This window comes from Atractosteus spatula, chromosome 4 (assembly GCF_055471065.1).
Source record: "Atractosteus spatula isolate fAtrSpa1 chromosome 4, fAtrSpa1.hap1, whole genome shotgun sequence".
Classification (NCBI taxonomy): domain Eukaryota; kingdom Metazoa; phylum Chordata; class Actinopteri; order Semionotiformes; family Lepisosteidae; genus Atractosteus; species Atractosteus spatula.
This window is the reverse complement of record NC_142709.1, coordinates 59,270,845-59,415,023: the sequence shown is the minus strand read 5'-3', so window position 1 is coordinate 59,415,023 and position 144,179 is coordinate 59,270,845. Positions and strand designations below refer to the sequence as shown.

The 144,179-nt window shown below is 38.7% G+C and overlaps 5 protein-coding genes across 9 annotated transcripts in view; 3 read left to right on the top strand and 2 right to left on the bottom strand.

Annotated features, from left to right (window-relative positions):
- Nucleotides 1-30,491: 30,491 nt before the first annotated feature.
- On the top strand, nucleotides 30,492-35,593 carry LOC148836706 (solute carrier family 35 member G2-like). Its single transcript, XM_088914558.1, has 2 exons — nucleotides 30,492-30,812; nucleotides 34,152-35,593. The coding sequence occupies exon 2, from the start codon at nucleotides 34,175-34,177 to the stop codon at nucleotides 35,426-35,428; it is 1,254 nt and encodes a 417-aa protein (XP_088770684.1). The 5' UTR covers nucleotides 30,492-30,812; nucleotides 34,152-34,174; the 3' UTR covers nucleotides 35,429-35,593.
- An 8,789-nt stretch (nucleotides 35,594-44,382) lies between these two features.
- Nucleotides 44,383-105,785, top strand: LOC148836705 (SH2/SH3 adapter protein NCK1-like). Of its 4 annotated transcripts, none has more exons than XM_088914034.1 (5): nucleotides 44,383-44,549; nucleotides 71,590-71,640; nucleotides 80,707-80,950; nucleotides 99,669-100,387; nucleotides 101,809-105,785. In XM_088914034.1, exons 3-5 carry the CDS (start codon nucleotides 80,725-80,727, stop codon nucleotides 102,001-102,003), a joined length of 1,140 nt encoding a protein of 379 aa, XP_088770160.1. In that variant the 5' UTR covers nucleotides 44,383-44,549; nucleotides 71,590-71,640; nucleotides 80,707-80,724; the 3' UTR covers nucleotides 102,004-105,785. The 4 variants fall into 4 exon arrangements, with proteins under 4 accessions (XP_088770160.1, XP_088770162.1, XP_088770161.1 ...); XM_088914035.1 differs by lacking the exon at nucleotides 44,383-44,549 and adding an exon at nucleotides 69,268-69,484; XM_088914036.1 differs by lacking the exon at nucleotides 71,590-71,640 and having other exon boundaries at nucleotides 44,417-44,549.
- Nucleotides 105,786-109,359: 3,574 nt separating this feature from the next.
- On the bottom strand, nucleotides 109,360-115,737 carry bdh1 (3-hydroxybutyrate dehydrogenase 1). Of its 2 annotated transcripts, XM_088914795.1 has the most exons (6): nucleotides 115,654-115,737; nucleotides 114,963-115,105; nucleotides 112,669-112,779; nucleotides 112,003-112,144; nucleotides 111,011-111,163; nucleotides 109,360-110,745 (listed from the first exon to the last, which is right to left on the bottom strand). In XM_088914795.1, the coding sequence occupies exons 1-6, from the start codon at nucleotides 115,661-115,663 to the stop codon at nucleotides 110,279-110,281; spliced, it is 1,026 nt and encodes a 341-aa protein (XP_088770921.1). In that variant the 5' UTR covers nucleotides 115,664-115,737; the 3' UTR covers nucleotides 109,360-110,278. The 2 variants fall into 2 exon arrangements, with proteins under 2 accessions (XP_088770921.1, XP_088770922.1); XM_088914796.1 differs by lacking the exon at nucleotides 115,654-115,737 and having other exon boundaries at nucleotides 114,963-115,205.
- Nucleotides 115,738-120,007: 4,270 nt separating this feature from the next.
- hltf (helicase-like transcription factor) lies at nucleotides 120,008-137,118 on the top strand. The gene is made up of 24 exons (XM_088913406.1): nucleotides 120,008-120,166; nucleotides 121,017-121,239; nucleotides 121,655-121,821; nucleotides 123,311-123,444; nucleotides 123,939-124,039; nucleotides 124,655-124,726; nucleotides 125,493-125,684; nucleotides 125,975-126,055; nucleotides 126,208-126,274; nucleotides 126,848-126,944; nucleotides 127,889-127,965; nucleotides 128,879-128,971; nucleotides 129,179-129,276; nucleotides 129,684-129,827; nucleotides 130,779-130,917; nucleotides 131,421-131,556; nucleotides 132,050-132,229; nucleotides 132,662-132,786; nucleotides 133,189-133,367; nucleotides 134,144-134,263; nucleotides 134,905-135,017; nucleotides 135,711-135,891; nucleotides 136,265-136,345; nucleotides 136,806-137,118. The coding sequence occupies exons 2-24, from the start codon at nucleotides 121,027-121,029 to the stop codon at nucleotides 136,950-136,952; spliced, it is 2,937 nt and encodes a 978-aa protein (XP_088769532.1). The 5' UTR covers nucleotides 120,008-120,166; nucleotides 121,017-121,026; the 3' UTR covers nucleotides 136,953-137,118.
- Nucleotides 137,119-138,548: 1,430 nt separating this feature from the next.
- The window catches only part of gyg1a (glycogenin 1a), a 17,059-nt gene continuing 11,428 nt past the window's right edge, over nucleotides 138,549-144,179 (bottom strand). Inside the window, exons 6-7 of the mRNA XM_088913407.1 lie at nucleotides 142,236-142,455; nucleotides 138,549-139,890 (exon numbers count right to left, since the gene is read on the bottom strand). Coding sequence (XP_088769533.1) covers nucleotides 139,729-139,890; nucleotides 142,236-142,455 — 382 coding nt within the window. The 3' untranslated portion in view covers nucleotides 138,549-139,728. The remainder of the gene's footprint in view (nucleotides 139,891-142,235; nucleotides 142,456-144,179) is intronic.

Sequence of the window (144,179 nt, the reverse complement as noted above, 5' to 3'; positions counted from 1 at the left end):
GCCTAAAACAAGGTTCTCATTTTTTATGAATGATAATTAATTTACAGTATTCCAGTTCCATCATGGAGAAGCATTTAAAGGACTGTGTGTTCTTTACAGTGCAGATAAACTGAGTACAGGAGACTGCTGCTTATAATTACCACTTTCACTTTTACAAAATCAGAACTGGATTAAATACATTCCTCTCTTTTTGCCACGGTTAAAAATGTTTTGTCATTCAGTTTTGCCATCACTTTGAACTAAATTCTGTTTTCCTAAAGCAAAAATGTTTGACCTAAATCTCTCAAACTACTAAACAAACTAATGCATTATGCATTTTCTAGGAGAATAGTACTGGATTTAGTAAAACATATAAAGTAAAGCCCATTTTTAATTCCATTTAAATCACAAGTTTTAAAAAATATCTTGAAAATAAGATAGGACATCATTATTTTTCTTAAAGAGTAAGGAAAAAGTATAAAGTCAGAGAACAAAAGCAAGAAAATGAATGCAATTTAAAAGCAGAAAAAGCCCAGGAGGGGTTTTAAAAGCATTTTAAATTAATCTGCTAATTAAAACCGTAATCTCTAAGTGACTTTAATTTTAGTCTCCAGTATTTTGAGCGGATGACTCACGGATCATATAAAATATGCTCACTGCGTCACAGGCTGTGGAAACACAAGGATGGCTGGAGGCAAGGAGACTATTATACCAGGTCTGACGCATTGAAGATCTTCATGGAATGAAACACTCTGTCAACATAATGTTGTAAAGAGTGGCTTCAGATTCACTTAAACAGTTTGCACACATGCCAAAAACAAACTGAAAAAAGCATTCAGTCAGGCTTTGAAGAGCTTGTGGTTTCAGCAGTACAGTACCCAGTACAACAGGCTGGTGAAAAAGATATCATCTACGTGGAGGCCTCGGGGAACCTGCTTTTTCTTGACATTTTAATTCTAGCTAAACCGTTCAATATTGTACACAGCCTGAGAGATTCGGTCTTCATTAACATAATAATCAAATCAAAGAAGGAAAAAAAAACTTTTCTTAAAGGCTTTCCTTGTGTCTGCACCTGATATTTAAAAACAGTAGACTGCGATTCAAAACCACTTCAGTGACTATATCAACTGTTTTCTGAGTATGTTAGTAGCACGTAAGATGCCTAGGGCCTCAGAAAGACTTCTTAGATGACTATAATACCATCACTGTGGAGAACAATATATTGAGAATAAAGTTATTAAATATACATTTCTCTTAAGAGCATGTTTAATCTCCCAGCAATTCCCTTGTTCTGTCCTACTTTATTTTGCTTTCTGGAAAGCTGTTTATTTTCTGATGTTATAGACCCAACCACATCCTTTGCTATTAAGAAACATTCCACTTGTGGGAAGGGACATTAACTGCCAGTAATCAATGTTTCCTGCGAATTGTAATACATTCATGTATCTGTTTATACTGGTATATATTTGTAATTTAAACAACAATCTTGTGCTGTAGCTTCATTTCTGATAGGCAAGAGTTGTGCATTTAGGCAAAATAAGGAAAGAATAATAGAATGATCAACATATAATCTGAATCAAATTCTTTTAACATCCTGCAATGTGGGCTTCAGTTCGGAAAGTTAATTTGTTTTGTTAAGGACAATGAACAGAAACATAGATATAATAAGTTTTCCATAGGCCAAATCTTGCTCTGTTCCTTGAGGGGTGTGATGGTTGTTAAATCTGATTGCTGTTCAGTCGTTTCCATGGCAACCGGACATTCTGCACTGAAGGATATAATTGCAGCCACAAATTCTCCATTTTAAAAGTGCCCTTGGATTTTTTTTGTTTTTTTTTACACTTTTGGTTAGATCGCTGTAGGCACTCAACCTCTTTTTTAAAAGTACGTATTTATTGACAAAAATTCAACAAATCAGTTTAAATGGAAAAACAAAATTGCCTAGCATTAATGCAATTATTGGTAAAAAGCACACATAATGCATATGTCTCCAAGGATGGGAACGAATTGCCAAAAAAAAAACCTGGTACAGTTTACCCTGTGTGACAAAAGGTAGTCTATGTTTACTTGTTTTAGTGCACTAAAAATCCCATTTCAAACATTTTTATGATTTCAGTGGTTTAGACAGGATGAACACAAATTTGTGTTGCTATAGTGCACACTGTACCATCCTAAATCACATTTAGTCAACCCCCACTGGGAAATGTCTCTAAAACAGGGCAGAGTCCATAAAAGCACAATCTGGAAGTACAATGTGATGCTGTAACTGTGCAGTCACTCTAGTGATTTTAGATCATGGTCTCCTGGACAAAACCTTGCACATCATTTGCTGAACATTACATATAGGGATTTTTAAAAGAAAATGACTACATAATGTATTTCATTCTCATAGAATTGTGACAAATGATGGTTTCCAGTTTTAAACTCCTTAGTTTCTGAGATATTATCAGTACTAATACATATGCTTATTCTGAATTTAATGTACTGAAGACAGCACCACAAAATCCAGTTTTATAGCCTGTGTCTCTGGATCATAATTTTGTCATTGTCATTTGTAATGAACTAGGGTTGGCAGTCTAACTCATTTTTACAGCCATGGCCTCTCTTGTTTCTTTTACCAGAGAGACTTCAATAGAATTTCAGAATTCTAAAGAACAATTGGTAAATACTAAATACGATTAAGGCATTTTCCATTATCCCAGGTTGCTCAAGGGCAGCAAGTGACTCAACAATGTTGGTGAAAATGATTGTTCCTGACCACTGAAGGTAATGTGAGGTAAAAAACTGAGGTGATCTGCCACACTGAGCACAAACGATCCTGCCACAGTCACTGAGATTCTTGGATCTGTCCTTGGAGGGGAATGAAAAGTCATCATCTTCCCTTACTTTCCAGTTCTTTGGCTTCCAAGCCCTACACCTGCTGTGTCAGCACACAGCTGGTGAATAAATAAGAGCACTAAAAATAATGGCTTGCTCCTCCAAACCATGTTAAAACATATCTTTTAAGTTCAAATGATCTTAACTCCCTTGTAAAAAAAAAACCCAACACTTCTACAAAAGAAAGCTGATACCTTGTTAAAAGATCAAAATCAATTTGATAATCCAGTTCCTTTAATATGCTACTGTAGGTATTTCAACTTTTTTTTACCATTCTAATATTTTAATAAGCCAAAAAATAAAAGCATGGAAAATGTAGCTTTGCACTGATAATAACACAGTTCACAAAGTCTTCTTTTATTGGTTACCTCTGTAACAAGCTTTGAATAAAGTGGAACATAAACCAGCAAATAGCAGCAAAAAGAATGCCAGTTAGCACCCCCACTAATGAAGACACCAAAAAAGCACAAAAGAGGGCAAATGCCACAGGATTATTGATATATTTTCAGGATATGAAAAAAAAAAGAAAAAGAACTAATCTGTGGTATACTTTCATAACAAATGAAAGTACAATGTGTGTGTTTTGATGCTGTCTGCCTAATAGTCCTCTTCTCTGACATCTAATGGTTGACTTAATGAACCTGAACAGGAGCTGTTCCAGCTGGCTCTTGCAGACTCCCAGCGGACTCCATCTGTGACTTCACCTGCCCACACTAAAATACTGAGCATGGGCAAAGGCACTGCCTCTCTTTCTTTATTTCTTCTTAAAGCTTTGTTCCTCATCTGTGATCCATGAGTTCCAAAATATAGTGACTTTACATCAGGGGCGTAGCCACGAGTTAAGCACGAAAAGGTTCTAAAATTTATCCTGTAAACAAATTACAAGTTTTGGTACGCATGAATAACATTAAGATAAGATCATATTGACCGATAGACGCGAGTGTGCATTTTACAGATAACTATTCAGATCGCCTCTAAATGCCCTGCAGTATATTAAGTTAACGACGTTCACAGAGCTAAAATACCTCCAAAGTATGTATTTGACGCATTTATTAGCAGAGCATTCTTGCAATTAAAGGTACGATGAATTGGTTAGCACTGTAATGCGACAATAACAATTCAGTGTTAAGTCTTGTGGGAAGTCACGTTTTTTTTTTAATTAGGTGTCTTTTGGCATCGAAAATAGAATACTAATTTTGTGGGTTTCATACAAGTTTAAAAGCATCATGAAGGATCAAACAAGATCTTCAGAACTTAATATGTTAATATCTTCGCAGTTTTATTCTCATGGCGCCTCACTAGATATTACCCTTGGGGCGATGTATTTACTCCAACTTCTGAAACCCATACGTGCGTGCACGTTCTTCTGGTATGTTATGCTCAAGTCCTCTGAATACTTAAAGGCAAGGTAAAAGTTCCGTGAAGTTGGCCCCCTACAGACAGCACAAACGATAAAACCACCTTTCATTAATGCTACGTTTGTGCCGGTTTGTGCCGTTGAAAGTAGCGTTTGTGCTGCTTTCGTTTCTGAGATGTAGCGCCATGTTTTTTCGTGACCATGTAGTGACCCCGTCTGCCGAGTTCAAGCGCTGTTACAGTGTACCCTTAACATTTTAAAGACAATCAATATCCATAAACACATGAACCTCCTTAGATGTGAATAATACTAAGACATAATGCATGCCATCTATGTTAACCATCTATGACATAAACCTGTGGCTGTAATGTATGTAAAATCACCGTGATTGCAAGATCTATGGTTTTTATTTTCTAAGGCATGTTTTCCTTTTCTTTCCCTACCATTACACGCTGTTGCCAAACGCGTAACTGTGGGATACCATCGAGAGAAGACCTCTGCAGGATGTCATGGTAGGGATCCCATCGCATATATCGCGACCGTATATATCACGACTGGCGCCTTGCTTCCATGCCACCCTGGCACCGCTGTCGCAACAAAGGTCTTATATCAGGACATGATATACCCAGATAGGACCTGTCGAGTGCGATATATGGACTTTGTGTCGCGGCATGGGGTCAGCATATCCTGTCAGGGTATGTCCTTTCGCAACATATGGGCTTCAAGTCGCGACATGAGCGTGACGGGTTTTGTCATATCGCGATATACAGTATGACATGAGGGCGGGGCATTTTGTCGGGGTATGTCATATCACGATATAGGGGCGTGACGGGTTTTTGTGAGTCGCGATATATGGGCTTCATGTCTCGACATGGGCATGACGGAGTGTATCATATCGCAATATATGGACGCCATGTCGCGACATGGGCGTGGTGGATTTAGTCATATCGCGATATATGGCCTTTCATGCTGCGACATGGGACGGGGCATTTTTTGCCGGGGTATGTTATATCGCGATATGCGGGCTTCATGTCGCGACATGGGCGCGTGGGGACATTTGTCATATCGCGATATGTGGACTCCGTGTCGCGACATGGGGCGGGCGTTTTTTTGGGGTAATGTCATATCGCGATATGTGGACGTAATGTCGCGACAGTGGCGCCACGCCAGTTGCAGTGGGTATCGTGTTGTGATCGTGATGCGCGCACTCCTATCGTGACATGCTATCGGAGTCGTGAACGCGCTGTGGATACCACGCCATTCTTTGTCTGCTATTTAGTATTGACCTTAGTGAGACTTCTCTTAGATTGATTAGTAATTGGAAACCATGGATGTGTTACTGTATATCCAGCGTGCTCATACAGCACACATGGCTAACCGGGGCGACAGTATTTGGACCAAGAAGAACATCCATCACCTCTGTATCTACATGTTCTCGGAACTTCCGCTGTGGCGCTTTACCCAATCAGAGTGTCGATTCTCACTCCTCACCCAATCGGGTGGATCGGCTTGTTTACTGTCAATGAGAATCTGTTTTTTAAATGCTTTACTTATTTGCAAAATAACTACATCGGGTTATTTTTATTGATTCACAATGTCCCGTACTCTTCGAAATAAATACATTTTTATTTGCAATATAACTGTCTCCGCTGCTTTCTGTAATGCATACATGGTATTTGAACAATTATAATCGTATATTTAAGGTACGGGAAACACCTTCTGTTTTGTACTTACGAAACGAATAGAAATTTTAAGTCTATGATCTTTATATTATTATGCTCGTGTTTTCAATTTTGTTTTTTTATTGTTAAATTATATCGATCTTGAAACTAATACCTAAAAATGTGAATATGGGCTCTCGTGTTGTACTAGCGGTAATTTGGAAACTGGTGTCTCTTCACCAATGAAAGGTGAAGCAATACACAAGCAATACATTTTCGAGAACGTAGTTCAGGCATATGGAATACTAAGAACTGTTACAAGCAACAAGTGAAAATGAGCTCTTTTCTTTAGCTAAAGACAAAGTCCTCATATGAGAGACCTTTGCTAACTAGCTGTCATTTGAACGGGAATTTGCCGACTCTCTAGACAGTGACGAGATTATCGCCATATTCAGTTCCAAGCCCCGACGCCTGCGTCTGGTCTAGAAGGCCAAAAGCTCACAACAGAGGTAGGCACTGGTTGTTTATTTTGTGTGTCCGCCGTGGCACAGTAGCGTTCGGCAGCCTAGGTAATTGTTCCTTAACCCGTGTGTGTGTGTGTGAGACAGTATGTATATATAAGGTTCCGCTAAGTCTGCTGTTTGATTATACCGCACAAGGATTGCATTGTAAATTGAAGGGGTGCCCCTGTGCTGGCAGGATGGTCAGTTAGAGCCCGGACCACCCACTTTTGCACAGGCCAACCCAGAAATTCACCCCTGCTTTACATGCTTCCTAAAATCATCAGACTTTTTGCTAAAGACATGAAAACAGTATCTCTTAACAACACAGCTCCAGCTTGGCATTCAACTGTGAAATATTATGCTGTTGTAAAGGTATAACAGCTTTGAATGCCTTCCTGCTGTATAGTGGAGATCAACATATTGACTCACCTTATTTTAGTGGTCAATCTTAAGCCAGTTTTTATAGATTGTTGCTAGACAGCCAGACCCTTTCAATTTCTTCAGAAAAAGATCCGAGAGCATCATTCATTATAGCATTATAGTTCCATTGACAAAAGTGTACAGTAAAAAATCCAATTGGACATTTGTGTTTCTAATTCAAGCAATTAATCATGGAATGTCCTATCTGAAGTGCTAGAACTAGTTATTCCACATTTATTCTTCCTCTTTCATCACAATAAACTATAAAAAATAACATTCCATGCTGAAGAGAGAAGAAAGAAAACACAATGTTTTGGCTGTGGAGCCTTCATTAGGTGTGAGCATGCATGCTGACACAGCTACCCACCTGAACAATAAAAATAACATTATGTATATACCCAATGAGCTATTGATGTAAACCTGTTGTGTTTTTATTGTGAATTGGAGTCTATGTATATTTATGTCTTGATGAAAGGAAACAAAGGCTGTAATTTGTCTCTAACACAGCAATGGAACAGTGTAAATGTTTTTTTAGTTCAGTACTCACTTACCCTTGAAGCCTACAAGAAAGGGACAAAGACATGTTGTTCTGTGCAGTGAACAAAGTGAATTCGTTTTTCACTAAAAGAAAAGTTTTATAAGATGAGAATGTTGTTCATATGAACAAGGTGCAATAATTTATGTCACTGTAGTTCTTCCATAACATTAAAAGAACCTAATGAGAAAGCTGCAGTGGTGAATTTCTAATGTGTTAGTAGTGGCCCAGGGATGAGTAAGTGTAGATCCTAAGGGCTTTCAGCTCTACTGTGGAGGGCTGTGGGTTCAGTTCCCAGGTGGGATGTTGCTGTTATATCCCTGAGCCAGGCACTTTACTCAAAATGCCCCCAATAAATCCCCAAATTGAGAAATCTGTTCTCAATTGTCTTATCTACTGTAGTTAAGAAGAGTAAGTCTACTGGAGCATGTGTTGAAAGCAGCCATGCATTATTAAAAAAAACAGTGCCACCAGTTATATTACATCTGAAACTGCTTACTTTAAATAATACTGCATCCTTTCTTTTATTTATTTCTATAAAAATGTACACTGTATTAGATTTTTACATGCATGCATTGCACATTATTCTTGATCTAAAATAAACATTAAATCTTAATTCTATGATGAAAGAGAGGTCTGATTTTGAAGGCAACTGTTCTCTGTTTCTTAAGCCAAATGAAAAACAAATTAAAATTCAGTACTATGGACAGAGTCTAGTAGAGTAATATTATTTTCAAGCAGTCTTGAAATTATACAAGAGAAATCTAGTTTTATCCCTTGTATGAGCTTGATCTGATGTAGCTGCCAGACTGCAGCATTAAAAAATTGTTTCCGTGTGAGCATTGTACATTTTGTAGAAGACAAACAACTTTATGCTCAGTTTGGACACAGACAATCTCGGGGGAAATGGAACAGTGTAAATGTTTCTTAGTGATAGAAACACAGTAACACAGTAACAGTTATATGACTTAAGAGTATATCTGGAGCATTTTGAAGCCTGTCTTAGCTTCCTGAACACAGCTCTTTGTCAGAGTTCAAAGAGCCTTTTACCTTTCCAAGTTGGCATAATAGCTCTTCAAATCTTCCTTCACACCAACATGTCCACAATAAATGAAATTTTGATATGTTGTACGTCAACCTTAATGATTACATCTGTCAAAGTAAAATAAATATTTACATAATATGTAGATAGAACTGACAGAAGTTTCCTTATCTGGCCAACTGCAAAGGGAGCTTGTGGAATTAAGTTTTCCTTTTCCGACATTAAATAAAATATTATCGCAAACATACAGTACACTGCTACACACAATACAATCATTTCTTAATGCCAGTCTCATTCAATTCACCTAAAAAGATATAATTCTACAAAAAACAGACATGACCCAAGTACGCCATATTTGCAGTTAGTAACTGTGATATGCCCTGTCGGGTCTACTAGAATAAGAGAGACATTGCTTCTGAGTATAAGATAAACAGAACAATCACTTAAAGACATCTAAAATGCAAGGCTTCATTTCTTCTGTCTTCTGTCTTGCAAAACCCACAAATCACACTGAATCTCATGCCATAAATTAATTTTAGATATGATATCAACCCTAACAATAACTTTTATATATGGACACAGAGACTGGAATATGTAATACTAAATCATTGTTTACAGACAGTCAGACTTGCTAAAATTCCGAGCCATGTCCATGTTATCCATACACTCTCGAGTCTTTTATGAATGGAAGATCCTGACATTTGAGAAGCGGAATATGTAGTAAAAGCAATCTTGATTGATTTCTATTTCACACTGCTAAACATATAAAAATAAAAACATATCCTTATATAAAGGTTTTGTACATCACAGACATGCCCTGTTTTGTGATTTTAAGTTATTGAGCTTGCCCAGGGCAGCAGTCCACAAGACTGAGCAGGCACTAGAGCATGTGCAATGCTATGAACTTTAGTTTGGAGTAAAAAAGCCAGACAGGAGAAATCTTTGGAGATCTGCTTAATAGTTTGGCTCATTCTCACTGTCAGCTGAATATGTTCTTTCTGAATGAAGAGTGATTATTATTCATGAGGGGAATGAGTCACCTGCTGTGAACATCTCTTTTAAAAATAGGCTCTGAGTGAGAAGAGAATCCTGAAGCATGTGACATACAGGGGCCGGGTATCGTCTCTCGCACAGAAAGACAATCTTTTCAAGACATTGGGCGACTCACGTTATTTCTCTCTTCTCCTTTTTCATTTTGCACAGTTCATTGGATGTTTTCAGCAGATACTGCCCATTGCAGCTGACAGCCCTGTTGAGAGAATTAGGTCAGCACACTCCTGACAAGCGTCAGTGCTTTCTGCAGCCAGCAGCACAAGAAAGGCTCGTTTCACTGTCTGCCTCTCCAGCAAATGACAGCACAGCTACAGCAACTGGAGTGCTGCAGACCCTAATAATGTATGTCATTAATCGGGTGGGTTTTAAAGAAGCAATATTCTTGTCTCACAGACAACACTATCAAGAGAACAACACGTCACTAAAACAGCCCATAGTGTACAGGGAGATATGAGTGGTCACGTCAAGTGGAAATAGCCCAAATATCCGACTATTCAAAGGAAAGGGAATTCTATTTTATTTAAATTCAGGAGATTCAGAAAACAAGTGATTTTTTTAGAGTATTGAAAGTCATATAGTACACTTGGTTTAACCTGGCTTGAGGCCCTGCATGGCCAAGGGGACAAGGGAGTCTGTACTGCACTTAAGAAATGAGCCAAATGGTTGCTCAATGAGTGCAATGATTAAGTAGCTGGTAAAGGTTCTCCTGAGCAAGGAAGGACAGTCTAATGTCCTAGTTAGAGCAGATGACCGGATGTTACTCTGCAGCAATCTGTACATAAACAGGCAACATTATTTTGCACATGTATAGAAAGAAAGGACTGTTTTTTTCTGCTCTTTATACAACATATCACTGGGGATGGGCTACATGCAGATGCCATTCAGTGTAATTACATACAGTTCCAAGTGTACAGTATAAGCCTAGCGCATGTATTTTACTGATACTGTAATAAGAGGACGCTGACAGAGAAGCTACCAATTTCTTCTTGTGGAGGTGACATCACTGGCAGATCTACTGGCTTCCAACCAGTTTGATTAAAGGACAGCCGTTAGAACATGTGAACGCACAGCAGGGAATCCCTTGAGAGAACATTGAGAGCTACAGCAGAAGGAGAGGAGAGGAAACATTTAAAAAAATGCAATAAGCCATTCAGTATGTGTACTAGACAAAACGTACAGTCCACACCTCCTTTTTGTTCTTAAAAATAAAATAGAGGGCTTGACAGGTTTACCATGCATTACTATGAAACTTTTAAAACCATGCCACTTTATCATGCATCCAACGCACTTTACAGTTTTTCAGTCTATCAAACCTAACAAACCTTATGTATGGAGACCTTTTGGGGGTTACTGACTATAGTCGGGGTAGAATACCTAAGGTTTTCAAAGTACACTCACCAGTCAGAAATAAGCAACCCCCAGTAACATAAATAGACTCTCTCTGTGGTGATCAATGCACAGCTGTCTGAGGAGTTTGAACGTCATGAACTTTTCCTCATGTCTCAGTCCTGTCGAAAGCTGGTGGAACGAGTAAGATATCCCACTTCAATCCAACACACCATTATCCACATTGCTGAAACTGAAGGTCAACTGAAGGCCAAGCCGCGATGAGAATCGGATGCAATTGTGCTGGGAGTATTTCAGAATACGTTCCACATCTACTTCAGGCTCTTCCTGCAACTCACAGAAGCCCAACATTGTTTGGTGGGAGATTTTGATGTTTATATACAGTACTATCTAATAGCACTGTTTGGACATTGCAATAAAATGTGTGGTGTTTTAGTTTCAAAATATGGAATAATGTCTAGATAATGAGTCACACATTCAGAACAATGCAGGGGTTCGCTCTTATTAATTAGAGTATGCTTTACTGAAAAGGTTATATTTGCCTGCTGAGTTAGTGTAACAATAGAACATGACACCTCCTAACCACCCTGAGCATTGTAATGACAGGGACTTTTTACCATGTGTACAAGAAATGACTTCTGCAATAAAATGGAAAGCAAAACACTTTTTTGTATGAGTTGTGGAAAAAAAGGGAATAAATAACAAGTGTGACAGATTACAAGGACAAAAAGGTGGCAAACTATTTCCTCATAATATTTTATTGTAATGTTTTTTTTTTACTTATGAAAATGATTGACCTATTTTTGGATCCAAGGCATTAGAATTTGAATTCAATACAACCTATTTCATTAAGAATCACCACAAGTGTGTTTTGGAATATTTCATTATTAAGAACTCGGTTGTTACTGTCTGAAATCTGAAGTAAATATCAATCCAGCCTTCCATTTTCTAAACGTTTTTTTTCCATTTCAGGGTCACAGCTGAGCCAGAGCCTATCCTGGCAAGTAAATATTTTTGAACTGTTTTCCCCCCAACTGTTCAACAAATACTTTTCCTTACCTGCAGCACAGTGCCTTCAAGGCAAATTATTGAATAGTTAGTTTCATAATTGTGTCAAGGTTATAGTCATGCAAGTGCAAGACCTTCAGTACCCTGTGGTTAAATCTTATTACCAATTAGCTATGGTTTGCCTGCCCTTTGTAGTCCAGAAGCAATGCCCTGAGCTAATTGGCTCACACAGAGTTCTGAGAATCCCACAGGGAAACTCAGAGATTCTCTGTCCTTTGGAGCAGGTCTGCTGCAATGGCACAGTTTGGAAAGTTCCACACAGACTGTATATGGCTGTTTGAAAAGTGTGGGGGGTGAAAATGACTGTGTATGCTCATCAAGTGTCACCAACATCGATAGTCTATTTGCAATGTTTTATGAGTTGGCAGCTTTTCTCCTGCTCATGGGGTAGGTATTATGGGATGGGTTTATTGTTTGCAAGTGAAGAAAATCTTTCATTTTTCATTTTAATTTTTCTATATGATATAAATAAAAAATGCAGATTTCCTCCTGTATCTATCTTACCTTGTCTTCCATGAAGTCTCGGGATTTGGAAAGTATTTTCTTCAAGTTTTCTCCAGTTTTGCTATGTTTTTTTTGTGTGTGTACCTTTTGTGAAAAATAAAAACATAAAAATGTAAATGTATAATTTCATACAACTAGAGGAAAGTTCCTTTTGTCAGTTGATATTTTTTGTGACTGTTATATACCTACATACGACAAATTCTTTAAAACCAATGACCCAATAAATATATCTGCTAGAAAAACATTTTTCAGTTTTGAACTAGAGCTAGGCAACGGGGCACTTACAGCTGTGAACGATGAGATGAAGCGAATCAAAAATCTTTTCCACAGCAGCTCTTGAGAAAAGGAGAAAGTGCTTTAATGGGTGTTCATGTTTTTAATACAACAACGACATTACCATGGAGGCTGTTTTTGTTAATTATTTTATCTTGGCAGATTCTCAAAACAGAGGAAGTATATATTTCCCTTTGATAGCATGTTACTGTACTTTTAACACTTTGTCACTGCACAAGCATCAGTGCCACTCTCTGTATCATAAAAATGCAGTCATGGTAACTGAGAAGAGAAGCCAGGTTATGTTACTGCTCTTATGCTTCCTGCTCTCACATTTCTTTCTCATGGCCTCTTTAGCACAAGGGGGGGAAATGGAAAACTAATTAAGACTGTGAAAGCTTGTTTATATTAACCACAAAAACTCCTTAATGATTTTTTTTTATGTCAGTTGTGCAGTAAGCGGTCCTGTGGATGGTGATGTACTTTTGATGCATTGTCTTCCTGCAGTTTGATGTTGTCTCTCTTGTCTTCTTGGAGCAGCATCAGCACAGAGATTGTGATGATGATTTATTTGTAAGACATTTTTCCTTAGGTGTTGCTTAGCCTTCTGTGAGCCATGCTAGACAGTTCTACACCACACACACTCTGGAATCTTTGTGTTCCAGAGCCAATTGCACTTCTGGCTCTGTATTGTTCTATAGACTCTCTGGATGGAACTGGCCGATTCCTCCTTAATAAGCCTATTTATATTCAGTGTGTTCTGTTGCTCAAGTGGTGAAATGGCCCTGCTGTGTCAGCCACACTCGCTGCATGACAATGACTCTGTGTCCCGCATTCTCCCTGTGACCCCATTCGGTCACGGATGCTAGACGTATTAATCCCCAAGGCAAGAAAAATCAGTCTCTCCATTACCTATTTGCCTGAATGCATTCTTCATACAGATTGAGTTGCTTGACACTATAATGCAAACGCCAATATTGTCTTTTTTCTTCATTATTGGTTTGATGAGGGAGACAGATTTGGTCTGGTGGTGTACATTTTCATCCTCGCCATGTGGATGTGCTTGGCTGCTTGTGTCTACCTTGTTTACCTATTGATAACCCTCCATTGCAGATTGGGCCCCTCCTGGTCCTAAAGAGCCCCAGTTCAGCAGGTTGGTATGGATTATCCCCCAATCACCAGAACAACAGTTTCATTTTGAACAATTAAGCAGGTGAGGTGTGCAATTGCTTATCATTTGAGATTTAAATAGCAACACCCTGTAGCTCTCAAGGAAGCGAAAAGGAATGCATCCCTATTGGAGAAGGAGATTAATTCTCTGACAAGAGATATTATTGAAACACTTTTTGCCTTTCGAGACTTTATTTAAGGATTAACTATTACTGAAAAAAGATTTCATGACTGCACTTGGATTAAATACATACAGTATGCATCATTTAATTATGGTATTTGGTACACACATTTTGGATTCAATATCAAGCTATGGTTAGTATTTCCACCTTCATCTTGTTTTGTACACGGGTTGCCAATAGATTTTATTTTAAAGGTTTTCATCCATCTTCTAGCTGCTTTATCCCTTACAGGGTCACAGGGCCACAGTCTATCCCAGAAACCAATGAGCACAAGGCGGGATACACATCTGGACAGGCTGTCAGACACAGACACAAACTCGCACACACTCACCCCAGGGCCAGTTTTCCCAGTAACCACTGATCTACCAGTATCGGTTTGGACTGTGGGAGGCCACCAGAGCACCTGGAGGTAATCCACACAAAGATGGAGAGAACATACTGTACCAATTCCACGCAGATAGCACCCCAGGAGTTGGGTCCGGGGCCCCAGCACTGTAAGGCAGCAGTGCTAACCACTGCGCCATCATGCTGCCCTTAAAGCTTTTCATTGAAATGAACATTTCTGCAAAAGGCAGCCATTCAATATTGCATGAACTGACTGTATCTGGATTCTAAAGATTTGCCAGTCAGAGGAGGTGCACAAAGGCTTCAAGGAAAGGAAAGTATTGGAATATTTATTCTTGGAACTGAAATGGAGGTCACGCTCCAGTCTTAATAATACAATTTTAACTGAATAACCTGCAGTGAATAAAAAATGTATATTGAAACACTTTCATAATTTACAGGAGTGTATACAGAAAGTTCATAGTTACATCTCAAATAGCACACAGTCCCTCGGCATTCAATGTCAATCCATTCCTTTCCCTGAGTGTGACACACCAGAGAGCTCTCTGCTCTCCATGGTGTCATTTCTGTTGCATCTACGACACTTTAACTCTGTGAAAGATTTCACTGGCTGGCTTCAGAGCTGGAGATCTTTTATTTTTCTCCGCATACAGTGCACATAAATTTCTATCGTACTTAAAAAAATGTCTTCATAATGTAAACCTTTTACAGTATAGCTGAATATTGCCTCAGTTTAAAAATATAGTACATTGTAGACTATACAGGACATAATCCCAGTTATCATTCATAGGTGCTTTAAAGAAAAGAGACATTACGTTTCGGCTATGAAGCCTTCTTCAGATGAGGAACCTGAAGAAAGCTCCACAGCCAAAACATTGTGTCTCTTCTTTTCAGTGTGGAATAAACCTTTACTTATTCCTTTACAGCCCCTGCATGCAGAAGCTGCCACCTACTTGAAAATCATGAATACATACTGTATATACTGTATACATAAACATCTGGATCTTAGAAATTATGTGTGAAATGTTCCAGACAAAACAGAATAATTAAAGGGTAATTTGTACACATTTATCTTTGCTTTTAACTACACTGACGGGTCTGTATAAACCTCCCTCTCAGATGTCCCACTCCACTGATCGATGTGTTGTGCTAAAGCACTGGTTTTTACTCTCATGGCTTCGCTTGTCATATCTGCCATGCAGTTTAGATTAATTCTATTCATTATTTCTGAATTGCCTCTTTTGCTTAGAATGCTGGTGACATACAGTGTTCATGTTCTTTTTACGCAGTATAAGGAAAGATGGAACTAACAGAGTGGCACACAGTTTCCTAATATTTTTCTTTCACATGGGACTGTTGTATGGCATTAGAACTGGAAGGCCTAAGGGTCACTGAACTCTATGACAACAATCTCATTCACCCCCTAGATATCAGAAACAGGGCTATGCCATTTGAAAAGCCAATTGCTGATCAAGCAGGTGAAGATACAGATAATCCAAGCAGAGCATGTCATCAGTTAGGTGAGTAATGTGTAGAATTGAATTATCTGTTGCTTGACTCATTCCCTCATGTCTCACAGATGCTCTCTTATTTTAGAGGACTGGAAAATAAATCAATTTATTTTGTAAATGAAAGAATGCTGGTTGCCTTCCAGTCACTGGGAAATGTAACAGTAAAAGTTGTTCTAAGAAGGAGCTGTGTTAAAAATTATGTGGATGAATATCAGAAACATAATGCTTCATTTTCATGCATCTAATCCTGTACTGTACTGTTTGACAGAGATCAAAAAGAAAAGTCTAGCATTTAATTAGACAAAGATTTTTTCATTCATTACCTTATGAGGTACAAACAGATTTAGCTTATAAGTATAATATCATATAATTTTATATATTATCATTTTTGTACTTTATGAATTGAATCCCCTGAATTAATCAGTTTTGTATTTATGTTGCAAAGGTAGAAGTTGTGTGTAAGTAGTAGATTTAAAAAAACAAACAATTTATGTTTGTTCTACAATTTACATTAGGGAAAGCACCTATCAGCTTCTTCTGCAAGGGATTTCCTGATTACAATGTGATTAATTAATGCCATGTCTTGAATGATGCCTTATAACATACAGGCTAGGTATAGGTAAAGAAGCTTCATATATAGCTTCAATTTCGTAGAGAAGTATTTGTATTTCTTAGTAATCCAAGGAACCTTCATCTTGAAGTGTATGCACAATTCCCTTCATCTGAAGGTTTGTTAGTTTCCTTCTTCGGCAGAATCATAAACCTCTGTCTTTTGTCAGGCAGATGAAGAAGTCCAGCAGCCTATTTTCTTTTCTTTACCAACACTGCACACCAATCCTCGTCTGTTTGCTAAATAAAACAAACATTTTCTAACTGCTTTATCCAATACCGGATTGCGGGGCAGCCGGAGCCTGTCCCATCAAGAAACGGGCTCAAAGCAGGATACTCCCTTGATGGGATGCCCAGTCCATCACCGGGCACAAACAGACACAAACATACTCACACGAGGGCCAATTTTCCCTGAAGCCATTTAGCCTACCAGTATGTCTTTTGACATGGGAGGAAACCAGAGCACTTGGAGGAAAGACCATACAGGAAGAATAAACAAACTCTACCCCAGGTCAGAAATTGAACGCACCCCCTGCAAGGTGGCGATGCTAACCACTGTGCCACCTTAAATAAAACATTTTCTGTCAAATATATTTTGCAACTTTGCCACTGCATTCCCAGACAAAAACAAATATTTCTGTTTCCTAAATATTGATGAAATGTGCAGGACATAAATGTTTCTAATAAAAAACAAATACTACATTGTGCATAAAAATAAGCTTGCGGTTGTTTTGCGAGAGGATGTTTGCTCCCTGTAATGACAGCAACACTTTGTCAATAATAACTAATGAATTTGCCTTCTCATGCTCCAGTGCGACATTTGTAGTGTGTAGTTCCCAATCCCCAATGGAATTCAATTTATATTTAGTACTGTGAAGTTGCACATTGATTTTTGAAGATGAAGAACTAATATTGGGATAGCAAACCACAATTGAGCAGATATAAAACCTCCAGTAAAATAAGAATAGGTCATTGATCATCTTAGACAAAAAATTGATACCTTTTTTTTAGATGTTTGTCTTGCATTTTTCTGCAGATATTAACATCCCTGTCACCTCAAGATTAAGACCTGTGTAGTGCAAAAGACATTTTTTGAGTTTGATTATTATGATAGCTACTGTAAATGTATGGGAACTCAGACAAGCATACATTTGCTTTTTTTCCCTAAATTATTTCTTTATTCTAATGCCTGTCAGCTTAAAACTGGATTTATTTTAAGAATAAAACTCACAGTAACATCTTTAAACAAGAGAGGAGACACTCAACAAAGCAATATTTGAATGCATTATTGATTCAACCCCTCCTATAGCAGTAATAATCTTTTTTAGTGAAGGCGCAAAGATGGTTTCTGTAAAGAATTTGTCCCAGCCACTCATTTGTGTTTTCATTAGTCATATTTCATTACTCATATTCACAAAAGTATTTCTACGAGCAGGTAAAGGATTGGAAATGGTGTATCAAAGGATACTTTCAGTTGCAGAGACACTGACTCTGGTTATTCAGCCTTGGGTTTCACAGTTGCAGCTGTCCTGCATGATCGGCATCTGGTAAAAAAAGAATCCAAAATATTCAAATAATTTTTAAACGATCCCATTGTTTCTTAGGTTTGACTTTTTCGTGAAATATTCTTTTAGCCTGCCATGTTATTTCAAGATAGTGATTATGCAATTTGGCACTAAAGAGCCTGTTTAAAATAAATTTCCCTTGTTTTTGCAAATGCTCTGAAGCGAGTTTTCATGGGTTTTGCGCAGAACTGAGCCCACTCGGTAATCATTTTCTATATACTGTTTAATTACGTGCCAAGTGATTTATTGGACAGCTGAAGACAGTTGGGCTAATCTTCTTTCTGGCTTACCCATCTATCTACATCAGCAGGCTGCTCTGGAAGGTGGGAGCTCGCTATCAACAAAGAGAAAGCAAGTGCAAAACATGATTAATTAGCACTGCTGGTAATGATGAAACTAGTGCTTCTTCTCTCTGCCATCAACAGAAAAACATGGCAGGTAAAAGAACGCAGAGTAAAAAGTAGATTAGCAGAGTCAGTTGCCACCTTCACTGAGCAAGCAGGGTGATATAAACAAGACATGTTTTTGCTTGATATTCATTATCCTGTTGGAATGAGACAACTGCTGTGGCTCAAACTAAATTGAATTTACACATGTTTAGTCTGCGCAGGGAGATAGATAATATCTCAAGGCACACATTGCCTTTAAAAATTCAACTGACGATCATCTTGCTTTTTAGGAGACAGGTGTTATGGGAGAAGTAAGTTAAAATCTCTCAAGCATCCATGAAAGGTTTTTGAACAGACAAACCTTTTCCAATTTCACTTTTCCCGATTTCTAATCAATAATGAATCATTCTTTTTGCCCGTTGGGCCGACTGCCAAAAACATTTCAATTTACTGACAAACAGATATTCATGCAGTTTAATGTTACCACTTATAAACAATTCACAGTGGATCTACAAGCCGTACTCCACCACAGTCAAGGGGTCAGTGCTGATTAGTAAGTTAATATGCTTGTTTCATCTTATTTGAAATACTCAATAATAATTATTTTAATATACAATTTAGAAAGTTAATTATTTAATCATGTTATCTGTCTATGACGCATTAATTATACACTGGCAACAGTTACTTTTTATCTCCTAGACCTGGGGTCTCCAGTCCTGATGCTAGAAAGTCCTAATCTAATTAGTCTTATATGTCACCTGCTGCTAAAGACTGGAAACCTGTACTGTACATTATTCATAAATTTGAATCTGTTCACCGAGCAGAACTTCAATTATTGTGAGTTGACTGGTACTCAAAGTTTTGTCCTAGATTAACACTAAATTACTTAATTTAACAAATCAACTGTCCAGTTGTTCAGTATGAAGTTGTTTCAGACTGAAACTGGAGACGTAGTGATGACCTATAAAACATGCTAGACACATGTCCTAGACTCTTACACACTATACACGGTACAAGTGAAATATAGTAAAACATATGGGCAAATTACAATTTCGAAGACATTAAGCCACAGCAAACACCTACAGAATCATATTCTTCATGACTCACTGCTTTAACTGCTGGGAGAAGACAACGTTGGCTCTGCTACTTTTTAATTACCTAGCCAGATGCCTTTCTAGGGGAAAAAAAAAGTAGATTTGCGTTTTGCTGAGAAGAGAGAGCACTTTGAGCTAGTGTACAACAATTTGCTACAATCATCGAAGCTGAAGCTTTTATTGCTTGTTAGGAAATGTGGTGTGTATTTAAACCTGATGAGCACCAGTGGATTGCAACACAAGTGTTTGCTAATTTTCGACAGATGACTACCGCATAGGGTCCTACACTACTTCTCATCTCAGCCTGCGCAACCTTACCAATCCAACCTTTGAGGCTGTCATTCCTTGTGTGCAGTGCTTGATCTTGTCAGGTGTGTCTCACCTTGTCAGGGTACATCAGCGTACAGAGGCAGGGGCTGTGCAGTGGGGAGGAACACATTCCACAGGCAATCCTCTTTTAGGTTTCCTGGGAGCATCAGGGCCAGTGTGGTTCTTCTGCAGTGCCAAATGATTGTGTCAGAACGAACTAGTCTCCACCCCCCGCCTCAGTCATTAATCAAAAACAGTGCACCTCTTCAGCTGTGACTCATCAGGCATGGAAAGGTTGCTTGGAAACTCTTATCATGAAAAAAAAAAAAGATTATGAAATTCATCAGTCCAGTGGTTGCAAAGACCAAGGGCACAGAGGCTCAGGCTGTTTATTCGCAAACAAATCCCTGAGAAAAAAACCTTCAAGAGAAGACACCGAAATGAAAAGCAAGGATATCCTGCCAATCTTCTTTTCTTTTTTCAGGTCGTATTCTGGAGCAATAAGAAGCCCATGTATTATGCATGAAGAGCTGATTCATAACTGGAACCAGTGTGTGATAAAAGACAGTGCCAATACAAATATGTACAAGTAAAGCAGATAGTTGACTGAAAGGAACAAAAATTGCTTTATTACATTGTTGTCAACGCAGAGATATTGGTGCAATTTTTTTCTGACCTTTTCAACAGGGTTTTTGAAGGTTTGACTGTTAAGAATAGTGTTAAAATGTGGTTTTAAGAAGCAAAATGGTTTTCTTGTATTTACTTTGGAAGAGACTACCAATTCCTCAGTGACCTTTTTAAGAGCAATATAAAAGTACAATATGTTGCCCATTGTTCCCGAGTTCTCTATGTCTTTTTATTCAGGGCAGCAAGCACCTTGAACAACAGGCCAGGGATTACAGGGTGGAAGCAAACTGCTTCAAATTTAAAGCACGCTTACTCACCACAACACATTCCTCTGTTGATTGTGAAAGTGCGAACTTCTGAAAGTGTGACAAACTTCTATTTTTCATTATTCCTTATATTTCCTAAACACATTAGCCGAAATGTATCCTTGGTGATACAGAGTGATGATACAGAGTGTCAGTGTCCATTGATTTTCTGAGTCATCTGAGTGAACCTAAATGAAGTGTCATTGAGCCAGTGGTCTGGATGAGAACTCCGTCCATGAAATGAGAAAAAAGACATTCAACACACATTAGCAGAATGTAAAGGTTTCTTCTTATTCACAGGAAACCCTGTCTTTATTAATGCCGAGGAACAAGATAGTTTTACATGAAGTGAATGTTGCTTTTGTTCTTTAGTGTGCAATTTCATCTCAGTCTCATGTCTGGGCTTATAGTTTAAAGCAGCAACAAATATATTTATCCTTGGTGGCATTGATCTGCTTTCTTTCCTAATGCCCAGACCTTAGGCTGCAGTACTTTCCATTTCAATAGCAGTAAGCACAGCTCAGTGAATATTAATCCACACTGTGGAACACTCTTTAAGGTAAATACATGCTATTGTTTATGGAGAACTTAAAGGCATAAGCTATGCTGTTTATCTAAAGTATGCTTACTTGTTTAATCAAAATATTAAATCAGGTTGCAAACATTTAATTATTTTCACTTTCTGAAATCTGTAAACAGTCCCTTCAGAAAGCAATCTTGTTACTAATGTCCTGTAATCAATTTCTTTGTGTATATTACTATGACGGGGTTTTATTTAATAAATGACTTAAAGGGTCAATGTGTTATTGAAATGTCATTCTTAAACAATATAGAAATATATACAATACAGTGCAGTACTGTATGTGACAACAGGAGGGTATTGTTTTTAACATATTTATCCTGTTTGGTTATTTCTTCTCTATTATAACTTAATTCTGTCAGCTGCGAAGCAGCACGTGTCCATCTACGGAGCAGAACTCTCCCCCCATGACCTGCGGCTTCTCTTATTTGAAATTTAATTGTAACGGCTTGCTGGTAATTGAACTGCAGCTGTGACGTAGTGAGCAGCTCTCCTGCCCCAGATGAAAATTCAATCAGCCTGGCTAGTGATATTAGCACAGGAGAAATTATGAAAGGTAGAATAGAACAAGAATTACTGTAGTGTTTTGCATTTCATATACCTCTTTAGATGGAACAGCTGGCTCATTTCTTAATAAGAAAGACTTCAGAGAAAGTTCCAAAACAAAGTATTTTTTCAAGGAAGCTGTTGAACTGATCAAACTAATAACTGTTTATACTGTATAGGCCAACTAATCCTAAAATGTCAAAAATACACATGAAACACAGTTTAGGTTAAACATTAAATTAATTTTAAGGAATGAACTTTACTGGTATAATAAAAGAGGTTATTGTTTTGTTGTACAGTCACAATTTCAAAAGACATACTGTACTTGTCAAGCAAAACCTAAGCATTGTGCTGAATGGTGTTTTTTTATGGAATCTAAAGTACTATTTTCAAGCTTAACCCCCTACTCTTTTCCCACTACATGAAACTCAGGCTACTGACGTGGTCATAAAATCTGAACCCAATCTGAAGGTCTGTGCCTCCTGAGGCCGAAAGTCAGTGGGTTTGCACACCAGTCCTAATACATAATAATACAAACTGCACATCAGCCGAACATGAGGAAAACCACTGCTATTTACCTACAAGTGTGTGGGTGTTCACTGAAGTTCTTTTCAAAAACTCAAAATAAGGAAAAGTCGATTTGTGTTTGCAATGTGCACTATATTGTTAAAGAGTAGGTAAAGGTTGTGTGTTCAGATCACAAGTGTGGCAGTACTGTTCAAGCCTGGAGTAAGGTGCTTCACCTGAATTGCTCCAGTATAGTACCCACCTACATATATAAATGGGTGCCAAGGGAAAAATCTTTGGGTAAAAGCATCTGTCAAATCAATTAGTAATAAAAAAATGTAATGACGTGATAAAAGCTAAGGCCTTTGTCTAAGTAAACTCCATTAAATCAGATGCCATCTGCTATTAAACAGAAATCTACAGCAAAGTAACTATGGAGAACTGCACTCAAGGAAAATACATATTGTGCTGGAAGAGACAGTCTCTGAACAAATACAAGTGGTATTGATTTCACAGTGAAGGACAGTATTATGTCTTTTATGGATGCAGCAGGCTTTTCATTACTTTGTTTTATTTGCACTGGAGTTAAAAAGTAGGCCATCATTGGTTTCTAATAAGAATATGGTCAGGGATGCACTGGGACTGGTTATCGGACCAGTACTGAGCTTCAACAGCGGATAAGAAGAGTTTACCATCACATCAATGCATGTGTTATGACAAAATAAATAAGACTAGGAGAAAAAAGGGTAGTCTGAGACAAAAGCAGCAAATAAGGTACCATGCTGAACTTTTGTGCTAATAATTGCTGCAATGCGATTCAATAAATTGCTATTGCCACAGTTTAAGCATTAACAGCACTTTCATTACCCATTTTAATTCATTCTCCACATGCTCCACTTTCATATGTGTGTGTAATAGAGATTATTTTAACAGGTATTCCAGATAAAATTGCCTGGCTTTCTTTGTGCATGAAAAAATCTTCATTTCTAAAAAGTGTCTGTGTCGTATTCTCACTTGAGAGCAGGACATCTGGTTTCCTAAAAAGGTACTGAACTGTGATAATACTAAGTGAGAATATTTGCTGTGCAGAAAACAGTACATCCCTAAATAAACCAGATGTGGAATGAATAGTGTGTCAACACTATCTTGCAGGTCACACACAAGTCTGGCGCTGCCAGTGTGTCACGTAAGTTTTTTCACATTTTAAGTGATCTGTCCTTGTCTTCAGACCTCATCCGGAATCCCAGATCCAAGATTTTGGTCAGCTCTCAAGGAAGACTGCACAGTCATTTTCCTTCTCGGTTACTTTTTTTAACTGTCCCACTAACACACAACCAACACTAGTACTTTCATAGTCTCTCACTCACAGCCCATTATTTAAACTTTTCAGTCTCTTAATCAGTTGCACTAGAGAATTCAACTAACTCTGCGTCACATATTTGCAATATTCCCAGCTGAACATCTTAATACTGCTCTGAAATGTGGAGTGTGCCATCTGTGGTGTAGCTGTTTCTTAATAAATATGTGAAATATGAGCAGTTACACAAAAGCTGTGTTTTTGTCTGGAAAGAGAAAGACATTAAGTATTATTATTAATACCATGAATGGTGAAGGGGTAAGTATTCTGACCCTTGAGGATCTAGAGCAAGTATGTGAGTTCCATAAAAATGTCTGAGAGGAAGTCAACGTGGAAATGGAACTGCAGGCTTAAAGCTTTTGTGGATGCAGTTACAGTATATCAAATCAAGAAAAATGTATAAGAAAATAAACTTTTGAAAGCAACAAACACAAGACAGCAAGCCTTCATCTTTTGTCAGGGGTTACCATGGAAACTGCATGCCCTGACATCTGGAGAACCCCCACCCTCCATCTCAGACAAGCACACCTTAACATACAGTATTAACACAACTAATGGATTGTTGCTATGAGAACATGGTAATGACATAATGATACATTTTTTCACAATATATGTGCACTGGATACAGTGGAAGTAAATGTTAAAATGTTTAGGTTCAGATCGTTTACAGCAGTGCATATAATAATAATAGAGTACTGGAAATATTATTTTTTCTAATCTGGGCATCATATGGAATAAAGCTAGATGTTTTTGGCGTGGTATAAATCATTGGCTTTTTGGTTATTTGGTTAAAAAAATGTGACGTGGAAATATGTGAGAATTTTATTAATATATTGAGAGCCTCATTAGATGCTGGTCATTTCAGTTATGTTAACTAAAGATACTTTCCACAATCAGTTGCTTTTTCTCTCTCTGCAAACTGAAAGTACAGCTGTCATTTTCCAGTTGTATATTTCCATGACCTTTTCTGGTCATGGAAATACACAACAATACATGGTTGATTCCACTCACTTTGGCATGTTACTTCCAGGAACTGAATTAGTGTCTGTATTGATCTGGGAAGAGCAGCTCTCTGTCCCTGATGGCACGACTGTGCTATATTAGGTGAAGCCTTTATGAGGTGCTGGTGTCAATGGATGATGTTTCCCATTCAGTTCAGTTGGAGTTACAGTACATGTGAAACCTCTGGTGGTGACATAATTGCACCAGAATGAGAATCTAACCAAGCAAACCAAGGCTACTTGAAACAGAAGCAACTCATTTCATTTGCAGCTTTGGTCCGTCGAAAACGTTTTGTAATGTGAAAAAACAATGTGACTAGGGAACAAACCACACCAAACACAAACACCAAAGTGGGATAGCAAGATAACCAGTAAAGCACAGTAAAATTTTCCTTCATATAAAAAACTCCTTTTGCATTCCAGTTGTTGATGTACAGTATCTCTACCAAGTGATAACTTTCCTACATACTGTATACTGTTGATGCAACAATACATCTGGCATGTTCAATCTCTTCTGTAGTTTTGTGAAAGAAGGACAGATGAGCACAGCACATAAATTATTCTTCATGATGGAAAGTGTTTTCTGAGAAAACCTATGCTCAAGGAAACAGCAGCATGGCAGAGTGTATTTGGGAAAGTGCAGTGTGAAACAAAAATGATGAAGCTGTACGTGGACTAATCGAAGTGGAATTCACTTTAGAAGAAACTCATAGTCCTTTAGCCAGGTCTATATGTTCTGGGGTCTGCTACACCCCTAGTTGACTAATCATTTTCTTCTTCAACATATTCAGAGTTTTTTTGCCTGTGTGCCATGTTAGATTTGTGGGTATTTTTGCTTGGCAGCAGCATATTTCTCATTTATAAAGTTACTTTATTTTTTTTTCTTTACCGTAATGGATACTGCTTATTCAATCTGCCATAGCTCTACACCTACAGATTGTATTTTATTACAAATACTAACACACCTCACAAAATTATTATCTTGTATTTTAGATGAGTTTTTCGTATTTAAATTAACAGCAATGGTATAAACAATATGCTGGAAACAAACCGTGTTTGCTAACGCTGCTTATACTGCTACTAATACCACTACTACTAATAATGATAAGAGTAAATACATGTCACAATACACTTTTACATAGTATACAATTTAAACTTAACTTAGAAAACACAGGTGCTGCGGTATTTTTGTTGTGTATCTGTCTATATCTGTGTCAGTGATGGAGAAGAAGGTTATAAAGTTTCAGAGATTGTCATCTGGGGATTATTGTGTCCTATAACTGATAATGAAGATTCAGCATTCATTTTATATGAAACTGTCCCAGTTTATGAGCAATTGTTACAGTTTATTTCCAGCTTTTGAGAAGAATTCTTTCGCTGGTTGTTTGCTTTGATTATTTCTGGAAGGTCAGCAGGAGAGGAAACAGCTTGGCAGCTGTCTGCTTGGTAAAATGCAGAAACACATTTTAATCTACAAAGAACGACTATATGTTAGTCACACGGTGGGGAGTGAACTTAAAAACTAAGGCTTTGACCATAGAGATTTGGCTGATGGAACCATCAATTTCCATTGAATTTCTTAGCGTGAATTGAACAGACATCAAACAGAGAAAGAATAATAATTGGCAAGTGAACATTCAAACAATTTGGAAATTAAGAAAATGGGAAAGTATCTGCACAAATCCACTTTACTTCAGGTAACACAGGAACAAAACCAGTTTGATTACCTAGGCGTCTCTACTTTGTAGAGCAGAAAATATGGCAAAACTGGAAAAAAAAATGAATACCAGCTGGCACACCTGTTAGCACTGCTGCCTTGTAGCGCTGGAGCCCTGGGTTTAAATCTTGAGAAGCTCTCTGGATGGAGTTTGTTTGTTGTCTCTGTGTTTGCATGGGTTTTCTTCATGGGCTCCGATCTCCTCTCACAGACCAAAAACATACATGTAGGTTAATTGGCTTCTGGGAAAATTGACCCTGGTGTGTGTATTTGTGTCTGTATGTCTTGTCCAGGGTGTACCTGTCTTATACCCATTGCTTGCCAGAATAGACTCTGGCTCCCCCACAACCCTGAACTGGAAGAAGTGGATAGACAATGGATGAATGGTTGAGTACCAGCTAGAAATACAGGTATCACTCTGACAAACAGTGCAGGTCATGGAAGAATTAAGGGAAATTAAGCCAGAAAGAAGTGTTTATGGTGTTATAGACTGATGTATAGGTAAAGGCTTTTTAAGAGTAGTGTTGAAAACGGAGCGGATTATAAATTTAATAATACTAATAATAATTGCTTACAGTTATATAGCGCTTTTCTGGACACTCCACTCAAAGGTTTTACAGGTAATTGGGACTCCCCTCCACCACCACCAATGTGCAGCCCCACCTGGATGATGTGACGGCAGCCATAGTGCGCAAGAACGCTCACCACACATCAGCTATCAGTGGGGAGGAGACCAGAGTAATGAAGCCAATTCATAGATGGGGATTATTAGGAGGGGATTATTTAAATAAACAAGTGTTTGAATGGAGTTTATGAACAGACGTTCAGAAAGGAAGTTTACATTTTAATCTCGCACACTTCTGCTTTTCTATGTATATAAGTCTCCTACCCAGGACTTCCCTTTGCGTATCTCTCTCACATCTCCCCATCTACACCCTTGCAGCAGCTCCCCAGCTCAGTCCTTACAGCTAGGCTGCAATTTCCTCAGAGAGGCGAGTCACGCCATGTAAGATCTACATACAGTATTTCATGCCTCTATTGCATTCATTAGGATTTAACCTAACTACTGAAATGAGAATTAACACATGGAGACCAAGATGTAGATTAAATCAAAACATTCAAAACCAGGAACTTGAAGGCAGATTTAATTGGAATGATGCAAGAAGTCCCAGGCAAAAATGGCATCAACGTTAAAAATGATATGTACTGTATATCAAAGATGTGATTTAATCTGATCTCAGGGATAACTCTCTTAAGACTCCTGTCTTCAGTGTCATAAGTCACTATAAGATCCACCTTAAACAACAATCTTCCCAATGTGACAGCCTTACGCTTCATGGGATCATATTATGTGAGTGGCCCACCTGAGTACTTTGTCAGCTGGTTCTGGAAATGAAGTCCCTGTTTGGTATAACTAGATCGAAAGACCAGACCCAACAGAGTTTATTGCTGCATTACTGTAAAAGTACCTTTTACGGGTCCTATCAAAATCAGACTTTTTTGTGGGGCAGATGAAAATTAAAAAATGAAAACAGAACTGAAAAACATAAGACATGTCTGGTTATGTGGTTAATAATACAATCAATAAAGGAATGAAACAAGGTGCCTTCAGGCTCATCTCAGCGAAGAAAGGGGAAGTTAAATTTATTGACAAAATCATTAAATAATAATGCAGACGCACACTGGAAAGACAGGTTTCTGCCCTGCAACTGTGCTTGGAGGAAAACTAATGAGCAAAACTGTGAGCTAATGAGCACCTTACTTTCCTTGTCACAACTGGTTACTACAACTTAAAAAAACACACAGACATGATCAATGTATTTGTTTTTAATTGGAAGACCCTCTTACTATTGGAACCAAAAGAGTACTGGTGTATTGTCAGCCTGTATTACTAATACCTAGAAATTTCCAATCATGTTTAAATGTACTATTTTAAATGAAAATTATTTTATATTTTTATGTTATGGGGGAGGTGGGTCATTAAGCATTTTTAATGGCAGGTCAAGGGGCTTTTAAAATACCCTTTAATAGTGAGAGAAAACAGCGAGAAACTTTACAAGTTGGTTTTATTTTATTATGCCTTGGGGTATGAGCATTCAGAATTGCCCTTTGACATTGGTAGGGAACAGGGATGGAACCATCATATGAGACCCGTTATCTTATTAGACACGCTTAGTTCAGCTCTTGGTAATAAGGCATGAATATAAGCACACTATGACATTACATATTAATCAGTGAAGAAGCTGTGACTCTGAAAGTTATATTATTCATTTACTGCTCTTTTCATGTACATTTATTAAAATATCATTGTTGAATACATTGGTTCTGTGTGGAAAATGTCCTTGAATATGACCTTTCTTTTATACTGTAAACACATTTTGAGATTAAGCTGTATAAACTTTTGGTTAATTTAAAAAAAATGTTTGAAATGTTTTCCATGGTTGTTTGCTTGTACGTATTTTTTTTTTCATAAGAAAATGCTGCAGCTCATTTTCAATGTGAATTCTGAATTCACTGGAATTCCCAGTCACTACTGCCTGCAAAAGCAAAATGTTGCATACAGTATATTTTTTTCCTTTTTATTAACACTTATGTTGTAAGTCAGTAGCAGCAAATTATCCTGTGTCCTCTCCTAACATTTTAAAATGTAAAGACACTTATAAAATGATCTCCACTTCAAATGGATAGTGTATATCCTTTTATGGTTAATGACATATTCTAAGTAGAAAAAAAATTAAGAGATACTGGACACAAATTAAGAGATACTGGAGCCCTCACACCTGAAGAAGGCTCCACAGCCGAAACATTGTGTTTTCTTGTTTTTTTCAGCATGGAATAAACCTATTACTTGTTCCTTTGCAGCCTATGCATGCTGACACAACTACCCACCTGAACTACTACAGATAATTGTGTGCTCTTTTCAACAAAGTTGCCACCAAACAGCCTTTGAATATGTTAAAATATGGAAAGTGGAACAGAGGGAATTAATTAAAACTCATGTGATCTTCTACAATTAGATTGGAAAGAAAGGATGAAAAGAACACAAGATTTGAATTGATCAGCCTGCTAAAAACGTTGGCCGATACTTTAAAGACAGGATCGCATTGTTAATAATTTGTGCCAAACTTCAAATCTCCTTAAAGATGAAAACAGGTGGCATAGCATGTTGAATTTGAAGGTTCAGACAGAAGAGTGTCAGGAAGTTCATATCATTGCTGTTCCTACGATAAAACCTCCTTTTCATATACAACATCCTTCACAGGTCTGGACAAGTTTAAAGACCATTATTGTTATCTGGGTACCAAACCTGTTCCCTCACTCCAGACGTAGATAGTATACAAACAAATAGGAGGATCAGTATATATTGGTAACTGAACTAATAATTACAAAAATACATCTAATTATTCACAAAATGTTAACGTCCGTCCCCCACACTGTACTTCAATACTACATTGCATCGGTTGGGGTATTAAAGAAATGATACATCACTTGTCCAGGGCGGCATCTCTGGAGGTGATTCTTAATACAAGGAAGACGACAGCATCGAGCCACATGCAATCACCCTCCTTTCCGTCAGTTAGTCGCTAAATTATCAGCTTGCAGGAACAGATGGATTCTCCTGGGAGCTCTTTATTTAGAAACATTTGGTCTAGCTCGAACTATACATAAATCTTTTAAGACGTTGCATAATACGAACACTGCAAGTAACTAGGATGTGGTTACTGCCAGTAGCGATCAGAACATAATCATTGCTTGTAAGCTTTTTATGCACTGTATTCTGTGTAACAGAATTCTGTAAATGTAAATTTACTGTGACTTAATAGGCAACTGGGGAGGGAGCGTTATTTGGGTTACCTGATGTCGCCAACGTTAAGAGCCTGTTATTATTTATACCTTCTGCTATTCTAAAACAACTAGAAGGCGGTGGAAACAAATGTAAACGTCCTCATATTTTACAGCCTGCAAGGTGAAAGATGCTAGTATGCGCTAAAGAAACTCTCGCCTCCCGGGCGCATGCTCAGAAAGAGGGGCATCTCTTCTGCCCCCCTCTGCTCCTTCATGTGGCACATTTGAATCCGAGGTTGGGAGGAAATGGGAGCGAGACTTGAAACGCGAGAATCCGCAGCTCCATCCCTATAACCTGCAGAGCTCTCAAGGAGCCACGGAGCCTGGCCGGTTGAGGTTGGAAGGTGCGGAGACTTCAGTCAATGCAAGTTGCTTGTCTTTGGGGAGCGCTGTCTACAATCATTTGAGAAAAAAATGGAGAAATGGAAAAAGCAAATACCCATTTCTGGACAGCAAGATATTGCCCTCTTTAATCTATGATATTAGAACAGTTTTTGACGCCGGATCAATCTTTATTGTTTCAAGGAAGAAAGGTGAGAATGGCTCTTTATTTAGTTTTGAATATTTCTGAGTCACCACTGAGGTTGTTCCCCAGATTATAGAAAGATCGTTCACCTTTACAGGATCCGTTATAACTTGCTCTATACACCTGAGCAAATCCTTGCGTTCGTGCGTTATGAAATGTTGGTTTACACGTTTTATCATTTCACACCTATCAAGAAATCTTTTTTTTACCTCTTCAATAAAAAAGAGCCGTACGCCAGTAAGAAAATCTCGTATGATTATTTACGTGCGATTAGAAATAATGTGTTCTTTCAGTACAATTGTAATGGAACCGTATAAATATTAATTTTATTCCTCGTTACGGTGGATGGGTTAGAGTAGTCAAAGATGCTGAAAAATATACTAAAGCAAATTATTGTCTAACTGCATCATATGAACGATGCTGGAATTATTTCATTAAATGTCTTATATGGTCTTTAATATAAACTTAATCACGTCCTTTTGACATAATTGTTGTCTTGATATGTTTGGCTTAAAATAATACATAAGCTTGCTTTATATATGTTTTGAGCTCTATAGTGAAATGTTTTCGCATTATACCATTAATCGAAGGAAAGATAACAGCTCTGCTCTTGTACACGACGGTGTCTGTGACTGTTTTTCATATGAGTGTGAACGGATGTGTATAAAATGTGGATTGATGGCCGCCCGAAGACTTAAAGACGGTATACTGCATGTATCCTTTTTCTTAGGTTATCATATGCTGTGCATCATGAAGGCAACAATAAGTGTCCATATTTTAATAAGTAAAATATATCACGCGTTAATGAAGCCATCAAGCATATTCACTCAATTAGCACTGAACATGGATGTGTCATTGTAGCTGCAATGCACTGGGACATGCATAAGCTCAGTCAAGATGTAAAAAAAGAAAACTCTATTATTACTGCCCCCTTGTGGCCAACTATAAATAACCCTTTTGATATTTTTGTTGTGCCAATTTATTCCTTAATAAACTGTAAACATGTATATGCAAATATAGTTTGTCTAATGTTTTACTAAAGATGTCTTTGCCTTTGCACAAAACTAAACTGTTTTGTCTTTTGTATAGATTATGAAATGATGAACATTTTTTTCTAAATAACTTTGGGAAAAAAAATGGTGAAATGTAATGTACTAAAAATCTCAAGGTTACACTACCAGTGCACATACAAACACTGAAGAGAATCAGGTGTCATACGATCTCCACAAATTAAAGAATAAAGTAATCTTTGCCTTCTTATCTTTCTCAAATATGCTTAACATGCTGACTTTATACAGTATGTCTGTATCATCTGAACATTTGCTATTCAAACGGCCCTTGAAATGTATCTAATGAAATTCAGAAGCTGAGATGTAGTAGACAGGCAAACAGACAGAGTTCACATCGGTTTGTAGTACAGCTATTATATAAATGATGGAACAACAACGAAGCATGTGACCTGTAGAGACCTGTTTTAGAATATGGGCTGTTTTTTTGGATGCCCTGCAACCAGGCTGCATGACTGCATTGTGTGATTTCCTCTTTTACATTTTAGGTCCTGTGTAGAAAAACTGCACCCCACAGTACCGTTCTCTGGGGAATCTGTATTTCTTGTTGCAGAAATGAATCAAGTGCTTACATGTGGGTATATTAACTTGTGAAGCTGTAAAATAACACTGGAAGGGCTGTTGCTATCCACAGCACTGGGCTATTAGCTTTGCTATCTGCAGTGTTCTCAATACTGTCCTTACCTCTGATGACTACATTTTAGAATGATTCATTCGTCACCATTTTCAGCCTCGGGGGGGTTGTTCTTGGCCACAGTTCAGGGCAGTTGGTTCTGTTGTTGATGATAGGTCAGGGCAGTTGGCTGTGTTCCTGACCGCAGCTCTGGGCAGTTAGTTCTGTTGTTGACCACAGCACAGGATGATTTGATCTGTTCTTGATCACAGCTCAGGACAGTTCTGTTGTTGACCACAGCTCAGGGCAGTTAGTTCTGTTGTTGTCCACAGCACAGGGTGATTTGATCTGTTCTTGATCACAGCACAGCTCAGGGCAGTTCTGTTGTTGACCACAGCTCAGGGCAGTTGGTTCTGTTGTTGATGATAGGTCAGGGCAGTTGGCTGTGTTCCTGACCGCAGCTCAGGGCAGTTAGTTCTGTTGTGAACCACAGCACAGGGTGATTTGATCTGTTCTTGACCACAGCTCAGGGCAGTTGACATAGGTCTGTGTTGTTAACTACAGCTGAGGGCAGTTAGTTCTGTTCTTGACAGTTCAAGGCAATTGACACTGTTCTTGACTACAGCCTGGGGCAATTCTGTTGATGATAGGGCAGTTTATTTCTATCATCGTTTCTGTTTACCCCCAGCTTCTTCCAGGAGCACAGTCTCCTTCAGAGAGTTCAGTTTTTATTGATAGAAGATTTACCATTAAAAACATAGTTCATAGAAGATATATAAACAAGTAATAGGTTTATTCCATGCTGAAAAAAAAGAAGAAAGAGAACACAACGTTTCGGCCGTGGAGCCTTCTACAGGTGTGTGAAAATCAAAATCCCCACACCTGTAGAAGGCTCCACGGCCGAAACGTTGTGTTCTCTTTCTTCTTTTTTTTCAGCATGGAATAAACCTATTACTTGTTCCTTTGCAGCCTACGCATGCTGACGCAGCTACCCACCTGAACAACTATAGAAGATATACAGTATACCTACATAAAATATTAAAAAGCATTGGTGCTATGTGATTTAACATTACAAATGGAATTTACATCTTGATATGAATAAAGCTGAGATCAGTGTGAACTGAAAACTTATATAATATAATCTTTATATAAAGGTCATAGAAAATACAGAATTTAAACTTAGTAAAGTATTTAACTAATTAGGAGACATTTCTGTTAATTCTTTCATTGAGACAAGCACTGTTGGCTCCGTTATTCAATATATCCCCAAAAATCTTTTACACAGTTAGAGATCACTTTTCAACTACTGTATTTTGTATCATAATATATTTAAAGAGTGATAATTGAACATTTTCACACCTTTTATTGAGCATTGTTAACTATGAAAATGAATCTAGAGTTGAATGAACAGTAATATAACAACAGTTATATTATACCTCTTTAGTTTCACAGTGTGAAAAGTTGTGTCATCCCTCAGTAAAGAGCAATGAATTGATTTTATGCATGTAAAGTATAAATACCTTTGATTTTTAAAAGAACACGTAGTTTTATTCTTCATGTACTATAATAATTGGTTTGATAGAATGTTCATTTATTTACCTGTCATTAGAGAGTCATGATTTTTGAGTCCTTGTAATAGTCTAACTGTGATCTACACTCCTTCTAGATCTTTCCCCTAGCTGAAGAAAAATGGACACATCACCCTCCAAGCAACAGTATGGCCCAAAGAAAAGAGTTAAGATTCATCCCAACACGGTTACAGTGAAGTATACCACCCATTACCCGCAGCCTGGCGATGAAGGGTACGATGACGCACCTTCTTTTGAAGACTTTGGGAATTTTGTTGATGATAACCCGAACAAGAAACTGCTGAGTGACAGCAAGAAGCAGGGAAGAACTTTCTTTGGCACGATGGATGCGCGCCCCAAGCTTTCCACCGAGCCGAGGGACAATGGGGTGAGCGAGCAGCTGCAGAGCTTTGCTGATTCCTCGGTGTTCACCTCCAGGGTGACGTGGGCAGCCCTGTTTGGTGCGGCTTTGGCTCATGGGTGTGTGGCACTGATCACCCGATTGGCAGCCGACCGATCCAAAGTGCCCTCCCTGGAACTGCTCTTCATCCGCTCTGTGATCCAAGTGCTGTCTGTGGTTGTAGTCTGCTACTACCAGGAAGCTCCGTTCGGGCCTAAAGGATACAGGTTGCGCCTCTTCTTCTATGGAGTGTGCAACGTCATCTCCATCACCTGTGCTTACACCTCCTTTGCGATTGTGCCCCCGAGCAATGGGACCATCATGTGGAGAGCCACCACCACGGTCTTCAGCGCTGTTTTGGCATTTCTCCTCATTGACGAGAGAATGGCATACACCGATATCGTGACAGTGGTGAGCAGCGTGTTCGGGCTGTGCTTGGTCATGATCCCCAACATTGTTGATGAAGACAAGTCCCTTCTCGGGTTCTGGAAGGAAGCCTTTGGCTACACCATGACCGTGATGGCAGGCTTAACCGCAGCCCTCTCAATGATTGTTTACAGAGCCATCAAGGAAAAAGTCAGCATGTGGACTGCCCTCTTCACTTTTGGCTGGACAGGTACGGTTTGGGGAGCCTCCACTATGTTCATCCTGCAAGAGCCCATCATTCCATTGGATGGTGAAACCTGGGGCTATCTGATCGGCATCTGCATTTGCTCCACAGTCGCTTTCTTAGGGGTTTATTATGCTTTAAATAAGTTCCATCCCGCACTGGTCAGCACAGTCCAGCACCTAGAAATCGTGGTAGCCATGATCCTCCAGCTTCTAGTATTACGTATGATCCCATCTGTTTATGATGTAATTGGTGGCTTGATCATTATTGTCAGTGTTTTTGTTCTCACGGGAGTTAAGCTTTATTGGGTGGGAAGGGGAAGAAGACAGGATTATCAAGAGATACTTGACTCGCCAATTAAATGAGTGTTAATATTTAGTGTAATATGTAGTAAGTCCCCAATGTGCAATTGAACAGTCTTATGAATGTTTGAATCAAGATATATTTATTTTGTATTGTGCCGTTGAAAGAGTGCCAATTGTGTAATGTCTTTGTTAAGCTATAATATGTGAAATAAAAGTGGACAGCAATGGTTTCTCTTTTATCTAGTTTTTACTACTAATTCTGAACATTTCTCGCTCTAATACAAGCCATATTCTTAGTTACTGAGTTACTTTCACAACTATGGATAAATTCCTTTATGAGACTCTTTAGAAATTTAAAATCCTAAGAAGAGAAAAACTGGACGTAAATTATATAGCATCCTCAAGAAGAAAAGAGATTGTGATGCCTAAAGGATTTGTCCTTCAAAGATTTTTATTTGCTTGTTCACATCTGGATTCTGTACACAATGGCAATACTTAGACTTAAGGGAGAGTTAGGTTAGATGTATAATTAGCTAAAAAGAATGAATAAACTCATGACCTTGAGTCTAAATTATGAAGTAAACCTTTCATGACTTTTGTAGCCTGTATTTTCTGTGGTGGCCCAGAGTCACTTAATGAAATCTTGTGTAAGTCAGGGCCTTTGTGAACCAGGGACACCCTAGAGGTGCTACTCTGTTCTGTTATTCCATTTGAACTGGTATGACAGTTGCCTGATATGAGCTGAGACCTGAAGACCTTTGTTAAAGGAGCCGAATGCTGTTAAATCCAATTTTGAATTAAAAGAAAAAAAATGAGAACTGTAACTGTTGTACATTGGGCTCTTGATGCAACTTCCAATTGAAGGTATCTTCATAATTCCAGCAAAACTGGGAAAACATATGACCTCCTGCAATGTTGGTGAAGATTTTGATGTAGACACCCTGCATGGAAATAGAGCTGTAGGGACAATTCAGCCTCAACATAACACTATCTGACCAGGTAAGTCAGTGCAAGTGTATCAGAGTGATAATCATGAAGAGGGGGAAAAAATGGAAGTGCAGACAATATAGTACATGTAGCTTAAGGAACACCTTATTGGAGCCTGCTGAACAAAAAATAAGCCTCATGCCAAAGTCCCAGCTGCGTTAGTGTAGTAAAAGACAAATATTGAAGTTAATTTAATTTAGTTAATTTTTAATTATGAACGTCAAAAAAGACTTATAACCTGTTCTACTAGGATAAACCACATTTGTGATAACTCAAATGATCACTATCTGCAACCTTTAATGTACCATAAATACATTTCTATCAGTATTTACTTTTGTTTCCAATACACGGAATACTAATAAAGGATTCATCTAATGCCTTCAGTGCCATTAATAGCTTAATGCACATTGATGTGGGTAGCAGAAACATAGGGACGGTAATAGCATATTCAGATTCATACTGCTGACATTTTTTTCCATTAGTCTCTGCCCAGGGTGTCTGGCTAGAGAATGCATTGATATTTCTGGATGTAGCATTTAAGCCACTCAGTACATACAAAGCTCTGAACTATTTATAGTCGTCTCATTTATTCTTTCAAAGTTCAGATATATGCCTGTCAGTTCAATTAATGTGATTAATCCTTTATATTACTAAGCTTATCATATTTACTTTTGTTATTGGTTTGGTAAATATAAAATTCTACCAATAATGAACAGTTACTGAAATAACTTGCTCACAGTTCTGTGACACCAGCGACTGAAATGTTTTCAACACAAAAGGGCGAGATCAGAAACAGGAATCAGACAAAGGTGTATTTCTGAAGAGCCTAGTTAGTAACCCCAAGTAAATCCTGAGGTGTAATGCTCCCCACCTCTCCTAAGCAAAACATTTGAACTGACTTTCTCCCTCTACCACTCATTAATTAATATGTGAGACACAAAGTCATCCATAAAAAAGCAAATCAAATAATTGTCCTTATGACTGGCCTGTTCAGCAAGAAGAATTAACAAAAACTCTCCTCTTTTGAGTCATTATGTTTTCCCTAATTTAAAGCACATACTGTATTAACTTGTTTTTCTTTTGCGATGTTCGAGTGCTAGTGTCTGGGTCATAAGTATTGGTGAGAACATGCACATTCAGAAAATCTATATCAGAATTTCAGATGTGGACAAACATCTATTCAGAACTTTGCAAGACTGCAATACATTCAGGCTTTTTTGTTAATGTAGCAGGCAAGAGTTACTGTTGTGATGCCCAAAATATTACACTAATTTCCCTCTATGTGGCAACTTGTTTGATGTTAAACTATGTCCCAGTTTAAACAGTACTGTATATTTCTCTTAAGAAATAAGAAGCTATGTTAGAAAGGCATGAAACAATAATCTAAAAATTACTGCTGTTGTACATTACTACCTCTATTGCACTGTTTATCTATTTAATTTTTTTGCTAACCATTGGCAAATAAAAACAGGGTCTGAGACAAAGGTTTAGCTTCTTTTAGGATTTAAAAAGGACCAAATTTTCATGTCGATGATCATTTCAAGCTTCCATCTTTCTGTATTACAGAAGCAAAGTAAAGAAACTCCCTTACCTTCAGCAATATATATGAAGATTCTCTTTCATTATTGAATAGAATATCGTATAGGGCCAACTATACCAAATAAAAGCAAACAAATGTGATCATAACTTTCTTTAAATAAAATGTTTTGAATTAGATCTCTTCCTCAATGGAAAATCTGAGCAATCTACACTAGATGGCAGAGTTTAACCACACACCTATTTGGACATTCTCTGTGTTCTAAATAAAAATCTGGTGTTTATTTAAGAAGATCAGAATATCAATAATGGGCTGCAACATGGTGGCACGATAATAAGCATTGCTGCCTTGCAGAGGATTTGTATTTTCTCCTTGTGTTTGTGTGGTTTTTGTCCATGTGTCCTGGTTTCTTTCCACAGTCCAAAGACAATAAATAGTGTATTGTACATGGATGCATCTGGTCTGATATAATGTCCTTGTACATTGCAAATCTATACTTAAGCATAACAAACTACAGTAGAACTTTACTGTCACCCTTGAAGTATTGTCAACAATGTGTATTGGAAAGGGTCTGATATACTGGTAGGTTCATTGCCTTCTGGGAAAACTGGCCCTGGTGTGATTGTGTGCTTGTTTTGTCTGTGTGAGCCCTGAAATGGATTGGTGCCTCATCCAGTGTGTATCCCGCCTTGCACTCAAACCTTCCCAGGACAGGCTCCACACTGCTATGACCCTGCACTGCATAAGGCAGTTAGAAAATGGATGGGTGGGTGGCAGAGTGGTGTTGCATAATGAATGACAGGTATGATTCAGAGGCAGTTGTCTCTGTGGTGAAGCAAGAGCAAAATGTCTGCCTTCATTGTGGTTGTGGTTCCACAGATGCACGTTAAGAGTAAGAGTGCATTGGTGTCTCACAGGCTGCGCGTCTCATTTCATGGGAGGAGAAACAGCTATTTGGATGAGTTTGCGCATCTGTTTGTGCAGGAAACAGACAGCATCCTGCAGCTCATAATCGTCATTCCAGAGACTGTGCTCCCTGCAGCCCAACAGCACTGTCTCCCCAGTCGATTCCCGGGAAACATTTCCACCTTGTTCCCAGGAGGAGACTGAGACGACAGAAAAGCTCATAGATTGCACGCCCACTCCCCCTGCTGGACACCTGGCGCTCTGACATCCAATCGTGTTGTATTCACAGACACATATACAGTACACACATACTGGTACGTGACCACATACTTTTAGAGTTTCTTTTTCATGTAAAATGTAGGAAGAACTTCATTTTATGACATTAGGTTGGCAGGCATTAATAAGGTTTGTATCACCTTTTCACTAATACATACCTTTCTAACACTAGTAATTTTTATTATTATTTGTTAATGATTTAAAACTAGAATATAAAATGATTCACAGATAAAGTATTCCCCTTAATGAAACATTAAGCTACAAATTTCAATGCAATCATACGGTGAGCTCCAACGCATTCTGATTATTTTTTTTATTGTATTATTTAGTTTGGCTTTACTTACATGGCATTTATTTCCCAGTGGAATGGCAAATACCACAGCTACAGAAAGATTGATACATTTTGATCCCAGACAGATTTTGGTAACTTTACATAGAATTGAACATAGAGGTGTAGTGACATTAAACATGCTTTCATTTACAAGAATCACAACATGAAGGCTATTCTATTTCATGTGTTAAATTAAACTAAATTAAACTTCAGCATATTCAGCATCACTATACCTCAGCCATGGAAAGCATATATATTTTGAACCATGTATATACCAGTTCCTAACCGCTCCTTCTAATTCATTGACACAAGGGAGCTGGAGCCTACTGTATGTTTATATTTAATCTTGTTTTGGTTTACAGTGTTATTTCAGTTTACTAGAAATAGTCCCTACTAGCATTTACAAACAGGGAGTGTCAAATAAGTCAAAATAACGCTGTAAATTAAAACGAGCAGTTGTATTATCTTCTGATATAAAATACTGGATATCTTTTTTAGAAATAGTTCTGCTTTCCAACATTGTGAAATTAATATTTACATTTCCAAACTTTCCTAACAATTTAGTATAAATTCCAATGAGAGACAGTATCCCAAAATGGGCATACACCATAACTTAAAGCTAACCTCAATCTGAATATCTTCCTCTTCTAATTTAATAGTCGAACAGCTGTAACACTAGTTTCAGTCAGAGCTTTACTGTTTTCATAACCCTAATTCAACTCAAACCTCAAAATTCACCTCAATGTCTACTTCTCTCTCTTTAATTTGAAACCAAAATTCACATCCAAGACAGAAAATGCCATATAACCAAGAATTTAGTTTGTGTTTTGCTGAAATTGACTTTTAGTTTTCGGGAGAATATCACTGGAGTAAGTTAGAACAATACTGAAATCCAATGTGGGTAAGGCTTCAAATATTATTTGTTATAGGGCAACTTCTACATTTTTATAGTTAGACTACTATAAATTGTTAGACTGTAATTAAAGTAGTATTTGTACTTTAACTTTCATTATTTACTATATATACTGTACGGAATAAGCAGCATTTTGATTCTGCCTATAATCTTTGAATTTTAAGGAAAGATTTAGTATTGCATCCAATGAGTGCCAGTAACTCAAAATGGGCATATACCAAACTTTAAAGCTAACCTCTATCTGTATATCATACTTTCCTAATTTCAGCACTGGAGACAGTTTTACTGACAGCCTTATGGTTCTCCAAACCCTAGCCCTTACTCTAATTCAGCCCATATTCCAAAACTCACCTCATTGCCTTCACAACTTTGAGATTCGTTTCAGATCACAATTCACATAACAGATGGAACGTACTACTATAAACAGACTTGGTTTTGAGTTCTTTTTAGCTGGCTTTTGCATTATTGGAGAATATCAGTGGAGTCCAGTGAAAGTAAGTGAAATCCAAAGTAATTAAGGCGTCACATATTATTTCAAACTTGGGTAGTTCTACTTTTTTACAAAAAGACCAAAGACCTTAGATTTTGTATATTGTATATGGGATATTTGTGCAGCATTAAGAAGTACTCAGACATAACATTCACAATATTGTATTCCTAGTTTGACGTTTTGGGATTTATTTTGTATTACACCCAATATCAGCCAGTAAGTGAAATGGGGTAAATAAAAACAATTGAAGACAAGCTGAAAGTGGACATAACACTCTCTTCCTTTTAGTATTTAAGACTACCAACAAAGTAGTATGTGTGCTTTAACTACGATTTGTTGTTAGTTGAGGTTTTTGCTTTATTTTGGTCCTATGTAGACGTTTTGGGTGACTTTCTTGCTTTTAAAAAACATAATGAGCCTGAAATTTGCATTTTCATATTAAAGAGATAAAGAGATACACAAACTTAAATAAAATGTTTCATTGTATAAGTTTCATTGCGGCGGAGCGGTGGCTCTGTGGCTAAGGCTGTGTGCCTGTGGCTAGGAGGTTGCCAGTTCAAATCCTACAGCCGGCAGAAGAATCCTACTCCGTTGGGCTCCTGAGCAAGGCCCTTAACCCCAACTACTCCAGGGGCGCCGTACAATGGCTGACCCTGAACTCTGACCCCAGGTTCTCTCCTTATCTGTGTGTCTCATGGAGAGCAAGCTGGGGTATGTGAAAAGATAATTCCTAATGCAAGAAATTGTAAAAGGTTAATAAAGTGATGTTGTTGTTATTATTATTATAAATGGTTGACAGTAGTCTCCACACCATGTTTTATAGGAAAATATATTTCAGGAATCAAGCACTTAATAAAGAAAAACCTGAACAACAGTTCATCTCTTTTTTTGAAGCAGTGACTTACAACAGACAAAAAACAGTTTCTGTGTTTTGAACATTGTTTTTGATACGAGCAGCAGGTTTTTATAAACAAGTTGTATTTACCAAACCTGACACTAACAGTATCAAAACAAACAGCTGGTTATTCCTACATTGATACGGATTCAGTTTTTGCATTCCATATTTTGTCATGTTAAATTTTGATATACTGCTCACAGAAAATCAAATTAGATATGACTGGAAATGAGACATTTCTTGTATCCCACTTGATTTAAAAGCATCCATTTTAGTGGGCTGGTGGTGAAAAACATTGTGTCACATTAGGGACCATTAAATGTCACCACGCTTCTTGAAAATGGCAATTATAAAGCAATCTAAGTTTTTTTCTACTCATTAGTGGTACTAGATTAGACACCAAAGACGTTTTACAATCAGAAATACATTATTATCATTAGACAACATTCTAAGGAACAGGACACACTCCATAGATGTTATCGTATGGTATGGTCATTTCCTTTCCCAGTTAAATGCAGCATCAGAATAAATAAACTAAGCCTTGTTTTTAAAATAAACCGTATTTGTTTTTTTTTATGTAGAAATTAAATGTTTATCTCTGTAAAAGTGCTTTTCCATTTTGATTCTGTTACCAAAATAAACAAAAAAACGTTCTCAACACCAACCCAAACAGCAAGACCTTATGATTAAAGTTTCAGTAAAACAGTAACAACCTTCTACTGAGCACTCTAAAGTATGTGAATCGGCTTCTAATAAAACTGACTCAGTAAAGGCATCTGAAAGGTTTCTATAATATGTTTTTACAAGATTCTACCGTCATCTATCTCCTGCGGTTAAATTCATGTTGGTTTGGTGTAGCACAGAACAGACCTGAAACATGATATCTGTGGGACTAACGGATTCTGATTTTATATTGTAATGATCGTAGGATGAAAAATTTTTTTAGAAATTCGCTTTCATGTTCATTGTCTGTTTTCTCCTATTATGGCAACCACAAAATCCTGAAACATCTCCTGAACAAGCTTTGATAAGTTATCATTGTGCAGAATCCATCAGGTTTTCGGCTTTATTACTTAGGATTGCTTCACACAGGCTGTACAATGTACTGGGAGTCATTAACAGTACTGTGGGTAAGGGTGGGAGCTTCACAGAATTGACTTCAAGCCCACCCTGTACATTTGAAGAAAAATAAGAACAAGCAAACGAAATCTAACTGGCAGTTAATACTGTCTTAAGCAATGGGAAACCACCCACTATAATAAATTGCAATATGATCCAACAGTAGATAGTTTGAGATTTCAGTCTGCTAAGTGTACAAACTAGCCAGTAATCAAGGCCATTATGACTGAATATTTGACTGTTTTTGAATCAAATACATCCCATGGTATCTGTTAGCAAATGTCCTTACGATAATTGTGTCGCTTTCGTGTAAGTTTTTAAAATTTTCTCTGCATTATTAAATGTCATTGTTGGCAGACTCTATGACCTGCTTGCTAAGCCTAAAACAGAATTAGGTCATCATACACAGAATTCAATGAAAACAGAGGACTAAGCAATATGGCATCAATCAAGTGAATAGTCACTATTGATACAGTGAGCACCGGATCTTAAAATGCAGTGTTTTATGTCGTTCATCTTCAGTGCATGTAGAATAAAACGCACAGCAGACTCGTCCCTTACTTATCGAAAGACGCCAGTGAGAGCGACCCCCGTTGCTATCGTTATATTATTTACATAACACATTAGGAGAACTACAGGTACAGTATGCCATGAAGAGCGAAATCATATCTATTTGACTTTCACCAGTAAAACGACAAACCTGCGAATCTGTACGAGTAATCGAATTATTAACATTGCACAGATCTCAATACTAATACAGTACATACTGTATACACCCATATATGTTAAAAAAAGCTTAGTGAAATACAGGATGACGGAGGACCATGTGTTTATAAAACATAGATAAGACTTTATTGATCCCGAAGGGAAATTGATGTCAAAACATATGTAATTTGCTAATAACTGTCCTACCCAAACTGTCTGATTTTCCTATATTGCTCTGCCAAATGATTATACAGTATGTACTTTCCCATAAAACACAGTACTACTCCAAATATAGCATGTCGATACTTGAAGAATACACTCTAAACCTTTGTGTCTCTCAAGGTTATGTTTTGCGAAGTAACTCTTGTCATCACTAAAAGTGCTCTTTTGAAATAAATAATTTTTGAATTTCTCCGCCCGGGCATCGGTGGTGGCATCCCTACTAAAAGCAAAGGGGTTAACACATGAAAAAAAAGCGCAGTCAGACAATGACGTGATAAGTTTCGGGGGAAAAAAAAGTTACAGCCCCGTATTCACTAAATCACGATCAATGTGTCGGACTCAAAATCGGATTTTTTTTCCAGTGCAGAGCTGTACCGCAACACTATTCGCCGTTAAAACGCCCACCCTCTCCAGCAATGATCCCGCAGTAACACGGGATCTATAGCGGCTTCTCCATGTCTAGGCTGTTGCTTGCAGACAGTAGAACTTGCTACAGCACCTACCTTATTCTGCGGCCTCCCTGCACAAGCTGGGCGCACATGACAGACGGGGCGCTTGTCCAATGAAAAGAGGAAGTCAGCCAAAACAGCCAATCGAAGGCAGCACGGGAAGGCCTCTGGAAACAAGTTAGATCGCAGAGAACAGTGACTGTTGTGTGGAGTAAGAGTGCCGAGACGTACGGGTGCGAGAGGAGTATTGATATTGGTCGGACGTGTTTGTCTACGCTTACGCGTTTTATTGAGAATTTGTGTCTTTTGGTATTCGAAATTCGGGAACTGGCTCTGATCCCCCGGGCTCAGGTAGGAAGTTGAAATTAGTGATTTTTTTTTAAATCTTTGTTTTGATTTAGATGTCAACGTCTTCTACGTTGTAGAACGCCATCTGCTACAGATGGAAACTTGTGTAACTTTATATTGTATTAAAACCAGAAAATACAGGAGATACATAATTGCTTTTTGCTATGTCTTGTCGGTCTTAAGAGAGATGCGATTTCCCGTGTAAAATGTCTATTTCATGTGCAGATATTAAGGAATTAACAAGTTGGTGAAGTTATAATGCGCTGATTTATTTGAAAATGGAACAATCGACAATACATTTCTCAAAATTGAACTAATGGTTTTATTGGATTACAACTCCCTTTTGCTTCTTTTTGGACTTAAACGAATTTTCGTATCACAAGACGATGGGTGCTTTGACTGTATTATCCACGACGACGAGAGGTGACGTTTTAGTCCTGTTTGCTTTCGGGGAAAATAACAGTCCTGCAAACCTCGTTACTGCTCTCCACGTCTCCAGCGAATTACGGACGCGGATCTGTAGAATGGGGATATATAGATATCATTGTGGTACCTTTTATGCACAAGGCTTAATTGAAAAAAAAAACTGCTGTTCAAAAGTAATAAAGCCGAAAATGTTGGTTTTGAAAAGAAAAGCAGTTTCAAACAAAGCAAAGCACATTCTGCCGGGCAGATTACCAATTGAGTTTCCCCCCACCCCCCTCGATCCTGGTTCGTGGCTTTGTCCTAAGTTAGTTCGGAAAGTCGGAGGTTGAAGGAAAGGAAAAAAAAACAGGATTTTGGCTACTTTGCATTCTACGTTTTGCTACTGATTCAGTAGAAATAGAAAAGGTCTTAACGAATTGTGCACATTTTGTCTAAGAGAGAATATCGGTGACCTACTGTATACCGTATAATCTTAATGAGAATGCTTTTATCTGTTTGGTTTGTTTGAAATCGTTTGTCGAGCTGCCTTACACAGATTCAAAGTGCTTAAAAAGTCTCTTTATACTAAAGGCTGTTTCGCTGTAATTGCATGAGAATGGCAGGGATATCTGCTGTGTTTCTATGGCTTTTGCCCTTCCTACTATTAACCTCAACTGTTTATAAAACAAACCAAAAACCTAGCAAGGCCATCAAACATCCCCCAGTCGGACATCTGCTGTAAACACCAAAATGTGGGAATCTGAGGAAGGAATAACATCTCCCATGTATAGTGTTATAGTTCTTTCAGGTCTAAAACGCTGTGTCATTTAACATTTGGACCTGCTGTGCTGGACCTGCCTAAAATATGTGAGTGAACTGTGAACTCCAGATTGTTATCTTTAGAAACCTAATGTTGGTTGACATTCAGTCTAAAGTACCGAAATCCATCTGAGGCCAGTCCCATGATGTTGAGCCTTTGAAAATCACTGCGAGCAAAACCTTTGTTTTGTTCAAAACAAGATGTACTGTATGCTAGGGAAACAGCAAATGGTAAGGAAACAGTCCAGTATTACAGTAATGACAGAATGATCTGATAATACAGCAACTTGCTTATATATTTCTTTCTTGATAATGTATAAACCCAATCTGTGTCATGTTCAGTGCTTTATCATTGGTCTGGATTTCCGGTTATAGATGTTGCCAAAGATTATGGTATGGGTTTTTTCATTTGAATGGGTGTCAGAATGGGAGTGATTTCCTCCACAGAATGCACACGTCATGAGATTGTCGTTTGACTATCGGATGCCAGAAGATGAAGGAGTTTATTTTTGTTTTAATAATGAGAATATATGCTGGCTAACGTTAACACGCTAGTGATTAACCTTAATTAATAATGTTAAATGCTTAAAGGCTGAGGAGAATCTGTAATAAAAAAATGTGGTCACTGTTTCTGCTTCTAATCGCTACAGTGGAAAAAATATTGCAGTTTATGCCATATGTCTTCTTCTGCAGAGTAAAGCAACAGTAGAAGCCAGAAGTATTTGGCTTTAGTATTCAGCTTCAGATAGTGTGAAACACACTGGAAAACAGGAACAGTAGGAATGTCTTTATGTGGTAACAAATAAACAGTTTAAAAAACTGTTCAGGAATTAAGCTATAACATTTTAAAATACTCGAAAAAGCATAACGCTCCCAATGTAAAAGAAACTATATGATTGATTCTTTCACATTTTGTGTTTCATTGCCTGCAGCAGAGATTACTTTTCTATCCGCACATCATAGTGTTAGGTGAGCCGAGCAACATGTTTATTTTAAGTTCATGTCTCTTGAATTCCTATGAAGTTTCCATCGAAACATTCTGACTGACAGCATTGCACGGCTCCGAATGGCCAAGCTTGGCTCTTAATAAGCAGGCTCGTCTGCATGAGGTCTAAATGATTTGCAAATCGCTATCACCTTTGCTTAATAAGGCTTACAGTGGTGATGTATCACCAATACTTTAAAAGTATTTTATAAATCATTTTGAGAAAATTTATGATTTTCAGCAGCTAGCATTTGATCATTTTATTTAATCAGCAAACTGATTACACTGATTTTTGGTGTCTCTTGTTGGTAAACATCACCTTCCAGTAAACTGGGATATATTCTAAGTAAATGTATCAAACCATAGTTGTATACAGTTACTATCATCTTTTAGTGCGATTTGATTTTAAATAAATGACTACAGAAACTAGGCTTTGTGTTTGTCTTTGTGTATTTAATTTTCTGTTCTTTTACTTATGTTTCATAGCATTCTTCAATGAATAAGAGTTTAGTAAGTTAGGCTTAATCCTTCATCATGCTGAGTCATGCATATAGCTGAAGCTTCTAGTTTCTGTAGTGTTATTGAAATAGAGAGTACAAGACTATCTGGATGGGATGTTAGTTCTTTGCAGCATTGTTGGTTCAGTACATGTCTCTGTATCTTGACTGACTAAAGCCATCAGGACAAAATCTCAGTGCATACCTGCAGTAGTAGTGTGGTTGATAGGTACTCATATTCAGAAACCTTTCACAATAAAATAAGACCTTGATACGCAAAAACAGACTCTCGTCCGGTACTGAAATAATTTCAGTGTAGTGTTTGCCATGATTTATCCATAATCTCTTAATAAATAATTGAAACGGTGTATGTCTGTTTGTTATGAAAAACGATGTCAAAATGTTTCACAGTAAAGCCCTGAGTTTACTGGCAGCCGCCCACTGATATACAGGAACTCGGTGGCCATGTTGTGCGCAGCCACTGTGCAGCAGCCTAAATTGTAACTGCAGTTTTAATGGGAAGTGGATTAGGTAACGCTTTAAATTTGAATAATGGGAAGCTTGAATTTATGTAGGATAGATTTTTATTGTTATTTTCTTATTTCACAAAGGCTAACACCCATATAAAAGATTTGGAGGCCAGAGCGTGGACAAGGTCTCATTGTCGTGTTTCATCTGAAAGATGGAAGGAGTTACACGGAGCAGTCATATCTGCATACTATCCAGTTAATTCAGAATTGTTGATGGCTGAGGCGATGTGTCAGAGTAGCGTTCTTTTACAGGCAAAACTTGTGAGGGGAAAAAAGGTAAGAACACGTTAAAAAAAACGCTCTTAATAACGCTCTATCTAGACTTCTTTGAAGTCCTACTCTTTAAATATCTGAGCAGATAAGCTGCTTACTGGCTTCAACCCCTCCCCCCCCCCCCCCCCGCCAAAAAAAAAAACTCCTTGCGAAATTTAAAGAAATTGCAAAATGCAAAATGGTCCAAATATACTTCTTTGCTCCCTTCTCCCTTTTGGTGCAGAGCATAACTGAGGGTCTGCTGACTTCATGGCTAGCAGAGGTTGTCGGGTCACTGTAAGCCTCTGCTCCTAAGTTTTTAAACGTAGTTTTTAAAGTCACTCCACTAATTGTCTTCTTTTGACAGGGTGATGGAGGATGGCAGGTTATTCTCTTTGCCGTCTGTAGAATGTAATTCGGACGGGAATTTATCACTTGTCTGAACTTACCACTCTCTTACAGGGCATGCGAGTGTTTACTTTTTTTTGTATTTGTGATGCCCATGTTGTGCGTATAGTCTGAAGGCTGACAAGTTGTGTGCTGTACAAGTCCTGCCGGTAGCAATGCAGTGACCCTTAAGATTGTGTTTCCTTACTCGCTTCTCCAAGGAGTTGTCATTTCCTGAGGGAATTGGCCGTCTAGCAAATCCCTCAGCTGACATTTACCCTTTTATTTGATGGAAGGCTCAGGATGTGGGTGAAGCATCTGCATGCTGACAACGTTTTTGCTCACGGGATGGGTTTCGTTTTGAATTTCTTCTCGAAAAGCCGCTGGGATTAGAAAGTTCCAAGGAATCGGCACTGAAGGCAGTTCAAGATTTCTCCTTAAGATTTACATTCATGTTAAATCATGTTTTAACTGGAATGTGGGAGTAGATGCGGAAACTATCGAGTATTAATATATTTAATCGTTCGACTTTTAACTATCCCTGCTGTTAAAAGATTGTTTACATTCTTGTTTTATTCTTGGAAATTTAAATTGCTACAGTAACACAAATGACAGGTAAATAGTGTACATCCAAGAATAGAGGAGATTTCAGAATTAACAGGGAAGATCTTTGCATGAACAAAGAACCTAAATCTTTTCTCAAAGTGTGTCCTGCATTCATTTGTGTGAGCTGAGTAGAGATTTGCATTTTTGAGACGTATGGATAAGATATATACATAAACATAACATTTTTAAAGCTTTAATTCTGGCCTATGTGATGATGTGGTGGCTTCTCACGATGACCCCTGCTGATAGTCGTGTCTTCATATTTGCAGTATTATCGGTGGCAGCATTGTCTGTTCTCCCATAGACATGCAAGCCTGATTTCCAGTTTTGTAGTGCGCAAAGGATGAGATGCCTTGCCAGTACTGGTTTCATGAAGCTGTTAGTTGGCATCTTCAGTTTTCTCAGAGAGAATACTTTTAGGTGTTAAGAAAGACAAAAATGAACACTTTAATAGTTTCTTTATTGTTCTGCATATATGCATTTGGGTGAAACAGTGATGGGCAACTGCAGTAATTGAGGGGCACATTCCTGTGTTTTGCAAGTACTGTCAATCATCAACTGATTAATACCTAAAAGTATCAGAGATGCAACCTCTTCTCCATATTATTGGTTCAGAGTATGTAGTTAAAATCAGAGATGCAATAAAATGCAGAGAACATGCCGGATTTCTTCAGGGTTTTTTGGGTTATGCGCCGTGTGAATAAGATTGTACATTCATGCTTCCATTTTCAAGGTAACAGATTAACTAAATGTTAAATCGGTACATTTCCAGACATTATTAGTTGATCCTTTTACTCCAGATGCTTTGCCTGCAGGACTTTTTCTCCTTTCTGTAGCTCAGCCTAAAGCATTGGTAGCTCTGTGTGAAACTGATGTGTCCAGAACCCTTTCAAAGATTCATCGACAATTATGGTATGAGATTAATACATTCCTAAATGTACTGTAGGTTAAAGTTTCATAAAAATACAGACTTCAGGAAAATCTTTTTTTTACTTGTTTAGTTCAAAGCAGGAGTGAATAAGGTATAATTGTAGTGGGATGGGCAGTCTGCATTTATTTTTAGGCAGAATGTGGCATTTATGTTGGATCCTGAAGATGACTGTACACAATAATTTTCTCTGTCATCAGGGGCTCGCTGTGCACCCTCTGAATCACAAAATTACACCCACCTCAGCCTCTGTTGTGGTGGAAAGGCTTTCCTGCCTGTTGCCATTTCGTTCTGCTTCTTGTGCAAGCATGTTGAGGATTAGCTCTGCAATGCAGGCTCCTCTCCCACCAGACTGGGAATAATGACTTGGAATTCTACATTTTTAAAATTACAGGGATTAATCCACATACCTGCAGTAATTTGAGGTCTTGTTCTTTACTTTTACAAAGTGACTAGACGGCAACATCAGAGGAAACTATGGCCGATGGTGCTGGTGTTTCTGGAGTGGAAACGGGGGCACCTGGGGGGGGGGCACACATATTCGTATAATGTAGGCTTTTGATGTAGTGTGATCATATAAGCACCCATACCTACCCTAGGACATGCACAACTGCAGTGCTGTATGGCATCAGTTTCATCTGTCCTATATAATGGCATAGTGGAAGTGCACTTATTACATGTAATTACAGTGTTATTACACTTGGTATTATTAAACCACACAGCTACTGACTTACTATGTTAATGTTTCATCCAAGTATATGAATTAAATGATAAATGTGCATCCAAATCTGCCAGCCACACTGGAGGCGAGACAGAGTGGGGAAAAAGCCAGCCCCATAAGAAAGAATACATTGTAATACTGGGGAGAAAAATACCTGGGAGGGTAAACTGGGAGCTCAAAACTGCAAGGTGGTGTTTCCCATCACACAGGCCCATAAGAAACATCGAATGCAGTGATATTAAAGGTGATCAATGGTTTGCCTTATTAAAGTTCACATTTTTGAAATACGTTTTGAATCACCATGTGTTATACCCACCAGATCTGCAATAGCCAGTTGTGTGCTTTTCACATCTGGACTCACAGCTAAGAACCATGCGACTGCTCCAGCTTGCCCAAAATTCACATTTCTGTGCAATAGAATGTGAGTTACACATACATTATCTGTGGGGAATAATGACTTCCTTTCAGTTCATTCCCAAAGTCTTTTAATTATTTGTGTTGATGGCGGACACTGAAGCTGTTTTCCAATTTCATAGCTCCCTGGTTGTTATTGAAGGAATCTGCACAAATAAGTTCAGTTGCGTTTCATTGTGTTATCTGAAACATTCTGATCAAGAGTTTATTTTCCCGATTAACTTTTTGCATTGCATCCAAAATGAACTGGCCTTACAGAAGCCGTTTGGCCCCTCTTGTTCATTTGCTAGGAGCTTATTGATCTGAGGATCTCGCTGAGCAGTTTCTTGAAGGAATCTGAGCTATCTGACTTATTCCAGACCCCCAATAACCTGTGGCGTGAAGACATCTGTCCTGTTTTCAGTCCTAAAGGAATAAATGCTCCTTTGACATGTCTGCCTGTGGAAGTATCTAACAAGGTATTTGCTTTTTCTTAAAAGCCTTACAAGATTTGCTCAAATACATTTTTAAGTAATATAGGTTTAAACGTAATTGCTGAATGGTTGTCCTGCAGTACTGCATTAATGTTCCAGGTGTTGCAGAAACATTTCTTGAAATTGTCAGTTTATTATATACCAACCCACTCGGCTGTAATCTGTCTTGGCTTACAGCATGAACCTCAGTACCCACAGGTGTGTGACCTGCTCCTCTGCCCTGCCCACCTACCCACCCATCGAGCCATTTTATCTTTAAACTCTCCAAGCTCTGAAGCAGTGCAGGAGTTATAGTGCCAGTTGGATGGGAGGTGTGTCCTTCACAAATGTCACTGCAGATCAGTGGGCAAATTACTTAATTAGCTTATTTATTTTTAAATCACAAGAATTGTTAACTAGACCTCTGATAGTGGCTCTGCTACCACAATCAATTGCCAAAACCGAGAAAACATTGGGTGATAAAAATGGGGCCATTTAATTGATATTTAAAAAAGTAACTAAAGAGTGGATGCTAAATATGGTTGCTGCTGTGTTACAATAAACTGGACTGTGACCTGAAGATTAGCCTATATGAAATGTCACTTCAGCTATGTAGAATGATCAGATGTCTATCACATCAAGCAAAAACCTGCAAATTCAATGAGGGTGTGTAGACTTTTCATATCCACTGTAGGTGCCAGTCTTAACCTTTAGAAATGGAAAAGCAGGTGGAGGTTGATGGGGAGGAGTGCAGGATGGGAGTTTCTAAGTATTGACACAGTGAAAGGATTGTCAGGAATCCTTGTAGAAAATTGAAATGGTAGAGACATTTTGCCACCTGGTACTGTTTAATGGTGAAAATGGAGGAAGGGCGTGTTGCTGTTTGTAAACAACCAATACCTCTGAGGGTAAATGTCGTGCTGGATTAAACATGAGTTATTGGCTTTCAAGGCTGTCCTTTCTCAGACTCCTTCATTATAACTCCCAGGATTCCACTCCCATGGCTTTTTTGCCTTCGAAGTTGGGAGTGTCTGCAACTGCAGAAGTGCTGGCCGTGCGCAGTGAACTTTAATAACCTGTATTCCCTGTCGGAATCTGATTGACAATGTGCTATTTGGAGTAATGACTAGAAAGGGAATTCTGGGTTGTGTCAGTTTCTAAATTCTGACTAAATACCGGTTTGCAAGCACTTGCTAAATACCGTGTCCTGCACTAAAACCAGTCACAAGGCCGTCAGGTGGAAGCCTTGCAGGAGGCTGCGTTTGCTGCTTTGTTGAATCCATTCTACACTAGTTAACTGGAGCTTGTGCTTTTCCTTTATTAGGACGATTGGCATAAAGATATTTGATGGAATTTCTAACTTGTTGTTTATCCCACCCTATATTTTACAACAGATCCAAAAACTGCTTCTGAAGCTCTAAAGAGAGCAAGGCAACTTAAGTGAAAATGTTTTTGTAAGTTTTTTTTTTATTGCTCATCATAAAGAAGTGCTCAAGGAAATCTACTGCATATCTGCTTGAGGTAGGTTGCTTGAAAGCAACTTTAAAACAAAACACCCTTTACATAATTCCTACACAGCACTATAGAAGATTAAATTATGTCCAGGGTTCAAAGTCCCTTTGAGGTCCTAAAGCGGAGCGGTAGCTCTGTGGCTAAGGATCTGCGCCTGTGCCTGGAAGGTTGCCGGTTCAAATCCCGCAGCCGGCAGAGGGATCCTACTCCGTTGGGCCCCTGAGCAAGGCCCTTAACCCCAACTGCTCCAGGGGCGCCGTACAATGGCTGACCCTGCGCTCTGACCCCAAGCTTCTCTCCCTGTCTGTGTGTTTGTGTCTCATTGAGAAAAGCTGGGGTATGTGAAAAGACGAATTCCTAATGCGAGAAATTGTATAGGGCTAATAAGGAAACATTATCATTATTATTATTATCATTATTATCATTGTTATGATGTTTTGTGCTCAAGGTGATTGTGAATAAAGGTCAGAATGGCATCAAGGGATGTTTCAATAGTATGTTTATCTTGAATTGAGTAACTACTAACCTCAAGCAACAAATATTTACTCCGTCAGAATGATGGTAGAAAGAAGCTTGATTGAGACGTACTGTATAAATCTGAATCTCACAGCTTTTGAAGTGGCTGTCAGTGGTAAGGGGGGAAATTACAATTGTAAAAATGCCAGTAAATGCTGATATACAGTGTACAGAGCTTTAAGAAACCGTCTTAAAGCAAAGCTGACAATTGCTACCAGTGCTGTATGGCACCTCCTCCTCCCAAAACTTCCTTTATGTGACACGATGCTATCGATCTTCTCAAGATCATAAATCTCGTCAAAGGACATTATGCAACGACAAAACCAGCTTTTGCACTTCCTCTTTTTTTAGCTGTAATGCACTCATTCTGATCACTTAAGGCTCAAGATTTCAGGTTAGTGTGAAAAGCAAGTTAGTATTAAAAACACCAGAATATGGCAAAAGAAAAGGGCAGTCCAATAACTCAAGATTGTTTGGGTACAAATAACATATTGATCCAAGGATCTGATCCGGGGTACCTGATACAGGTATTCTAAATCCCCAGAGGCATTGACAAAGTTCAACCCAGAGGACTTCTTCATCACCGACAGTGAACCGTGAACGACTCGAGTGGAGGTGACTGTAAGTGGAAACAGCTGGATGTGCACCTTGGATCGATTAACTAAATTACTAAACAAGCTCGGTGGGCTGAATGGCCCCCTCTTGTTTGTAATCTTTCTTATGTTCTTATGATCTCATCCAGTCATCCCTTGAAGGATCCCAGTGACCTGCCTTCAACAACATGCTTGGCCAGCTTTTCCCAGACACCCACTCTGCTTTATGGTCAGAAGCGTCTCCTGTATTCAGTCCTAAATACACTTCCCCAGCACTCCTCCGTATTTCGGGTTAGCACTGCAATACTTTTCAGTCCTCTGTTTTATGAAGCATGATTGATTAATGTTTTAAATTTCCCGCAGAATCATGAGTTATGTTAAGTGGCATATCAAATATTATATATTAATATAAACATTGCTGCCTCGTTCCTGGGGTCTGTTATGGACCTGGAGTGCTGACTGTGTGGAGTTTGCATGTTCTCTCCGCATTTGTGTGCGTTTCCTTGAGGGTGCTCTGGTTTCCTCCCACAGTACAAAGACATACTGAGACTTGAACTGGCTTCTTGGAAAATTGGCCCAGGTGTGTGTGCCCTTGTGTCTGCCCTGCAAGGAACTGGCAATCCGTTTTAGTGTATCCTTGCCTCCCGCCCGTTGCTTGCTGGGATTGGTTCTAGATTCCCCACGACCCTGAATTGGATGGCTGGATGGAAGACTGAAATGAGCATCACTGAGTAATCATCCAAGCTTCTTTTCCAGTCTTGCTAGTTTTCGTAATTGCTGCATTGCTACAATGGCTTTCAAGGCTTTTTTTAGCAGACCCTTTTTCCTGTTTATTCTGGGAATTAGAAAGAGCACAAGTGCTCAGTGAACGGAAGTTTTTAAATCCTTTTTAAAACCTGTCATTCTTCAAGACGCCGGCTTTTTATCTTGTCGCATGTAGCCCTTTGGGTCTTTTCCTGCTCTGACCCCTGGAGAGAAAGGTTCACTGCCTTGGTTTATTGGGGTTTACCTGTCGTGGATTACACAGGCACTGGTGACCTGAATGTAAAACCCTACACACCACAGTCTGAAGCATCCGACATAATTGTTGAGGAGACGGTAGATCTTAAGCAATTTAGACAGCAGATCCCAAGTGCATTCAACCTTTCCTGTAATTGTTATATATAACTTCCCAGAAAAAAATCATACCACTTTTTTTTTAACCTGTCCTTCGAGAGAGCCTGTGATAACTGTTCTCAGAAGGAAAACAAAACAATCGCAGAATGAACATCCAGTAATGGTATATGATGGAAATTACTTCATTGTAATATTTAGGATCTATAGCTGCCTGTCTAGTGGGAAGCATCAAGTTTTACTTACGGCAGAACTGCTTATCTGTTTTGTAACAGTTTGAGGGCCAGTATTGCTTACCTAATCTTTTCTGTGTTATCCAGTTTCAGTGAAAGTAAGCACATTGTCACCTTGTATGCCTTTAACACCTGCCGCAGTTGAGTAACTCAGAAAAAAAAACTGTACATTGGATTGATGGACTTTCCTAAAAGTTTTCTCCTTTTAATTTTTCATTTCATTGGTAATAATGAAACTATTTTTTTCACTTCCCCTTTGTGGTATATATATTTGAAATGTTTTGTACTTCAAGGTTGTGGTGTTACTGCAGTCACTGAAATAAAAAAAAATGTAATGGCGTCCAAAATGACATCATTTTAAATTTTTTTAAATTAAAGTTTCTATGTTTCTTTACTTTGAAGATCAGCTACGATTTCTGTTGAAGCAGGGTTAGGGTCGATCCAGCATTGTTTAATTTGTGTCATCTACCAAGGCTCAACTTCAGCTGGGAATATGACTAGGTACTTGAGGCTTGTGCTACAGGGAAGGTTGAATCTGAGGTTTGAGTTAAGAGTGGGATTAAGTGGGGGTTTGGAAGGCTGAGTTTAGTTTAAGTGCAGATCTTGCACTCTGAGGCTGTGGTTTGGTGTCTGTGTATAGTGCACGTACAGTATGAGAGGGGCTACAAGTTTAAATGTTTTTTTAAAAGTCAGAACTATCTTACTCCCATTTAGTCCAGCAGATATTTATACATATTTCTCTTATTTTCTGTGAGGTTTATTTCGGGTCAGTGTACTGTGGCAATAGTACAGTTGTTGTTTTTGAGACTTAATGGTAGTTGAGCAGTGTATGACTGTAATTTAAGAAAATGGATCTTCTAAAATTTTAATGCAAATTATAATGGATTTCAACGGGCATCTGATGGATTGGTAGCATTAAAATAAAACGTTTTGAGTTTCAGTTGTCAAATAATAGTCTGGTCTCTGAATAATGAGGTTTTTCACTGGTGTAATTTGGAAAAGAAAATTAGAATTCTGTACATACGCCCTGAGCTGGTGGGTGGTTAGTTGCTTTTTTTCGTTTACAGTACTATATTCAAAGCTTTCAGCTTGAAGGGTATGTTAACAACACTTTTCTTTGCCTGGAGTGTCCTTGCAACATAACAGGTGCAGATGTTTTAAAAGACTCATTTCCTTTCAATGAAACTGCTTTGAAACTTTTTTTTTTGCATTTATGCTACATGATATCACTGTTGGAATGCCTTACCCAGGTTGCCTGTCTCGTACAAGTTTCAGCACATCGTGTGTAGTTAAATGGGAAAGGGAACTGCATTTTGTGCTCCAGCTCTAGTAGCAAGGATCCATATTCTAATCCCTTTTTTGATACACAGTGTCTGCCTGCGATGAGGATCTGTCTGGGAGAAAGATTATCTGGTGTTTTGACTGCCACAAGTGAACCAGGCCACAATTTTGCACAGAGAGAGGAGGGGTTTGGGGCTGTGAAACCAGGTTAGACCTGCAGTATTGTGGAAGGCAAAACATTTGATTTGTCTGTCCCTTCAGCTTGTGAGTCACCAGTGTATGAGAGTTATGTCTGGTGCATTAGGTCCAGATGCTTCCAAGATATGTTGTAGTTTTTTTCTTTTGTAGTGGTAGGCTCAGATTCTTGCAGTTGTAATTATACAGATACAGTATATTAATTATTTTGTTGTTGTTTCATATTGAAGGGGGTGTTTTGCTTGTGACCAGTGGAACAATAACAAACGGGATAATGCACTCTCCTCTCTCTGCCGGGGTAGTTGATAATCGCTGCTCTCTCACTAAAGAATTCAATCACTATTAGAGTTATATGAGTTATAAATTCCTTAATTCTTCAGTCGATTTCCTTCCATCTGTTACAGTATTGTGAGCACGTTTTCATGCAGGGAAAGAAGAAATCCTGAATAGAATCATTTAATTATGAATTGGCCTATGTTCCTTAATGACCGTTTAGCAGTAATCATGCCTTATTTTTGAACATATTTGAGGTTGCACTTCAAATGCAGCCTTACACTTTTATCACCTGAAGCCTTTAATTTAGTCCTCATCAGCAAAATCAAAGAGTTTTGTTATTCTAGTACTTCTTAAGGCCCATAAAAAGAGATCAGTGAAGTTTCCTCAAAAGGTTCACAGCTTGCAACCCCGATTGGTTGTTAATGAAGCAATAATTGAGATGGGATTTCAAAGCTGATATTTAGTCCTGGCTTCAGGGCTGTATGTCAAAATTATAACAATATTAAAAATCTGATGTCATGAAATATTTTCTTTGTAGATGCCATAAAGCATTTATACCTCTGTAAAAAAAAAACACAGACTAACGCTGATATCTGCCCAAATCAAAGTAGCTTGCTGATGAAAGGTTTAGAAAAAAGGAAACCTGGAATGCGAATTCACCGTGATTCTATACTCTTTTCTTTCATTTAAAAACAGTGTCAAGGACTGGATTAGCAGTACCTTCATAATCCACAGAGAATGTTAGTGTTTATCAGAAAATCCCAGCTTGGCTGCATCTGAAAGACCGTTGTCAAAAGTACATGAAGAGGTTTGGCAGGAGAACCCTGGAAGCTGAGACCTCCCCAGCACATACAGTAACACTGAAATGACCTGTGATCTACAGCCATCAAGTGCTAACTCCTTAACCTTTGCAGTGTTAATAGCTGATGGAAACCTAGCCACTGTAGCCTAGCCAATCTGATTCTTCCTCTGAATGTCCCACTATGTTTTTTTCCGAACTCATACATCAGAAAGACCACCGAAACTAAAATTATTCTGCAGCTAGGATCACACATTCTCCCTTCTCTTAACGACAGACGACTGTTCTTTTACATTTTCTCCATTCAGTTGAAGTTTCATTTCACACCTCTCTGCACCCATTCTGACTTCACACCTCTTGATTGGCCTCTCTTTCTGTCCCCTGCTCCCGCCTCTCACTCCTCCTCCCTCCCAACCTTTGTTCTCCCGCTACTTTACCTTTGCCTACTGCCCTGTCTCTCTCACACCTGAAGAAGGCTCCACGGCCGAAACGTTGTGTTCTCTTTCTTCTTTTTTTCAGCATGGAATAAACCTATTACTTGTATGTTTTTTTTATACTTTTTAATATGTTTTAACTAAGACCCACACAAATATTTACAACAAACCAAAGCTACCTTTGCAGAAGCTTGCTTTTTTAAAAACAAAACTGAATATAATTGAAAGACATTTGGCTTCAGTAGTAATTGAGTGGGGTGGTCCCAGGAAATTCCTTATTTTTTGAAGACCAAGTATTGTGTGGACCTTTTCAGTGGCTTTCAGGATCCCAGATACCTCGGGCTGACCTTTTTAATTTCATCCAGTGCTGTCCCTGTCCCAGTATGTCAAGGTTTTATTTTGTGAAGATGTTGATTCAAAAGTGCTTTGCTGCAGTGAGGTGGAATTCACCTCTTTTGAGTTTATGCTTATCTGTGAAATTACTGAATGAGCCAATCATGACAGTAAAGTTTTAGGCAATTATTTAAAGCATGTTCGTTATCAGGGTACTGATGCATGTACTCTGCAACTGCTGACGCATATGGTATTGAAATGGATCTGTTCAGAGATTAATGCGTATGCACTAAAGAATATGTATTCTAAGGAAATGTGATCTGTACCAGGTTCATGTCGGTTTGAATTACATGGAAATTTGTGCTCGTTTAGGTTTTCGTTTTTTAGGTGAATTCCCTCTTTCCTGGCAGGTTTCCCCAGGTGGAGGTGCCTGGTACTCAGTGAGATGATGAATCACTGCTGACTCAGGAGATGTGGAGAAACATGGCAGTGATAATAAGGGCTGGTTGCCATTGTTCATTTCCAGTGGAGGTTGAGCCCAGACCCCATTCTCTGTGAGATGGTTTAATGAAACGAGGGTATGATGAGTTGTCAGCTACGTTTGAATTGATCAGATAGGCCATAGCTAGTCTTGGCTTTGATACTGTAGCTTTCTCGACAGGAAGAATTTTCCTGACTGTAATTCCTTAATAAAAATGAGCCCTGTCTAATTTAGCATTGGGATTTTATATGGCAGTATCTTCAACAATTTGGCATTGATTGGAGGAGTGAAGCAGGTTTCACTGACTCCATTGCAAGTGGATGTGTGGCTAGCAAGTCAGACGTGTTGCAGTTCTGTGGTAATAAACCCTTCATCTAAGACCTCTCGTCTCAGGCTGTGCTTTGCTAGTTGTCAGCTGTTGGATATGACATCACAGTCACGGTTGGGCAGTGGCATAGCCTGGACCTGAACTGGTGATATCTGGACTTAGACTGCTTAGACTGCACTGAGAATGACACATTTTATTAGTTAGACTACTTGGGAGCCTGAAAGACTGTTTAAAAGGTATATAAATGAAGAATGTTACTCTTGATAACGTCATAAAATCTGCACATCTTGGTGGAAATCTTGCTTGACATAAAAAATCTGGTTGTCATTTATTATTATTTTTTAGTGACCATCAGACATGTAGTCTTATTATACACAGAGAAATGACTAGGATGTAAATCTGGATTTTAGAGCAAATGCAGAGTCATGAGAAATAATTTACCTGTTTCACCCACTCACATTAATAGAGATTTTTGGAGTATATGGTCTAAAATGATTTAGCACCAACCCTGAGCTTTTTGCAAGTTTCTCCTTGAATAATGTATGAATAATACTTGAATACTTGCACATTGAAATATGGTACATGTCTATGGATTGATCATATTAATAAATTCATGTTATATTTGCCCGTTCACTTTATAATGTTCTATTTTCTCAGAGCATAAGAGGCTTTCTAACCTTATCTTATCCGATGCAAAGTACTGGCATAAAGTATCATGGAATTTAGTTTTTGGCTTTGTTAGCAATTTCAAGAAGGGTTTTATCTTTCTATTGAAACTAGTGCAACTAAGCAATGAAAAAATCTGATATTATTTTTCCTCAACACATACAGTATGTTCTTTAAGACATCACATACAAAACTTTTTTTTTTAATTTCCTCTGCTGCCTTGTTTTTTTTTTTTACCAGCTAACAGTTAATTCAGCTTGGTCTCTAGTCTCCAAGCTCTCCTGCGTTTATCCCATGACCTTACTGTGCTCTGGCATGTGTGCTTGTGCGGTTTGTGTCCTCATGTGAAAAAGGGACAAAGAAACAACACAGTCAGAATGAGATGTCGGAGCTGAGGAAATTCCAGAGGAGGAAAAGGATGTCTTAGTTCACACAAATTGAAGCAGGGCGCATATGGGCCAGTAATTAGAATATGGGGGGGGGGCTGTCACTGTCATGAGATTTGTCAGTGCATGACCTTTATATTAAAAGCATGTTCTTGAATTCCCATCTTGATTTCCCATTACACAATTCTTTGGAGCATTTCCTCCCCCTTTGTCAGTGTAAATCTTTTTCTCAGGCTGTAGTATCATGACCGTCTTTTCATTTTCGAATATTTTAAATGTATTTTTCTGTCGTGGATTGTAGACCAAATTATGCAGTAAAACAATTAATACTGCACTTATTGTTGTTTGAAATAACCTCTCCGTGGTTATTCCTGAGAGTCTGTTTGACAACTTGAGACTACTGTTAACAAAGTTTGTTCAACATTTTGAGTGTCTCTGGCCCTCATTGTCGAGAAGGACTCAACATTTTTGGTTCTGTGTCCTAAATGTGAGCTTAAAACATTTGTAGCCTTAACATTGTGTGCCTTAAACGTTTAGGAATGTCATTCAGCTTTTCTTGGGTTGCAGTCTCCTTCAGAATAGGCTAGTGTTCGTGTCCTGTTAACTGGGGGTTTATCCAAAGTGAGTTTGAATTTATCTAGAAACAGATCAATAGATGTTTTTGGCCTTCTCTGAATAAACGGAGAATCGATCTACAAAAACAGGAACGAGAGGGGTGGTCCCAGGAAGCACCAAGCACTACCATTTTATCGGAAGAGCAGTGCTGTGATTTCTGTCAGTTCAGTTCATACAGTGTAGTTTTGGTGTTTCCAGTTGTCCAGTAAAGATGGGCAGTTTTGTTATTGAGTGCCTTTTCTTTGGCACCGAGGAGGAAATTTGAGTGACAATGAGAATCAGTTTTCACACAAACAGCTTTCTTATTTGGTACATTCCCCCATACATCTCTTGCTCCTGCGTATTCTGAGCGCACATTGCAGATGGTGCGTAAGATTTAGCTATGGGGTCTTGTTTAATTTGCAGGAGGCTTTTTGCTTAAGGCTCTGCTGTGCTGGTGCTTGTCTGAGGATGTGGTGAACAGTTTTCTTGTTCGCTCATTGCTTTAAGAAAATGTATAAGTGCAAAAAGGAAATTACACTCGGCTTTTCGCTGCGATTAGGTTAGGTTTACATTGTTCTGGTGAAGCTGAGAAGTTGTGAAGGAAACCACCGCAGTCTTGCCAGCACCCTGTGTGTTTTGTGTCTTCTTAGGTTTATTCTTGTGAAGGATTCCAAGAGACCGTTCAGTACCTTGATTGCAGTTCTTTTTGAATAATGTAATATTCCTTTTTGTTTATGGGTTTCTGGATAAAAATGACAAAGAAGAACCTCTCTTTATTTTTGTGTCTTAACTCGGCCTGACAGTGCTCTTGATAATGTCACAAGCTGATGCTTTGACCCAAGGCTGCAGCTCAGTAGCAGAGTGTGTGGACTTGAGATAAGGTAGGCTGCTTTTATTGTAAAGGTTCTCTATGTCTTGTGGCAATTATCAACACAGTTGGTGGCTTCTATGCTTTTACGGGATAGTGGCTTCATTTGTTACAAATTTCCAGAACATGGAATTAAATACTGTTTTTCTCACAATTCTAGCAGATTTATTTAAGTATTCGGTTATACATTGCAGTGCTTTATTGTACACTCATAAAAGGTATTATGATATAGATCGCTATATAGAAAGGGCACTCTCTTAAACATTTTAGCATAGTTCTCGTCGCACAAAAGAATGGGCCATTCACCACTGTAAATTCACATCTTAGCCAAAGACCTTATCTGTTAATAAGAGGTCTTGGGTACAAGCTAATTTCAACTGCTTTAGTTGTTAGAAAAGCAAACATTGCTTGTTCTAAGACCACAAATACTGAAAAACAGCACGCCACCTTTTTTCAAGGTCTTTGTGAATTTGTTTCAAGTCAAATGAAGTAGTAATTTGTGAACACAGGGAACCATTGAGATGTGGCTGGAAATTGGGCACAGCCCTTGAACTTGCTTAGAACACATGTACATGATGTAGTGATCTCAATGACTTGTGCATCATTTCCTTCATGACAATTGTGATATCTGTGATTGGAGAGAGCACTTTGTGGTTAATTGTTACATGCTGCCTTGCCTGTGACTCAGTTGAGCAAAATTGTGTTTTACAAATGAGTGTGATGTTCTCAGTTTCTGTGTAGACAAGCCAGGTGTGATTTGGCTGTTATTCACTACCAGTGAAGTACAGTTTTTTTTACTATCATAACTGTGCATTAACTTTATTTTCATCATTCTGTGGAATTACTCCTTGTTTCTTATTGTTTTTACTTGAGCATCCGTAAATAATACAGTCACTGTTGCTTTTGAAAAATGCATATATATATATATGAGTGTGTTTCTGAATTTGAATGGATAGTTTCAAAGAAACTGCTGTGTCTTGTGTCATTGAATCTGTGGTTTTACATGCTTCACTAGGGAAACGAATGTTCTGTGGTTACAGAAAGGGAGCCTTATTATCTAGACAGTACATGTTCTTTTATTGTTTTATTATTTAGGCTTTAATAAACATAACCCTTTATAAATAAGCAATCGATTCATATCTTTATTCAAACCAAAAAAGTCTTTGTTCTGCAGTACTCGTTTCAGGATGACTATTAATGTAGGTATGTTAATGACTAGATTTTTAGATATTTGATAGTAGGATTAATAGATTCCCCTTATATGTGGCTAACATCTGAGTATGTAAAACTGGACATCTTTACAGCTCTAATAAAATGTGAATCTTAAAACTTGTATCAGGCAGTCAGAGTAGAAAAGGTGGCTACACAAGTAGCTGTGATGGGTCAACTTCTAAGGTAAAATCCTATAATGTCTTTGACAAGCAGTGGAGGACACTGGACCTTACAATTTGACAGTAACTGGTCTCCTTCTGTCAGCTAAGATTCTTTCTCTCCGCCTTCTGCTCTAAAGCACAGTGAACATAGAAAATCCTCCAGTGTCCAAGGTTATTAGACTCATTTTGGAACAAATCGGCTTTTGTACTTATTATAAACATTTCATAATATGATAGAGATTCACCACAGATATATGTATCTTTCAAATGGTACAGAAATCAAATGGCAAAACAAGATCTTTTCTGTCCAAGTGATAAAGATTAGTGCTTTTACCTTCTTAAAAGATGCCTGATTGAGCAGTTCATGTGTAAATCAATTAAGAAAATCCACAAATGAGCAAAATATACCGTTTTTTCTGTCTTTGTCCTGACACGAGTTAAATCTTCTTCCGTTTTCAGTCGATTTACATGAAATTGTTTATGTGGTTTTGCAGCATACACCTTTTGACGTGCTGCATTTGTTTCAATCTGGCATGCTTAAATGTCATCCTAAAATGTTTCTGGGGCAGCAGCTTCAAATTTACCCTTCTTGTCATTCCTCCTGGAGCAGCTGAGGCAGAGTTTAAAGCTTTGTGACACTGTTTGACAGGTGTCCAACTTCTTAGTGCAGATGGAGAAAGTGCGGTTTGTAGCACAGAATGATGCTGGTTTCAGTGATGGTTATCTCTTTGCAGAGTTACTTTGCCAAGTCTGAGCAGAACAGCACATGTGAACTAGTTTACTGCCTGAAACAATTAAAGTTGTGCTGTGGTGTGCCTCCTGTTTGAAGTACAGAGACATTGGGCTGTCATCATCCAAACAGTTTTGCTTTGTGTTCACTGCATGGGAATCACTCCAGAATTAGCAAAGCCTGGACATATCACTTTCCCTTGAGAAAATCAAGTCCTGAAAACCTGAGAAAACCCCCCTTACAGACAATCGGTGTAAAAAATAAGCTAAAAATATGAGAAATAAAATTTGAGAATTACAATAAATTAGGCTATTTTGCTTATTTAGCACTTTTGGATGCTTGCTTTGTGTAATAAATTAATCTTATTCAAAAATGATTACAGCATGAAATCAGTCTCTGCATCCACAGTGCTAAGGTTTAGAGATGTTATGTATTTTGTTTGCATGTAACATAGTGGCTGTTCGATTTTTGTCTCTTTCCAAATTTGATAAGTAAGATGATTTAAACTTTTTTGTCTCGTCTCGTCTCCAGATGGGGCTTTAATGTGAACGCCATAAAAGTATCGCGGCTTTTACTGTCATTTTTTTAAAGATTTAGTGTGTCACTCTGTGTCATATTGGAGGTGGTGGAAGGCTGTGTGAACTCTTAACGACTCTTTCCTGTCATCTCCTATGTTAAAGTTTTCTTTTTGTGGGGGAGTATTTGAATCCATTTTAGCACTGGATGGCTGAGAACACTTATTAAACACTTATTAAACCTTATTAAAGATGAGACAAAATACTTTAAGCCCAGCAATTGAGGTTCACTAGGCATTGGGATTTGGAATCAATGTGTTATGTATGCCTTAATTTTGTTAAACATGTACTTAAAGCAAAAGAAAAGTTTGTTGTAGCTGGAGACAATCTATAGTTATGCTTACAGTTGCCTGTGCCTCTTCTGAGTTCTTTGAAAAGCAGTGAAAAATTAGGTTAACTAAAAAACCAAAACCACATATACAGTATACCAATGTCGAGGAAGTTCTGCTTTTACCTGTTTCCACTGCATTTATAGAGGAAGTGTTTTATTACATTTTATGAAAGCAGATGCATTGATTGGTTAATGTGGTAGAGATATAAAAAAATCCTATTTTATTCTTTTCCTCAGAGGAGATAAAGCAGGAATTTTAAATAATTTTCTTCTTTTATGCAGTTTATTGCAGGTAACAAGTACTGTAGCTGTACATGTTTTTTTTAAACTTTTTTTTAAATGTAAAATAAGTTCGGATTTACTGAATGGTACAAAACAAAAAATGGAGCCCTTAAAGTTGAATCACAACATATGTATTCATGTCACCAAATGATCCTTTCTGATGAAATTGCTATTTCACTACAAACAAACTGATAGAATGCAGTTGAATTTCATTTTCTAGTTGTAAAACTGAACTATAACTCGAAAAAGGAACATTTTCAGTATTTTTTTTCATTTTGGCGTGGGATGGACAGTCACAATGAATCTGCAGTCTCTACGCAGCACTGAAACTTTTGAGTTTTTTTTTCCCTTCCGTAGGTTGGTGACAGCTGTAAGATCTGCATTGCTTAGCTTTTTGTGGACTAATGTTTAGAGTCACGCTGAAGTGAAAAACAGGAAGACCCACACAAACTGAGGCTGGCCCCACAGCTTTTCTGTTTGAGAGCAGCATTGCCTTACCTGCTCATGGCCCGTAATACTACTGTTTTATACTTTTATCGTTGTTTTATGAATGCGTCACCTAATTTTATTCACTTCGTGAAAGGAACCCTTTACTCTTATGTTTTTTTTTGTTCTGCTGCAGATTTAAATGATGATTCACCTCAACAAGAAATGTAGTGTAGCGTTAAAGGAAGACTTACATATCCACCACTGCTCATTTATGTGCAGGCTAGCAGTGAAAATGCCCTGTGTTTGCATTGCAGATCTGCCTCCACTGTACAAGGTTACAAGTGTGTGTCACCTGGTTTTATAGTGTATAGCTTTCTTGCCTTGTAGCTAACATGGTTGATACAGTCAGCGTTCGATAGCAAAGTAGTGCCTAAATCCCTGTAGTAAAGGAGAGCTTGTCTTCAGTTTAATACCTCTACGGTTTGATTAAATATGGGATTATTTCAGATGAATTATACTGTTCACAGCGGGAATACATATCTGCTAATGGGAAGTGCAACTTAAATACATTGCACTGCATTAAAACGCTGAACTATAGGTTATTACTGCAGGCTGTCTCTACTGAAATTGCCTGGCCTATTTTTATATGGCCAAGGTGTGAAGGGATGATATGCTGGGGCCATGTTGCTACCTTCAGTGCTGATTATTACATGGTGTTGTGACTGCCTGCATCCATGCTGCCAGCGACGTGAGTAACGGATGAATCCTTAACATAAAAATGAACACCGCTTTGCACCTGCAGAGAACTGATTTTAAGTACTCCTGCAGATGGTCAGCGTTTTGTCGACTTCAACACGACATGGGTAAAATCCATCTGTGAGGTTTTTATCTGGTTTTACATCATGCGATTTGAACACACTTAACTAAAAGTTAAGTTTCTTCTCATTGAAATGCCATTCAATTTCTCTCCAACTCTTTTGGAAGCATTTGCACGCTACCTTGTTTGTGGCTTTGGCACTTTAGGTTTTCCGCGTAGCAACAACCGATCATCCAGTGAACAATCAAAACGATTCAAATATTTCAACAATTGAAAGAAAACTTGCAGGTAGCATTAAAAATCAGTGAGGCATAATCTGAGAAAACCACTGACTCGAAGCAGATATGTTTATTTTATCTCCTGTCTTGATATTCTCATCCTTAAACCAGGGTTTTTAACCAGGATTTCAAGGACAGCCTGTTGGTGGTGTGGACTGTTTTGGTTGAAAAAAAAAAGCATTCCAAAAATAATAAGAAGAAACAGTTTGGTGCTCTAGCAGAGAACGTGGAGAAGCTGGGGGAGGCTGTGCTTGATCAGTCTAGTTCTGGGGAAAGGAGAATTACACTGAGGGAAATGCACATCACAGCCTGCAAGAGAGCAAAATAAACACTTAGAAGATCTTCCGGGCTTTCTAGCAGCTGTGCTATGTTGCAGTAAGTACTGTGCATGTTCCCTCTGTTTTGGAAAGGGAGGGCATGTTCGCGTATTATAAACTGTTTCTTTGTTTTTCTGTGGGATTCCTCCCAGTGTTTAATTTGATTAGAGGATTCTGACTGGATGCCAGCAGAAAAGTCAGTTGTAGGAAAACCATGATCTCAGACCCTACACACTGTAGTTCTCCAAAACAAGCAAGGGAAGCAAAACAACAAAAAAACAGCCTTTACAGAACACCACACACGAGAAAACACAAGATGAAAAACAAAGTTTACTGTCCGGGATTAAATGGGAAGCTGCATTTCACACTGAGCAATCCGAGCCAAGTCACAGACATTAAATCTTAAAGGTCAGCAGCTGTCCCGGTTGCCCATGCATTTGTGCGTTCAGTTGTATTGTAACACTGACACCAGATTTAGGAGGCTCACAACTTTGCATGCTTGGCAGAAAAGTAACAGGTACAGAGAAACAGCTCTTCAGCAGTAATGCACTGCGGTAGCTGTATCAGTTTTCTAAGTGAGCTTACTTTTAATGTTTATCTAAGGTGATTATTTGTAGAGATTCCCTGGAAAGCTATTGAATATTTGTTTGGATGTTAAATAAGTAGTGTTGGATTTCAGGAAGGGCCTAAATTCAGTTAACTAAGTCTAATATGTTGGAAAAACAATTGATGGATCTGTCAACATTTGTAAGAACACTACTTTATGGGTATTAACCTTGCTTTGACAGGAGTGGGCAAAACCTGTAATTAACTTCAGTAAATGTTGCACTGTATCTCCATCCATGCGTCCACTCATTAACAAATAAAAACAGTGCGTTGCAGAGCATGGATTATTTTAGAGATGCCAGTTCTGCATGCAACATGCAAACTCCACCAGAAAGGATCCCAGCCTGGGATTGAGCCTATGACTACAGGGTGTACTGCAGCACTGTTGTTAATAATTTGAAGCTATTGACTGCCGGTGCTTAATATCCTCAGCGTCAGATATATGCCAATGTAAGCGAGTTTCTTCACTGTATCTACAGTGAGATGTGGAGGACGTATCACAAACAGAAACAGGTAAGCACAATTAAAAAAACAGTTCCAATGAATAAAAGTAAATGACCTTGATATGCAGTAGACACAGGCTGGTGTTTCTATCTTTACTATTTTATTTTGGTTCCATGCTGTATTCACTTTGCTTAAACTCTTTGGCTTTATGATCCAAGGTCTTCTCTTGTGCCAAAGCCCCATTATGTAGCTTTGATGGCAGAACAACAGGCACAACCGTTTCCAGATGTCTTTGTAGCCTGTTACTGTAATGAGCCCAACATTCAGTTGCATTAGTTCTAAATGCAACTGAACAAGGGTCTCCCTTGACCGCCCTCAACAACCATCCACACCAGGCACTTTCCCTTGCAACAGAGCTCGCTGTATCCCCTGCAAGTACACAGCCACCACCACACTCATTCAAGGCCCCTCAGGACAATTCCGGATCACCCAGACAGCATCTTGTACCTCCAGCAACCTTATTTACTGTATCTCTTGCAGTAAATGCCCAGCCATCTACATTGGAGAAACAGGAAGGAGACTCGGAGACCGCTTCAGAGAACACGTCAGGGCTGTGAAGATTAAAGATCTCTCCAAGCCCATTGTTTCTCATTTCACCTCTGACGGCCACGACCACTCTAATCTCTCCGTCTGTGTTCTCAAAGACGGTTTTCCGAACTCATACATCAGAAAGACCACCGAAACTAAAATTATTCTGCAGCTAGGATCACACATTCTCCCTTCCCTTAACGACAGACTACTGTTCTTTTAAATTTTCTCCATTCATTGGAAGTTTCATTTCACACCTCTCTGCACCCATTCTGACTTCACACCTCTTGATTGGCCTCTCTTTCTGTCCCCTGCTCCCGCCTCTCACTCCTCCTCCCTCCCAACCTTTGTTCTCCCGCTACTTTACCTTTGCCTACTGCCCTGTCTCTCTCACACCTGAAGAAGGCTCCACGGCCGAAACGTTGTGTTCTCTTTCTTCTTTTTTTCAGCATGGAATAAACCTATTACTTGTTCCTTTGCAGCCTACGCATGCTGACGCAGCTACCCACCTGAACTACTTAGTTCTAAAATGCCCACTTTGTTACGAGAATTTAAAAAAAGGTGATTTAGGTTAATGCTTATTTTATCAATTATTCCAAACTGACTGATTTTTAACACTGCCATGATTGTACATCTGCTATAAGGGCTTAATAGGAAAAGGTCTTGATGGATAATAAATCTTGATAAGGAATCTTTACAGAGACTAATCTGTATGCTATAGTTGTCTTTGGCAGACTGGGCACAGTCAATCTATAACAGAGTTTGGAGGCAGTTACATGAGAAAATGGTTTACAAATGAAAAAAAATCTTCCCGCATTTGAATTGGTACTTAATCAAACTGAAATTTGTAATTGCATTTGGATTCCATTTGTGAAGTTATATTTCCATTAACTAATGTACTAATTTTTTTTCTTTAATTTTTTATGTGCATATTGAATTATGCTACTGTTTACAGGCAGACTTTGCACAACTTTCCCTCTGTTTTTTAAAACATTTTCCACTATACAGGTATATCCTTAGTCAGAACCATAGCGGTGTTAATAGTAAATGTGTTCATTGGAAAAAGAATTCTTCTTGCTTTGTTAATAAATGTCTTTAAGTTAAAGGAAGTATTCTTGAAGTATATTGACACTGTGAGAATTTAAAAAGAGCTCCACAGTTTTATTGTTGTGTTCACACTATAAATGCGAATCTTGTTTCTAAGAATGTAGTTGAACGAAAACCAGCATGTTAAGTCTGCCTAGAGAAGACTTTCAGCTGCAACCGTTGTTTATTAAGTCTTCTCAGAGAGGACCTTATCCTACTTCTTGGCTAGATAATAAGAGAATTCCCAGTTTCTTATCTCTGTCTGTTTTTAATATGTCTTTTCCACTGATATCTTTGCCATTTGGAAAGTGACAAAAAAAGTAAGTCCTCTCTTTGAAAACAAAAAATGCCTGTTACTCCAGTCTGTTGCTTTATCTTTTCACTATCTGATTTATTTTTTGTGTAACAATAGGAATTTCAGGACACCTTGCTCTAGAAGAAACCTGGCTTCATATTGAGTTTAGAATAGTGGTGCAGTAATTAAACACAGTATAAAGATCATTGGGGTTACTTGTTACATACTGTACAATGGATATTTGTTTGTAGTTATTCTTTATATAAGAATGTTACAGAATTTAAAATTACATTGGTCACGAGTTTCATGTCCCTAGCCATTTTGTGAGTCAAAGAGTTTATTAATGTGAACCATGCCCTTTGGCATTGTTAAAGGTGGTAGGATCTTGATTTATGTTGTAATTGACTGCTTAGGTTTTATGGATTCATGAAAATAATAAGGGCAAGAGTCATTTTGTTTCATGTCGGTTACATTTAGTTTTTTTCAGAGATGAAGATTTTTAATTTAAACTCTGAAATATCTTCTCAGTCACTTTTCACTCTTAGCATGAGGGTTTTTAAGATTTTTTCTTGGCTGTTAGTGACTTATTTACTGTATCTTTATTTATTCTCTTCATCAGATTTCTGATTCACTTTTCCTTCCTTTGGCAAAACCATTCAGACTTTGTGATTAATAAAAGAAGTAGATCTGTGCTTTAATTTCAACATTTGAACAGGGTAAATACGGTATATGGCATAGGAAGAAAATATTTTTGGAACAGATGTCCTACAGTACATTTCTTTTCCTTTTAATATTAAGCAGTACATTATAGGAATTAATTTAACAAAATGCACAATTATCTATAGGCATAAAGTGAAAAGGTGGTTTTAGTCTGCTTTGTCAGGGGTAACAATTTTTAATAAGATGTTGATTCAACCTTTACTATTGATGAACTTCAGTAATAGTGTATGAGACATTGTGCCATATTGCAAATAAAGTTTATATTCTGATCAAAGTTCCTGATGATCAGTCAGGTAGTGTCAGTTCTAATTTAGGAATGAATGGTTACTGCAAATCTCATTTACAGAATAGATTTAAAGCAGTTGTCTTAACCAACAGTGGTGTGTTGTTTGAGGCCTAGGCTTTGATTGAGCTCAGGAAAGTTGACCTTTGTGCTCTTGGTGTTGGGGTATAAAATCTGAGATTCCCCAGCACTCTTGATGGCGAAGGGCTTTTGTCTCATCTGTGAAGATGTACTCAAGTGTCTCTTCTGTTTTGATTATATACATCTGTCTTTGGTTTGCAGGTCAACATTGCGCAGAAGAACTTTGAAGCTCACAGCTTTGATGTGGCACAGGTAAACTTTCAAAATCGCCCTTTTGCTGTGTGGTTTAAAGGATCTTTTAAAGAGCAGATGTCTCGGTGGACCAAATGGCCTTTTCTTGTTTTGCTGCAAGTTTAATTTTAAGGGAGTATATGACAAATTGAATCTGATATGCATCAGCAGTTTGCTATTTCTTGTTAGCATGATGTAAACAATAAACATTTTTTGGACCATTTGAGTTACAAATGTGCAGTTCCTCTGTTAAAAATAAAAAGTGGAAGAGCAAAGTAACAGTGTTCCAGGTTTGAACAGAGCAGGCACAGGACATATGTTGCTGTATTCTTTTGTGTTTTTTTCAGTCCACTCCTTTTGAATATAAATTGAGCCTCTCAAGCACTTTTGTAACAATTAGAAGAAACTTCTATTTCAGGTGACACTTTCCTTTCTGCAACCTGCAAAGTTCAGGTTCAGGCTCTTCATCAGCAAAATAAAATAGAGCATTTGTTTGTTTAGAAAATAAGGTTTTCTTACAGGTAGTGGACATAATAATGGAAACGCCAGTATAAAGTCACTGATGGGCATTGGACTACTACAAATGGCCGTTGCTATCACTGTGCATTGTGGCACAGAGTTTGGAATTCTGCAGGAAGGATTTGGCACTGTTATTACACAAGAATCACCTCACCCCTGGAGGTGCAAAAGGCTTTCTCAAGCGTCGATTATTTATGGGATGTTCTGGAATGATTGGGCTCAGATCTGGTGACCAAGAAGGCTGTGGCATTGTCATCCTGCGAGACGCTCCTCTTGTCAATAAAGGCAGACTGCAGCATGGAGGGAAGATGATCACTCAGTATCTTTATGTAGCGATTTAGCATTGACCTTGCCTACAAAGGAAAAGAGTGCCACCAAACCATGCCAGGAAAATGCTCCCCACAACATCACAGAAACAGCAGAACCCTTCACTATTTGGAACCAAGCACTCAGCACTGTAGAGTTCTTAAGGGTGACGCTACATGTGCATTTGCCAGCCGCCATATCACTCTGCAACTCACAACTGACAACCCACTGAAGCTCAGCAGGTGTGAGCGTGGTCAGTACCTGGATTGGAGACCTCCTGGGAAAGCTAAGGTTGTTGCTGGAAGAGGTGTTAGTGGGGCCAGCAGGGAGGCGCTCCCCCTGGGGTCCATGTGGGTCCTAATGCTCCAGTATAGTGACGGGGACACTATACTGTAAACGGGCGCCGTCCTTCGGATGAGACGTAAAACCGAGGTCCTGACTCTCTGTGGTCATTAAAAATCCCAGGGCGTTAATAATCCCCATCTATGAATTGGCTTCATTACTCTGCTCTCCTCCCCACTGATAGCTGATGTGTGGTGAGCGTTCTGGCACACTATGGCTGCCATCGCATCATCCAGGTGGATGCTGCACATTGGTGGTGGTGGAGGAGAGTCCCCATTACCTGTAAAGCGCTTTGAGTGTAGTGTCCAGAAAAGCGCTATATAAGTGTAAGCAATTATTATTATTAATTATTATTTGTTTGTTGAGAACATGCTGAGGGTTGATTCATCCTACCATTTCCCATTTCTCCACTGCTCAGTAGTCCATTGGGTGTGCTCTTTGCACCGCTGGCAAATGTTCATTGACGGGTTGATGAGCGGTTTGATCACTGCAACCCAGCTGTGGTACCCCACTCTCTGGAGTTCTCAGCAGTCCAGTTTTTGATTAAACTGGCTACCCATGCCCCAGGTTGAAATTTGCAGTCAAGTGATCTGCAATTAGTTGCCTGTTTTGCCTTGCACTTTGAATTAATGTATGGACGTCACGATCCTGGATGTTTCTGCCCACTGTTCCCTATAGCTGCTGATGTCTTCCCTCTGTGTGCCATGCTGTTATCACCTTACACATTGCTGCTGGTGAATCCTCTCCAAGATGAGCTGCCTTGCTCAGTGTCAATGTTGTGCCAGACAACTCCCAACAGTCACACCTCTTTCAAAGTCACTAAGGTCTCTCCCCTTGGAGCGATGCTAGCCATAAGTGTGGGCACCCATTAGGACTGTTAAGCATTTCTGTATGTAACCCTAAGCATTCTGGGATGAGCTCCCCCTCGTGTGGAAGTCCATGGCCTTCAAGTAGCCAGTGTGTCCATGGTTTTTTGTCCACTACCTGTATTTCATTCAGTCCTCAGTTTAGCTAAAATTTGCAAGTAATACATTTTGGATCCATTGCATGGATACATGGATACATTGCATGGATTTTTGTGTAATTTTTCCTTTAATTGGCCTTGTTCACATTTTTTTTTATCGTGACAGTGTTAGCCATGATCTACCTCTTGTGTAAACCCAGTCTTTCTGAATGTGATAAGTCTAAGATTGTCACGTCATCTTAACTATAAAACATGTAGGTGATCCGAGAGCTTGCTTGTTGTTTTTTGGCCAGCCCTTGCCAATAATGCTTCTTACTAAAAGCTAGTGGTTAATGTGTTAGGTACTGTGTGCGCAATACCATTTCCTTTTACACGTTTCTGCAGCAGGAATAAGCGTTAGCCAGTGGTACAAAATCTGCTCTTGATTTGAGCACTACCAGAAGTTTTACACAATGTAAAAGTAGCATATAATACAACCATTTTTTATTGTTTCCTTCCCATGCATGTTAGCTGAAATCACTTTTAATACAGTTTGTAAGTATACTGTATTGGAAGGAATAATTTCTGGTTATTTGCAATTATGGATCTCAAGTCATTATTGTATGATACAAAGAAGTCTTTTCCCTGTTCTCCCTAGATGGGAAAGTTTTAAGGGATACATGGTTACAAAACATTAAATATTTGCATTAACTTCTCCATTCTCGTATATGTATTAATGTACTCTGTGTGTATTATACAGTTGACATTTACCTGGAGTGGACGCACTGAAATTGTAAATGGAAGCTTCACTTATCTGTTTTCTCAAGTGAAGTCACTGGTAGGACTCTGCAATATAACTGCACCCCTTTCTAAAGGTGTTCATAGCATATAAAAACTGCTTCTTTTACTTCTTGACTAAATCTAAATGAAGAGGTTAGTATTAATATATAAAGCTCTATAATATATTTTTCAGTAGCTCTGTATCCAAAGGCTTAAGAAATCACCAACAGCTTATTAAAGAATACTGTTTCAATATCAGACCACCTTAAAAAATTCCTAGGTATGTAGGTGTTTTGTGAAGGCTGTAGAAAGTTATTCAAGCATTTTCTTTCACTGTAAGACATTGTCACCAGCAAAATTTGTTCTGTTATAATAACAGCTCTGTCTTGCATTTAATTTTCCTGATATTTCCGTGTTGCTAAAAATAAAGTCACAAACCTTCCTTGCAGCCATCCCACTGAGACAGATAGATTTCCTCCATCACTTTGGAAGCAGGGTGAAACGCAATGAAAACAAACCTGCTCCTTCCTTTGGGAGTTCATCCTGCACATATAGTTCAGTGGCATTAAAAAAGGCCTATAAAACAATGCAGAGGGCAAAAAAAAACCATTTCAAATAGCCGAGTGCTGATCATATTTTTGCGAACGCAATCTTCCAAAACATTTAGCCTCGTTTTTGTGAACACTTTGCAAAACTCCTACATGGTTTTCTTGGGGATTTCCTTATAAGCAACTTCACCAGCCCATTGTCGGTCTTTCTTGCGGTCACATTTAGAAGAGACATGTTTCTGCCGTCTCTTTGGAAATAAGGTGAAACATGCAGAAAACAGACTTGCAACATCCTACAGGAGCTGGTCTTAAGAAAGCTTTCAAAAGAGGTGAAGCTGTTGGGCCCAGCTAGCTCATTAGCTTTGAAATAGAGTAAACCAATGTTGTGGACATTGAAAACTAGCTTGTTCATGAGTCCAACCAACCCTTTGCACAAAGAACTCCCTCCTGTTATCAGTTTTAAATGCAGTTGCTCTTAGTTTCCATTTGTGTGCTCTGATATGTGTTTCACTGTTGATGCTGAAAAAGTTCATTAGGTTGGCTTGATTAAAGTCTCATCTATCAGGTCTTCTGGTAGGCTTCTGTGCTCAACGCTTCAGGTCCTTTAGCCTGTGAGACTAGATTATGTACGTACAGTGTGTAACTTATGAATAGAACTTTATTTATAAGATGAAACCAGTCTGTATGTTTTCCCATCTGAGGGCCATGGGTTTCATGTTGAATGTGCTTTTCTCGTCACCTGTATGAAAGAGGGTGAGTTAGGCCCTGTTAAGATAGACTCTGTGGTCACCAGAATAGTGAAATCTGTGCTGTAACACTAAAATAAGCAGTAACACGTGGCATTAAGTCAGTCATAGCTTTATCTTGTAAATGTTGTCAAGATTGGAAAAAACAATGCATTTTCTTGTGGCTTTTAAAAGGCTTGGAATTGTTTTGCTGGTTTTGTCTGTGATTAAAAATATGTGTTTAGTTATGACACATTGCCAGTGTGATTCAGTTATTAATATTATTGGTCTATTAAGAGATTTGTGATTTCTCTGAAAATGACTCCCTTGGCTGTTTGGCTGAAACCATCTTGTTGAGCACAGGACTCTCGACTTGTCCTCTTGCCAAAGCGTGGCAGGAAGATTAGGGGGAGAGCCAGTGAGTGAGTCCGAAAGTTTAGACATGAGTCATATGGCTGGGGTGATTGGTCTGTGAGAATTTTTAACCATGTCATTTCTGGTAAATTCCACCTTTGTGCAGAGTTTAAAAGTGTACTTTTACAATGATAATGTTGTTTAGTATTGTTATTCAAATGTGTATTACAAATCCTGAGGAACTGATTAAAGAAACATTAGACATTTCAGAAGACCCACTTTTGTTAGGAGTAAAATTCTTATATAAGACGGAGATTGAAGAAATGTTTCCTACTCAGCAGTAATGTTTTGACACTGATTCAGTATCCTCTTTCCCAGCACAACATAGACCTGTCACAATTAAGCCAAGGATTAGGTGATTTACTAAAAGCAAGTAGACTTGGGAACCTTAAATCTTGTGTCAAGTAGTGAAAAGGGAATGTACAGCAGTCTCTCAGGCTAGGTCTGGGCTGACACTCTTGTAAGGGCACTGGGGATGAGCAGTACCAGTCACGCACTGGTACCGACCACCCTGGCGATGTAACAGTATTGACACCAATTGATAGTGACAGCTGGTTCAGATGAAGAGAGTAGTGGCCTCTAGCAGACAATGGGAAAATATCACTGGCAATCTATCCATGAATCACTAGCCTGCAACACTGCTGGGGGCAGTCAAAGAGAGTGTGACCTCTCTCTTTTGCTCATGAGAGAACAGGCACATAGAGTGAGGACAGATTGAATGAACTGAATGACCTTTTTTCTCTCCCTGTGTTGCTTCACCTCTTCTTCAAATACACGACTCAGTAGATGTGAAGCTTGAATAGGCCTTTTGTCTCTGGAAAGCTATTTAAAATAAGAAAATGGGATTTGAGAAAGGAGAGGAGGCTGTTGTGCCCATGTGGCCATGCTCACAACCTGAGTGAAGAGTCTTGTTTACCAAACTATTGGCTTCAGCCTCAAGGCTGGATAGCTTGTTCGTTACTCCCACAACTCATAGGAGTGCAGTAATCTCTGGGAGGAGTAGTGTGTAGTATTTTGCATTGTCCCCGTGTACCTTTGTAATAATGTGACTCACTCTTGAAAGTAAACCAAAAAAAAAGCAGTTTAAATGCTGGCACTCACGTTAGGGTTTAGGATGCATCCAATTTGCACTGTTCTCTAAGGACCGAATTTCACTTGAGGTGAAGTGCTGCACTATATCATATGATTAATAGCCATGTAGGACTAGACTGAAAAATCAGGTAACAGCAGTAATAATTTTTTCCTTTCCTTGAACCGGTCATAAAAAAACAACTCGTCTGAATAAATCTGATCATAACGGCTTCTTTACTTCTGTTATTGTCATTGCTGTTATGGCCTGTTTACGTGCTCGTGTTTCATGTCAGAATGTGGTTTTCTTATGCAGTTGATGGAAGAATAAGCATTACTGCAGACGCAAGCATGAGAACCCTATAGATTAAATGATTTAATTCATTACACCAAGCATAGGCAACCATTACACGACTTTTAATTGTGCTGTTTTATAATAGCATCATTATTCAATTGAACGTGAATTCCTTTTTAACACAAGTGCTGGAGACATCTTCTATAATTAGGGCTACCTGGAGCACAGACTTGGAATGCAGGAGCCAAGGATAACTAACCCCTGTGTTAGGCAATCTTTAATGAATATCACTATTCTAATGAATTGTTAGATTATCACTAAGAATATTTATTACATTTGATGAAGTTTGGTGTGATATAGGATACAGATACTTAGATCTGCAGCTACAAAACAGAATTATTGTTATGCTTGATCCTTTATGAAAAGGTGGCATGGACATAGCAAATCTGTTTAAGAATACCACATCCCATCAGCGATGGTTGTTGTGAAAAGATGCTCACAAAGCATAAGTCATATGAAATTGTGGGTTGTTTTTTTTGTGGTAAAGAAAACTATTTTTAGAAGTGTGCAAAGCCATTAAACCCTTCAACAAAACCCCTTGGGAATATCCAGGTCATTCTGATTGCTAATTAAGTGCTTAATATATATATATATATGGAAGTGTATAATCATGGAAATGATCTGTAGGCTAGTAAACTGTATAAACTGGAAATTTAACATCCTGTCAAAACCTGCAAACCAAAAGTTGATGTGAGTTGTCTAAGCTCCAGGACAAAGCTGTTTTTGCTTTCATCCTGTTTAATGTTTCTGTCACAACAAGTGCCAATTTGTTTTAAATGCTGAGGTGCCTCCGTTGTTGTTTTCAAAGAACGTATGTAGTGCGTTAAAGACCTGTTTTGTTTTCGGCAAGGTTCAGAAATGAGTGGTGGTGATGGTGCAGTCCCCACCGTTTTCTACTTGGCGCTCCACAGTGGGTTTCCTCATAAACCTCTGTCCGGAAGCAGCAATTTCACATGTAAAATGTAAACAGTTTTTAAAATAAAAAAAGTGCCAGTTTTATTTTTATCCTCCTGAAGCTTTGCCCTCAGAAGGGGATCCAGCCCCTGCTCTAACAGCAATACTTGACCTCCTTGTGATTCAGGTGTGACCATTTCTGACTTTATTTGAAAGGCCCAGCTGCAATTATGAGCACATCAAAGAGTCCTAGCTGTACGTCAGCCCAAGAGGCACTCAAGTTTCTACTCGCAGTTTATGCAGATTTGGCTGTATTGAGCCTTGTGAGAAAAAGAGTTAATTTGTAATCCCCAATTTTCAATCTGTTTGGTTACTGCTGTAACCTTTCACCAGGGTGGGATGTTTCAGTTTCCATTTTAAATTTGAATTAAAAGCTCCATAGTGCCCATAGCAGAGGACTGATATAGCTCTCACTGCCAGCACATCAAACCTGGAGGACTATAGTGTTTACGGTTACAAACAGGCCAGAAATACCATGGACCCAAACCAACCAGACGTGCTGGTGCTCTGTATACTGCTGCTTCTGGAATCCTGGACTCTCAGTGTGGTAATGACTTAGACTGGCACTGTCTGGACTTCAGCTTTCAATTTCAGCCTCCAGATCACAGTTACAGGAATGTGCCTCTGAACCCCCATCTGATTGCTTCTTTGTGGGATTCGCATACATGTCAGAATGGGGTTTGTAAATGAATAAACGTGCTTTTTAAATCAACGGGGAAGGTTAAAGACACTGAAGGAGAGTTAAAGGGATTTGAGTTTATTTTGAGTAACCTAAAGGCAGGCCTAGTGCAGCGCCTGGCGTCTGTCCATTTCAACTTCAGACAAGACTAGAAAAGAGCTCTTTACTACAAAAAAAATTGAATACAAAACAGAGGGCAAAAGATGTAATTAAATGGATCTTTTTCCCACACTCCTAGATGGAGGGAGCCTGCCCCTATCAGTCCCCCTTACCTGGTGTGGTGACTCTGGGAGAAAGTGCTTCTCAGGCTTAGAAGAGACCCCCCTGCCCCCACCCATGGGTGGTGTGGGGGATCTCCCTTGCTGACAGGACAGCGTAGCAACATTGACTTCCTGGGGGCAGTGCAATATCAGTGTGTTTTAAAAGCAACTCTGTTATGGACTCGGAGGACTTTCGGCAAAATTCACAAAGAAATGTATAAAATTAAGTTTGGGCTAAGGGCTCTGATGTTTCCTTCTTAAATCCCAGTTTACTATTGAGTTGGTAATACTGAGACACTAAGTTAGTTGTGCACGGCCCTTAAGACTTGAGTTGTAGAGTTTATATTTGTATCTGTTTGTACGGGGATCCAGATGTTAGATGATGTGTTTCCTTGTACTGTTTCTTAGTCCAACTGTTTTACTTCTTAACACCGATTTTATTAAAAATCAGCACTTTCTAGAGGTTGTGAAGACTCACTAAAAATCTCATGTAATTTTCCCTTTTGTCTTTTTTATGACCTGGAACAATATGTACTTTCAGTGTTGGAGCTGTGTGTGGCATTAATTTATCAAGTACCAATCCCCCATTTGTATCAGAATTTGTGTTGTAGAGGCTTTAATATTTTTTGTAGGTTTTGCAACTACAGGTTGTAGGTTGGAGTTAACAATATGCAATATGTGAGGTTATGTACAGCAATTACGTCTTTAATATCCCGTTGCTCAGTCATCTGAATAATTTCGTGTCTCTCTCTAAATGTATTGTTTGTCTGACTTAAACCTTCATACATTTTTATACTGTTGCTTTTATCAGGTAGATATTGTGAATTATGTATAGCTTCCTAGTTTGGTCAGATTATATCACTGGCAATAGTTGTGACTTATACTCTACCACATCTACCAGATTTCAGCACTGAGCACTGCAATTTCAAAACTGCAATTTATGTAGTCTACATATGTTTATACCAGCCCAGTCTGTATTATTTGTACTTTTAACTTTTGACTTAATTAACCAATTATACTGTTGTGCAAATAGCACCATCTAATGGCCATGTAAGTGCATTGCACTCTAGTGCTTTGAGTATTATTATTACTTATTATTATGATGCATTATTGGTGTGTTATCCTCACGTGGATTAATTATTGTTATTTATAATTTAAAATAATATCATTAATATGTTCTATATCCTTTTCCAGTGCTGAGGCCGGTCAAAGATGACGGAAGAGGTGATTGTCATCGCCAAGTTTGACTACACTGCACAACAGGACCAGGAACTGGACATAAAAAAGAATGAGAGGCTCTGGCTTCTGGACGATTCCAAATCTTGGTGGCGAGTACGAAACGCAACAAACAAAACGGGCTTTGTGCCTTCCAACTACGTAGAACGGAAGAATAACGCAAGAAAAGCTTCCATCGTGAAGAACCTGAAGGACACTTTAGGTAAGCCCAGGTCTTTTAAATATCAGATAGATAAGACTTTATTGATCCCGAAGGGAAATTGATGTGTTACAGCAGCCCAAGACAAGCACAAAAAAATTAGAATACGTACAGTAATACAAAATAAATATAAAATAAATAAAAATAAATACATAGGTGTGTATTTATAAATATCACTGTAAAAACAATAAAATATGTGCAAAATGTACATGGGTATATACAGATTGAGTGTCCAAAAAGTACAATGGAGCAACATACTGTCCATAGACGAGCAGATGAAGGGCTTGCAGTCCTAGCCTAGGGCAGTGTTATACACCCTGACAGCCGCCGGGAGGAAAGACCTGCGGAAACGTTCCCTTGAACACCGTAGCTGGAGCAGTCTGTTGCTAAAAGTGCTCCGCTGCCCGATAACAGCCCATGTTACAAACATAATTAATAATAATAATAATTGCTTACACTTATACAGCGCTTTTCTGGACACTCCACTCAAAGCTCATCAGTGGGGAGGAGAGCAGAGTAATGAAGCCAATTCATAGATGGGGATTATTAGGAGGCCATGATTGGTAAGGGCCAATGGGAAATTTGGCCAGGACGCCGGGGTTACACCCCTACTCTTTTCGAGAAACGCCCTGGAATTTTTAATGACCACAGAGAGTCAGGACCTCGGTTTTACGTCTCATCCGAAGGACGGCGCCTGTTTACAGTATAGTGTCCCTGTCACTATGCTGGGGCATTACGACCCACACGGACCGCAGGGTGAGCGCCCCCTGCTGGCCCCACTAACACCTCTTCCAGCAGCAACCTTAGTTTTCCCCAGTTTCAGTTGGCTGCCAGTTGTGAGTTGCAGGGTGATATGGCTGCTGGCGAACATGAACCAGCTCTCCCATTTTTCACATGTAACTACTGTAAGAAACTAAGAGCTTGCTCAAACCAGGAAGGCTTGTAGCTCATCTTGTTGGATTTCTAGTAGCTGAGTGAACAGTGCAGAATATTTTCTATAGTATTTTTTTAATGCATCCCTGACTGGTAGCTTCAGTAACTTAAACTGACAGGACTAGAACTACTGTACCAAAATAAATATATATTATTCTTGTTTGAACAACTGCATTTAATTTTTTTAAGTTTTATTTTCATAGTCCTGTTTTTGCAGTTTATCAAATTCTCTGCAGATCTTTCTTTCCTTTTAAAAATGTAGCTGTCATGATGTCTCATGGCTTTTTTTCGAAAGAGCCTGCCGTGTCAGAAACTCATGGTACTTTTTGGTTTTTATAATTTTGTGGTTGAGAGCCTCTACTTCTAAATTAAGGAAAGGAAATTTCATAATTTCAGTTGTTGAAGGATTCTTTTGCATTTCTTTCACTTCAGATCCTTTTTTGTAGTTTCATGTAGTCTTTCGCTGTCATTCAGAAGTCTTTTAAGTCTAATTTATGATGTTTCCCTATTTGTGGTCTGATAATTTTGTCTGCTTTCAGTTTTGCAAATCATCATTGTAATTTTTTAATTCACCAAATCTTTTGTTCAAAAGAGAATTCTAATTTGTTTTTGTTTAACTTGTTTAGTTTTGCTTATACAAATGCTTTAGATTAGACTTCTAAGTGAATTATTTTTTAATTTAAAACAAGGGACTGTCAGTGTCTAGCTGCAAAGGAACAAGCAGAGGTTAATTATCCACAGTCCACTGTACAGATGAAAAAATAAATTATTGTCTTTGAGGGGGGAAGAAACTCTACAAATACAGTGAAGTTTTTTTTTAAAATACGTGAGCCAGAACAGCATTTATTGTACTTTTCAGCGCAAGATGAATATTGTGAAAAAATAGTCTTTGTGTGGTTTTCTAGATTTAGGCGACAGTTGTTTATTTTTGAGGCCAGTTAAGCTGTAGCTCAATGATCAGATGATCTAATACGGGAAGATCAGCTTGAGGTATGCAGATATGAGGTTGCACTTCAAAGAGATTTCAATTGCTGTGCAAGTCCATTGCACTTGAAGGGACTGGCTATAGTCAGCGGGCACATATAGTCATGTACTGAGTGGACTTTGTGTCCTCCTGTAAAGACATTCTGAAGACAAACCTTTCCTTAGGTAAGGCAAGCTCATTATTATTAATTTGATCAGTTTCTCTCTGATTATTCGTCAGGTATTTGTAAGGTATTACATAAGAATTAGGTGCGTTGCTTTTTTCTTTTTTTGCTTGCTACAAATACAGACATTTTATGTAATCTTCACTATGAGTGTTGCTTTTTCTTGGTGCGTTTATTTTGCTCCTTTCAACTTTTTAGACTTTCACAGCTTTATTCTCTGCTTTGGAGTGAAAAGTTCAGAAAACTCAACTTGGGCACTTAACTTCCTCCTTGTTTAAACATTTTATACAGGTGTTGTGCATTACGACAGTTTCGTCTTTGGAGATACAAATTTGAATCTTGTGCTCAGTTTAAGAATTATTTATACAGTATGTTTCTTCAGGCAAAATAGATCTTTTAGTTGTGGCTGTGATTTATATGTGTTAAATCTTCAAAATGCTTTTTGAGTAAAAAAGACTTCCGGAACAAGAAAAAAAAAACGCCAACTTGCTCTAAAGCTCTGAACTAGACTCACAGATGCATGGATGACAGAAAGGCTTGTTCCAGCCAAAGCAGGAATCTGCTTGTCCATGATTATTTGGTATTTGAACTGTGATGGATGACACTTTTTTCCTGGGCTCCGGGACACTTACAGGTAAGCCCCCTGGCAATAAATCAACTGCCACTGTGGAGGAACGTCAGTGAGATCATCGCAGAGGGAGCTGGAAAGAATGTTTGTGTAATTTAGCCACCAGCGTTGAACTGTGAAAACAAACGTTTTAGCAAGAGCAGCCAGTTTTCCCCTTCCTGTAGCGTACAAAGGAACAGACGGATCTGTCTGTTAACCTGCGATGTGCTCATAATGAGTGCTGTTCTGCTCACTCTTCTGTCAGTTTCCACTGAGTGTAAATTGTAATTCCTGGAGGGAAAATGATACTGTCAGAAAATAAAAAATGACGGAAATGTTAGGAATGTATTGCATCAAACCGTAATGCAAATGAACTTATTGTTTTTTTGTCATTTCTGCATTGTTCTCATTCAAAACGGTATGTCATCATATAACATAATGTTTGTTCTTTAATGCCTCTTTTATCACTTCAATTTTCATTCGTTTGGAATGTCTTCGTTCTCACAGCCATTGAAACCGTAGATGTGGTTTGTTATGCTCTTGTCTTGGACTTGCTTTTACCTACATAATACATAAATAACAATTTGAGATCTTGGAAAATGAAGCTTCCTGTTCTGTTTTAGTATTAGGGAGCGGTCAGTTACAGTAATTTGCTCAGTTTCTGGTCTTGTACTGCGAATGAATTGTTTTATCGAAGAGAACGCTTTGTTTTGACAGTGACTACATATGCTGTTGCATTAATTGCAAAGAGAAGTAGCTGTTTAGGGCAGTGCAGCATGCTTTTAAGCCTGTAATGCGCACTTTTGAGTGCTGCACAGTAGTTTTAATGCTTTCCTGTTGGCTTTCTGAGCTCGGGGGGTGGGATGTTAAAGGCTTCCTTTCATTCAGGCGCTCAATCAGAAGGATGAGATATACCATTCAAAAAGAAGCTTCCAGAAGTTAAACAATGGTGGTGTTTTTCTTTTACTTCAGAATATGCCAAAAGATTGCCAGCCTGCAGGGCCGTATGCTTTTGTGTTTAGCTTCCTGCAGTTTGTCTTTAGGAGGTAGACTACATTACACAAACATCTCATTCCACTGTGCACCTGAAATGTGGATTGGAAAGCTGTAATGAGGTAGGGAGCTGCTCAACCCCTCCGAACAAACAGGTGTAGGGGTGATGCTCAACAGCTTGCCACAGGAAAGTGACTAATAGTCATCTTCCAAGCTGCCTAATATACTAAACCACTCTTCTGTACAGCAGTGTTACCTGTTTGGATACCCTCAGGAAATCCTGCTCTTGTTTGGTCTTCTCTACAGACAATCACCTTTTAACAGTCCTCCAAAATTACACACTAGGTGAGGTTACAGCTGTCTTCTGTGAGGCAGATATGCAGAGCAGCATTTCATTTTCAAAACAACTGGATTGTGTTCGTAAAAAGGAACTCTATTTTTGAAAAACAACTTGAGAGGAATCTTTTTTTTTTAAGTCCAGTAAAGGAAAGAGGCCTTCACATACTGTATATGTCGATACATAGATTTGGACATTGGGAGTGACACTATCTGCACTGACATTGCTTTGTGTTTTGCAATACTTGTTTCACATTTTCTTGGGTTTCTAAATGCTTGCCATTAACACTGTTAATCATTGACAGAGATGGATTTCTGTGTTGTATCAGTTTTTATGATTTACGTCACTGCTAACAGATGAGCTCAGGGTTAGGCTTGTCTTGTTGTCAAAGACATGTGAGAAGTTCTGGTCCAAGTAGGACCTCCAAGAACAGATTAGGTCATCAGAACTGTTTTTCAAGGAGTAAGAATTTCTTTCTCCCTGACATTTAAACGTGGATGAGATTTTATTTTTTGAAATGTTAGTGTTTAAGTTGGTTTATACCCCCAACAGCTGACTTGAGGGAGATGAATGTTTTTTTTCCCACTGCTAACGCAGTAAATGGGTGATAGCAGTGCAGTGATCTGACTGGACTGTGGGTTTTAAAACTAAAAGAATTACATCAGCTTATCACCTTTGGATACAGAAACTCAAATATTAGATTAAATATATAGAGGAGAAGCTCTTTGCTCCAACAAAAACTCAGTTTCCTGACTAAAAGAAAAAAATAAGTTGATGTATTTTGTCACTGTTAGTTTCAAGTAATGAGACAATATAAATTATTGCATTGACATTGCCTGCTAATAATTGTAATAAGGAAAGTCTCAAGATATGCTGGGTAGATTATTCATTCAGTGTGCAAATAATAGATCATTGTTCATGATAGCTAAGCTTAGCAATTACAAGTGTTGCTTCTGATGTAATCTTTGTGCAGATTTGTTTTTAACAAACAGCTAGTCTCATAAAGTGTCTGTATGTGTATCCAATTACTAAATCAAGCTTAAATCACAAATGACCTTTTGTTGGCATGTTGTTGCTAGGAGTGATGTATTGAGTTAATTTATTCTTTGTTGTAAACTATGCACTGTAATGCCCATGTAGAGCAAGCAATGGTGTTGCAATTTATTATTTCTTGTGTTGGAAGCCCCTGTGGAGAAAGAGCATGTTTGTACAGGCAGGTTGATTTTTGAGTAATTTTTTTTGTATACATAACGTTTACTCAGAGAAAGGTCGTTTCCAGCTGGTATGCCTGCTCAAAAGGTGAGGAAACTCTGGTTGCTGTGGCAGCACTACTAAGCCTGGCCTGACAGGTTCGCTTTAGGAGCCTGGAGGAGTGGAGAAGCCAGCAGCTGGAAAGTTTCATGGGAGGCCCTCTGTCCCATTTGCTTGTGCCAGTCACATGTATAGGGTGGGGTGTTTCTCTGTTCAGAGCAGGCGATTGTCAGGAAGTTCTCATGGAATAACGCGCTGCCTTTGGAAGAGAACGGAGAACAAAATGGATATGACAAACCTCTTTAAACATTTCTTCAGTGAGTCTTGTCCTTTTATTTTGTTCCTCTTTTAGTTTAATTTCTAATCGAAAAAAATAATGAAAATGAACTTCATTTTCACTTGATCGCTGGCTTCTCTTCTTCCCTTCTCTTGAACTTCTTCAAGAATTTCGATTCAGTTCTTTAAATGATAACGGATTCTCATGCTTTAAATGATTATGTTTTTGTTCTGTTTTGTCAGACTGTGTGTAAAAGAAACTGAGTGATTTTAGTTTTAAATTTAGTTCAGGCAACGAGTGTTGGTCTGAGTCCAGGCTGTTGCGCAAACTTATATTTATATTGGAAGTTTAGAAAATGTGCGTACTGAACAGTAATTACGTTTCTGCAGAATTCTGAAAATTTTAACCAAGAGCTAATTCCGAAGTGTTTAACTTGAGTAAATGCAGTGTTCTGTCAGGGACAGCTACATAGGTTTAAAATGATTTTTCAGTGTTGTAAATTTACTTTAGTGGGTTGGATGTATATTACAGCCTTTTCTGAAGACTCCTTAGTTGACTGGCACCCTTTTCAAAAACCAGGTTTGCTTGATTGAAATCGCCGATTACCGAGTCGTAATTGCAGTTCTCCTGGCTGCCTTCAGGAAGTTGAGTATGCCTGCTCTGGGCTTTACTAAATCAACGTGTAGTTAGGATACTGTGTCTTCTAGGACACCCCCGAGTGGCACTACACGTTTGTGTTGAAATACAAAAGCTGTTATCATTATAAAACTTCAGATAAAACTATTTTAAACAGAATCCATTTATGTAGTGCTGCTAGAGGAAGTTTTATAAATCAAAACAGATTTCTGGCTGTTCCCAAGAGATTTTTAACTGAAGGAAGTGAGGAGGCTGGGGCTGAGGAATCGTGTCTGTGCTTCTCGGCTTTTGCTGATATTTTTAGTGTTTTGATGTAGAATACAGGGAAGGGCGTGAGGGTGTTGTAACTTGGCAGAGAAGAGCATGTGGAATTTCGCAGACAAAAGCAGAGCTTGGAGACATTTTTCTTTTCAACGTGAAAGGGTTAGCGTTTAGGAAACATAAGCCCCTTTTTTCTCTTTTCCTTTGTTGCAATTTCTGTGAATCTTTAGAGCATTTGACTGGAAAATGCACAAGCCAGATTATTGCATAAGAGGAAATTATGGCTGCCTTTTTTGAAGTGCAGCCAAGCCATTAATTCATTTGCATACTGCAGAAGCCCCTAAAATCCTTTGTTTTATGTAAATAGTATAAAACGAACTGTGCAGGTTTACAAAAGAAAACCGAGATGGTTACATCTGTCGTACTTAATCCAGTGATTATCTATTCTCAAATAGTATTCTAGTCCTTCTAGTAAATGGTATTGCTAAGCATTATGATTGCCTTTGAACTTCTATGTAGCATGTACTGTACATTTCAGTAGCTCGTACATTTCAGTAATGAACGTCTAAAAAAGCCTCGGCTTACAGTTTCCTGTGAAGGTGCCGAGTGTTTGCCGCCTGGTTAGCCGTGCCTTACTGCGGTAGTTAATAACGAGTAGCAAAGAATGAAATAGTTCATTTACCAAGAAACTAACCCGTGGGGATATTTGTAAGAAAATTCGTTTTCGTTTTGGTCACCTGAGGTACGAAACAAAAGCTAAGAAGAGCATAAATAGGTGCGTAAAAAGGGTGGCAAATGTGACAGTAGGACATCCAGCCCATTTAACTCGTTTGATAACCAATAAGTAATTGAAATCAATTGAAAGACTCCTGGATATCGGCTTCAACAGCATGGCCTGGCAGCTTGTTCCATACTCCTACTACCCTTGGTGTAAAGTATTCCCTCCTGCTTTCTGTTTTAAATGTGCTTCCTCATAGTTTCCACTTGTGTCCTCTGGTTTGTGCTTGACTGTCGATTCTGAAGAAGTGACTTTGCCAATCATTTTGAGGATCTTGAATATCTACGGTACGTCAGGGCCCATCTGTTTTAAACCTTTAAAGCCTTAGTCTTTCAGTGTAGGACTGTGTGTTTCTATGGGAGGATCAGTAGGTGCCTGCTAGTAAATCCTGCCTTTGCACATAATGTGCATCTACAAAATCTGTGTAATTGAATCTTCAGTTTATTCACCTGAACAAGGCACTTCAGTATCAGTCCACACATATTTATAGGCTGATGCTATAGACTGATGTTGTGTGTGTTTCAAAAAGTTCGATGTGTATGATGTCTTAAGTTGAAAGAGCTGCCTTTATTTCTGTTCTTACTAAACACCACAGTAACATGGAAGAACTAAGGGACTGCTTTAATTTTTTTTTGACAGTGCCCCCACAGGTCTCTCTTGTAGCTTCAGAATCCTTTGCAACTTTTGTTGAATGCAGTTAATACTGTCAAACTCTCAAACTTTCCTTAAAGAAAATGGGTACGTGTCCACTTCTATACCAGTATGAACATGAGTGTGATCAATACTTTAATCGCAGTATTTCGTTTCTTCATGCCATGTATTGGAACAGCAGCAGCATCTGCCAGATCTTTACTATACTAAGAGCTGGGACTGTCTCTAAATCGACGAATCTGATGAAATGCTGAGCCCTCTGTATGTCCCCAGTGCTTTCATTAGTCCAGTGCTGTGCAATGGTTAAACTGAGTAATTGAATATTGTTTCTTGATCCAGTGCCAGTTTCAAAACAATTGTGGGGTAGTTTTTGCTTGTAAGACTACCTTTCACTTCCCCAGTCCCAGTCTGAGGACAAGGTTACATAATGGAAGTTGTCACAGACATTTGAAATGCTACTTCTCAGAACTGCTGTTGCTTATCATTTTGTTGAACACGAGGAGGGTGTTATACCTACTGACTTGTGCGAATGAAGCTGTTGTGAGCTTAATTGTATTATTTCTAATTAGTTCTGGTGCTTCTAAGGAAATGCTATACACCTATTTAAATGTGTTTTACAGTATTTGGGACATTGTGAGAAATGTTTGCCTCTCGCTGTTAAACTTGATTGGTGTTTCTACATATACAGAGTAATAGGTAATGGGAAACAAGTTCTAAAGAGGCAACACGCCCAGTTATTAAATATCATTTTATCATTGAACAGGATATATACCCAGAGCACATTTACTCTTTACTCAGGTAGCTTTCGATGTGATGTCATTTGTTAAATAACAGACCTCAGCTGAAGCAGAAAAAAAGTGAATGTTTTGGCTGTGTTTACACAGGACTTTTAAACTCCCTGAAAATGAATGTCAGGCTCATTTGAGGTCGTGCAGATAATCTCCTAGCGGTTGCTTTAAATCCGATAACATTCTAACAAAATCTCTTAAGAGAAATGGAAATGGAGATGTTTTTAAACCTCTTTCACTGCGTTATGACTAGCTGAATAAAACCGATCAAAAAGTCTGAAGAAGCGATGACAAAATATAGAATTTTGCCTTCAGTATTTTTCCTAATAGAAATATTCATTTAAGATAATTCTCTCTCCATACATCTTTGTCTGCCTCGAGTGTTTTTGAATTGACCTGCTGTTTCTGGTCACCCTGAGGCTAGTGGTGGTTCACAGTTTTAGTTTCCACTTCAGGTAAAGTTGCACTCTGGGAGAAGAGCGGCAGCATTCCTTAGAGACGCGTCTATAAGTAGTGAGACAACAGGATGTTCTGATACTCGGGAAGTAGCTAATCTCAGAAGTCCTGACTCACATGTTATAAGAATGGACAGTTCGGAAATTATGGGGAAGTTAGCCAAGATGGTGAGTATTTCAGCTGGCTAAAGGAAATGCAACAATAGCCCTGTTTGCCTGTTCACTTATTGTAACATAAAGTAGAACTTTGGTAAAGAGTGGTGTTGGGATTTTTTGTAACCACAGAAATGTTGAGCGATTTCCTTCAATAAGTATTTTTTCCAGCATTTTTCTCTCATAACTTGAAAAAGAACTAATAAGGTTTATATTATTTAAAGACGAACACAAGGAAGGAATGTTGCAATAGAATAATAGTTGCAATATTTCCCCTTTTCTCATACCAGGTTATTTTTGCAAAAAAAAAAATCCCATAAAGCATTTTGTTCTCTTATCCAGTGTCCATTTCTCACTCTGGCAAATAAGTGCTAAAGCCTGTTGCAAAACCGGCAGCATGTAAAAAATGGCATTTTGATCGGTAGGCATTGGCTTATTAATCTTTCACATAGTCGAGGAATCATCACTTTCACAACATCTGCTTTTCATCTCAAGGTATTGATTCGGTATTGTTATCAATTCTAATGAACAATACCATGCAAGTTTTCCTTCTCATTGGAGAAGACGTTTATGAAAGTTACATCATGTACATCTGTCCATTTCCAGTCAAGTTGGCAAAAGAAAGTTTAAAGATGTAATTCATCCAGCAATGGTGAGGTCATTGCACAACAAATTTAAACCTTGTGTGAAAGGGACTGCAATGTCCACAATCGGAATATCTGAAGCTGGAGAAAAGGGCTTTGGGTACAAAGAAAATTTGTTACTACCAGTGACAAAGCTTGCAACGGAACCATGTAAAGTGTCCGAGTAGCTGAATTTAATATTTTCTAATCACAATACAAAACTAAGTACAAAGCGAAATCTCCCTATTTTGGATCTCACCCCTTATCTTCTGAGGTTGCATTAGGCAGAGCAATAAAATGTGGCTTTTCTTTCTTGAATTTGTTGTTACAGTACGTTCTAATGAGTAGGGATTGGCTTTAAAGGTCAGAAAAGTTAATTAAAATTAACTTTTTTTCTGTCGTGGCTGAATTATTGTTCAGCTCATACTACTACAGGATTAAACCTTTCTCTAACAGTGAGTTCAGTAGTTGAAGTTTAGCAGAGGTTTCTTTTGCAGAGATGATTATCACTCACGAACTATGGACAGACATAAAGCACCTCTTTTCTGAAAACTGTCAATTCAACTGGTATCTTCACTAAGTAATTTTTAATTGAAAAATCCCTAACCCCCACGTAAGTTGCGAGTCGACTGTATGCACAATATATTTCAGATATGTTTTTGTTTATGCATGTTGTGGGAATTAATAGTTGTAAGCTCTTACTGTGTGTAAGCAGAACCAACTAAACAGTTTTACATTGGTGATGTTGTGAGTGTAAATTCATAGTTAGCAGACACGGACAGCTGTTTCACCCTCAGGTTTACCAGGTACCCATTGCTAACTTTGACCAGTAAAACAGGCATTTATGTTTTACCCTAAGCCTGAAGGGTGTAGCTTTTAAGGGTTGTACATTATATACTGTATACACATGTGTGTGTGCACATATACTGTACATGTACAGTATATTACATGCAGTTTTTTGTAATCTTTAGTTAAAAATGGATTTTGTGTGCAAATTATACACAAAAACTGCTACATTAGTTACCAGTAACTTATTTTATTAAACTGCACTTGCAGGTAACCAGTTACCATTTTGTGATGCTAATTTATCCTCTTTAATAGTTCAGTTACTAGAATAATATTTGTAGCTCCTTCTCAGTTTTGAGTTTGCTTTGTGCAATCAGTTGACCAAAAAGTAATATTAAATGGATAATTGTTTTTATTTTACATCAAATAAACCTCTCCTTGAATCTTATCTCACTGGATAAGATTTCAGTCCTGTCTGTTGGGTGTGAAATATGTTGCCATTTAACTTGCATTTTGTGCTTGCAAACGCTGTTGCTGTAAAGTGGATATTCTAAAATTTTATCTCCCCCCACAAATGACAGTTTTCTTGCACCATGGAGAGCTGTAGTGCCCACAAATGTTTCCATGGGTTTATACAGCCATTGTACAAATGTCTCGTGACTGTTTTTATCTGTATGGGGACTGTCAAACTGTAAATCTTTCTGTAAATTCTTCCCCTGGGTAAGGCCTAATTTCCTGCCTCAGCTGTAAACCAGTGATGTCTGTAGTTGTTCACTGATGCGAATTGTCCCAATTTTGGGTGCTTTATCCAGGACAGACTGGAGTCCTGGCTATACATTGAGTGTGCCAGCTCTTCAGAGAAAATTGGATTTTCCTAGCTTATTTTCACATAACCTCTGGAAAAAAGATTTTAATGCTCAAGGCCCGCCTAAGTGGGATATAATTAATACATTTGAAAGTCACATTTTTCCATATTGTGTGAACCTTCACACAGTTTTCATACTGGGTTCAGATTGATTTGCTTTTAGTTTAGTTCCTGTTTGATACTGCAGCCTCACTGATTTGAATAAGAAAACACAGTAATGTAAAACTAAAAAAACATGTTCTCCTCATGACATCTCTTGAATTACTGCTGAATAATGTTTTTCACTGAAATACTGACAGTGTTGACGACTAACCATGGCACAGTACGCTGCCTAAATGTTTGAAGATAACTGCCACATCTTGTTAAATATTTATTATTTTTGCCTGTATTTGCTTGATTTCATCTTGGGGAAAATAAAAACTTTCCCAAATAATGGGAGAGGAAACAAAAGTCAATGTCTGATTTAAAAGTTCTAGTTTTATACTGTAGGAAACCCAAATCCTACAGTTCTGCTTTTTCTGGACAGTGGTGTGTTTGATTGGCAAGAGACTGTACGGTCCAAGCTCTGTGTGTCACGGAAACTGTGTTGTGTCACCAGTTCTGGCTTTGGCTTTTTTTTGTCCGTCTCCCTGCATAGCTTTCATTCTTGTGCAGTTAACATATATATCGGGCAACCCCTGCAAAATGATATTGGAATGCTTGAAATGGAGAACAATAATGGCTTGCATTGTGTTATAGTGAACTAACTTTAAGAGCGTTGTCTTTAAAGAGAAATTTTTACAAAGAGGCAGCTTGGCAGTGCTTCAGAACTTGCTTATCCAAATGTCTCAAGGCTTTTTTACTCAGTTTGTACAGTTGCAGACTTCAGCCCAGAGGTCTGGAGAGACTTTATTGTGCGTTTAGACTGAAAGTAATTGTTGGCTTAGGTAGTTGCATGCCAAAGTGACTCAAAATGTCTTGTTTAGAGCTTTGCTAAGGCCTGTCGATGTCAGGAACTATCATTCTGAGGCACAGTGTCTCGGCTACAGCTGAAACTTTATGCTAATTCTGTATGAAAATACAGAAGCATTCAATGGTTTAACCACAACTCTAAGCTTTTAGTTTTGACTTCTTGTCTTTCCACTGATAACAGTCCTAGTCTATCTTATTTCAGATTTTCTCTTCCATTTTTTCCATAAATATTGATGCCTTTATATTAATTAAATTGTTTGTTTGTTGACTTTGCACGATGAGCCTTAATTTAAAATAGTAAGAAATCCTGGAGATTTTGTATCTGCGAATCTCATTTTACTGCGAAACCCACTATTAATAGTAACATCAACAATAGTTTGTACAGTGCTCCACATATTGAAAAGTATGCATTCATCCACCATTGAAACGCAGCATTCCCCTGCATGATACACAACTACCATTATGTGTCAGCAGCCCCACAACACAGCAGATTAGATTTAAAGCTCTTAAAAGCTGGGAATTAAAATGACCTTACCCAAGTAATGAGGCACAGTTGGTTGGTATAGGGTATAGGGTTTGGGTTTGTTACAGCAAACCCTTGTGACATGCTGGGCACCTGAGGGATTCTGATGTCAGTGAGGGATGTGTTGCTCCTCCAGTAAATGCTAACTCTCCTGTCAAGCACTGTGGAGCTTGCAGCATATTGAAGGGAAAATAACCATGCAGGCTGGAGTGTTGAACTGAACATGTCTGTATCTCTTATTTTCTCCTGATGTGACACAGAAGTCATTGCCGGAATGCCAAGTCTTAAAACACTTGGCCATCTCATATTGGTTAAACAGAAAAATATTCTCATGCCACTTAGTAAATGGGGCTAAGAGAGAAATGGGGCTTTTGCATTTAGTAAATGGGGCTCTGTGCCATGATGCTACAGTGCGGATCGTAGCTCTTCCTGAAATATGTCAGAACAGAAAACTATTAAAAAATAGCAGAGGGTGTGTATGAAAGGTTGTTCTGTAATGAATGTGTCTGTCTAATGTCGTTAACAGCAGTGTGTAATCGAAATGTTTACGTGGACATAGGAAGGTAAATTAAAATTAAAGTTACAGGACAGCGAAAGACATGAGTCATATTGTTAATTTGTTTTTGAAACATAAAGGTGGATTTATCAGCTCTCTCACCTCTCATCACTTTTGGAGGCACTACATTTTTTCCCTTTTGTACTAAAGTGAAAGAATATGATGTGCTATATAGTAAAATGGCAACCACATCTGAAAATGCATAATGAATGAATGCAATCTGAGGTTTTAAGGTTAATTCCTTGGAAGGTCCCAGTTATGATTTCGATTGAAGTCCCAGTGATACTGTGCTGAATCAGGACTGGACAACTATAGCAGTAACAGAAGTAAATTACTTGTTACTGTGTCTGGGTAAGCATGGTTTTGTTGTCTGTCTCTATGTAGCCAGTTCCTGCCTGCTAACAGGTAGACTATGAATAAGGAACAAAGTCAGGCTGGATTATTAAGGTTTCATTTTTTCCTGAAAATGTTAACTGGGTGGACTGGTCTTCATTCTTACTGTTTTTTATTTTTGCTTTATAGAGAGTCTTAGTAGAGAACTTGGGCAGTGTAGCATTGACCTTGGGTTTGGATCCTGTCCTAATCTCATTGTTCAGTTCAGACATTTCTCCTTGCTTGCCTAGCTTGCAATGTCAGCGCTACTGTAGGGCTCCATGTCCCAGTGTAATTATGGTCTTTCTCTGAAGCCAATGAATCAGAAATTGCTATAATGTGAAGCTTTGGATTTATACAGATTTAATCATATAATCGTAATGTGCTTTTTGTCTGGTTAGCGTTCTTTTGCCCCCTCAAAGAGGAAAAACCTTTCCTTGTGAACTCCTAAATGCTGGTCAGTCTGCTTTGTTGCCTATATCCAACATGGGATTTTGAAGAAAAGGAAATCGCTAAGAATTTGCTGTGGAAGCTTAAACTTGACAATGTATGTTTTAAAGCCAGGTGTTTGAAATGTAGGCTGACTTGTGCATGAAAGAGCTGAGAATTTCTGTAAAGTGTTACAATTCAACAGTGAGGTCATGGCTGTAAGAAGTCTTTTGTGGTTTCAAAACTAGTGTGATGACAACTATCTTGTTTAGAAAACCTTGACAGACAGCTTGGTTGCAGTATATATGCAGACACATTTTGTGAATGGATTTCACTAGATTTTGAGCAGCTGGTTTTCTACATAGGCACAAAGCCTGTAAAAAGAAAGAAACCACATGATGGGTTAGAAGATAAACTCCCCCCTGAGTAATTATATACCAGTCTGGCAAACTTGCGCCTTGTTAAACTTGTACTGTTTTATAATTCAATTTTGAATATGCACAAGTAATAGCACAGGTTGCAAATGCTGACTTCACACTCCTTTAAGCTGTTTTTCACATCTGCTGTCATTACCCGGCTGAATTCACAGTAAATAGGTAGGTGGGACCCCAAAAAGGTGTTTATGATGAACCTGTGACTCAGACGAGCAAAAGCAGGGATCATCCCCAATGAGACACAGGGCTGATCGTCTGGACCGGGTACAAAACAGTTCTGTGTGTTTCTCTTGACTCACCCTGGCAACAGTCAATTTGACCTTTCACAAAATGTGTATGCGTTTTATTTCAGTGAGTCTATAGTCCAGAGTAGATTGTCTAACCCAAATAGTTTTCTGTCAGGTGAAATGGTCCTTCATGTCTCAGGCCAGGCAAGGACAAGGAGACTAAAAGAGCTCTCTGTTAAAAGAGGGCTACTTTATTGCAGTTTATATACTTCGCCTAAGGCCTAATGGTTTAGATCTTTAAACCTGTATCTAGCTCAGCTTTGCTTAAGAGTAGGTAAGAGGACCAAAACAATATTTAGGTACAGTATGTCAGATAAACAACACCTATTGCTTCAGTCTTCTGTAGTGTTTATTTAAATTACACAGAGGAAGGGTGAGAAGACAAAGGGAACATCACAGGGTGTATTAGAAATACTGGTAGGTTTCTAAGACCAAGTGAGACAAATCTATTTTCTGTGCATTACAGTTATAAAAGAACAATGTGTATCTGGCTAATTTGAACTGTATTCAGCGTGTTACTTGGTTTAAGTTTCAGAAGAATCCAAAAAAACATAAAACCAGTTCAATGAATGAAACTGGGCTCTCTTGAATTGAGAAATTGTGCACACTTTTATCAACCTCTGTTAATGTTACAACATTATTAATCTTATCACTTACTGGACCATGAATTAGGTTATGATTTCCTTTATAGTTGTTCTCACTGATCTTCTGATACAGTATTTCTGTGAACAGCTTAAGTGTGAGTTCTAAAGTTTGTAATATTTTACTTGGTGATAATCAGTTGAAAACAATCTGTACCCAGATGAATGGAAAATGGGTTTCACCTGTAAGAACAGTATTTTGAAATAAAGACTTGTGGCAGCCTATAGGTATGGGAGTGTTCTAGAAACACTGAATGACAAGTATGGTTAAGTGAAAAGGTATTTGGACAAGTTAAGAATCGATGTTGTTTCAACCTGTTGGTACCTGTATTTAATGTAATGTATCCAATGGTTTAATAAATTAATCTTCTGGAAACAAATGATTGAGTTCACTTTTTAAAAAATTATATTCAAACTTTTCTTTATTGTCAGTGTCCTACTTCTAATGGAATTGCTAAAACAACTTTTCGTTATTGCTATAGTTTACATACACACTGTGTGTCTAACTTAATTTGATACCGATACGACACCTTCTTTTAACCTTTTTGATTTTCTGGGCTGAAAAAAAATTCTCAGATGTATTTAAAAAAATGTTCAAAGTCTTTATGGTGGTTAATTTCTGGTTCATTGCCGGGTGTGTGCTGTTTAATTGAGGGGTCACTCTGGTCTCCTTATATTCATTTTGTGTATTGTTAAGGAAATCTACATTTTTTAAGTAATCCATCACTATTACAAATTACTTTTCAGTTAATTTTAACTTTCAGTAAATAAGAAGCTGCAGGAAATTAAGAGGTAATGTATTACATTGCAAGGTACATAATATACACATACTACATATATAACTGAAGACTTTTTAAATATTTAAACGTATTAATTAAAAAAACAAATCCATTACACAAGTAACTATAAGGAATTTGTTTTAAAAAGAATTTCCACCCAAATGTATTCTTATATACATGTGTCTGTTTAGGTAATTCCCGAGGGTTAAGTCTGTAAAGGTAATTGCAAGTTCCAAATACTCTGATTTTATAGATATCTCTGGTTAATAGTTTTACCGTATCTCTGTATTGTTGTGTATTCTCTGTGGTAGTATATCTTTTTTCCTATGACTATTAATAGACTGTAGTCCAAGGAAAACATCATATTTTGGAACAATACAAAGCTCTCAAGAAGCTTCTCTCCATCACCTCATCCTGCAGTGGAAGTGTGCCAGCTGTTAAACTTCGGAAATTGAAGAGGACTCTGTGCTGGTGCACACCCAGTACTTGTTGATACATATACTTATAAACCTGCCTGGCCAGAACAGACTAGACCAAACCAAAGGGAAATGGGTATAAAAAATGTATATGGTCACTACTGTGATCCTCTTTGGCAACACCTTTCCCACAGTGATTAGTGGTAACATGCCTGGGTTTTCACGTCATTAAAAGTTTGAGACTCATTAGGCTGGTTATTACAGTTTGTTCAAACACATTTAACATGCAGGCAAGTTGCTCCAAATGCTGTGCTGTGAACTAATAACAATTTGAAAGCTGACTGCTTGCCTTGTATCAAAAGACCTGTGACCACATGGATCTTGTTACTGGCTGTAATGATGTAGAAGAGGTTGGCTTGTTTTTTATATCAAACATGAGAAAAACAGTTGATTAGAAAGCCTGTAATGTATTTTAATGAACAGACTCCAACTCAATTTCTGTCATACTATTTTATGGTTGTTGGTATTTGTTACTCAGTATCAAACGGGTATTGAAAGAACCATGAAAAAGAGTGGTATTGGTATCAGCAATAACTATTGAAATGGAGAAATGTAAGGCTGTATGTAATACAAATAAGCACAAGCATAAGCACAATTCATTGCTATGGTATACTGTATATACAAGAACAAATACATTGCTCACATCGTTGGTATTTGGCAAGTTATTTGCTTTATGCAGAGAAAGACAGTTTCTTTTCATGCTCATATGTACTTGACTAGTGAAGGACTGTGAAATGTTAATATCCTGTACTGCATGGCGCAGTTCCAGTTCCAATTAACAAATTCTCAGTTGTTTGCAATTTAACTTTCTAAGCATCTGTTGCATGTGACACTTTTATGAGTGTTGGATCAGCCTCTTGATGTTCTCAACGGGCTTTGACCGCAGGGGATCGTTGGCCAGTTGAAAGGTGCATCCCTGCCCTGTGAATTAGGTTCCTGGCATGGTGGATCAGAATCTCTCTATGTACAAGGGCAGTCCCCACGATCCAGCCCCAGTCTTCTATTAACACACCGTCTTGTTTAACTGTAGTTGCTGTACACAGGTTTGTTATATTGCTCTCCACTCTGATTTCGCACACACCATTGCCAAACAGCTCAAACCTGGGAGTCATCTGTAAAAAGCGTTGTGTTCTTACATTAGAATGATCATTATTTCATTTCTGTTGCCCGTTTAAATCCTTTTTTTTTTTAGTTTTTATTTTCAATTATTATCTTTTGGGTTATTTTTAATATATGCAATTATATCTGTGCAGCCAAAAAACAAACTTTTTTCGCTGGTATTAACAACAGTGCCTTTTGAAATCTCTTCTGGATTGCTGCCCGACTTTTAAATAGTTTGGGTTTTCTCTGCCTGACCTCTTCTGTTGTCAGCAACACCAGTTTCATGAGCCCTCTTAAGGGTGTTGCTTATAGCACTGAGTGAAACGTGAAGTGGGGCTGCAATCTGTGGATATGAGTTGCCTTCTTTTATGAAAATGTTGATTTCTGTGTGCTTCTTATTTATTTCCTTCTTGGGGTGCACAAGTTCCAGACTCTAAGATTGGTTAACTGCCTGTCTTTCTGCAGGTCTTGTGTTGGTTTGGTGCAGTTGTTGGGTTTCGCTATGTGAACACTGCACTGCATTAGGCAACTCCGCATTTTTACATAAAAGATCCTATCATTTGTACTTTGCATTGTATACTTTATCTTCTGTGGGTCCTTTTCCTGAGCTATCTTGTAATATGATTGCAGGAATCGGCAAGGTGAAGCGGAAAACAAGCATGAGGGAAGAGGCGTCAAACGCAGATGCGGACTTCTACTCCAGTAACGGCGAGCGGCTGTATGACCTCAACCTGCCCGCGCTGGTGAAATTCAGCTACACCGCAGAGAGGGAGGACGAGCTTTCGCTGGTGAAGGGCACCAAGGTCATTGTCATGGAAAAGTGCAGCGACGGCTGGTGGAGGGGGAGCTACAACGGACACGCGGGTTGGTTCCCTTCCAACTACGTGGTGGAAGACTCGGACTGCCAGTCGGCGGACCCCGTGGGATCACTGACCGAGAAGCTGGCCGCAGTGGTGCAGACTGCCAACAGCAACCGGGTGCTGCACGTGGTGCAGGCCCTCTACCCCTTCGGCTCCAGCAACGACGAGGAGCTCAACTTCGAGAAGGGCGAGATCATGGACGTCATCGAGAAGCCGGAGAACGACCCAGAGTGGTGGAAGTGCCGGAAGAGTGACGGGCAGGTGGGGCTGGTACCCAAGAACTACGTCAACGTGCTGCAGAACTCCCAGAGCTGCCCGGGAAATGCCGGGCCCCCCACACCTGACTGCGACTATATCGGGCCGGCTGCCAGCGGGAAGTTTGCAGGAAGACAGTGGTACTACGGAAAAGTCACCAGGCATCAGGCAGAGGTGGCACTCAATCAGCGGGGAGAAGAGGGCGATTTCCTCATTCGCGACAGTGAGTCTTCGGTAAGCAAGGCTCTTGTAATGTTTCATTTGCATGTGTCGTACAGTATACAGGACTGGGTACCATCGTAAGCTGTGATTGCATTCTTTGGAAAGTGGCTGACTTCATTTTCCTTTTGGAACTAATATCAAAGATGGTGTCTGAAACTTACCAATCTTTGAAGTTTCACTACAGTTTAAGAAATGCCCAGTTGTGAAGTGTTCAGTATTAGGCTTAGGTTTCCGGAAATAATTTTTCTGCCTAATAAGAAAAATTGCATTGGAAAAAGGTGTATTTGATACAAGAGTCAAGATAGACAAGAGTCTCCATTTTTGGTCTTTCAGGCCTTAAAATATACATCATAATTACTAATCTTAAGCTGTTTATGGTTTAAAGACCATAAAGACAAGAAAACCTGCCTTATGCCCCTTGAGGACAAGAATTTGAGATCCTATGTATGGACAGCTTAGTACATCAAGTAAATTAGTGGTTTTGAGTAGAAACCAGGTCATGTTTTGCTTTTAGAGGTGTTTGTGCCAAGACAGGCATTCCCTATCTTTTGTTTCAAAGTGATGAAATGATAAAAGGGCCCATGTTTGGCTTTTCTCTTGACCAGTTCCTACCACACAGCACATCTGACTTTCAAGGTAGTCTCAGTTTCAAAGGCATTCTGATGGTGCATGTTCAGGATTACATCACTGTTTCTTAAACAACCCTTTGATCACTTTGGTAAAAAGGAGAGAAAATTCCTCTCATACCGCACTCTGAACGTTTACTGTAGCTACACCCAGCATGTCTAAAGATGCATATTGTTATCTAAAAGGCAAAAGCAATGTAAGTATATTATAAACTACAATCGTCAGATGGTGAGAGTTGAAATATTTGTGGTTATTTTGGTCATTATGTTACTCTGCAATTTGCTTTAGCATTAAATGCAATCGCTCATTCAAATAGTCGTACCTTCTAAGGCATTGTCCTGTCTCTGCAGGAATGCCGCACTATGGCTTGCAGCATGACCCACATAACATTCCTGACTCGGGTTATAAGTCTACTTATTTTTGCAGGTGACTTGAAGAGGTGGTTTATTATTAGTAGCCCTGGTTGTTTGTGCGGGTGGTGATCTTGAGACTAAAGTGTATGTGTGACATAATCTGGTTTGTACTTTAAGCCCTTCTGTGGTGCTTATGCAGATATGTTCTTATTTCTGAATTCTGGAAATCCGATGAAAACTGCCCCTTTATAACATGAAGCAGTAATGACATGGGAACCTTTTCTCTGCTGAGGTAGCGATTGGTTTAGTAATGATAAAGGTTCTTCAGAATGTCACTGTCCACATTTAAAATGTAGAAGAGTTTATGCATAGTAATGTATTTTATGAAAACGATTCTGCTAAAGTTTCATCTTCATGCACATTCACATGATTTTTGTGTTTTTTTTCTCCCAGCCAAACGATTTCTCCATCTCCCTGAAAGCACAAGGCAAAAACAAGCATTTCAAGGTACAGCTCAAAGATGGGCTGTACTGCATTGGACAGCGCAAATTCAACTCCATGGAGGAACTGGTGGAACATTACAAAAAAGCCCCCATTTTCACAAGCGAACAAGGAGACAAACTCTACCTTATTAAGCCTTTATCCTGATCTCCAGAGAATGAACCTGATTTCTTTTTTCTGTTGTGACCAATTGGTGGAAATTAGAAACAATACAGTGGACTCCCAAGTACCCAGAAAGACTTCCTGGATGACTATTGATTTCATTGAGTTGTGTTTAGGTCATAGTATGTATTGTATATTGACTACAACATTTATTTAGCAATACTTTAGTTTTGTTAATATATATTCATTTAAAAGCTTGCCTTTTCCAATGTGATTCATTTAACTCTGGAATTTTGAAAAGGTGAACACGTGATTTATCTCACACCTTACTATGTTTATGAGCAAAAGATCCAGCCTGAGAAAAGTATTTTACATTTCATGGATTGCAAGTGAGCACATTAACATTAAACTATGGCTTGATCCCTTCAATACTTACATGCACAGTGCAGTTAACATGTTTTGCTTTGTCTGGGCAACACTTTAGTAAAACGTCAGGCAAAGCATTGATTCAGAAAAGTATATGAAATGTTTTTTTTAATTAAATTTCAAAGTATATTAAGCTAAAATCGATATTTTTTTGGAAAAAAAGCACCCAAACGTTTAATGGCAGACTTTTGTGGTGGGCTGCATGCTACCAAATCAACCTTGATTCTGAATGTTTGGTATTAAAAGTTGGCTTCTAAAAGCCTTGCATGGAACTTTATTGAAATAAGGTGTATGTGTTTTGGGGGATCTTTAAGAACAGGTGAAAATGGAAATGATCATGTTACATTAACATACTGCCTTCCCTGTTTGCAGTGAATCATGTGGCCAGGCCAGGGTGTTTTGAGGAGAAGTGTGTCTCTTGCTTGAAAAGGTCTTACTAGAATGGGTACCTACTGTATCAAAGATCTTGCCTGACTTTTCCAATGTAAACGTCCCACATGTCTGTCTCTTACGTCAGATGAATAGAACTGTCTCATTGCATAAGATGTTTCTCATGAAAGGGAAAATGAAAGGCTTATTATTCAACTGTGCCAGGTCGCCTGCTTGCAGGGAGTGCTCTGTATTCCAAAGTGCTGCTGCATCACGATACCAAACGCTGGGCTAAATTTGTACATGCCGGAAAACCACCTTCACATCAGTTATTAAAGAGGATGTCTAGGCAGGTGAAGAGTAGTGTAAACATAATGCGAGTTAAGCTAATAAGCACAGTGTTTTAAGTGACGTTTTGCGTCCAATAAGTTACAAAATTGTCTTAAGATTTGAACTTTTATTGGCAACAACTTTTGTTTTCACGAGCCCTTAAAATAAGCAAGGTTGGGTTTTTTTCAACCATTTGTCGTATGTTCACTTTTCCACATGTTTTGAAGTTTTTTTGTGTGTGATGCTCATTGCATTTCTGAATCTTTGCAGAGTTCTAGTTGTCCATGGGTGACTCCTGAACTGATGTATGTTGGGCCATACGTTTATTTATATACGAGAACATAGAAGCTTCAATTCCCATTGCTTGATATGTTTTGAAAATAGGGCCCTTTGTCTTGGAGTAACTCTGTAAAAGTGCAGAAATGAGATGATCAGTCATTTCTTAAAGACCCTGTTTATGGAATCCAAAATTAGAATTTATAGAGCTTCTAAAACGTGTTGGCTTCTTCAAGCAGCTGCATGGAGAAGAACTGAAATGTAAATCCAAAAAATTTGGTACCCATAACAAAATGGAGCCATGGGGAAGACCTTCAACAATGGTACATGGCACTTCATCACTTTAGTCAATAACTTCCATGCATTTTCTTGTGGAAGCCTGTAACGTTTAGCCCATCTATATGGTGTTCTCCAGTAACCTGTATTAACTTTCATTGCACCAATGTGCAGTTGTTTGAATGAGCCTACCAGATTGGACCTTTTGTTGCTTGTTGCTTGTTTTTTCCTTTTACATTGTGACATTTCTGTGCAAATGTGTTGTTCTTGGTTTGTCTAGTAATGCATTACCAGCAGGAAACTTTAATTTTTACAGCAGTACTGCTTTCCTTTCTAATGGAAAGAGCTGTCTTGTGCCAAAGTTCCAGAGTGGAACAGAAGATCAGTGGTTACGCTTCTGATGAATAAGAGTGAGAGTGGTTAGTGAAGGGTGGAAGAAGCTGAAACAAGACTGTATTACGCAGATGTATGCAACGGATTGTCAAAAAAGGAGGAGTAAGTGTTTGTATCCTTAGATTGCCATGGAGTTCTTCCACTCTTGGACCTAAATAATTAGTCTAATTAAGAATTAGCTCATTGTTTTCATGTATAAATGTTTGATTTGAACCATGTTGTGAGTGATGTCAAGTAAAGTGTAGCTTCAAAAGATTGTGATGTCTGTTCTGTGTGCTTGCTCACTATAAGTGAATTCAGATTACATTTTCAATGATTGCCTATCAGTGTCCTTAGAAGATATGTTCCTCTTGTGCTTCTAAAGCTCTTGGCCTGAAAAGCTATACACAGTCTTACTGATCTCTTTTTTTGTTTGTTTAATTTGTTTGTATTATTGAGATCCATTTTGCCATTAGTACTGAAGTTCTGGTATCTGGGCTTGAAGTGTACCTTTTGTACAGTCATCAAGCTCAACATTATTGTAAAGTATGTCCTTAGGAACCATGCATTCCAGCAAATTGCCCTGAATTCCAAGCGTTTCTACACACCAAAAAAAGCACAGCTGGAGCCAGGTTTGGAGAACCTGACAACTGTTCTTTGTATGGAAAAAAATTTGAAGTAAAGATTCAAAGATTGAGTAAGGGACCAAGAATCTGGAAAGCTGAGGAGTCCAGAATGCCAGATGAGTACTGAATAAACGAGCAGGTAGATGGGCATGTTTAGGCAAGGAGAACACAAGAAAGACAGACTGCGGGATCTCTGTGGTGTTTATAGTTCATTGTGAACAACAAACAAGAAAAGACTCATTTTGTCCTTCACCCAGGGAAGTAGTCATGAATTCTTTCAAATAAGCTTGAAGTGGAGATGGTAACAATGCCGAATGAGGATTTAATGGTCGGGGAGGGATTGAGAGTATTTGTAAAACGGAATTTGGCTGGAATCTTAATTGTACAAATTATGCTTATGCCAAAAAAGTTTATTTTTTAATCGAACAGTTGAGGCAAGACACTGAGATTGACTAGGCCATTTTTGATATGTGCCTTAGCTGCTGTCTAAACCAAAGCCTGGCTGCCAGAATGATGCATGCTCTTATTTTGATGCGTCCTGCTGGTTGACCATGCCTTCGTATTTTTAAATGTTGATCTTCATTCATAGCGGAAAATGAGTAATGCATCCTTAAATAATACATTACCCTTGTTTTAAAGGCAGTTATGTTTTATCCAAGTATTATGAAGAGTTAACACTTTATTTTTCAAAGCTTGATTTGTGTTTTAAAACTAGAATCAAGTTGACCTCAATTTGCTGTAGTTCTTTCAAGACTGCGTCTAGATAATGTAACGTGACATAGGAGCGATATAAAGGTCTTGAATATTTCAATATTCTAGAATTTGGTCTACACAGTATTAGATTATAAAGTTGTCGCTTGCATGGAAACAATTGCCAATGATTTCATATGACGTTTCTGCACATCAGAACATGGTTTATGCCATTATCCATCAAATATTGTTTCCCAAAGTAAATTATCTAATTGCGAACTTGTCTGTACTGGATTTGTTTGAAATTGCAGAGCACTCTTTGTGAACAATAGAAAGAAATAGGCTATACTGTGAAAATTATTGTACTCTTCATTTTGTTTGTGGAGGGGAATCAGCTTCAAGTGACATTTTTAAGAAAATTATTAGACTGTAAAAAAAGTAATAAAATTGTTAACTACAGTATCAATGTGTTCTTTTTATTTTGTAAACGCATGACAGTGGCTCCACTGAGGCATACATTTTCACTACGAGACATGCATTTCTCGTTCAGCTCGTTTCTTTACAAGGCAACATAATTCAAGTTGGGATTTAAGACAAACTATTAAACAAGGGAATGTATTTTTGTGTGAAGGTTCTAGTGTACCTGCATGTTTGAGGCTGATTGTGGACTTATGAAGGTGATAAAAAAAATGTCGCATTCCAGTTTCCCAATTTCCGATCCTTGCTCGGCCCCATTGATTTCATCGTGAAACACAAGGTTGCCGTGTGTAATAAAAACTGAAACGCAAGGCCTTAGTCACGCCCAGATCGTTATTTTGCTTAACACTGCAGTTTCATTTAATTATATTGTGTATAATGCCTAGTTTTTATGTTACAAATATGACTTTCTTTGAATACTCCTCATACAGACCTCCTGTGAACATCTGATACATCTGTGATGTGAAGGAAAACATTTATTTCTCCTTGCAGGTTTAGTAAAGCTCCTTAGAGAACAAAAGCAGCCCATGTGCATTCAAATTGTTTTATGGTCACTTCTGAGCATGACCCCGGAGACATAAGCTATCCCATATTTTACTGCCTCCGTTTGGAGGTACTTAAAGTTCCCCTCCTTTGCTGTGTAGTTCAAAAGCAGGGAAATTTTACTACGCAGTAAAATTTATCCCATTTATGTCTTGATTCCTGTACACTGTGTGTAAACACAGTTCAGATCTTGGGCCAAGCTACAGTAGACATGAAATACAGTATATACTATACATGGTATCGGGCTTCTTTTGAAATAGAATATTTGTGGCCCCAGAGAGTGGTTAACCAGTCTTGAGGAATAAATTTCCAGATGCAGTTTTTGTGATATCTTCGAAAGTCAGGTCAGATCAGAAACCACCAGAGAGTGCTCAATTGATATGAAAAGAAGCAGGCAAATTTCACTTTCAGATGACTTTAGAAGACTTGAATAGATCGCTCTAGGTATTTAGCTAGCGGAGTGCATGAGGTGACTCGCAGAGAAAAACTACATTAAGAAAAGCATAGGAAAACTGACAAGAACGTGCCATTCAGCCACAGGACACCAAGTGCTCAATATGTCCTCCAGCTCTTTATCATGATCAGCTATTGTCTTCTAGTGTTCTTACCAAATTCTGGGGTGACCCTGTTTAGCTGGTAAACCATTTTTATGTGCAGCAGATGGAACTGTGAAAGAAAAAATCTTTCTGGGTTTGATTTTGATGGATTTTTGTAAATACTGTGGGATTACTTTCTTTTTTTTACTGCTTTTTAAGCATTACCACTGTATGGTTTAAAATTCCTTTAACAGACTGTTTACCTTAGGTTTTGAGTTAACGATGAAGTTATGAAAGTAAGATTTACTCCACAGAAAGTGCTGTAATGTATTTACAAATAATCTGATAGTTAAAATAGTTAATCTGAATAGGTAACTATTTGTCTGGTATTAGGCTTGTTTATAATCATTCTGCCCCAGTTCAGTGCCCCAGTTAAACTTTCCCTCAGCTGAAATTATTCAAGCTCATGTGACATTGGTCTTTCTGTGTAGAAACTCTTTTAGTGCACATTCTATTGCCTGCAAGCCAAAATGGCATTAAAGATGGTTTTGGAGTTTTTATGGAGGGAGTAATGTGAATGTACTGTAAATCATCATTATGGCTCTAAGCAAGTGCCATGATTGAATAGTGCCCCCCAGTGGAAACACAAAGTATGACAGCCCCATTACTCCTTAGTTTTAGAATTCAGTTCATGATACTGTATGTGCCCAGTTCTTTTCGATGACTAAACCTAAGATTAATCTCTATCCATCTTCTTGTATCCCATCTATGTGACTCCTGAAAACTACACTCTGGACTTTTGTCCCTGAGCTAAAACATTTAAATAGTAGTAAGCTGCTAATGTGGCATCAAAAACCTTAATTACGTCAGGCAAAGTTTTAACTTTCTTCTCTATAAGAGTTGGGTTTTAGGCAACCTTTGTTCTTCCAGTTTGCGTGCAATTACAGGAATCCACTTCATCCTTTTAATTCATTGATTACTTAAGTGACCAAGGTGATAAGGGGTAATTGAGGATAAACTTGGATAAATAATAATTGCTTACACTTATATAGCGCTTTTCTGGACACTCCACTCAAAGCACTTTACAGGTAATGGGGTCTCCCCTCCACCACCACCACTGTGCAGCATCCACCTGGATGATGCGACGGCAGCCATAGTGCGCTAGAACGCTCACCACACATCAGCTATTAGTGGAGGAGAGCAGAGAGTAATGAAGCCAATTCATAGATGGGGATTATTAGGAGGCCATGATTGGTAAGGGCCAATGGGGGCTAATGGTAAGGGCCAAAGGCCTGGGTTACACCCCTACTCTTTTCGAGAAACGCCCTGGGATTTTTAATGACCACAGAGAGTCAGGACCTCGGTTTTACGTCTCATCCAAAGGACGGCACCTGTTTACAGTATAGTGTCCCCGTCACTATACTGGGGCATTAGGACCCACATGGACCACAGGGTTTCCAGCAGCAACCTTAGTTTTTCCCAGGAGGTCTCCCATCCAGGTACTGACCAGGCTCACACCTGCTTAGCTTCAGTGGGTTGCCAGTTGTGAGTTGCAGGGTGATATGGCTGCTGGAGACTTGCAACACAATGGAATCCAGCTCTAGCTAGCCTGTTCCATCTCAAGCAGGCGTGGGAGGAGCGGCAAGTGAGCTTTCACCAATTGCTCTCCTTTAATTTACTTCCCCGAGGTAACAGAATTAGGAATAGGTGATATGAGAGACATGTTTACGAATACCTAAAACAAAGTAACAGTAGGGAAGGTAATAAAACTCTTGGATTGATCAGAAGGGTTCATAAGATTAAAGCACAACCTGTGCTCACAGCTCACTATTATTAACGATTGCAGTGGTTTGAGGCATTACCAAATTGGTTAGCTCGGACTTGTACTGCTTGTAACTCTTACTTGGTACCTTTTATTCCACGGCCAGCGTCTTTCATTCAAATTTCATTCAAAAAGAGTTACAGCTATGTTCAATCAATATCCAAATAAAGTTATTAAACGGCTGCTGTTGACAAAATAGCAATAATGGACATATAATGTACTGCTTTACAGTCAATTGTTAAAATGAAAGAATCCAAGCATCTCATGATAAATTAAGAGTCGACAACCACTGTCGGAGCTAAATGTGATTAAAGAAAAATCAGTTCAGTGTATGTTTGGGTAACGGGTGGAAAAAATGGTCTTGGCACTGTCCACATCCCCTAGTATGTTCTTATAATGTGGGCTGTTGTAATTCAGTTTAATCTGTTGGACAGAGAGGGAAAAAGTTAATGCGTTACCTACCAGTGAGATGTTTTTTCTAGTTTAGACCCACAACCATTCTTGCAATTTCATAGTGTTCCAACATTTTAGTTTTAGAAAAAGATGTCAGTAATTGCAGGTTAACAGTTGAAAATAAATTCAGCGCACGTCTTAACATAATCCCGCCTACTGGTTGACAGTCAAACCAGAACGAAAAGGAATTGTGATGACAATGATCTTTTAAATTGTATTCGGAATTTTTAATTTAAACCATTATATATTTGTTCCATTTGAACAGGTTCCCGTGTATGTATCTTGATTTAAATATCTGTTTCAAATAAACAAGCAATAAAATGTGAAAAATAAACCCAAGCAGACTGTACCTGTATTGTCAGTATTTGGCAGGCATAAAAAAAATTCCATGATCTTTTAAAGAAAATGCTGAAAAGTGCAAGCTTAAACTTTTTCAGAAGTAGGAGATTCTTTTAAGATACTAACAACTTTTATAGGGCAAGTTAGCGGTTGTTACAGCCATCTTTAAGAATGTTTTAATAATGCAACAGTGAGTAAATCAATCTACTTTTTTAATGCTGTCAAATGACCTTTTCTTTCCACTGGGCCCAACAAGGGGGCTGCTGGAAGCTTTAGCTGATCTAACACTTCGGCTCCTACGAAAAGCAGTACAAAAGTGCCAGGAATTAAAAAAAAAAATTACAGCATTAAATACACAAAACAAGCATGTGAACAAAAAGAGGCTGAACTGTTGCTGTGAATGATTTAACCATTTTATTAATAAAACTATGCATCTAGCAGCCTTTGATCATTTAAAAAAAAGACACCAACAAGGGCCTGTTCTGTAGTTTTCTACTTTATCAGGGGCACACTGACAATCTATTTCATTTCATGGAAAATGCCATATCGGTACACTCCCAGACAAAGGAGAAATATAGCTAGAAAGCTTGCCTACGATTTAAACACCCTAGTCTTTTGATATTAGCCTACAACAGTGTTGATCAGTAAACTAGAGTGACAGCCATATTACTTCAACAAAAACAATTAAAGAGCTAGTCTACATTTCTCATCAGAGATTCTCATTTGTTGAAATGTAGCTGCTGCTCTAACTCTGTCAGCAGTATCAAAGGCTCCCAGTGCGTGGATTAAAAATAGATCCTGTCAGAGATGGCAGCCGGAAGATGGGTCATCACCTGCATCCGAATCCACCAGTAGACCTCCATAGGGTTGTAACGCGTGAAGGGGTAGTTGGACGTGACAGCGTCTGCGATGTCGTGCAGGACAGGGGTCATGTCCTTCTGCCCACTGTTGCAGTAGGACTTCACCACGGAAATGCGACGCTCGAAATGTGCCCTCCCATAATCCTCCTGCACAATACCTGGAGCCGCCTTCCACAGTTTGTCGGCCGTCGCCATAACAATGTCGCGCGTCAGGATCCCCGTGGCGACAATGAAGTTCCCAGGCTCGACGGTGATGACCTTGACGCCCCACGGCAGCATCTCGTACCGCAAGCAATCCGAGAAGGCCTCCACACCGTACTTGGACACGCAGTAAGGGGAACGAAGGGCATTGCCCATTCTCCCATACATGCTAGCAATGTTCACCACTCGACCTGCAGAACATTTACATTTATGCTCTTATTCCACTGTTTCACTTACAGTGTTAACATGCTGCTGTAAGTGATCTGTTCGTGCACGTTCCAGTTTGTTTTAAGTGTTGTACATGTGCCAGTTTCATAACCAAAACCATGTTTAGCAAGCTAATGTTGAATATGAATCACAATAAAAAGAAGCATTATGGTTCCTAATAACAGCACACTTTGGACCAGTTACTAAATAATAGTTCAAAGTTTTGCGTGTTACACCGGTCAAGCTCACCTTTAGCTCTGCGAATGAGGGGAAGGCAGACCTTGGTCACCCTGATTGTACCCCACAGATTAACATCTGCAACCTGCTTGTATGTTTCCACGCTTGTGAACTCCACTTCTCCAAAAGTTGAGACTCCAGCATTATTCACCAGCGCCCACAGACCTCAAAAAGATAATGCAAACTGTCATGTGCAACTCTTGAGTCATCTACATTTTACAATCTTTGTCTCTTCTTCTTTTGGTTACTATGAGTCTTCTTGGTGTACATCAGAAGTGTCAGAGCAACGGTTTGCACTTGTATAAACTGTGTTTATGACACACAACCAGCATGCTACCTGCTTGTTTGCTCCCACAGCATATCTCCGATTCCCTCAGTGCACCTGCTGATAAATCACTTCATGTTTTTTCTTTGGTTTTGATGTTTGCAGAAGACAGTGCTTGTTAGATCATTAATCATGCATTGATGACATAAGGGACTAGTGATGTACAGAGCCATTTTAAAACGTCTTCTGTTCACCTCAAAGAAAATCATTTCTTTAGCTGTTCTCTGAATCATTCTAAATAAGTGGCACATTCCTGAGGGTGGATTACACGCTTACAATCCCATCAACAGACAGAAGTTCAGGTGAACCGAGATACTCTTCTCAGAGGTGAAAGAAGGGTGTTCTAGCCACCTGTACTGTCTGGTGCAGCTGCTGGTGCAGAATGGCCATGCATCACCCAGGTGGGTACAGGTCTTTAGTCATGATGAATTGGGTCCCCTGTTATAAATCAAATGCTTTGGGATTCAGATGCACTGAATTAATAAATGTATAGTATAAATGTTTTAAAGCATGCAAACACTAAAGGAAAAACATAGAACCTCCAGGTTTACTGCTATGAGATTGGAGGAAAAATAAGTAGAGTGTTCAAGTGTACTGCAGGATGTCATTGGGGTCAACACCAGGGAGTTTTGTTCAAAGATGTCATGCTGGCTTGTGAAGAAGGATCCCGCTCTGTTACCCTTCTCTGCATCCTTCAGGTTTTCCCTGACGAACTGCAGGGCCTGATTCACCTCCTCCTCGCTGCAAACATCCAGCTGCACAACTTTCATCCGCTCCGAGTTCATGCTCTCCAGATCACAAGCTCCAGTGCCGCTCTTGTCCTGTCAACAGTGCCATAAAATATACCCTGCTGTCAGCTGGAAGAAACAAATCTCAAGTTTTCAGTTCTTCTGCACTGTCCTCTCCCATCTCTCAAGGAAAAGACTTTTAACAAAATTTGCATTATGTACAAACAATCTGGTTTACTTTTCTAAGATTTCTAAGTGTATTTAAGAGCTACTGATCTTTAATTAGAACTGAAGAATACAAAATGACTTTAAATAAACTGAAAATAAAGTGCTAACAGTAATCTTTACTAGGCTTTTATTGCTCTTAAACTAAGTTCTGAATTTGAACAAAAATAATATTTTTTTAACATTTTATCAGCTCACAGATCTTTGTTTGCATTGACAGAAACTGGGTTGTGAAGTTTCCTCTCTGAAATTTGCAATCGCTGGTGAAAAGTGTCATACAACACCTATGACAAAATCAGTGAGACTCACAACTGTAGGACTGTAGAAAGAGTTTAGATTCCTAACTAAAATCAGTTGACTTTTCACTGACAGAAAAGAGCTGGAAGCCATACCTTAAGAAGGCATCCAGCAAAGACTGTGAATCCCAGAGCATGTAAGTGCTTTGCCAAAGCAAATCCAAATCCACTGTCACAGCCTGTGATGAGCACAGCTTTTCCATCAGTCTGTCATGGGAAAAACATATGTCATATAGGTTGTTCTCGATTTACACAGGAGATACATTCCTGAAAAACACTGCATAATTAACAAATGCATAAATGAAAAATGAATTCCCTGTAGGAGTGCATGTAAATAGGGGGGGGAATATGTTTAGCTCTCACTCCCAGCCAGAGAATTGAATGCTAGATAAAAACAATCATGCAGTTTTATTCATGTAAGATGTTAATACTTATTTGTATAGACATTAAGCTTTGCTAAGAGTCATTTTTAAATCAAATGTTGGTTAATGGTTGTCAATTTTATGTCAACAGTGAGGGGCAGAGTGTTGTTAGTGGTGGACAGTGAGTCTTGCCTAGCTGTCTTCAGTCCTCCTACTCTCAGTGAGCCTTTTAAATGGACATTTATTTTTGTCTTCTAAATAACATTGCAAATATTTTCAGCCAATTAGTAATCGTAACCCATTTTATTTAACATCAAGGTTGACAATTTGGGGGTTTGTTTTTTTTTAGAGACTTAAAAATAGCAAGCTTGTGTTTGCATTCAGTTTTAAGAATCGTAGATTTTGATACAACATAAACATTAGGTGCAGACTAAGACAATAAAGACAAAGACATTTTCAATATGTATTTAGTAAGCTTGAGACGACAGGAGATGATCAGTGACAGCTTATAACTGGGTACACGCCGAGTGAGAACCAATTCATAGCCTACAGTACATTAAGAAATGTATTCAATATATTAATAAGGCCAAACTGGGCAAAGTAAAGAGTGTGTCATTTAAGACCTGCCTGTACCCATTTCTCTTTAATAGTGTGTTGTGGAAATCAGTTATCAAAAACAATTTCTGAACATTTTCACATTACACCAGCACTAGCATGTTGGCACATGCTTAAAAAAAAACAAACATTTCAGAATGTTTTATACAAGAAATGCATAGCCCAAAGAGAAGGCAAATCCCACCAGAACATAAAAACCCACAGCAAACGTACAGGTAAAGGGCATGATTAACTGTGTGTGGCGTTTTGTGTTTTGTATACTATTTTGTATTATCCATCTCCCTGCTCTGCAAAACTATTACTTTTTGCAGTAAAACTACTAAAGCCAGTTTTAAATCCAATACCTTTTTAAAACAATTCTCAATAACAGTATTTTAAGCAGCCTTGAACAATACTTTTTATTGAGGAACTGGTAGCTTGACACAATTTGACAATTTTTCATAGCGTGCTCTCGTCTCATTAAGAGTCAGTGGGGTGAAGTCACCAAAATGAGAATTTAATTATTTTATTGATAAAATAATAAAAAATAAAACTATTTTATTGATTTTATTGATCACCAGATCCATGACAGGCTGCAATATGCCAGCCTGCCACTGAGAATCAAAAAGAGGAGGAAAATAATCATCCAGGTCCTTTATTTGTGTAAATTCACATGAAACCTGAAGATGCAGTGTATTGTACTGATAATTTCACGTGTAGGCGGAGAACTTGATTAGCTTTTAATATGATAATACGCGTAAAACAGAGGTGTGGGAACAGCACTAGAATGGCTGATAATCCGTGTACGAAACGCAGACATTACATGTCCTGGTAAAAATACGAATATTGACACATGTATTCCCTCTTATACAGTGTCAGTGCCTTTTCAACTTAATTTCAACACAACCTTCCCAGGGGCATGAAACCAAAACACGCCAGCGCTTACAGATTTACTTTACGAGTTATTTGTTACCTTTCGGTTGTTGTTGTTTTTTAAGCAAAGCCGATTCTGTTATTCACCTTTGCTCTTTCGTTGTTGTGCAGAAGCAGGTCGCTAAGCAAAAGGAATTCGCTCAATTACTTTATAGCAAATAATCCGTGAACGAAACGCAGACATTAGATGTCCTGGTAAAAATACGAATATTGACATATGTATTCCCTCTTATACAGTATATGTCAGTTACTTTATCCTGGCCAGTTCAGTAGAATCCATGAAACGCTCAACAAAATCATTAAAAAAAAGTTTAAGATACAAAGTTGACCTTTTCCAGGTCAAGTTGCATTAACATTTATAAATAGGCACCGTCAACAACCCAGTATATACTACTAATACATACGAATGTATTCATGACTGGGGCCAAAATCACTCGATGTACAATACAGTGCTGGTGCGTTGACGCCACACGAAAACAATAAAACTTAAGTATTACTTACTTTCACAGAGCCCCTGGGGATGGAAGGCATTGCCACAAAAAATACGAAAATGAAGTACACAAGGACTATGCAGTGGGTTACGCTGGCTTCTGCAAACCCACAGCATCTAGCAATGAAATTCAATGCTTCTGGGAGCCCGAACCCTAAAATTAATGTCAAACACAAAGAAAAAAGTAGAAGGAGCGCCATTTTAATAAGAGGGAAAGGAGGCATGTTTTCTGCTCCTTGTCAAACTTCGCTTGTGTTGATCTGGACCGGAACAGTGCGATTTAAAAGTAGAGAACAGCGCCTACCACGCCAGAATTCCACTTCCTGCCCAGTTAAACGCCAATCGCTCAGCTTTATTTAGTTAATGTTTTGATAAAATGTAACTGAATTCTCACATACAGTAACATGCACTTAATTCAGTACTAGGAAGGCAAACTAGGATTGCCATGTGCTGTGCGTTCTTTATTTCTGTTCAGTCTAATTAATTACAGAGGTGACGGAATCAACTCTACTCGTGAGTGGCCAGATCATGTTTCCAGAAAAACGTCAATGATTAACCAGCTTTAATTGTTTGAATTAAAGTCCTCACGTTTTTCCAATTGCGATTTCTCCAGCACACAATTTACAGCAACTACATTACGAAAAACCCCACGGCCACATCCCGTACCTCTGATTTTGAACATACCTACAACGTACAACGTACCTCTGAACATTATTTTGGATGAAAACCCCCCTTTTTAGTTCTGCTATTACTGTAGGCAGCTGTTTAATGGCAGAGTTTTGCAAAACAAAGGTTCAGAATCAAGGTGGAAAAAACAGTATTTCTGATAAATCTGTGTACAACTTCAATTCCAGTACCGCCTATCTCACAGGTAAGTAAACCCACTCACTCTGCTTTCATATATTATTTACTCCGCCCAGGGTTTTTTTACTTGCTTGATCCCGCCTTCTGATTTTTAATTGGATAAGGGAAGTAAATATCTGCAATTTTTTTCATACGCTGCTTAGCTAAGGCAGACAAATTCTTATTTGTTGAGCTATCCTAAATCTCGTTTCTGTTTCCGGGTTTTGGGCATGTGCATAGGTTTTTTTTAAAAGAATTTTTTATTAAATGTGTAAAGAATACAAATACAATCAGAGGATCAAATTAGGTACAAGAGAACAAACACAAACAGAAAAATAAACAGTTAGCCGTCAGAGGTAATAAGTAAGTTATATGATTAAATTGTATTTTTTACATATATCATATGTTTTCCGTGCTTTAATGTGCATAGGTTTTGAGCGTAAAACTCGTGTGGCGCATTATGCGGTATTGACGTCTCAAGTCTCCCGGAAGTCAGCGTCTCCTCCCTGCCTCCCCTCAAGTGATCCAGAATCTGCCGGAAATCGCCCCTCGCTCCCAAATTTGTCTGTTGGCGACACCCCCGGTCCGAAAGAAATCATCAGCGAATTATTTAATTATATAATATGATCCCGAACCATCTGAGAATCTGCTTAAATCTGCTAAACAAGTGGCATCTCTGTACAACGAAAGTTTGCAAAGAAAGTGAGATTATTCAACTGGACTGGTGAGTTATAGCATTTATAGTATAATGCATACATATTATAGTATCTATCAGCGAGTTATTTAATTATATAGCTGTGATTTTGTTTTCGGAGGGGGACCCGCCCCCTCTGGTCCGAAAGTTTTCGCGGGAGGGACGACCCCCCCTCGCTGAAATACATTTTTCAAAGTTGGGATGTCTGAAAACCTATTGTAAATAGTATTTCCGTGTAATGTTTGCAATGGTGAGGGACAACTGAATCATATTTTCCCTTTTCAGTAAGTAACCTGGAACTGGTGTTTTGCTTTTCTTTCTGGGACTGGTGTTGCAGTGCAAGCTTGTTCTCTGCAAGGCGTGGTGTTTTTGAGGTTTGTCGTTATTTTGAATAGCGATCAGCGTTAAGAAAAACAAATGCTGGTTCTAAAAATAATGAGTAATTCGGGAGTAAGAGGAGGAGGTGTCACGATTTCTAAAAAGATTCATATTCCGTTTGGAGTAGGAAAAGGGATTAAAATAGTTTCTGAATTTAAGAGCTGTGTATAGCTAACAAGATTATTGGAGGGTACACAGAGCAGCTTTTACAAGCTCCTCTGTAAGGAATGCGTGTAAGCGATTTAACAAGTACTAAACATTGTGCATTAGGGAAATGGAGTGAAATGTGTTCTACAGATACTCACAGATTAGAAAACTGATAAACAGTATATACAGAACTTGCATCAGTGTAAATGTCGCCAATTGTAGCTATATACATGTTATTGAACTAGTGATTTTAATTTAAAGCACCTTAAATAAGGTAAAATAAAAAGCTATTACAGTATGTTCCATGCGTTTTCAGCTAATTTTATAGCAAGCCCCTCAGAAACTCTGAATTCAGCATTATGTAAAGTATAATTTTGCAGACCCCTTACACAAACAACATACATCAGAAATATGGGAATACTAGCATGTTATTTGCATTTATCAATTTTTTAGTGCTGTAGCTCACAATACTGATAATGTGTTCTTGAAATATTATAATTAATAATTGCTTACACTTCTGGACACTCCACTGTGCTTTACAGGCAGTGGGGACTCCCCTCCACGACCACCAATGTGCAGCCCCCACCTGGATGATGCAACGGCAGCCATAGTGTGCCAGTATACTCACCACACATCAGCTATCAATGGGGAGGAGAGCAGAGTGGAAATATTCTTACAACACCTGTGTCCAAATATAGATTAATTACTATTTAAACAAACATTTGACAGCGTTACTGCTCTTTTGTGTTCCTGTGAAGTTATTCAGAAATTAATTCGTAAAGCCTTATTTCTCATTGTCATACAACATCATTGAAACATATCTTACTCTGTTATGGTATCTGTGGATGGTATCTCACAGATCTGCTTTAATGATCCCCTGCACTCTTGTGATCCAATGGTTAAATAGTAGGTATTGAATGGTTGAAGTGCTGCAGTACATCTTCAACCTGAGCCTGAGACTAGAAAGGGTTCCGGTGCTCTGGAAGACATCTCGCCTGGTGCCAGTACCCGAAAAGGGGCACCCTAAAGTCTTAAATGACTACAGACCAGTGGCACTGACATCACACCTGGTGAAAACTCTGGAAAGGCTTGTACGGGACCACCTCAGAACCCTGGTGAGTACAGCGCTGGACCCCCTGCAGTTCGCCTACTGGTCACACTTGGGAGTGGAGGACGCAGTCATCTATCTGCTACAAAGAGCCAACTCTCACCTGGAGAAGACGGGGAGCATTGTGAGAGTTATGTTCTTTGATTTCTCCAGTGCCTTTAACACCATCCATCCACCTTTACTGAGAGATAAGCTAAGGGCGGCGCAGGTGGACACTCCCCTGGTGTCCTGGATTTTAGACTATCTGACCTGTAGGCCACGGTATGTACGGCTACAGAGCTGTGTGTCCGAACAGATTGTTAGCAGTACTGGGGCTCCACGGGGGACTGTCCTTGCTCCATTCCTGTTCACCTGTTACACCTCTGACTTCAGGTACAACTCTGAGGCATGTCATCTGCAGAAGTTTTCGGATGACTCTGCAATTGTGGGGTGTATTAGAGAGGGGAGGGAGGAGGGAGGAGGAATATAGGAGCTTGGTTACCAACTTTGTGGAGTGGTGTCATCTTAACCATCTCCAGCTAAACACCAGCAAGACTAAAGAAATGGTCATGGACTTTCGAAGGAATAAGTCTCCGCTGAACCCTGTTTCCATCCAGGATGAGGACAAAGAGGTGGTGCAGTCCTACAAGCACTTAGCTGGAGTGGTCTGTTAACACTGACGCCCTGTACAAGAAAGGTCAGAGCCAACTATTTTCTTAGGAGGCTCAGGTCCTTTGGTGTATGTGGAACACTGCTATGCATTTTTTATGAATCAGTGGTGGCAGCGGCCATCTTCTACGCTGTTGTGTGCTGGGGCAGCAGCATCATGACAAGAGATGTAAATAGGCTCAACAAACTCATCAAGTGGCTCTGTGTTGGGTCTGAGCCTTGACCCCCTGGAGGTGGTGGCGGAGAGGAGAATGCTGACCAAGCTCACAGCCATCATGAACAACGCCTCTCATCTGCTACATGGGACTGTTATTGGGCAGCGGAGCACTTTTAGCAACAGACTGCTCCAGCTACGGTGTTCAAGGGAACGTTTCCGCAGGTCTTTCCTCCCAGCGGCTGTCAGGGTGTATAACACTGCCCTAGGCTAGGACTGCTAGCCCTTCATTTGCTCGTTTATGGACAGCATGTTGCACTATTGTACTTTTTGGACACTCAATCTGTATATACCTATGCACGTTTTGCACATATTTTATTGTTTTACAGTGACTATGAGCATATTTTGCACACACCTAACTATGTATTAATTTTTTGTTATTGTACGTATTTTAATTTTACGTCTATTCTGATGTCTGTTTTCGCTTGTCTTAGGCTGGACTGCTGTAACACCTCAGTTTCCCTTCGGGATCAATAAAGTCTTATCTATCTATCTATCTGTGAAGACAAAGAGGTTTTCCCTGAGCTTCCAAAAAGTTACAAATTGGTGGAGCTTTCAAATAGTGTCTCTTCCAGTGAATCGGAAATCTTCATATTGGACATGTACAGTACTGTTATTGGCAAGAGAAAAAAGGCCAATATGAAACTCAGTATCCATCCATTTTCTGTCTGCTTCTTCCATGTGAGGGTCAGAGGGGAACTTTAGCCTATCCTGGCATGGAAAGGGTGCGAGGCAGGGTACACCCAGGATTAGACACCAGTCCATCACAGGGCACACACAGATACACACTCACAGCAGGGCAAGTTTTCCCAGGCACAAATTAACCTACCAGTATGTATTTGCACCTTGGGAGGAAACCTACACAAACTCCTCACATATAGCACACTAGGCTAGGAATTAAACCTAGGACCCCAGCACTGCAAGGCAGCAACACTGATCACTGTGCCACCATGCTACTTGTTAAAATGTGTCAACATAATGGAACTCTTACAGATCCTTGAGCATGATGTCAAGTACCCTGTAGGTGTGTGGCAAGAAGGAGAGGCAATTCACTCAATGACATCACTGCGGGCGTCCACATCCAGGACGTCACACGAGTCACTGTTTTGCTGGAAGTTGGATTGACTGACCAGTCCCAGGCTGACCTGAAAGCATTCTGCTGCCTTAGAAAGGCCAGTCACCAGTGAGTAGTGGCATAACCCAGGCTTCAACCTGGGACAGCTGGATCACAGGGAACGTGCACTCAGTGCACACACCTTCAGTGGTTGTGCCACTTGGGATCACAGGAAGTGGCACTTTTAGGCACTTTTATTCCGTTCTAGAAACATTTATAGGACAAATATGTGTGATGTCACAGACCACGTTCTGTTCATAGAGCATGTCTATGTGGTGTTTTTTTTAGATCAAGACTATATAACTCCTGGATACAATAGACAGTAATCAAAAGGAAATTAGTGTTGGAATATTAATGACGAATCAAGCATTAAATTACCAAAATAAATATAAATAACTGTATTTGGTTTTGTGAATATAATGTTTTGAGAATAGGTATTATTTTAGTTTTCAGGTCAGTTTTATTTGTGCCACAATTACCTTTGCTGAGCAAATATTAATAATTTTTTCAGATGGCCAAGAACTAGGTTTACTCCAGAGAGGTTATTGACAATATCAAATAGTCAAAGGTTTAAAGTCTTTCTAGTGCGATAGGACTCATGCAAACTATTTGAAATGTTGCAATAAGAAATATTCTCTCATTTGTATTTGTTACCAGATATACTTGCAGCTGTGTTTGGTATTTGAAAGATTTGAAGCCCAGTGTTGACAAGGTTAAAATGAAAATGAGCTTTTATTTTGAAACGTTATGACTTTCAGATAAACAGTTGAAGTTTTTCATTTGCCTGTTGTTTGCTTGACTCATAGTTCTTATGTAAGCCAGGCGTAAGGAAAAGCTTGCATTTGTGCTGAGGTTGCAATAGTGCAATTTGTGAAAAACATTTTTTTCTGAATTCCAGTCTGTTGCTTTCTAATTGCAGGTACAAGACCATGCAGTTTTCACAGCACAGGCGATTTGCAAGATCTTCCCTGTTTTCCATTGATTTCTTTACTGGTGTGGACAGATCAGAGACGCTGTCCCAGGCAATAAGCCGAACATATGCAGAATCTTCCACTGTACCTGGAGAGGATGATCAAGAGGCACTGGTGCTGTTTGGAAGCCTGCGAGGGAATGTTGTAGGGCTCCGTTACTATACTGGAGTGGTAAGCGTGATATTGTGTAAATATATGGGTGTTTCTAATACCTTTTTAAGTGCAGTATAGGTATGTATGGGTGGAGGTGTATAGGACGTCTTGTATAGTGAAGCTTTAAATACATACAGTATACTGTATATGTTCAGGTGGGGAGCTGCGTCAGCATGCGTAGGCTACAAAGGAACAAGTAATAGGTTTATTCCAAGCTGAAAAAAAGGAAGAAAGAAAACACAACGTTTCGGCCGTGGAGCCTTATTCAGGTGTGAGAGAGACAAGGCAGTAGGCAAAGGTAATGTAGCGGGAGAACAAAGGCTGGGAGGGAGAAGTATATGGTTTTCTTTATAGGTTTTTCAAAACACTAAACCTACTGTAGCAAGAGAGACCTGCAGGTAGAATGACGCAACGTAATGAATATCATTTTCAGGTCAACAAGCGAGAAATGGTCTCCCTGGTGCGGGAACCTCAAAATCCTTATGACAAAAATGCGGTTCAGGTGGCCAACGTGTACGGCCACCAGGTAGGGCACATCAAGCGAGAGCTGGCAGCGCCCATGGCCTACATCATGGACAACAAGCTTGCAAAGGTGGAAGGGTGAGTTTATTAAATGCAATCTTGGATGCTTATTTGTATTCACTTTCATGTGTGCTGGAATGCAGCAGTGGACCACGAAAACGTCTGTGCAAAGGAAGACCGGTGTTTGTTTTGAAAACGTGTTTGCACCTAAGTGTGAAAAGGTAAATACACCTCAAATCAGGAAAGACCACACGGCTGCAGCCAGAACAGGAAATGTGTGAGTAATCCATGTACCGAAGCTCTGCAGTTGCCATTAGAAGGTTCTCTGGGGCTCCTGAATAGTGCCGCCAGTGAAGGTCCCAGACTGCGCCCTGTAGCTCAGGTGTTGCAGGTTTATTAGCTGGCTATGGCCAATATTTCCCTAGGGACCATCACAGCCTGAGGTCAGTTAGCTGGAATTGTAGATCCTGGATCTGCCTTGTAGTTGATTTGCCAGCAGCCATATCACCCTACAACTCACAACTGGCAACCCACTAAAGCTCAGCAGGTGTGAGCCTGGTCAGTACCTGGATGGGAGACCCCCTGAGAAAGCTGAGGTTGCTGCTGGAAGTGGTGTTAGTGGGGCCAGTAGGGGGCGCTCACACTGTGGTCTGTGTGGATCCTAATGCCCCGATATAGTGACAGGGACACTATACTGTGATCATTCAAAATCCCCTGGCATTTCTCGAAAAGTGTAGAGGGTGTTACCCTGGCCTTTACCAGTCATGGCCTCCTAATCCCCATCTGTGAATTGGCTTCACCACCCTACTTCATCCTGGTGGTGGCTGCACACTGGTTGTGGTGGAGGTGAGTCCCCATTACCTGTGAAGTGCTTTGAAAGAGTACTATATAAGTGTAAGGTATTATTATTTTTGTAGTAGTAGTGACTCCTGGAGCCATCGTGATTCTAGAGACGTCAGTGAAGGACCTGTCAGCTCTTGCGCTCAGTGCTGACTCCAGTAAGGAGCTGTGGGGCTCGTACTGTCCCACATGCACAGCCACATGGTGCAACGGGTACATGTGTCCCAGCTGTGTGTTTGTAACTTTAACCCATGTACTGGAGCTGAAAAAACAGTAATCCATATTGTGTAATGGAATATGGATTCTCTTTCCCAGCGTTAATCCCGCATCAGCAGGGTCTGCTTGTTGGCACACCAGTCTCCATTTGGTGGTTTGAACCAAATCTTTGAGCTGACGTTGCCATTAACTGCGACTGAGAAATACACTAACCGGCGCGTCGCTCCGCCTGCCGTCGGAGTGGGGGGGAGGGGGAAGGAGAACAAAGTAAAGTAGCCAATTCATAGAGGGGGATTATTAGGTGGCATGGGAAATTTGGCCAGGACGCCGGGGTTACACCTCTACTCTTTTCGAGAAACACCCTGGGATTTTTGTGTAATGGAATATGGATTAATACATCGAATTTTACTCCAGTCAATGAGAAAAGTGATGTTTGTGTGATTGGTCTTAGGACTGCTGGACTCAGATGAAATGTCATGCTGCATTACATGTTTTTTTTATTTTGATTCAGGATTGTACCGTTTGGGGCCACGAATACATTTGCCATGCCAGTACAGCTCTTTTTCTGGGGCCAGAAGGAAAAGAAGACCGCAGTAATGAATAAGCTCAGACAGCATGGGTTTCATCTTGGCCCCACTTCAGAAGGTACAGCCGTTGTTCCCCAGCATGACAAACGCTTGCATTAGTCACCCAACATAAAAACACATGTTTAAGCATATTCTGCGTTCATCTAAAATCAGGAAAAGGTGTGGGTTTAAGTGCTACCAGTCACCGCTTCCCATACTTTCCACTTCTTGATGAAAATATAGGAAATTATTGCTCAGAGTTTCAAAGAAAAGCACGAAATAGTAAGAGAAGACAGACATTATTGACTGGTTTTAGTTTATAGGCGATATGGATTTGTTTCTTATTAAACTATTAAATTTGTTCAAATTAAACGGTACTGACTAGAATTGAAATGTAGCGTCACATTACAAGTCATGGAAGGCCAAAAAATGTGTGTAGTTCTATAACTATATAGTAGTGTAAAACAGTTAAGGTAATTAAGATTCTTGTTTTAATTCTCAAATCTAGAGCACATAAATAAAAAGACAGTGTATTTGCAATTAATGTATTTTAATGAATTATGTGATTTTTAGGATTTGGAGGAAAAAGTGCAAAGGCTTCTGGGTCAAGGATTGATAAGTTCTTTCCACCACTACGTGGAAGGCCAGCTGCCATTCCACTGACACGGGAACAGGTCTGTATCTTCAGCCTTAAAGCAGCAGAAATGGGCTTGGAGGTGCTTTTCATGTTGGTACCATCAGTGATGTAAGGAACACACTTCAAAGCACTTTCTGATGTGGCATGGGATCTAACAGCTGCCGTCTTGTAAAAGTTCCATGAAATTATTGGTAGTGAGCATCATTCTTTGTGTATTTCAAGCAAATCTGTTCATTTCCCCATGTAGTTCTTTTTTTAGTTTAAAATACATTTTCCCGGAGACTCCTTAGAGCCTTGGGGTGTTTTCTTAAAATCACAGAAGTATAACCAATCACAGCTCCACATTTCAGACAAATGCCTTTTCAAAGTGTGGAAGCTTATGGCTTTCAAGTGACGAATGTACATGTACTGAGTTTTTTTTATCCTAGTGGAAAAGTAAAGATCCCAGATCATCTCAAGATCATGAAGAACATTTTACTTTGTTTTAAAATATTTCAGTTTTTTTTAAACAAAAATGTATGTTAAAAATGTTCTATTTCTCTTTTCTGTTGTATTTTCTTTTCAGAATGGATAATATTATCTTTAAAAAACCTGTAGCTTTTCAAAAGCTTTTTCAGCGATATAATAGCCACCTGTTTTTTCTCCTTTACAGCTTCAGAACGTGTTTGACAAATTGTTCGATAACCTGATGGAAGAGAAAGTTCAGGAGATGGAACCAGCTAAAGTAATGATTCTTTCTTAGCGTTTCTTGCTCATTAAATGTACCTGTCATCATTTTGCTGTCTTTCTTATTGTTATTGTTTCTTATTGAGGGTTATGTATAACTCTCAACTTTGTCTTCTGAAACTGGCATTCAGGCTGTGAACAAGTGTGTGATGTGACGCAGTTTTGATCTTAAAGTAGATCTTTGTTTATCTAGTCTGTCTTTCTGTGTCTATGTGTCTGTCCATCTAGCCATCTTTTGTCCATCTCTTGTTCTGGTTTCGTTAGCTTGAACAGGACCAAGAAAAGCGAGTAGTTGTCCTTGGCCTCCAAAGGAACGTTTTGGGTGCCCAACAACTGGATTTGGCTTCCATAAGTTCTGTTCAGGAATGCCATTGCTCCTTGAGTAAAGTGTTTATTTGGAGCATTGTGCAGTTTTACATATCTTTTGTAAAATTTGGTTAATATGTTCTAGTCTTTGCTATGTGCAAAGCAGAGTGGGGATGAGATCAACAGTCTTTGTCCTTGGATCATTAGCCACACAGAATGTGAATTGTAGGTTGTCCTGGGTAGTGGGCTAACTACAGTAGGTATCAGTTGTAGAAATCCCATATATACCTATCTGGGCTCTTTGGGAATTACTAGGTCAAGTTTCTAGCCCAGGCTAATAACTGTTATTGTATTGATGGGGCTAGTTGCAGCTGTTGTTCTACTACAATTCTGACCTTTTTTTAACAGTTGACTCTTACAAAGAAAAATGAGAAATCAAGTTATTTTTTGTATTTCAGGCAGTTGGCACACCCCTTCTGCCACATCAGAAGCAGGCACTGGCTTGGATGGTACTGAGAGAAAATAACAATGATTTACCACCTTTTTGGGAGCAGAAGAATAATCTGTATTTTAATGTCCTCACTAACTTTGCCGTTAAAGAAAAACCAGAGAAAGTTCATGGTGGGATCTTGGCTGACGATATGGGGCTGGTAAGAAAATGGAAAATGACTGTAAGAACAATAACTGTGTTGAAATGATTAATTAACCAGAGGAATGTACTATTTTTTCAGATTTCTGAAAACAATAGACTACATTTGTACACTTGTAAAAAATACTTGGTTAAAACAGTACGTTTTACCTTTTGGTAAATTTGTACATTTTTAAAAAATATTACTAGCCTTAAAGATGTCTTCAATTTCCTTAATCTTTTTCACGTGTGATATGTTTATTTTCTCTAAATGCAGTAAGGTTTGCTTCCAATATTTTGTTTCCAATACAGGGTAAAACACTTACCACCATTGCACTGATTCTTTCCAACTTTCACAATGGGAGACCTCTTCCTACAGAGACATTGTCAACGGTAAGAAAACTTATTATAATAATTACATTTTTGCCATTACTACTAATGCAGCATCATTTTTTAGAATAATGCCAGAGGGATCATTAATGGTTGGTCCTTTTTTCTAGAATACAAAGAAATGTATCAGATATATATATTTTCATTTATTTCAGGAAAATGCCCTTGCTCCTGGATCTTCTGCATCCAAAGAAGGAAAAGAAAGGAAGCGGACTAGAAAAGGTAAACTTTGATACCTTATTTTCAAGTTTACCAGCTTCCTCATTTTAAAAGAACCACATGACATAAAAATTCAAACCAAGTATACTGAACGACTATTTTAGTTTTGACTTGCCAAGACAGGAAACTACAGTATATTTGGAAATCCTTAGCTTGTGAAGACAATTTTTCATGCTCCCTTATTTGAATATCAGCTAGAAGAAAATCATTACAACTACTTTCAGAGCTTGAACTGTAGCAGGCTTGGGTATACATGCAGACCAGTTTTCCAAATTTGTATAGAGATGACTTTTCCATTACGTCTGACAGTTTTATGAACTAGCTATTAGAAACACTTAGATTTGTGTTTATTCCCTGCCCCTGGGCGGAGTTTCACTTGAGCAGTGGCAGAGAGATTAAAACAGCCACATACAGTACTAAGCAACTAATCGCTTTTGAACCTAACATGGGGTTCAAACATTATTGGAGGTCCTACATCACACTGTTTAAGTTCTCAAAGAAGACGGAGGTCTCAGAATGTCAGTCATGAACTTTCAGGGGTCTCAAACTAACGAGGATCTGTGTGGCCCTTTCCAGAGGAGTTAGAGAAAAGTACAGTGGAAGACAGGTCTGTGAAAAGTGCAAGGGACCCAGTTCCAGCAGAAGCCTCTGTGAGCAGCTCACGTGCGAAAAGGTAAACACACCTAAAATCAGGAAATACAGAACTTCAGAACGGTCTAAAGCCCCGGAGGAACAAACTTCACAATTTGCAAGTGTGTTTGTTTTATGGCTACCGTTGTCTGTTTCTAAAATGTACTGTACGAGTCAAAACCGTGGAGCTCTGCACACTCTTCTGCAGGCCTTGCATAAAGGACAACATCAAGCTGGCACAATGCTATTATTTTTTATACTCTCTTTCTGTACTCGGGGGTTATTGTGGATTAAAACTGATGTGCAAATACAGAGGAAGATTGGAGTGGCACAGCTTTGGCCAAGTTATCACTTAAGATTTAAGATCACTTTATTGGCCATATACAGTTTCTTGTATTAGGAATTGGTCTTTTTGCATACCCCAACTTGCTCTCCATGAGTCACACAGACAGGAAGAGAAGCTTGGTCTGAGCGCAGGGTCAGCCATTTACACAGCATCCCTGGAGCAGTTGGGGTGAAGGGCCTTGCTCAGGGGCCCAACGGAGTAGGATTCCTCTGAATGAATTGATCCGGCAACCTTCCAGCCACAGGCGCAGATCCTTAGCCACAGAGCCACCGCACCGCCCCTACTTGCATATCACTATGGAACATTGCTTATTACTATGGAAGTTTTTATCAGTTTAACTCTTTTGACTGATATCTTTATTTGACTGATCTATCTCCTGATGTGGATGTCACAAATAGCTGGATGCGTAAGAGACCAAGAACAGTAACATGTCATTATGTATAATGCACCAATTTGAGTAATTATTTTGCCAGGAAAATAAAAAAGGAGTGTAAGGTGTGATATTGACATTTACTGCTATTAAGATGGCTTTTCTAGTTGCACGTAATAAAGCTTTTTTGGATATACTGTAGTTGTGCCATGCAGAATATGATCATGTAACAGGAAAGAGTAAATCTGTTTTCTTTGTCTTTTTTAAAAAGATCTAAAGTAAAGGTTAAGTACACCTACAGCAGTGATTCCGAAGGGTCTGACAGTGGGGTATCCCCCGAGAAGAAAAGTAAGTGGCTGTCATTGTTTTACATTTACCAGCACTCTGTGCACCTTAATTCACTTGTGTGCTTGTTTGTGTCTGTTGATTTGAAGACAAATCAGACCAGGGAGAAGCAAAAACAGTGCAAGATCATATGTCCATGCATTAACTGTTAAGGAATTAACTATTAAGGAATAGGTCAAAATAATCAGTGTTAAGTACATGCATGGTAGGAATTACATATTTCATCCACTTTTAAGCTATTTAAGAATTTTAGTTACACAGGGCAGTGTTCAGTGTGAGCATCTAAATTGCTTGTTTAAAGAAAAGCAAGTTAATATGATTTTATGCAGTCATGTTTCTGGAGTACCTCTCTTGTTCGCAAACCTTTAATTAAACTATTTGTTTGCTTAATTGTTTAAAAATTGTTTCAGTTGATAAAAATAGAATGAGATTAGAAATAAGAATTAACCCTGTGCTAGGTGCTGTGTTGTAGAATTCCCCTCATTGTGGTGTATTATTTTGGTGTTTCAATTAATGAAAGATTCATTTCTCTGACACTGACCCTCACCCTGTGTCTGAGCATCATTCACTGGTATCCTTTTAGGATCTGTTTTGACAGCATTAGGGGAAAAGCAGTTGATAAATCAAGCTGGGTTCTGTTGGCCAAATGTCATGAAACTTGTACAGGTAAAGCAAGTCATTTATTGAACCAAAAATTAACATAAAGCAGGTTATCAGTTTTTAGTTCAATAGTTGGATTAAGAGGTTGATACAACTAATTGGAAGAAAGAAAAACAGGGGTTTCTGAAGTACAGTAATCCTCATCTCGATATATGAGAGTAAATGGCTCTGCTGATGTGGGGCTGTATTTTTAGGTGCGTATAATATTGATATTCTTAAATTGTGTGTACATTGAATGGGTTCTTTGCTCTCATAGGTGGATTTGCAGCCTTGAAGGATGATGCAGATTTTGCTGCTGCCCTTGAGAGTTTCATAGCTGAACGTCCTCGAACGAAAGCCCCCAAAAAAGGTCAGGCCTGTTTTCAGTGTATTTTGAAGGGAAAATCCTATTTCGTGTACATGTGGGTAGAGTTTTATTACTTAAACATAGCCAGCTGTAGTTGTATTATACATTGAATACATTTGCATTATATTGTGCAAGTAATAGAAGTTGAATACAGTATACTGTATGCTGACTTGGTGTTTTGTCAACCATTTTGTATTTTTCTTTTTTTAGGTGTTCCCAAAACATCCTTTAAAGGTTCTGTGACTGAAACTAAAGTGGCCCGAGCGACATTGATCATCTGTCCTCTGTCGGTGCTCAGTAACTGGATGGTAAGTGCAGGCTTTGTATCCGCCAGCAGAGGTAGCTTCTAACACCCTGATAACCAGTGCTGTTTCTGTCCACATTAGGACAGTCTTGACACTGCAAAAACTAAAACTGTTTTGTTTTGTTGTTTTGTGTACAATGTTCTATTTATAAAAATGCCTTGCAAACTATATACAGTAATTTTATTACTGTTTTTTTTTTTTACCTGGACATCAACTGTAAGTATGTTGAGAGCCTAATTTTAAGTAAAACCAATTTTAACTACAATGAATAGTTGCCTTTGTTAGGCATCTTTAGTTTTTGTAAGCTTGACAAACATTTAACAAGTATTAAATGTCCAAAACATTCCCACCAAAGTGATTTCATATCCTTGAACCTGTGTAATTCACGTATACATATGGAAATATTTCAGGACCAGTTTGAGCAGCATGTCCGCGCTGACGTCAGTCTGAATGTGTATCTGTATTATGGCTCGGATCGCAGCAGAGATGCCTCCTTCTTAGCGAAGCAGGATGTGGTGTTAACAACCTACAACGTGTTGTCTGTAGACTACGGGGTGAGTAAAGAAGCTCTGAGTTCTGTTTCCTCATATGATAGGCTACTCCCCAGGACAACTGCACACACAAAGATTTTGTTTAAAGAAACATTCTTGCCCTGTATTTTAGTGATTTTGTCATTAGGATTTAAATGTGAGGGTGGCACGGTGGCGTAGTGGTTATCATTGCTGCCTCACAGCACTGGGGCCCTGGGTTCAATTCCAGAATTTCAGTTTCTGTGTGGCTTTGCTGTATTCTCCCTGTGTTAGCATGGGTTTCCTCCAGGTGGTTTACTTGCCTCCCACAGTCCATCGACATGCTGGTACTGTAGGTTAATTGACTTCTGGGAAAACTGGTCCTGGTGTGAGTGCATGCGTGTGTCAGGGTGTATCCTGCCTTGCGTCCTCTGCTTTCCAGGATAGGCTCCAGCTCCCCCACGGCCCCCGTAGTGGATAAAGCAGTTGGAAAATGCATTCGTTTCGTGTCGACTTCAAAATCCTCGTGCTCGCCTATCAGGCTCTGCGTGGCTTGGCACCTCAGAGCTACTATTGTCCTACTCCCCACCTCGCAACCTTCGCTCTTCTAATACTGGTCTCCTGTCTGTCCCCCAAGCCTGTCTACACTCTATGGGCGACAGGACTGTCTCCTGTTATGCCCCAAAGCACTGGAACTCTCTTCCTAAGGATATCAGAGAGTCACCTTATCTAAATTCCTTCAAATCCAGACTGAAAACCTTCTTTAGAAGGGCTTTCACATAACTGGTTCTGTTCTTTACCCCTCTACTCTTACTGTATTCAGACCCTCCATCTACTGTCTCCACTTATTGTGTATCTTCATTGTGCATATTTGTGTTTTTTTTTAATTGTTGCCGTCGTTCTGTAAAGCACTTTGAGAAGCTAACTTTAAAGGCGCTATATCAAATAAAGTTTGCTATTATTAGTTATGTGGTGCCCCTCTTCCATTGCTGACAGAATAAGAATAGCAGCCCGTTGCACAGGATGGAGTGGCTGCGGGTGGTGCTGGACGAGGGACATACGATCAGGAACCCCAATGCACTGCAGAGCAGGGCTGTGCTGGATCTGAAGGCCCAGAGAAGATGGATTTTAACAGGTCTGCCTGTAAAAAACACTGCCCCAACAATATTTGACCTTTTACACGTTGAGGTTAAGGAGCAAGCAGTGTTGTTTTGAAACATCGCCATGCAAGCAGATCTCTGCATTGTATGCCTGTTTTAGTACTGGGCCTCTTCTGGGATATTGCACTTCATTTTAGAAGAAAATAATCTGTGTAAATAAAGGTTTAATTAAAAAAAACTGTGCTTGTCTGTCCACCAGGTGGTGCCTTTCAGTACAGAGAAATGTTAGGCAAAATAACATCACTTGTTTAAAAAAACCGGAGATGCATCGCTGTTTGCTGTTATAGTCATGTTAGTGTGTTAGTGCATATCTTGGGATGTGATCTTAGTATTGGCATTTCCTGGGGTATGATATTAATTACTTCCTACCTCTCATATTTGTATGAATTGGATTTTAATGGTTTCATCAGCTCTTTAGTGTGGTTCAACCCTGTTAACCATACAAGGCATTAAATTTCAGTCTGTTTTATGGCTTCAGGTACCCCAGTCCAAAACTCCCTCAAGGATTTGTGGACATTGATTGCCTTCTTGAAGCTGAAACCCTTCGATATGAAGGAGTGGTGGAACAGAATCATTCAGCGACCTGTGACTATGGGTGATAAAGATGGACTCCAGTATGTATTGAGGGACAAGGGGGGTTGACTGACTAGTAAGATTGACTGTGGGAAGAGTATCTTTTCTGACTTAACGTTATTAAAAGTATGACATTGCATTCATAAGCAAGCAATGAACTTGAAATATGCATAGCATTACAGTATGTAATATGGGGTGTGTGTGAATGTATAGACATATTTGCACTTTGTATTTGTACTGACAGCATTGGATTATGAGTCTTCTCCATTGCATTGTGTTCTCTTGCTGATGTTTAACTGTCCAATGATGCTTTGCCATGTAGATAATAATAACACCATGAACAGAATGGGGCAGGTAAAAGTATTTTTGTATCCAGTAGTACGCTACTGTGCTATATAAAGGTCCTGATGCAAAGCCATTTATGCCAAAGGTAAGTCCTCAACGAGAGGTTTTGAGGTGCCGATTTTATTATGTGGCATGGGTCAGCTCTTCAGCAAACAATCTCACGTGAACGGGTTTTTTTTCCTCTTTCAGGCACCTGCAGGCATTGATTAAGGGTATCACTCTGAGGAGGACCAAAGCGAGTACAATAAAAGGCAAGCCCGTGGTGGAGCTGCCCCAGCGGAATGTGCACGTTCAGCATGTGACGCTGACCGAGGATGAGAGACGGGTGTACAAGGCAGTCCAGAAGGAAGGCAGGTCCATCATCGGCCGGTAAGGACGCCCCGGCGGTCATCCGATTCCGAAGAACGGCTCTCGGAAGGAGATGCGTTTCAGAGCCAGTGCAGAAAAAACAAAGTGTCCCCTTGTACTGTGGGTGGGAGATGTTTTACCTTCGAAGTGTAAAGTGTGGGTTTGAGGGTTTAATTTTAAAAGCTGGAGCAAATTTTAAAAAGTCATCCGTAACACTGATCTATGTGGTGTGGGGATAGTTGAATTCTAAAGCAATACATTGCCACTTAAAATCAATTTCCCCAATTTTCTTATTAATATATATATATAGAATAGTTGTAGAAACATCCAAGTTTTAAAAGTCAACCTTTATCTGTTGATAAAGCACTCTGAGGATACCCTAGCCAACTGGAGCCCTCCACAGCCACCTTCATCAGTATTAATTCTCTTTGTCTCACCGGAATCCAATTCCAGGTACTTCAGGGAAGGGACTGTCTTGACAAACTATGCCGACGTTTTAGCCATCTTGGTCAGGCTTCGGCAGGTGTGCTGCCATCCAGGGTTGCTGAGGAACTCCCCTGGAGCAGCAGGACCAACAGGTTCGTGTGAGAACAGCACGGCTGTCTGTCCAAATTAAAAGAAGTGGCTCATGAACGATTTGCTATGCGGCATTTGGATACCTGAAAAAAATCAAAACTGACAAATATGATGAAACAACCAGCATGTCTTATTCTCCATGTTCGCACTTGGGTGCTTGTTTTGTGTGGCCTGGAGGCAAGTGGGTGTTCTTATTTTCAAGCAGCTTTCCCTACGGCTGAGCTCCAGTTCAGAGCAGAAGTCCAAGTGTTAATTTTCTATAAGCAAAAGTCATTTGCTTGTCCTGAAATGTTTTACAGTGAGAACGTGATGTATGTTATTTTTACTGATTTCAATGCATCCTTTTAGCCTTGCGTTGGATGTATGAGCTTATAATAAATCCTTTTCTTTTTGGCAAAAAACAGAAGATGCGACGCCAAGTGAATTAAGAGAGAAGCTACTAAACAAAATAAACATGGTTCTGAACTCTGGTTCGGATGAAGAATGTGCCATATGCTTGGAGTCCCTCAGGTTGCCTGTGATAACACAGTGTGCGCATGTGTATTGCAAGCCTTGCATTTGTGAAGTCATCCGCACAGAACAGGTTCGTACTGCAGCAACTGGAAAAAAAAGGTTTTCACATTCAGTGCACGTTGTGCACAAGTCACTGACAGTGTACAACTATTGTGTTGCGCTGGAGATGACAAATTGGAGGAAAATTGATTTAAAGAAGTAACTGTCATGTCAGGACTCAAATTGAATAAAAACAGTTTCAATTTGTTTGAGAAGTGTTATAAACTAGGAACAGTTACTTCCTTTTCATCATTATATTCGGTCAGTATATCACTATTAGTTAATAAAACAGATACTTCAGTTTCACTTAATATTCTACTTTGTTAGAACAAAAGAAAAAACATTTAACTGGCTGAGGCAGTGATAGTTCTAGGTTTCAGAGAGTTAAATGCTCATCAGTTTTCCCTTTCCTTCCTTCTACAGCAAGGATTCTCATTTCTCCCCAGTATGGACCCACTCTTTGTTGTTTTTTATTCTAATTAACTCATCCTTATTTTTTTGAAGTTGCAATCCTTGTTTATAGCTCCTAAACTGAGATGTAAAATTAGGTATTTAAATATGTAGCAATCTTGAAATCTGCAACATTTTAGATGAAAACGCTGGAATCGAATAAATCTTTATTTTTAACGTTGTAACAATGAGTGCACGAAGCCCGGTATCCTGCTGTGAAGCAACTGAGGTTTTGTTGAATTTACCACATTCATTGCAGAGTTGTGAAATGTAAATTAAGGCACCACTGGAAATCGGAGTCACGGTTTCCAATAACCTGCCAATTCTCAATTTAACTCTGCATGTGCCTTCCATCAGAACGCGAAATGCCCCCTTTGTAGGGCAGAAATCAAAGTTGAGGAGCTGGTTGAATATCCTGGAGAGAAAGCCGAACTGGAATCTGAAGAAGCTGGAGACGGGTTTTTGTCAAGTTCAAAGGCAAGTCACTGTTTTACGAGGAGTGTACCCAGTTTCCACTGCCAGGTCAAATTAAAAAAAGATGTATTTCCACTGCTGGCCACTGTAGTTGCCTCACTTTGCACTCTGCTATTTGCTAGTCCAGCCTGAAAACCCATGACCTACATCCTCAACTTGACAAGGAGGAGTGTGTCACAGTAGTGAATTGACAGGGGAATGGGTATACAGAGGTGAACAAAACTCCATGTTTATGCATAGGACATTCAAGCTTTTAAGTGTCATATCTAAATTAACTTTGTCGTAGTAAATGAAATAGCCATTGTGTTCAAGTAAAGCAGAGATTATTCACTTTCAGTGTTTTGGTTAAAGACTAAGTGTGGCTACAACACTTTGATTTGATCTATATTGTAATTTTTAATGTTTTTATAATTTATTGTTTATTGCAACTGGGCTGTCCATGATCCTAGAATACATTTTGTCCTGTTCATTTCGATCTCCTCAAAGTTTGAAGTTAAATCAGTCAGCATTGTGTGACTAAATAAAGGGACAGATTTGGAGGACAAAACTAAGCTTTATTGTTTTAAATAAGATACAGTATATGCATTTTCTCTTCTTAACTTCATTTTTTATTGGGTTTTCTTTAACAATCTGTGGCTTTATAGGTAGACGCCCTGATGATTCAGTTGCAAAAAATCCGTGACAAAGATCCCAGCATAAAAAGTTTAGTGGTTTCTCAATTCACAAAGTTTCTGTCTCTGATTGAAATCCCTCTGAGGTAAGTCTTTCACAATCTGCTTTGTTTGCGACCTGAATATTATTGAATGTTTTGTAATGTAATTCCTGTTCAAGTAAAATTCAAGGATGGAACATTAAGCATTTTATATCAAGAGACTAAAAAATGGAATGGGTCCATGTTGATAGGTATGGAAACCTACTGGAACTGCCTAAGGGAGAAACTAATAGAGCAGATATAATGGAAATGTTAACTCAATGAAAGTAATTGTAACTTAATTAACATGATCAGTAATTTTATTTCCAATCTTTATTTTTAATTTTTATATTTTATTTTCTAATTTCATAAAAGTAATTCATTTTTTGCATCATATTGATGTGTAATTGGTGACCAAATAATGTTTAACTAGTGTCTTTGTCTTTAGAGAAATTGCCGAGTTCCTTCATGCTTTAAGTACCTTGCTCCAGCAAAGCGAAAACATTCAGTAACTGGCATTACCTTTTCGCAGAAAGGCGTTTCCTTTTGATTAGAAAATTGATAACTGAGGCAGACAGTTCGATCAAGTGTTGGCATGCGATTGCTTTTGGAGTGGAGACTCCCACTGTTAGCTGAGAGTGCCTTGGGGGAATGTGATGACATACAGTATCATTCAAGAAAACAAATTACACCATGGTGTGCATCCCTGTGCTGGGCAAAAAAGATTACGGCCATTCAATTTCTCTCCTTGGGGATTAGAGAACGTGGTTTCTCGTTTACACGTCTGGATGGCTCCATGAACCAGAAGAGCAGAGTGGCGGCTCTCCAGGCCTTTCAGAACACGAACCCAGGAACGCCGACCATATTGCTGCTTTCCCTTAAGGCTGGAGGAGTGGGCCTGAACCTAACGGCAGCCTCCAGGATTTTCCTCATGGACCCGGTGAGTGTTCCAAGTTGCACTGTGAAGGTAGGGCCCTTCTCCAGGCAGAAGGGAAAAGTCAAGGCCCCCAGTATAGGGGGTTGTGCACAGATGGCAGAAGTCTGCGTAATCCCTGCCAGAGGAGGATTTACAAAATACTAGCTATAGTGGTTGGAATAATTTTGTGGGCTTCAGGTGATTTATGACACATGGCTTTGTTCTGTGCAACAGTGAGAAGATTGCTTTGTGTCACTTTTAGGACTTTTAAACCAAGAAATCTGTATCCAATCTGTAACTCTTTTTATTTAATGTTAGTGGTTCTTGTTTCATCAGGGGTACATCTGGATGAATGGAAAAGGAGTTGTGTGAGATAGGTGTGAATCTCTGTTTACAGGCCTGGAATCCTGCAGCTGAAGACCAGTGCTTTGATAGGTGCCACAGGCTTGGTCAGAAAAGAGATGTAGTCATCACCAAGGTGAACATTTTTTCTGCATTTGATTGTATGCAGGTAGAATTTAGGAAAAACAAAATTGTCATAAACTGGATCCTCCGTTTTCATCATTATATAGCAAATGACTAATAACTTACATGTTTTGGATCTGTATTTAAGTATTGAAGCCAAGCGCAATTTTACAATGAACAATAGGTTTCATGTACGGTAGTTCAATTTCATGTACAGGAGATGAAAACTTGTTCTCAGGGAAAGTAATAAAGTAAAGGATGTTTAAAGGTATATTTAAGTTTATAAAATAAAGGTTATTGATCCTTAAGCAGACAGGATCTTGGCGATGGATTTATATTACTTTAATATTAATTGTTAGAACTGTGTGCTCTGATCTATGATTTTTTTTATAAATGTGTTGCTACTTACGTCAAGAACAACATGTACCAGCTGACATGAATTAAGATGTTTTACTTGAATTTTGTCTTTCCAGTTCATTGTGAAAAGCTCTGTTGAAGAAAACATGATAAAAATACAAAAGAAGAAGCGAGACCTGGTAGCAAAAGCTTTTGGACTCAAGAATTTGAATGAGAGAAAGCAAGCGAGGATTGAAGAAATTAAAACGCTTATGGAGATATAGTAATCTAACCTAATTCCTTGGCTTTTGGAACCACTGACTGCAAAACTACAGCTTTTATTTGAATTTTATGTTGCATTTTGTACTTTTTTGTATTTTGCCAATTTTTATATATGTAAAGATTCTTCATTAGGAAAGTGGTTAAATAAAAAAAGAAAATTAAGCATTGACAATCTTACTTTTGCACTAGAGAGATTAACTTTGCACACATTAAAAACTGAGTGTTTCCTGCATTATGCTGAAAATGAGTGCTATCTAATTTGTCCTGAATCAAATCCCAGAGGTCCTGCCAAGGCATAATGAGATTAATACGCATAAATATGGTGACTCTGTGTCTGGAAACAACGTATGCTTTACAACAACTGCTTTGAAATCTAGTGAAGTGATGGCAAATCTATCATTTTATCTTTAACATAAAACTGCAAATGAACTGTTCATTTGTGAAGCAAGGGCTTTTTGCCCTGTACTCAATTTACAGTGGTGAAAAAAAAAGTTTTTGACCCCTGTGGAATTACATGTATTGCTCCAGTAATTATCTGTACTCCTTCACACATTTTTTTCCAGCACAGATGGTGAATGTTTAAACAATGTATTCAATATAGACATGAAAAAGTACAATTGTTTGTATGCTACTTGTTTAATCAGATTTTGTGTTGATCGATTATTATGACTTAAATGAAGAGCGGATCACACTTTAGGAGCAGTAATGCAGGAATACAGATGATTCCAAAGGGTTCGCAAACTTTTTTTCTCACAACTGTAACAAAACATGTCCTGAAGTGTTTTGTACTGCAGTGCTACAAAAAAATTCAAATAATTTTTTTTCCCCCCCATCAGTGACAAAACAAGTTTGTTTCAGTAATCAATTCTCTGAAGGGAAATAATCGAGGAGTCAGTTTCGTCACTACTAGAAGGAAAAGGCTAACTTCCTCATTCACCTCTGTCCTAATTATTGGTTTGCAAAAACAAGTGATTTATAGAATCTATGTACATGAAATACAGGTACTACCTCCACCTGTCTATGATTAATATTTTAACACATTCATAATTGCCAGTACGCAATGGTATCCATTGTGGTATACTGTCCTTTGTACCTTAAACAAAGGGTCAAATTTCCCATTTAGTTTCAGTTGTTGAAGGAAAGGTACTGAGCTCTATGCTGCATAAAATACAAGATGATCCTGACTTTATGGGATAGTGCATATAACTACTAAAGCTTCAGCCTGAATAGAATGAAAATTCCAACCCAACCAATAATTTCAGAGCTCAAAATTATTGTCTGGGTAAATAACAAATCTCTCAGGATTTGGAGTTTCTAAGTTGGTTTTTTTTTTGCAGGCTAAGATCTCTATTGAAACCACATGTAAGGCAAGTGAAACAAAAAAAATGACTTGAACACATTCATAGAGTATTAGAAACAAAAGGTATTTTGGTTTTCAGTATGCACACCTATGAAACAAAGAAAGCAGCAAATTAAAACTGTAAAACCCCTTTTGCTTAGGGGTTAAAAAAAATCTTTCAAGTAAAACCAGTGCTGGGATACTTACAGTACACTTGGTTTAGTATATTCTTCTCCCATCCTAAAAACAAAAAGTATTCTTTTTCACATCACTACTTTTATTTTGCAGATAAAGTGCAATGGTACAGAAAAATGTTTCAGCAGTTTAGTTATCCCAGCAGTGAATTCGACACTTTTCTAATTTCACAGAGACAGCCGTGTGCAATTATATATGCAGAGACCACAAGAAGCAAAATACTCGTGCTTTGTTAAGGCTCCCCACAATGGAGCAGACAGCCTTTTGAAACTACTGGAGTGTTACCACTGTTCAAAGGGCCAGAACAATATACAAGCATGAAACTTCAGTTACAGCAGCAGTCTCAGTGCAGTGGTCTGTTTTGTAAACAGTACAGTATATTAAGCTAAGGCAGAGTAAAGTTTGCTCCCAGGGACTTAGAAGCAACAGAAAAAAAGGGCGATCTCAAAACTTGTAGGAAAGTTTACTCGGGTTGTTGTATTTAACTGTTAAGTGCTATTAGAAATGCTCCTTAATAACATCTCAGTAACAAACATGCAAAATATATACAGAGAGGTCCTAGAGACTGTTCATGTTTTCATGGGTAGAGCGATCTGGGTATGCCAGATCAGTATCATTAAAATATCAGGATAAAACATTCATAGCCATACTAAAATGACTTGATATTTTCAGTATCTACAATTACTTTAAAAGTCTATATTTCAGCCACAAAGTAAAAAAAAAACTCCCCTCTATAAGCAGGGGAGTTATGGAAAAGTAGGAAATAGAGTTGATAAACTTGGCAATTTATTGAGTTAGCATGACCGTTAAACTTCAGAATTGCCACATTTTTTTTGCAAGCCTCGTTTCCTATGTTGGTAAGCGTTTTGTGGACTTTCTTCACAGGGCAACGTGTGCCATATGTTTGATTAAAGAGATAGGCTTCTAAACTCATGCTTTACAATACTAGATTAAGGCATTGACCTACTGTACTATAGTTTTTAAATTAAAAAAAAAATCTTGCAACAGTGCCGACACCACTATTGATGAACCTCGATGGGAGTTAAGGATACCAGATTTGGGGGAAGGGGAGATTTCATATTGCATACACATTCTACCATTTCTCTGTATTCTATACTTGTGTAACTTTCAATGAATGTTCTCTCTGTAGCAAAAGAATGTGGACCATGTTCTGAGTGTGCTTTACTATCCTTTTGGAATCAATCTGTATAACTGCAACTCTTCATTTCATTTTTCAGTGTATTTTACTTTAAGAAGGAGTCGAGCTTCTTCTGTATATTTTCAAAAGAGTCCTCTCCCATGTAGTCTGCTTGCCCCTGTTCCCACCTCTGCTTCCGTTCCTCGGAAGAAATGGGAGGCGGGGAGGGAGTGACACGAATTTGGGACACTCCCTCAGTTATTGCATCCTGGAAGGAAAATGCAGTTTGTTAGCACCGCTTAAGGATAAGGGTTTAAAAGAAAAAAGAAAGATGCATATTAAAATAAAAGTCATGCAGTGCAAGCCTTTCACAAAAATGGCATCTTCTTCAAAATAATATCGTAAAAAATGATAAGAGGGGCATGTGATCTAAACAGTAATGTTCCTATTAATGTAACGGCACATGGTTTCAACCTAGAGGTCATCTTCTCACTAATAAACACTCAAAATACCCCACTCAAGTTGATTTAACCTCTGACCTGGCTATTTTTTTTCCCCAATATTACGTATATTCTTTGAAACGTAACTTTGGATATAAAACCAGTTGTTTTTCAGAGGAGTGGGGGAGAGGGAAATAAAGTTTTTGACTGACTTGATTAAACATTAAGTTTAATGGAGCACAGACATTTAGAACACATGAGGATCCCCTTCTAATGTTTTTTATGCTCATTATATCAAAAAAATGGAATACAGGAACAAAAAAGAAAAAAAACAGGAGCTAGAGCAGAGGCAGGCCTAGGCTGGAGTTCTGCATACCTCTGTACAGAAGCCACAAGATAATGCCAGAGTACAGACCAAGTCTGAGAGCTGAAAGTTTATCAGATAAGTGAAAAGATGAAAGGAAGATGCAACATTATCAACAGAGAATTTTTTCAAAACAGTCTGTCTCTTGTTGCAAGTGAGGTTTCTCAAAAACAAGGGTGGGGAATTAAAATCTGCTATACTGTAAATTCAAGATGCAGTGACATTGCTAATCTAAAGAACATGAATGCGTGAAAGGTATTACTAACTGCAGTCATAGCCAAAAATATTAATCCACATTTTGGCACATTTGGCATTTTTTTTTAATTTAAAGGGTTGTATTCTCAGTATTGGTGTGTTTGTCCACGAGTTACGGCATCAAATGAATGCAGTAGGACAGAGCTCTAAACAACCCAGGTTATATTTAGTGTCTTGCAAAACTATTCACCCCCATGCAAAGTTTACAGATTTTCTTATTCTCTGACCTTGCAATCTTGAAACTTTCAAAATGGAATTATACTTAAAGGAGTGATCTGTCAAAACTAGAACAATGAACAGATATTAAATTTAAAAAAATTAGATTAAAAAATATTCTTAGAAAATGCATGGTGGGGCATGAGTCCTTCCATTATACCTAATGAACTTTCAGAACTTGAGCAATGTATTTCTGGGAAGTAAAGGCTTATGGAGCTGAATACTTATGTAATCAGTACATTTTGCTCCATACATCTTGTCTGCAGTTTTGTAGACATTACTTATCTTAGAATAATATTCACTTTGATCATAACAGATTTGAAAAAAGGTTATTTAGAAAAAAATATACATTACAGGAAATGCATAAAAATGCAATATTATTGGCTATGGGTGAATACTTTTGCAAGGACTATATAAATAGCAGTAAAGCAAGGAAAATGGTTAATTTAATCTAGAGTTCAAAGGGTTGAATTCATCTCTTCCTCAGGGCTTTTAAGCCTTTGATGATTTAAAGAGCCAAAAGCTGCCAGACTGCAGATCCCAAGGACCAGAGCTGAGAAGTTCCACTCTAAACAGGCTGTTCTAGAAATTTAAATGTTTCAATTTCTGTTGCACTAAGAGTACATGGTAAGAAATTTTCAGATGAGAAGTCAACCCCAAGCAGAATCAGTAGATACATTCTTCTTCTTTGGTGTTTTCATACAACAAAAAGTCAATAATACAAGACACTTATGAACTGACCTAAGCTAGTAATGAAAAATTATAGATATCACAGGCAATAGTTTCCACTCTTTCCTTTAATGATTTTCTTCAATCAGCCTGCTTGTTTATAAATTAAAGGTGTATTTTTCAATCTTTAAAACAGCAATAGTACTAAATATTACAAAACTCCTTTAAAATTCTATTTGAATTCCAATGCCGCCATTATGGTAACTCTTATTATGTTACAATACATAAGAATAACAAATTATATACTACTATAAGACAAGGCAGCACAAATTTATAGCAATGAACAAATTCTGACATGGACTATTTTCTTGTGAGGAGGTCGGATCCTTACAGGAAAGAGGGGCTATGAAAATGATAAAGCTGTTTGGATTAGTATTAACCCAAACAGCTATATCATTCTGTGCACCAATGTGGACTTGCAACTGCATTTAGCATCTAGCACTGAGAACTGTCAACAGGCTGTGTTATATTCATATAAATTTCCTCAATATTACAAATGCATGTTAAATCAAGTCAATACACAAAACCCACACAGCAGACTCAGAGGGATTTTACAAGCGTTTTTAAAATAAACAACTGTCAGAAGAAAAACTGCAAACCATCACTTACCGCTTGGCATCCAGTCTCTGATGGCTTCAACACTCCTTGCTCTGTAAGCAAGGGGATTACAGAGGTGGAGAAGATGCTCCACCACATAGCCAGGAAGTCTGGATGGAGTGTAGACGACTCCTGGAAGTCACCATGGACACTTTTTGTCTTTGAGTCGTAACTGTAATTCCATGGCTTAACTCTTCCCAGGAAATGGACCACCTTGGCATTGCTACCATACCTGCACAATTACAAACGAAAAGAAACACCCAGTACGTTTTGTTTGACATCTGAGGTCCTCAGATTGGTTATAAGAGTTTTCCAACTTCTCCATTTATAAAAGAATTATTCTCAAAATGACAATGGACTGTGTTTATATACTGTAGGTATAACAATGCCTCACTCAGTACTGAGTTGCCATAGTGCTTCTTGTCCTGCCCATGAGTTTAATTACTCCAAATACACAAGTATAAAAGAATGTCTGATTGTCTGTCTGTATGCATACAGGCCAGTTGGAAACAACTACTTTTAGGGCTAAAGGCAAAATGTAATGTACAATAGCCAGCAAGCTCTCAGCCAGTGAGATTGTGGCGTGTACTGTTTGACATTACATTTGTAACCGCTCAACAAAACTCACTTCATCAAAAAAAAAACCTCAAACTCAGCTACAGCCTGGTCTGTCCTGGCAGACGCAGCTCCTCCCATCAGCCTCCCACTACTGCTTGGAGGAGCGAAGGCAGACAATACTTAATGTACATGATCCCCAATCACACGTGTTGCTGCACAGCCAGAGTCTATGAAATTCTGTGTATTTCAGACTTTACGTAACTATAATTTAAAGTAGTTATACATTCTGTACACAATGGCTTTATAATTAGATTCTGTGGTAAAAACCAGCAATGCCATTACTGATACCCCAATGAAGCCATCCTTCGTCGCTCATATGCTAGATATACATTAGCACCCCTGGGAACACATGAACCCATGCTGTAATTGCCTCGGTGAGCACTGATTCCCACAGTTCTCCCTTCTCTGGACCACAACCTCAGCATTAAGCAAGGAGTTGCTGTACATCAATGTTACCAACTTGCCATGCATCAGAGAAAGTAATAGGATTTCACTGAAAACCCACGAGGGTCAAATTTTAAATCTCATCACACAAATTCTGCAAATGGTCTTGTAAGCTAAATATTACAAAATGAGTTTGGCCCTTGACCTCAGCATACGAACATTATTCACCGTTATTTGACAAATTTCACATTATTGACAACATTCTTTATTTGCATTTGCTTAAAACTCTAGAAGATGCATTTGATTAACGGAGCTTGCACTAACAAGGTGTATTTTTTTTCTCCAAATAAAGTAAACAATGGTCTCAAACCAGTCATTGTTCTGTAAAACACCTTCTTGGAAATGTAAGATCATTGAAGTTGCATTTATTTCTACAATAAGATTTCATTGTAGGAATAAATGTTCTACAAATTTAAGAGGCTGTAACATCTGTGCTACTTAGTATGGAAACAACAGAGAAATGGAGAATGTAGGGAAATAAGAGTTGCCTATTTTCTCTTAAACTAGTGAAGCCTTCTCACTCCATCTCAATTCAAAGAAAGCACAAGGTCTGGTCTTCAGCAGAGCTTAATGAACACCCAGCACCATTTTATACTCTAGCCATGCATAAATGTCTTTAAATAAACTGTTCTATTTTAAGCCAATGGTATCTCAGCTGTGGAACCCATGGTGGATATCCAAGAGCTGTAAAGAGGCCAGCATTGGTAATGCATATGCTAGCTGTTGCTCTAATCTTTGGTAACCTGATGTCACACCGTGGCACGAAACATTTTCATGTGACCTTATATTCTCTAATGGCTCATCAATTTTAACAGCAGATCCAGTCTACATACTACAGTACATAGAGTTGAGGGGTATAAAACGACTTTGTGTGGTACTTCCAAATGCAAACAT

What these genes read in the sequence shown, in the direction of transcription:
- LOC148836706 (XM_088914558.1), top strand. Translation starts at nt 34,175, where the DNA reads ATGGACACATCACCCTCCAAGCAACAGTATGGCCCAAAGAAAAGAGTT.
- LOC148836705 (XM_088914034.1), top strand. Translation starts at nt 80,725, where the DNA reads ATGACGGAAGAGGTGATTGTCATCGCCAAGTTTGACTACACTGCACAA. An exon ending in GAACCTGAAGGACACTTTAG is followed by an intron (nt 80,951 to 99,668) that starts GTAAGCCCAGGT and finishes ATATGATTGCAG; the next exon opens with GAATCGGCAAGGTGAAGCGG. An exon ending in TTCGCGACAGTGAGTCTTCG is followed by an intron (nt 100,388 to 101,808) that starts GTAAGCAAGGCT and finishes TTTTTCTCCCAG; the next exon opens with CCAAACGATTTCTCCATCTC.
- bdh1 (XM_088914796.1), bottom strand. Translation starts at nt 115,175, where the DNA reads ATGCCTCCTTTCCCTCTTATTAAAATGGCGCTCCTTCTACTTTTTTCT. An exon ending in CCTGAAGGATGCAGAGAAGG is followed by an intron (nt 111,164 to 112,002) that starts GTAACAGAGCGG and finishes TATCTTTTTGAG; the next exon opens with GTCTGTGGGCGCTGGTGAAT. An exon ending in CCTCATTCGCAGAGCTAAAG is followed by an intron (nt 110,746 to 111,010) that starts GTGAGCTTGACC and finishes AATGTTCTGCAG; the next exon opens with GTCGAGTGGTGAACATTGCT.
- hltf (XM_088913406.1), top strand. Translation starts at nt 121,027, where the DNA reads ATGCAGTTTTCACAGCACAGGCGATTTGCAAGATCTTCCCTGTTTTCC. An exon ending in AAGCTTGCAAAGGTGGAAGG is followed by an intron (nt 121,822 to 123,310) that starts GTGAGTTTATTA and finishes ATTTTGATTCAG; the next exon opens with GATTGTACCGTTTGGGGCCA. An exon ending in AGGAGATGGAACCAGCTAAA is followed by an intron (nt 124,727 to 125,492) that starts GTAATGATTCTT and finishes TTTGTATTTCAG; the next exon opens with GCAGTTGGCACACCCCTTCT.